Source organism: Bombina bombina, chromosome 5, assembly GCF_027579735.1.
Source record: "Bombina bombina isolate aBomBom1 chromosome 5, aBomBom1.pri, whole genome shotgun sequence".
NCBI lineage: Eukaryota > Metazoa > Chordata > Amphibia > Anura > Bombinatoridae > Bombina > Bombina bombina.
The window spans coordinates 444,746,307-444,890,485 of record NC_069503.1 but is presented as its reverse complement, the minus strand read 5'-3'; positions in this window follow the sequence as shown (position 1 = coordinate 444,890,485).

The following is a 144,179-nucleotide window of genomic DNA, read 5'->3' as shown; positions in this document are numbered from 1 at the left end:
CAACCTCATATACTATGTTACTATGTTACAAGAGTAAGACTCAAAATTGTGTACTTAAAAAAGATCAATCACTTTCCATTATAATTAGAACCTATCATGTAACCGCTCTTCTCTCGGCACATAAGAACATAACTAGTGTTCCAATTTGAAGGATACCAGGATCAGAAAATGCATTTTAAACTGTACAGAACAAATGCATTTCAATTCTAAAAAAATGTAAAACAAAAAAGCAAAACAAAAAATAATTGAAAATAGTTTAACAGTTACACAGAATTTTAAAAAAATGAGACAACCTCATCAGCATTGACACAGGAAGACAGCCACAAAAAGGAAATACTACATAAGGGTAATAACATCTTTATGAATTCCTCATGTTGGATTTAAATTTAAAAATCCAGACCACAGCTCTAGAATTCCATGGAACGACAGCCCCTTGTTCATGGCTGCAAGATGACCAAAACACTTTGCATTCTATTCAACGAGACTACTTTACTATAGAAAAACAGTCATGCAAATATTTTACACTCACAAACATGTACATAAACTATTTTGTAACCATGATTCTGAAATGTTGTGTTTGTAAATATTGTTTTTCTGCCTTGCTAGGCTTTATCGGTTGATGTCAATATAGCACATATTGGGCACCTCATGCAACTCTAGATGTTAATGGTGAAACTATCCACTAATGAAAATGGAAAAATAGGTGAAGTAATGACGTTTCAACAAGGTCCCTCTGCAATCCCACAAACATCTATTAAAGGGACACTGAACCCAAATTTTTTCTTTCGTGATTTAGATAGAGCATAACATTTTAAGAAACTTTCTAATTTATTCCTATTATCAAATTTTCTTTATTCTCCTTATTTGAAATGCAAGAATGTAAGTTTAACTGCCGACCCATTTTTGGTGAACAACCTGGGAACAACCTGGGACTACGCTTACAAATTACCTTTATCCACACTACATGAGATGATTGGGTTTGGATTTATATACAGACATATATACAGGGAGTGCAGAATTATTAGGCAAATGAGTATTTTGACCACATCATCCTCTTTATGCATGTTGTCTTACTCCAAGCTGTATAGGCTCGAAAGCCTACTACCAATTAAGCATATTAGGTGATGTGCATCTCTGTAATGAGAAGGGGTGTGGTCTAATGACATCAACACCCTATATCAGGTGTGCATAATCATTAGGCAACTTCCTTTCCTTTGGCAAAATGGGTCAAAAGAAGGACTTGACAGGCTCAGAAAAGTCAAAAATAGTGAGATATCTTGCAGAGGGATGCAGCACTCTTAAAATTGCAAAGCTTCTGAAGCATGATCATCGAACAATCAAGCGTTTCATTCAAAATAGTCAACAGGGTCGCAAGAAGCGTGTGGAAAAACCAAGGCGCAAAATAACTGCCCATGAACTGAGAAAAGTCAAGCGTGCAGCTGCCAAGATGCCACTTGCCACCAGTTTGGCCATATTTCAGAGCTGCAACATCACTGGAGTGCCCAAAAGCACAAGGTGTGCAATACTCAGAGACATGGCCAAGGTAAGAAAGGCTGAAAGCCGACCACCACTGAACAAGACACACAAGCTGAAACGTCAAGACTGGGCCAAGAAATATCTCAAGACTGATTTTTCTAAGGTTTTATGGACTGATGAAATGAGAGTGAGTCTTGATGGGCCAGATGGATGGGCCCGTGGCTGGATTGGTAAAGGGCAGAGAGCTCCAGTCCGACTCAGACGCCAGCAAGTTGGAGGTGGAGTACTGGTTTGGGCTGGTATCATCAAAGATGAGCTTGTGGGGCCTTTTCGGGTTGAGGATGGAGTCAAGCTCAACTCCCAGTCCTACTGCCAGTTTCTGGAAGACACCTTCTTCAAGCAGTGGTACAGGAAGAAGTCTGCATCCTTCATGAAAAACATGATTTTCATGCAGGACAATGCTCCATCACACGCGTCCAAGTACTCCACAGCGTGGCTGGCAAGAAAGGGTATAAAAGAAGAAAATCTAATGACATGGCCTCCTTGTTCACCTGATCTGAACCCCATTGAGAACCTGTGGTCCATCATCAAATGTGAGATTTACAAGGAGGGAAAACAGTACACCTCTCTGAACAGTGTCTGGGAGGCTGTGGTTGCTGCTGCACGCAATGTTGATGGTGAACAGATCAAAACACTGACAGAATCCATGCATGGCAGGCTTTTGAGTGTCCTTGCAAAGAAAGGTGGCTATATTGGTCACAGATTTGTTTTTGTTTTGTTTTTGAATGTCAGAAATGTATATTTGTGAATGTTGAGATATTATATTGGTTTCACTGGTAAAAATAAATAATTGAAATGGGTATATATTTGTTTTTTGTTAAGTTGCCTAATAATTATGCACAGTAATACTCACCTGCACACACAGATATCCCCCTAAAATAGCTATAACTAAAAACAAACTAAAAACTACTTCCAAAACTATTCAGCTTTGATATTAATGAGTTTTTTGGGTTCATTGAGAACATGGTTGTTGTTCAATAATAAAATTAATCCTCAAAAATACAACTTGCCTAATAATTCTGCACTCCCTGTATATATATATATATTTGTGCCTATTTGTACTCTCATGCCCCATAGAACACACTTGGGACTACTCAATATATAAATGATTTTTAATTTATACTTATTAATTAGATGTTAGTTGTTCACACATTGTTAACATATATGAATATTGATTCTTTATATCTGTGAATACAATGTGTAATGTTGTTATCTGTCATGGGATCAATCCAGTATTGCAATGTTTACATAGTGATGTCACAACATGTGATCTCTTTTTGATTGGTCACTACTGACCTGAGTGTCATCCCTAGGTAACTCCCTCACCAGGAGTTGCCAATTGACCTAATTTGTTTGTATGGCATATAAAGCAAGTGTTTGTTACCTATTTTTATTAAGCCTGATGAAACAGCCACTGGTGGCTGAGAAACGCGTTGCTACCGTTTTTTTTTTTTAAATTCTTTTTATTGAAGAGACATAGGAACAAGATAACATATACACATGCACTCAAGGTACAATTACAAAGAATAGGTTGCATTCAGGGTTCCAGATTAAGTGCTACATTTTAAGCATCAATATACAGTGTTTTCATGTTTTCAAGAGAGATACAAGGGACCTGTGCATTGAGAGGTACATAAAGCTTATTCAATCGACTTCTTATGTTGCACCCATGTCTCTAAATTTTATAATATCAACAAAACTAAGCTAACCTAAACAAAACAAAAACTAAACAATAAGTAAAACAAAACAAAACCAAAACCATCCCCCTTCTCCCCCCAGAAACATGGATATATATTGCACCCTGTGGAGCGAATTGATAGTATACACTCATAAGTATGGGTTCACTGTCATCATGTGTGATAACATGGCACTAATTTAAGTCAACCCAGAATATACCACAGCCCGTCCCGTGAGGGCCAGAAGAAGAGATCTAAACGGGTTGATCACATGATCCTCAAAGTGCGTACGTACTTAAATATTACTCAAAGATATTGAATGATGACCGACTCTTATGGAGTAGGACCCATATTAAGATTTATAGTTATAGGTACATTGTAGAGAAGGTAACATTAGGTATATGCATTCCAAGCTATAATGCGGTTCTGGGGATGAAGTAGTGAGGACCATTCCCCAACCATGAGCTTCGTATCAGAACCAAGGGAAACTTGTTAGGACTAGAAGAATAAAAATAAAAGATAATGTTCTAGGGACTATGAGAATAATACAGCTGGAAGTTTACCACGGTATATATGTATTAGGCAATGTCAAAAGAGGTTTTACTACTGAGATTGTATAGAAAAAGAAACTTTTTGCAGACTTAGGTATATAGATATGCCCAGAGTGGGACAGGGGGGGGGCATCCTGCCCAACAATCAACAGTACCGCCACCTGGTCAAACAAAGTTATGCATGTTAGATAGAATAGCAGCTTATCCATAGTTTCATACCCATCATGTGCTGTTGCAAAGAAACAAATGTAGTAAACATACAGTGAATAAAGTCTAACAGGGCTAAAAACTAATGATAAACAGTCTCCAATATAAATCCAGCGACAGTGTTACATATAAAAATTGATGTTTCTCTAATCTGTAGGAGGACATTTGAATTGGCGAGCTCTGTTTATAGTGAGTACAATATTTCAGGTTTTTGTCAATTAGAGAGCAGAAATGGACTAAGAAAACTTAACAAACCATAATTACGACAGTAACACACAGTGTCCAACCAACATACTTACAGAATGGGGTTAATGTATAGAGGTTAGATATTTTACAGTGATATTCAGACTAGCTGGCATGAGTATACAATGCTACCATGAAATGTACTGTCCGAACAATTTACTTTAATGCCTTAGGGGATAAGATGACTAGGGGCAGCAAAACGACTAGGACCAGGCATACACACAGCAAAACCACCAAACAATATAGTCAGGTCTAGAGAACAAGGTAATGTATCCGCTGACTGCCGAGTTTGCAAATTGGCAAGTGTTGGACCAATGCCTCCAGATATTGAAAGGTGCTGGGTGTTCCATAGTTCATCGGAGACATCAGTTCACATAGCCCACACCTGCCCTGAATAGAGCGGGCGGTTCGTAGTGGGGACCTGGCGGCCATCTCAGCCGTGGTACTTGAAGAGGTTGCCCGGCTGTGCTGCATTCAGAGATGCCCCGTGTAGACTGGCATATCCCGCTCGCACAGTTCGCTTTCTTGGTAAGGCTGCTAATAGAAAATCTCCTCAAGGTAGGAGTTATGTAGAATGGGGCGTCTGAGTGACAGTCCATAGTCATATAGGCCGGCTGTGTTCCAGCAAGACTGGGGTTCTCCAATGGAGCGAAATACGCAGTAGCTCCTCCATAACTGTATTCTGGGTCAAGAGATGAATATAGAGGGGGCATATCCTTTTCTGCTTGATGTGTTGATAATTGGTCGGTTAGTTCCAAGGCAGGAGCGAGTGAGGAGTCCACTCCAACAGACTCGCATAGATGTATGTAGTGCTGATCTTGCTGCGCCCGCCTTGGAAGGTGGGTTTGCTTGCATACCGGCTTACTGCTTGTAAGATTAGGTTTTCCAGCAGCTTGCACCGCTTCCTGTAGCCTCTCAAAACTCGTAAATATGCGATCCAGAGAAGGCTGGAGAATTGCAAAGATTTGCACAGCCATTTCACACCCCAAATCCATATCTCTAAAGCGACAGTCTTGCTAATAGTATTTACAAAATCCCTCGTGGGTTCAATCTTTGTCAAATGACTTCCGTGGAAGAAAAGAGTGGTATCTTTCTATCTGCCTGAGGTTCCCGGACAGCTTTCCTGTCAAGGGAGATGCAGATGGCATAGAATTATGGCAATATAACTTAGGTTAGAAGAAGGGTTCTTCAGAGCAACAGAGGCTCGCAGCCATCTTCTAGAGCCGCCCACCGGAAGTCTCCTTGCTACCGTTTTTTAATATTTTTAATAAAGTAAGTTGATTACTTTTACTACTTGCTGCCACATTATATTATTTTTGGAAACACCACATTGGATTACCAATCTTCTTTGCTGGACTATTTGGAGTCTCCTGATTACCTGTGATTAAGTCTGTTGGGTGACTATATTGATCCCAGCCTGCCCCTACAGCATCAAAGGAGATGCTTCAACAAATGTGAGTGCATTTTAACACTTAATATTATCCTGCTTGGGTCAAACAGTACTAGGCCATATAGGCACTCTGTGTTTTCTACTACTACAGATTTCCAAATATCCCGGGAGGCCAGTCTTCTGGGTGACTGTTATTGACCCCAGACCGCTCCATTTGCACTACTAGAGGTGCATCATTGCATGTGAGTGTATCTGACACATATAATATTTGTCTTTTTGTACCAAACAATATTGGGCCATGTGGCGCATCTGTCTTCTTATGTTAACCTGGGTTGTTCTTGCTGATTCATCCACCAATAAAAAAAGTGCTGTCCAGAGTTCTTAACCAAAAAAAGCTTAGATGCCTTCTTTTTCAAATAAAGATAGCAAGAGAACGGAGAAAATGGATAATAGGAGTAAATTAGAAAGTTGCTTAAAATTGCATGCTCTATCTGAATCACAAAAGAAAAACTTTGGGTTCAGTGTCCCTTTAATCTAAGCCAATGGGCTATATTTAACATAGTGCGAGTGGACATGATACGATGTAGCGTATTATGCCAGCTGCTCATCGATAAATGCTGACAGCATACACTGTCAGCATCTATCATTGCACCAGCAGTTCTTGTGAACTGCTGATGCAATGCCGCCCCCTGCAGATTAGCCGCCAATGCCGCTAGCAGGGGGTGTCAATCAACCCGATCGTATTCAATGGGGTTGATTTCTGTCCGCAGCCTCAGAGCAGGTGGACAAGTTATGGAGCAGCGGTCTTTAGACTGCTGCTTCATAACTTCTGTTTCCGGCGAGCCTGAGGGCTCCCCGGAAACAAGAGGCATCAAGCTCCATACGGAGCTGGATGAATCGGCCCCAATGTCTCTTTCATAATATAAAACTTCATATTACATTGTTTCAATACAATTCAAATATTAAACAACAATGTAAATGTGTCCTATTCAATGGTGATTCTATGGAGTGATAGGAACTCCAATCATCAATGTATCACTCGCACAGGTGTCAGCAGACAAAAATTTGCAAGGCACTATTTTTTTACATGTCCTTTCTATTCAGGACAAGGAGAGGGTTAATGGGGGCAAATTGGGGATGTAAAAAAGGAAATCAGAAATTAATATTATTAAATGTAAAAGCCTCTCACATCCGTATGACCCTTCAGCCTTGTAGCTTTGTAGTCAGTTTTATTAACAGACCTAGAACCACCCATAGGGGTAGATTTTTATCATATGTCGGACAGACATGATCCGTAGTGGATCATGTCCAACAGACACCGCTAAATGCAGACAGCGTACACTGTCAGCATTTAACATTGCACAAGCAATGCTGCCCCTGCACATTTGCGGCCAATCGTCCACTAGCAGGGGGTATCAATCATCCCAATCAGGATGATTGCTGTCTGCCATCTCAGAGGTGGCAGATGAGTTAAGGAGCAGTGGTCTTACGAGCGCTGCTTCTTAACTTTGTTTCCAGAGAGCCTGAAAGCTCATGCAGAAACAGTTGCATCCGCAGCATGATAAATCTACCCCACTGTCTTACTTCTATTTTCTTCTTGAATACATAAAGATGCATTTCTTATTGAATCCTTAGTATAACAATGGAGTGGTTGAGTTGCAACCTGCAATATTATTGTAACTTAAAACCAAACTGTACTTTAAAGGGCCATTATACACTCATTTTTTTCTTTGCATAAATGTTTTGTAGATGATCTATTTATATAGCCCATAAAGTTTTTTTTAAATAAATTTATAGTTTTGCTTATTTTTAAATAACATTGCTCTGATTTTCCGACTCCTAACCAAGCCCCAAAGTTTTATGTGAATACCGTCAGCTACCTTCTCCAGCTTGCTCCTGTTTGTGTAAAGGGTCTTTTCATATATAAAAGAAGGTGGAGGAGGGGAGTGTCTTATTTCCCACTTGCAGTGGGCTTTCCAGATACCTTTTCAACAGAGCCAAACTGACAGCTTCTAAGTAAGTTTTTAAACAGTTTTATACTGGCTTTTTATATCAGTATCTGTGCATCTTATTCTTTATAGTAGTGTCTATTACATGCAGTTATATGAAAATGAGTGTATACTGTCCCTTTAATATATTTTGGAATGAGAGTAAAAAGGATTAAAGAAAAAAAATAAGGTACAATGAAAAGGAGGAGGGGGAGGGAAGAAAGTAAAAGAGGTGGCTGGGGAAATTAAATATATCAAATGCATATTCTATTACAAATAAAATAAACTTACTTGAGAGAAGTAGTAAAATGATTGGTTCTATCAATAGGAAACATGTTTCCATGTGTTTCCAGTCCCTATCCCACAAAAATTGCTCACTGTCACTTGGTGATCTCCCACATTGGAATTCTACAAAGTATTAACACTTGACATTCCAGAGATGCACTGCAAGGATAAATAATATTTACCTCAAAAGGAAAACACTTGTATATATGGCCAGTATTCAGCTACAGTAAACAGGATGGTATTCTGAAGGATAAAAGCAAGTTTTGTTAAACATAGTAAACTACTATAAAATCACAGAGAGGGTTTTTATTTGTCTTTTATGATTTTTAACTATGTTTGGTATATGTACTTTTGCCATTAGTAACCCATTCTTTTTACTGGTTTCAAATATTGTCCATATAGCAAGCATTTCCTTTTTGAGGTAATTATAATTTTTACTCAGGATTTTTACTCAGCAAGGCCAATAAAACTTTTAAAAAGATACATAAAACCACTCAATACTAAGGGCAATGTTGAAAATAAGTGGGTTTTTAAGTTAAAATTGAATACTGGCCTTTGTCTCAAAAGCATCAAAGTCACAACTGATTCCAGTTTTTCCTCTACCCTCCAAACTCCTACTTCCATGTGTTACCTGAGTATCAACTGTTGATTGGCAGCACACAGCTTTGCCTAAAACCAATGAAGAGCTCTTACAAGTAAATGGCAAGGGCTGCATTCAGATGACTATGGGAAATGCCAGAGCAGTATAGGTATTTCTGATTTTAATCATTTTATAACATACCAGTGAGAAAATTCTCAGGGTCAGACAAAGGCATCATAAAATGTTGGTGGTCATGACAAAATAAAACCATATTTATTGGATACATGTTAATGACATTGATATACTTTAAATAATTGGAATTGTTTGATTGATCCTTCACTGATTGTGTAGCTAACATTTTAGCAATGCACAGGAGCATAACTAAACCTCACTGGGCAGCAGGGCAAATGCTATGACAGGATCATCCATTTTAACAGCAGATTTTCTGGCTTTTTTAAAACATCAGAAGCTAAGCCTGTAGATACATAGCAAAATGAGTTGTGTCTCTGTGATTGTGAGTCATTCTTCCCTCTTAATTAGTCCCCACCAAAAGATATGCCCTTTAGCAGCCTTCCTACACAAATGTTAGGGTTTTCTGTATGGACATACTGCAAGAGCCATCTGGAAACTCTGCCACCGTATTTTTAAAGGCAAATCTGTACATTTTTCTTAACAATGTGAGCCCTGTTGTGCAGAGGAGAGAGCACTGAGGAGCTAGGCATGTTGCAGGCCAAGCCCAAGCCCCACCAGCCCCCTATGCTGAAACCAATACTCATTTCAAGCTAGATGGGCCCACTAGATGTGTGGGCCTTGTTTTCTATAAGACTTCTGAGACTCCTATAGTTGAGCCAATGCTATGCATCATCTCCAAAGGATGGTTATGGAAGTCAGAGTGCACTCTCTGTTAAAATAAAGCTTCTGTAAAAGATTGTATATTTCACACAATTCTGACATTCCATCTACTATCTGCAATATAACCACAATCTCATGGATCTTCAATCCATGTTCAAAGCAAAGTTTGCAATTACAACTAAATATAGATTGCTTCCATCACATCAAACTATAAATAAATCTATTCAAGAATGTTCAACAATAAGTAATCATGTTATATAGTAACATTTAATTTCCTAAAAAATGAAATCCTGATACCCTTTGGAATCTATTGTGCTGTGGGATGTCTGAGTAAATTAAATTCTCCCTTGCACACTAAAGCATCAATTTCCTTATGGTAATTATCTGCAAGATTGGATCTGTCAGTAGCATGGAAGCAATGCCTGACATTATACCCTTTTTACAGAAAATGATTACAAAAAATTAAGACGAATGAGTAAAATTAAGGATGCGACTGCAAAGCTAATATAACGCTCTCATAGATCACTTAATGTGGATAAAATTCTAGTGGATACAAGGTTTTTAATGACTGGTCACGTAATGAGGTGAAGTCCATTAAAATGCTGTAAAAGGTAACTGATTGCATTGATAATAGCTTATAAAATTATTTCTTTAGGCAACAAGAAATCATTTGTCTTATGAAGAAGCGCAACATATTTGAAAGTACATATTTTTGCTGGTAATACAGGTAGCCTCAGTTTACGCCCCGGTTAGGGTTAGGTTCCAGAAGGAATGGTTGTAAATCGAAACTGTTGTAAATTGAAACCCAGTTTATAATGTAAGTCAATGGGAAGTGAGGGAGATAGGTTCCAGGCCCCTCTCAAAATTGTCATAAGTAACACCTAATACATTATTTTTAAAGCTTTGAAATGAAGACTTTAAATGCTAAACAGCATTATAAACCTAATAAAATAATCACACAACACAGACTTCACTTGCATTTTTCTGCAAACAGTTCTTTCTATGCATTCCAATCTGGACTGATTGATAAACAGGAAGATCTTGTTCCTTTGAAATCTACTCGATAGCTCAGGTCTGGTTAAACTGATTAATTTCAGCTTGCTTGGCTTTGCTGCAACACAAGCGGAGAGCTCCACCTACTGGCTATTTTAATAAATGCACTGCTTCTCAATGCTTTTCAATAGCAGTCACATGACTGGAAAAAAAGGTTGTTATTCTGAAACAATGTAAATTGAACAGTTGTAAAACGAGGGCCACCTGTATTTGGAATTTTGTTCATATTAAACACTTTTTATTTGATCTTCAGTCTTACCATTTTATTAAAGGTCATGCAAAATAATAAAATCTAAAAATAATAATGCAGAATGTTGGATATTACAAATTTAAAGTGATGGTAAACTTTCCCCTTTATAAAAACATCTGGATTGTTAGCAATATTTTTGTGGATTTTAATTCATCAGTTGTAATGAAGATGCGCTATAACTTTCTTTTTAATGTACATATGAAATTCAAATACCCTGTGCTCCACTTTAAAAAGTAAATCTTTCTATAAACTAACGGTTTGAATTGTTGTCCAATCAGCACTCTAGCTACAACAATAGTGCCTTAAGGGGAGAGTGCTGATTGTAGAACAGTTCAAACCTTTAGCTCACAGTAAAACAAAATTGTTGCTTAACTGATAAATGTATTTATTTCCGGATATGGTGAGTCCAAGGCTTGAGTAATTACTGTTGGGAATATCACTCCTGGCCAGCAGGAGGAGGCAAAATGCACCACAGTTAAACTGCTAAGTATCACTCCCATACCCACAACCCCCAGTCATTCTACCGAAGGGAAATGGAGTAAAAGGAGTTACACAAGGTGCAGAGGTGCCTGAGGTTATAGTCAAAAGAACAACTGTCTTAAAATAAAGGGTGGGGCTGTGGACTCACCATATCCGGAAATAAATAAATTTATCAGGTAAGCATACATTTTGTTTTTCTTTCCTAAGATATGGTGAGTCCACTGCTTGAGTAATTACTGTTGGGAACAAATACCCAAGCTAGACGACACGGATAAATAGGGAGGGACAAGACAGGCAGTCCTAAACAGAAGGCACCAACGCTTGAAGAACCTTTCTCCCAAAAGAAGCCTCAGACGAGCCAAAAGTATCAAATTTGTAAAATTTTGAAAAAGTATGTAGAGAAGACCAATTTGCAGCCTTGCAAATTTGTTCCACAGAAGCTTCATTTTTGAAAGCCCAAGAAGAGGAAATGTGGAATGAGCCATAATTCTCTCAGGAGGCTGCTGTCCAGCAGTCTCATAAGCCAAAAAAATTATACTTCATAACCAAAAAGAAAGAGTAGTAGCAGTAGCTTTCTGACCTTTACGTTTCCCAGAGAAACAGATAAAGAGGGCAGAGGACTGGCGAATATCCTTAGTCACCTGTAAGTAGAATTTAAGAGCCTGTTCCCCATCCAAATTGTGTAACAAACGTTATTTGGAAAAAGAAGGATTAGGACACAGAGAGGGAACAACAATTTCCTGATTTATATTTCTATTAGAAACAACCTTAGGAAAGAAACCTAACTTAGTACGAAGAACCACCTTATCAGCATGAAAAATAAGATAAGGGAAATCACACTGCAGGGATGAGAGTTCTGAGACTCTTCAAGCAGAAGAGATAGCAACAAGAAAGAAAACCTTCCAAAATAACAACTTAATGGCTATGGAATGCAATGGCTCAAACAAAGCCAGCTGTAAAACTTTAAGAACAAGGTTAAGGCTCCAAGGAGGAGCAGCAGACTTAAAGACAGGCCTGATTTTGTCCAAGGCCTGACAAAAAGATTGCACATCTGGCACATCCGCCAAACTTTATGTAGTAAAAATGATAAAGCAGAAATCTGACCCTTCAGCGTATTGACTGAAAATCCCTTCTCCAGGACTTCCTGAAGAAAAGATAAAATTCTAGGAATTCTAATTCTACTCCAAGAGTAGACCTTGTATTCACACCAATAAAGATATTTATGCCATATCTTATGGTAAATCTTTTTAGTAACAGGCTTGCAAGCCTGAATCATGGTCCTAATGACTGACTCAGAAAAACCACACTTAGACAGAATTAAGCGTTCAATCTCCAAGCAGTCAGCTTCAGAGAAATGAGATTTGGATGAAGGAATGGACCCTGAATCAGGAGGTCCTTTCTCAGAGGTAGTCTCCAAGGTGAGAGATGACATCTACACTAGGTCTGCAAACCAGATCCTGTGAGGCCACACAGAGGCTATTAGAATCACTGAAGCCCTCTCCTGTTTGATACTAGCAATGACTCGTGGAAGGAGAGCAAATGGAGAAAACAGGTATGCCAAACTGAAAACCCAAGGAACTGCCAGACCATCTATCAGAACGGCCTGTGGATATCTTGAACTTGAACCGTACCTTGGAAGCTTGATGTTCTGATGGGACTCCATCAGATCTAACTCTGGCACCCCCAATTTGAGGACTAAGCTGAAAAACACCTCCGGGTGGAGTTCTCACTCCCCGGGATGAAAAGTCTGACTGCCCAGTTGTCTAGTCCTGGAATGTGGATGGCAGATAGACAGCAATTGTGGGTTTCTGCTCACTGAAGAATCAGAGTAACCTCCTTCATGGCTAAGGAACTGAGAGTTCCTCCCTGGTGATTGATGTAAGTCACAGAGGTTATGTTGTCTGACTGGAATCTGATAAACTGGGCTGAGGACAACTGAGGCCAAGCCAATAGAGCATTGTAAATCGCCCTCAACTCCAAGATGTTGATTGGAAGAGCAGACTCCTTCCAAGTCCAAAGGCCCTGAGCTTTAAGTGATTTCCATAATGCTCCCCAGCCCAGCAGGTTGGCGTCCATGGTCACGATCACCCAGGAAGGTCTCCTAAAGCATGTGCCCTGAGACAGATGTTCCTGAGAAATCCACCTTGGGAGAGAATCCCTCGATGACTGATCTGATAGATCCACATGGTCGCCATCCCATTGTCTCAAATGGAATCGATCAAAAGGAATGATGTCTATGGAAGCCACCATCAGACCGATTACCTCCATACATTGAGCCCCTAAAGGATGAGCAGTAGCCTGAAGAGAGAGGCAAGAGGAAATGATTTTGTTTCTCCTAACCTCTGTCAGAAAAATATTTATCAATAGAGAATCTATTATGGTCCCTAAGAACACTATTCTTGTAGCAGGGGAAAAGGAGCTTTTTTCCAGATTCACATTCCATCCGTGGGAACGAAGAAAAGACAACAACATCTCTGTGTGAGATTTTGCTTGTTGAAAAGATAACGCCTGAACCAATATGTCGTCTAGGTAGGGTGCCACAGCAATTCCATGAGAATGGATCACTGCCAAAAGAGCCCCCAGAACCTTTGAAAACAATTCTGGGAGCCGTAGCTAGACCAAATGGAATGGCCACAAACTGGAAATGTTTGTCCAGAAAGGCAAATCTCAGAAATCTGTGATGGTCCTTGTGAATAGGAACATGAAGATATGCATCCTTTAGGTATATCGTTGTCATGAACTGACCCTCTAAAGGAAGAATGGAGCGTATAGTCTACATCTTGAAGGATGGAACTTTGAGAGACTTGTTTAAACACTTCAAGTCTAGAATAAGACGGAAAGTTCCCTCTTTTTTGGGAACCACAAATAGGCTGTAGTAGAACCCAAGACCTTATTCCTGCACTGGAACTGGAACTATTACTCCCAGGGATCGCTTCTCTCTTTATTTGGTCTTCAGATAATCTTGACAGAAGGAATCTGCCTCTGGGAGGAAAAGTCTTGAATTCCAATTTGTAACCCTTGGATACTATGTCCACAGTCCAGGGATCTGGGTCATCTCGTATGCAGGCTTGAGAGAACTGAGAAAGTCTGCCCCCCAACTGATCCGATCCCGGATCGGGGGCAAACCCTTCCTGCTGATTTGGAATCAGCTGCAGGTTTCCTTGATTGTTTCCCCTTGTTCCAAGACTGATTGGGTTTCCAAGAAGACTTGGATTGTTCCTGCTTGGAAGAAGAAGGGGAAGGCTTTCCTCTAAAGTTACGAAAAGGAACGAAAATTACTTTGATCTCCTTTAGGCCTTTTCTTTTTATCTTGAGGTAGACCCTTTTCCACCCATAATATCAGAGATAATTTCTGCCAAACTGGGTCCAAACAAGGTTTTGCCCTTGTAAGGAATCGCCAGAAGCTTGGCTTTAGAGGAAATGTCCACAGACCAGGATTTCAACCATAATGCCCTGCAGACTAGGACAGTGAAACAAAAAGTTTTAGCTCCTAGTCTAACAACCTGAAAAATGGCATCTGCAATAAAGGAATTGGCCAATTTAAGAGCTTTTTTATCCTATCTTAAATTTCATCCAAGGAAGTCTCTACTTGAAGAGAATCAGACAAGGCGTCGAACCAATAAGATGCCGCACTAGTCACGGTGGCAATACACACCACAGGTTGCCATTGGAGACCTTGATAAACATAAATCTTTTTCAAATAAGCCTCCAACTTCTTGTCCATTGGATCCTTAAAAGAGCAGCTATCCTCAATAGGAATAGTGGTTCTCTTAGCCAGAGTGAAAATGGCCCCTTCAACTTTGGGTACAGTATACCAAGGGTCTTAACGGAGTCCTCGACAGGAAACATTTTCTTAAAAATGGGAGATAGGGAAAAATACACCCCTGGTTTCTCCCATTCCTGTGAGATAATCTCCCTAGCACGGTCCAGCACAGGAAAAACCTCCAAAGTTGAAGGTTCCTCAAAGAAACTATTAAGTTTACTAGATTTCTAAGTAATCACAACGACAGGGATATCGGAGTCATCTAAAGTAGCGAAAACCTCATTTAACAATACACAAAGGTGTTCAAGCCTAAATCTGAAGTATACCACCTCAGTCTCAGAAGAAGGAATTATTCTGTCCGAATCTGAAATTTCACCCTCAGAAAGTCCTGATGTATCTTCCTCATCAGACTTATGAGAAAGGACAACATGGGAAGCAAAACTGAGGACAGGCACTTTACTTTCTGAATTTCTAGATTTCCTCTTGCGTTTTACCCGTAATCTGGGACAGGCAGCTAAAGCTGCATATAGAAGATGAAGCTGAAGGTAACTGAGCAGCAATTTCTGCTTTTAAATAAACTTCATTAAGAGTTATAAAAGAACCACAGGGCACTGCATGTGACGCCATTGAGGCTTGAGACATAGCAGGAGAAAGCTGAGGTATTATTTTAACAGTATCATCCTGAGAGACATTAGGCTAAAAAATGTTGGCTTTATTTTACAAGGTTTTCATGACACATGAAGATTGAAGAACAAAATTGCATAGGAGCTGCAAATTGTGCATCTAAACATAATAAGCATAAATTCATGAGAGCAGGCTCTTGTTCCATATCAGACATGTTGTGAAACAGTAAATAAACGTGTACAGATAAGTTTCAAAGATTTTAATGTTCAATTAAAATAAGCCAAGGAAAAAATACACTTAAAATGTTATCCCAAATAAGGATCGATCCCCAGCTAAAATTATGTGAGAAAAGTTAAGAATTTTTTTTTTTCATAAACATCAAATAAAGTTCTAAAATACCTCTCAGGAAACCCCACACCAACTACACCTAGATTACAAGTTGTGCGTTCATGTTTTAATGCTGAAAAAAGTTCATTTCAGCGTTAAAACAGCACCGCTGCCATTACAAGTCTTGTCGGTATAGCTGTACCGCAAGCTTTTTAGCCTGTACTTTACACGTAAAAATGACGCTTTTTTATGGGACTTCCATAGCGCTGCCATTACACGTTTTGCAGTGAGGCTAAAAAGCTAGCATTGCAGCCTATACCGACAAGATACGTTCCGCAATCTTAAAGCAGTAGGTGTGAGTTTTATGCTACAAAAATGTATTATAAAACGTATAACTAAAGTGTTACAAAGTAAACTAAACATCCATAAACTACCTATTAACCCCTAAACCGAGGTCTTCCCGCATCGCAAATACTATATTAAACTTATTAACCCCTACTCTGCCGTCCGTCCACATCGCCACCACCGTCCACCGCCTTCACTATAATAAACCTATTAACCCCTAAACTGCAAGCCCCCCACAATGAAATATACTAAAGTAAACTATTAACTCCTAAACCGAAAGCCCCCACATCGCAATAAACTAAATTAAACTAGTAACCCCTAAACCTAACGCCCCCTAACTTTATATTAAAATTACAATTTCCCTATCTTAAATTAAATTAAAACTTACATGTCAAATTAAAAGAACTAAGTTTAAACTAACAATTAAACTAACTGCCAATTAAATAAAACTAAACTACACATTAAAAAAACACTACAATTTCAAAGTACCTAATTACAAAAAATAAAAAAAAGACTAAATTACAAAAAATAACAAACACTAAATTACGAAAATTAACAAACCAAATTATCTATACTATAATTGCGTTTGTAATGTCTGTCGCCGTCGGCAGTTGCGCACGCATCCTCAATGGAATGTTGGCAGCGTGAGGACAAAATAATTCACCTGGATTCCAAAAATGGCAGGGTGGTGAAAGAATCCACCGAAGGTGAATTTTTTCATCACCCTGCCATTTTCTGAATCCACCGGGATGCAGCAAAGGCAAACGGAGCATTACAAAACCAACACCTAATCGCCCACATTAAAGTATTTTTTAAAAAACGATCCACCCGCATCAAGTATAAAAAAAAAAACACTGCCTGCACGAAATAAAACAAAAAAAAAATCCTACACGAAGTATTAACTCCTAAACCGCAAAACCCCCACATTGCAATAAACCTATTTACCCTATTAACCCCTAAACCGCAACACCCCTACATCACAATAAACCTATTTACCCTATTAGCCCCTAACCGCAAAACCCCAACATTGCAATAAACCTATTTACCCTATTAACCCCTAAACCCCTACATCACAATAAACTTATTTAACTTATTAACCCCTAAACCACAAAATCTCTACATCACAATAAACATATTTTCCCTATTTACCCCTAAACCGCAAAATTCCTACATCGCAATAAACTTATTTACCCTATTAACCGTTAAACCGCAAAACCCCTACATTGCAATAAACCTATTCACTCTATTAACCCCTAAACCGCAAAACCCCTACATCGCAATAAACCTATTTACCCTATTAACCCCTAAACCCCTACATTGCAATAAACCTATTTACCCTATTAACCCCTAAACCACAAAACCCCTACATCGCAAAAAACCTATTTAACTTATTAACAACCCCTAACCTACCACCCCATTAAATAAACCCAAATTACCTAAACTAATATATTCTAAAGTTACAAAAAATAAAAAAGGCTAACAATACAGAAAATAAAAAATCAAATTACCAAATTTAACAAAATTAAACCTAATCCCTATGAAAATAAAAAAGACCCCCCAAAATAAAAATACCCCCTATTCTAAGAATAAACTACCAGTAGCTCTTAAAAGGGCTTTTTGCAGGGCATTGCCCGAAGATAATCAGCTCTTTTTCAAGAAAATACACAAAGCCCCCCTAACAGTAAACCCCCCTCACCCACCAAACCCCCCCAAATAAAATAACCTAACGCTAAAAAACCTAAACTACTCATTGCCCTGAAAAGAGCATTTGTTTGGGCATTGCCCTTCAAAGGGCATTTAGCTCTTTTTCTGCCCATCCCTAATCTAAAAAAAACAAATCCCCCCCAACCCTTAAACCCTTAAAAAATCCTAAATCTAACCCCCAGGTTGGTACTCACGGTTCCTAAAGTCTGGCAGAGAAGGTCCTGTTCCAGGCAGTGAAGTCTTCTTCCAAGCGCAACGTCTTCTTCTTCCAGGAACATCCTGAGCGGAGCAGAGCTGAAGACCGCGGAGCTGAAAACCGGCAACTCTGGAACTGAAGACCGTTAGGGGGGCTTTGTGTTTTATTTTTTGTAAACTTATTTTTTTTTTATTTTTTGTAACTTTAGAATATATAGGGAGTGCAGAATTATTAGGCAAATTAGTATTTTGACCACATCATCCTCTTTATGCATGTTGTCTTACTCCAAGCTGTATAGGCTCGAAAGCCTACTACCAATTAAGCATATTAGGTGATGTGTATCTCTGTAATGAGAAGGGGTGTGGTCTAATGACATCAACACCCTATATCAGGTGTGCATAATTATTAGGCAACTTCCTTTCCTTTGGCAAAATGGGTCAAAAGAAGGACTTGACAGGCTCAGAAAAGTAAAAAATAGTGATATATCTTGCAGAGGGATGCAGCACTCTTAAAATTGCAAAGCTTCTGAAGCGTGATCATCGAACAATCAAGCGTTTCATTCAAAATAGTCAACAGGGTTGCAAGAAGCGTGTGGAAAAACCAAGGCGCAAAATAACTGCCCATGAACTGAGAAAAGTCAAGCGTGCAGCTGCCAAGATGCCACTTGCCACCAGTTTGGCCATATTTCAGAGCTGCAAAATCACTGGAGTGCCCAAAAGCACAAGGTGTGCAATACTCAGAGACATGGCCAAGGTAAGAGAGGCTGAAAGATGACCACCACTGAACAAGACACACAAGCTGAAACGTCAAGACTGGGCCAAGAAATATCTCAAGACTGATTTTTCTAAGGTTTTATGGACTGATGAAATGAGAGTGAGTCTTGATGGGCCAGATGGATGGGCCCGTGGCTGGATTGGTAAAGGGCAGAGAGCTCCAGTCCGACTCAGACGCCAGCAAGGTGGAGGTGGAGTACTGGTTTGGGCTGGTATCATCAAAGATGAGCTTGTGGGGCCTTTTCGGGTTGAGGATGGAGTCAAGCTCAACTCCCAGTCCTACTGCCAGTTTCTGGAAGACACCTTCTTCAAGCAGTGGTACAGGAAGAAGTCTGCATCCTTCAAGAAAAACATGATTTTCATGCAGGACAATGCTCCATCACACGCGTCCAAGTACTCCACAGCGTGGCTGGCAAGAAAGGGTATAAAAGAAGAAAATCTAATGACATGGCCTCCTTGTTCACCTGATCTGAACCCCATTGAGAACCTGTGGTCCATCATCAAATGTGAGATTTACAAGGAGGGAAAACAGTACACCTCTCTGAACAGTGTCTGGGAGGCTGTGGTTGCTGCTGCACGCAATGTTGATGGTGAACAGATCAAAACACTAACAGAATCCATGGATGGCAGGCTTTTGAGTGTCCTTGCAAAGAAAGGTGGCTATATTGGTCACTGATGTGTTTTTGTTTTGTTTTTGAATGTCAGAAATGTATATTTGTGAATGTTGAGATGTTATATTGGTTTCACTGGTAAAAATAAATAATTGAAATGGGTATATATTTGTTTTTTGTTAAGTTGCCTAATAATTATGCACAGTAATAGTCACCTGCACACACAGATATCCCCCTAAAATAGTTATAACTAAAAACAAACTAAAAACTACTTCCAAAACTATTCAGCTTTGATATTAATGAGTTTTTTGGGTTCATTGAGAACATGGTTGTTGTTCAATAATAAAATTAATCCTCAAAAATACAACTTGCCTAATAATTCTGCACTCCCTGTATTAGTTTAGGTAATTTGGGTTTATTTAATGTGGTGTTAGGTTAGGGGTTGTTAGGTTAGGGGGTGTTAGGTTAGGGGTTGTTAGGTTAGTGTACTGTACTTAGTTATTTAAATAGTTATTTGCATTGTTGGTTTTGGCGGTTTAAAGGGTTAATGAGTTAAGTAGGTTTATTGCAATGTAGGGGTTTTTGCGGTTTAGGGATTAATAGGGTAAATAGGTTTATTGCGATGTAGGGGTTTTGCGGTTTAGGGGTTAATAGGGTAAATAGGTTTATTGCAATGTAGGGGTTTTGCGGTTTAGAGGTTAATAGGGTAAATAGGTTTATTGTGATGTAGGGGTTTTGCGGTTTGGGGGTTAATAAGTTAAATAGGTTTATTGTGGTGTAGGGGTTTTGCGGTTTATGGGTTAATAGGGTAAATAGGTTTCTTGTGATGTAGGGGTTTTGCGGGTTTATTGGTTAATAGGGTAGATAGGTTTATTGCTATGTAGGCATTTTGCGGTTTAGGAGTTAATAGGGTAAATAGGTTTATTGCGATGTGGGGGTTTTGCGGTTTAGGGGTTAATAGGGTAATTAAGTGTATTGCGATGTGGTTGGTTGACGGTTAAGTCGTTATTAATTGTAGTTTTAATTGTGATTTTTTGGGGAAGGCGGAAATATAGGTTAAGAAATGTTAGAGTTTTTTTTGGGAGGCGGCTCAGTCTAAACATTATTTATACAGTCACAATGCATATAGTGACTGTATAAATAATGTAGACACTGACATTTTTATTAATGCTTATTTTTTCTGTGTCAGTGTCTACATTATTGATACAGTAACTATGCATTGATACAGTATAAATTATGTGTGGGCAGATTTACAGAAATTTCCAATCGCAACTTACAAAAATATTTTACGGGGATAGGAATTAACATATACGTCAGTGTCAATTAAACACTGCATGTTTGTGGAAAGCCACGCTTCTCGCTCGTGGCAAATCGCATGTGCCGCTCGTGACTAACCACGCCCCTTCCTTAATCAATTTAAATAATAAGTTAAAACATTATCTGATGCAGTTAGGAAAAAGCAGTTTGTGAGGAGAGTTTTTGTAGAGAGAGATCAGTTAGACTAATAGCAGAACATCGTATTTAGTTTAATTTTTTAGCATTATTAGTTATTACAACCAAAAAGCTTTTATAATAGCTAAATATAAGCCTGTTGTTTTTTATTTTTTAACAGCTTTTTTCAAAGCTTAAGTTGTTCAAAGAAAAAAAAAAAAAAAGATTGGGCATATTTTACCTCATAAGCTTTATAGAAAGCTAAATAACAGAACATAAATATACTTATAAAGCTTTTTTAAAAGCTAAAGTATTTAAAAAAAAGTCTGTTGCTACATAAGTAGCTAAGTAGGGTATAACATTTAATATTAATTTATATAAATATATTATTATAAAGTATACTCTTTATTTAAAAAATATACAATTTTTTTTATAAAAAATAAATAAAAAATAGGGTTTTATTGTTTAAAGTTAAAACAAAAGATGTACATTTAATTATAGATTAGAATAATATAAGAAAGATAAAGATATTGCAATTAGGGGTTTGCAACATCTGTAAATTATTTAGGAAATCAGTTTCTAAAATAAGGTGTTACAACACCAGTAGATTACTCTAAATATAAATATATATATATATATATATATATATATATATATATATATATATATATATATGTATGTATATAGTGTTATATAAAACTAGCAGAACCAAAGATATAAGTATTCTGCAAGTCTTCTTGTTCCTGCCTTTTTTAACTTTAATAGGCAGAAAGAAGGTGCACGGAGATTGTGATATATTTAATATAATTGATGTAAATATAAGAAATAATAAAGAAAGAGGTACAGTTAAGGACACAAGAAATAAGATATAAAAGCCAATCTTACCCAGCACTAGAACAATTCCTGCAATTAACTATTTCACAACCTTTAAGGTTTAGGTTACACTATTAGGTTAGGTTAGACTTAGGTTAGGAGTGACAGATCTAAATATTTCTACAAATCAATATTCTACCAACATTGTGCTTAATAATATTTATTTGCCAACAATTCAAACTAGAAATTAATGAGGCAATAATATCATACAACAAATATCCTATATATATATTGTATATGCACTTGAGGATTGGTTACTCCATATAGTAATGGTTATAATTTAAAGTCCCAACACAACTTAGTTCCATTTGGAACTGGGGATCCCCAGAACTGAAAATATGTGTAGAATGTAACTGTTGCCACTTTGAAAAGGCCTTTATTCGATACACTTTAACAGTTCACGATTATGTGATCCCTTTTAGACGATTATACGGCTTACTTCCAATTCACAATTGTAAATTCCTTTAGAATAACTGTATGGCTGGAGGCAACAGCACTTAATATGATACAGTTTCTTTTATATACCAGCTTAGGTGCCTCCGCCTTCTTTGACGGTTCTGTATAGTACTTGCCGCTTGTCACAGGTCGCTGCAAGAGAGATGCGACTGTGAGAGTATCCTATAGCACTGAGGATTATGGTGTCCAAACAAAAGTGACAAGCGGCAAGTACTATACAGAACCGTCAAAGAAGGCGGAGGCACCGGAAAGCAACAAACACATTCCACGCTTGACGTGCATACAGGTCGCTGGGAAAGATATACCTGTGAGAAGTCAGTGAATAGCTTACAGCTTGTTGGTAATTTGCAAAGTGAAGGGGAGGAGGTCACCGGACACACTGCGTGAGTAAATCTGAGTAACCGTTTCAGGCGGAGGACAGCACGGCGAAAAGATCAAACAATTTCTGTCCTGTTATGTTTTATGACCTTCTCTCTGAAACCATTCTAAGCTGGTATATAAAAGAAACTGTATCATATTAAGTGCTGTTGCCTCCAGCCATACAGTTATTCTAAAGGAATTTACAATTGTGAATTGGAAGTAAGCCGTATAATTGTCTAAAAGGGATCACATAATCGTGAACTGTTAAAGTGTATCGAATAAAGGCCTTTTCAAAGTGGCAACAGTTACATTCTACACATATTTTCAGTTCTGGGGATCCCCAGTTCCAAATGGAACTAAGTTGTGTTGGGACTTTAATTTAAAACCATTACTATATGGAGTAACCAATCCTCAAGTGCATATACAATATATATATAGGATATTTGTTGTATGATATTATTGCCTCATTAATTTCTAGTTTGAATTGTTGGCAAATAAATATTATTAAGCACAATGTTGGTAGAATATTGATTTGTAGAAATATTTAGATCTGTCACTCCTAACCTAAGTCTAACCTAACCTAATAGTGTAACCTAAACCTTAAAGGTTGTGAAATAGTTAATTGCAGGAATTGTTCTAGTGCTGGGTAAGATTGGCTTTTATATCTTATTTCTTGTGTCCTTAACTGTACCTCTTTCTTTATTATTTCTTATATTTACATCAATTATATATATATATATATAGAGAGAGAGAGAGAGAGAGAGATAGATAGATAAAAGCAGCGTTGTTAATAAAGTGTTGCAATATCTGTAACATTATAACATAAATTAATTTAGTTGCTACATCTGTAGCCTTATTATATTTAATATATTTTGCATATATTTAGGAGAAAAGTCCATTTCCATAAGGTTGTCACTATATCTGTTGGTTATATAAATATACATTTTCAATAAGTTTGGCAAATAGGCGGCTAGATTATGAGTTTTGCGGTAAGCAGAAAAAGCAGCGTTAACAGGTCCTAATGCTGCTTTTTCACTACCACTGGTATTACGAGTCTTGCAGGTTTAGGGGCACCGCACACTTTTTTGGCCTTACCGCAAACCGACTTACGTAAACTTCGTAAAGTCTTTTTTCTATGGGACTTCCATAGCGCCCGTATTACGAGTATGTCCTGGGAGGCCAAAAAGTGAGCGGTACACCCTCTACCTCCAACATCCCTAACGCATTCTAAAGTCAGTAGTTATGAGTTTTACACTACAACGACGTAGCATAAAACTCATAACTAAAGTGCTAAAAAGTACACTAACACCCATAAACTACCTATTAACCCCTAAACCAAGGCCCTCCCGCATTGCAAACACTAAAATAAAAATTTGAACCCCTAATCTGCCGCTCCCGACATCGCCGCCACTAGAATAAACATATTAACCCCTAAACTGCCGTACTCCCGCCTCACAAACACTAGTTAAATAATATTAACCCCTAATCTGCTGCCCCTAACATCGCCACCACCTACATTATACTTATTAACCCCTAATCTTCCGCTCCGGACATCGCCGCAACCTACATTATATTTATTAACCCCTAATCTGCTGCCCCCAACATCGCCGCCACCTACCTACATTTATTAACCCCTAATCTGCCGTCCCCAACTTCGCCACCACTATATTAAATTTAATAACCCTTAAACTAACCCTAACACCCACCTAACTTAAATATAATTTAAATAAATCTAAATACAATTACTATCATTAACTACATTATTCCTATTTAAAACGAAATACTTACCTATAATCTAAACCCTAAGATAGCTACAATATAACTAATAGTTACATTGTAGCTATCTTAGGGTTTATTTTTATTTTACAGGCAAGTTTGTATTTATTTAACTAGGTAGAATAGTTATTAAATAGTTATTAACTATTTAATAACTACATAGCTAAAATAAATACAAATTTACCTGTAAAATAAAATCTAACCTAAGTTACACTAACACCTAACCTTACACTATAATTAAATAAATTCCCTACATTAAATACAATTAAATACATTAAATTAAATTAGCTAAATCACAAAAAACCCCACTAAATTACAGAAAATAAAAAACAAATTAAAGATCTTTAAACTAATTACACCTAATCTAATAGCCCTATCAAAATAAAAAAGCCCCCCAAAATAAAAAAAAACCTAGCCTAAACTACCAATAGCCCTTAAAAGTGCCTTTTGCGGGACATTGCCCCAAAGAAATCAGTTCTTTTACCTTTAAAAAAAAATACAAACAACCCCCCCAACAGTAAAACCCACCACCCATAAAATACTAACTAAAATAACCTAAGATCCCCATTGCCCTGAAAAGGGCATTTGCATGGGCATTGCCCTTAAAAGGGCATTTAGCTCTATTGTGGCCCAAAGTTTCTAATCTAAAAAATAAACCACTCAATACACCCTTAAAAAAATCCTAACACTAACCCCCGAAGATTCACTTACCGGGAGAAGCCTTCATCAAAGCGGCAAGATGCCCTCAATGAAGCCAGCAGAAGATGTCCTCCAGAAGGGCAGAAGTCTTCATCCAGACGGCATCTTCTATCTTCATCCTTCCGGCACGGAACGGGTCCATCTTCAAGACATCCGACGCAGAGCATCCTCTTCTTCCGACGGCTTCTTCATAATGAATATCACTTTAAGTGACGTCATCCAAGATGGGGTCCCTTAGATTCCGATTGGCTGATAGAATTCTATCAGCCAATCAGAATTAAGGTAGAAAAAATCCTATTGGCTGATGCAATCAGCCAATAGGATTGAACTTCAATCCTATTGGCTGATCCAATCAGCCAATAGGATTGAGCTTGCATTCTATTGGCTGATTGATTTTTTTCTGCCTTAATTCCGATTTGGCTGATAGAATTCTATCAGCCAATAGGAATCTAAGGGACACCATCTTGGATGATGTCACAAAGTGATATTCATTACGAAGAAGCCGTCGGAAGAAGAGGATGCTCCACGTCAGATGTCTTGAAGATGGACCCGCTCTGCTCCGGAAGGATGAAGATAGAAGATGCCGACTGGATGAAGACTTCTGCCCATCTGGAGGACCACTTCTGCCGGGTTCGCTGAGGACATCTTGCCACTTGGATGAAGACTTCTCACGGTAAGTGATTTTTTAAGGGTGTATTGGGTGGGTTTATTTTTTATATTAGGGACTTTGGGCCGCAATAGAGCAAAATGCCCTTTTAAGGGCAATGCCCATACAAATGCCCTTTTCAGGGCAATGGGGAGCTTAGGTTTTTTTGGTTAGTATTTTATTTGGGGGATTGGTTGTGTGTGTGGTGGGTTTTACTGTTGGAGGGGGTGTTTGTATTTTTTTTTACAGGAAAAAGAGCTGATTTCCTGTAAAAGGCCCTTTTAAGGGCTATTGGTAGTTTAGTTTAGGCTAGGGTTTTTTTTTTATTTTCAGGGGGCATTTTTTATTTTGATAGGGCTATTAGATTAGGTGTAATTAGTTTAAAGATCTGTAATTTGTTTTTTATTTTATGTAATTTAGTGTTTGTTTTTGTGATTTAGCTAATTTAATTTAATGTATTTAATTGTATTTAATGTAGGGAATTTATTTAATTGTAGTGTAGTGTTAGGTGTTATTGTAACTAAGGTTAGGTTTTATTTTACAGGTAAATTTGTATTTTTTTTTAGCTAGGTAGTTATTAAATAGTTAATAACTATTTAATAACTATTATACCTAGTTAAAATAAATACAAACTTGCCTGTAAAATAAAAATAAACCCTAAGCTAGACACAATGTAACTATTAGTTATATTGTAGCTATCTTGGGGTTTATTTTATAGTTAAGTATTTAGTTTTAAATAGGAATAATGTAGTTAATGATAGTAATTTTATTTAGATTTATTTAAATTATATTTAAATTAGGGGGTGTTAGGGTTAGGGTTAGACTTAGGTTTAGGGGTTAATACATTTAATATAGTGGCAGCGACATTGGGGGAGACAGATTAGGGGTTAATAAGTGTAGGTAGGTGGCGGCGACATTGGGGGCGCCAGATTAGGGGTTAATAAATATAATGTAGGTGTCGGCGATGTTGGGTGCAGCAGATTAGGGGTTCATAAGTATAATGTAGGTGGCGGCGGTGTCCGGAGAGGCAGATTAGGGGTTAATAAATATAATGCAGGTGTTGGCGATGTCAGGGGCAGCAGATTAGGGGTTAATAAGTGTAAGATTAGGGGTGTATAGACTCGGGGTTCATGTTAGGGTGTTAGGTGTAAACATAAAATGTGTTTCCCCATAGCAATTAATGGGGCTGCGTTACTGAGATTTACGCTGCTTTTTGGGAGGTGTTAGACATTTTCTCAGCCGGCTCTCCCCATTGATGTCTATGGGGAAATCGTGCAAAAGCACGTACGACCAGCTCACCGCTGACTTAAGCAGCGCTGGTATTGAAGTGAAGTTTTGAGCTCAATTTTGCCTTTTAAAGCCGGGTTTCAGAAAACCTGTAATACCAATGCTGCAGGTAAGTGAGCGGTGACAATAAACTGCTCGTTAGCACCGCACAGCTCCTAACGCAAAACTTGTAATCTCGCCGAGGGTTTGCCTAAACTGGTATATTTATTATACAGGGAGTGCAGAATTATTAGGCAAATGAGTATTTTGACCACATCATCCTCTTTATGCATGTTGTCTTACTCCAAACTGTATAGGCTCGAAAGCCTACTACCAATTAAGCATATTAGGTGATGTGCATCTCTGTAATGAGAAGGGGTGTGGTCTAATGACATCAACACCCTATATCAGGTGTGCATAATTATTAGGCAACTTCCTTTCCTTTGGCAAAATGGGTCAAAAGAAGGACTTGACAGGCTCAGAAAAGTAAAAAATAGTGATATATCTTGCAGAGGGATGCAGCACTCTTAAAATTGCAAAGCTTCTGAAGCGTGATCATCGAACAATCAAGCGTTTCATTCAAAATAGTCAACAGGGTCGCAAGAAGCGTGTGGAAAAACCAAGGCGCAAAATAACTGCCCATGAACTTAGAAAAGTCAAGCGTGCAGCTGCCAAGATGCCACTTGCCACCAGTTTGGCCATATTTCAGAGCTGCAACATCACTGGAGTGCCCAAAAGCACAAGGTGTGCAATACTCAGAGACATGGCCAAGGTAAGAAAGGCTGAAAGACGACCACCACTGAACAAGACACACAAGCTGAAACGTCAAGACTGGGCCAAGAAATATCTCAAGACTGATTTTTCTAAGGTTTTATGGACTGATGAAATGAGAGTGAGTCTTGATGGGCCAGATGGATGTGCCCGTGGCTGGATTGGTAAAGGGCAGAGAGCTCCAGTCCGACTCAGACGCCAGCAAGGTGGAGGTGGCGTACTGGTTTGGGCTGGTATCATCAAAGATGAGCTTGTGGGGCCTTTTCTGGTTGAGGATGGAGTCAAGCTCAACTCCCAGTCCTACTGCCAGTTTCTGGAAGACACCTTCTTCAAGCAGTGGTACAGGAAGAAGTCTGCATCCTTCAAGAAAAACATGATTTTCATGCAGGACAATGCTCCATCACACGCGTCCAAGTACTCCACAGCGTGGCTGGCAAGAAAGGGTATAAAAGAAGAAAATCTAATGACATGGCCTCCTTGTTCACCTGATCTGAACCTCATTGAGAACCTGTGGTCCATCATCAAATGTGAGATTTACAAGGAGGGAAAACAGTACACCTCTCTGAACAGTGTCTGGGAGGCTGTGGTTGCTGCTGCACGCAATGTTGATGGTGAACAGATCAAAACACTGACAGAATCCATGGATGGCAGGCTTTTGAGTGTCCTTGCAAAGAAAGGTGGCTATATTGGTCACTGATTTGTTTTTGTTTTGTTTTTGAATGTCAGAAATATATATTTGTGAATGTTGAGATATTATATTGGTTTCACTGGTAAAAATAAATAATTGAAATGGGTATATATTTGTTTTTTGTTAAGTTGCCTAATAATTATGCACAGTAATAGTCACCTGCACACACAGATATCCCCCTAAAATAGCTATAACTAAAAACAAACTAAAAACTACTTCCAAAACTATTCAGCTTTGATATTAATGAGTTTTTTTGGTTCATTGAGAACATGGTTGTTGTTCAATAATAAAATTAATCCTCAAAAATACAACTTGCCTAAAAATTCTGCACTCCCTGTATACAGGTATATAAGACAGTTGAACATAAAAAAGGCTGTCACTACACCTGTAGAAATATTTATATATAGATTAAAGCAGTTTTCACAATACATTTCTGCTACTTTGGTAGCTTTATTATATATTCTTTTGTTTTATTAGAAATTCGGATTATCCTAAATTATGAAGGTATAATCTAGATTTTATTAAAGACACAGAGACGAGTATTTTGCTATCTTTCCTTTACTACTTAAATGCAGTCATTAAAAGTACATATAATAAATACAAGAAAACTGTCATATTTGAAAAGAGACAGTTAAAACAAAGAAAAATCAATGACCAATAACAATGGAGAACTGATTAGACCAACACAAAGTAACCAATCAGATTCCACATAATTCCTATAAACTGTCCAACATATAATAACACATCCTCTTTCTTGTCAACTGATGAAGAAAACATAAAGTCCATAAAATAACCATAAATCTAACTGAAGATGCAACCCAGAAGACAGATGAGCAGGATCTTGAAGAGGAAAAACATCCATGTAGAATTAACCAGCTTGAATGAGGAATTTGAAGCTCTAGTAGAATTCTGAAACCGATGGAAAAGACTTGCTTGAAGATTCGATTTTTCACATAAGTGAGAGGGAACAAAACCATCCAGTAGAAAATCCATATTATTGGTTGATAACTAAAACAAATATAAAAAGATTAATAATATCATAATAAGGGAGGGACAATAAAACATTCAATAAAAGAGGAGGGAAAATACTCGTCTCTGTGTCTTTAATAAAATCTAGATTATACCTTCATAATTTAGGATAATCCGAATTTTATTACAAGACCAGAGACTCATATTTTGCTAGTTAAAAGCAACTAACAAAATAAACTAAGCGAGGCATGTTCAATGGGTTTAAAATAAAATTGTTTAAAAATAGAATCTGAAGACCAATCAGCTGCATCCAAAATTTGTTGCAGGGTAGCAGCTTTCAAAAAGGCTTTAGAAGCGGCTGATCCTCTGACAGAGTGAGCAGAAAAAGAAAAATCAATACCTGCTTCACTCATAACCCATTTAACCCACCTCGCTATAGAAGTAGAACAAACTGGATAGTGAGGAGGAAGAAAAGATAATAAAAGTTGATTAGAAGAAGAAGAACGAAAGGAAAAAGTTCTACGTTCATACTCTTTAAGACAAACAACCACACAAAGGAGAGGTTCAGCAGGTAAATAAGGATAGAATATAGATGTTGAAAAAGATTTAGTCCTTTTAGAAATATAGAAAGTAACACCTTCAAGAGTAAAACGTTTAGAATTAAAATCTAAAGCTCTAACGTCGGAGACTCTACGAAAAGAAATTAAACACAAAAGAGTAGCTAATTTAGCAGAAAGTTGTTTCAAAGACAAAAATTCATTAGAAGGCCAAGATTTGAAGAGAGCAAAGATTAAATCGACATCCCAAAAAGAAGAATATTTAGGAGCTGGAGGTCTTTTAAGTTTAATTGCTTTAACTTACAAATTAAAAGATGTTGACCGACAGGGAAATTATTCACAAAAGAATGTTTAGCAGAAATAGCAGATCTAGAAACATTGATCGTTCTATAAGCTAAACCTGAATCAAAAAGAGATGTAAGAAAATTAACAATAAAAGTTATATCAACTGAAAGGGGATCCAAACATCTCTCCAAGCACCAGCAAGACCATCTGGTCCATGCGGAAAAATAACATTTTTTGGTCCCAGGGGCCAAAGAGTCCTGCAGGAGTTCTTTAGCCTGTTGTGATAAGCCTTGGAGAGATGAAGATTGCCCGAGATTGACCAAGCAATGAGACGAAGAGATCCTTGAATGATAAGATCGTGAGGATGACCTTCTGGATCTGACAACAGAAGAGGGAAAAGAGGCAGAAGAAGAGGATGATTTACAGATAATTCTAGAAGAGATGGGTACCAAGCTTGAGACGGCCAAAGGGGAGTGATTAGGAGAATTGAAAGAAGATCTCGACGAACTACCGATATGGTTCTCTGAATCATGGAGAACGGAGGAAACGCATAGGCTACTTGAAGAGGCCAAGGATGTAGAAATGCATCGATCGCTAGAGCATCTGGATCTGGACGCCAACTGAAATAAGGACGAATCTGAAAATTCAGTCTCGAGGCAAACAGATCCATTGAAAAGGGACCTCTGACAGATTGGAGCGAATGAAAAACTTGATGATGAAGCTTCCAGTCGCTGGAATCTGTCAAATATCGGGAACCCCAATCCGCTGCTACATAGGATAAACCTGGAATATATTCTGCTTTGACCGAAATATTTCTGTCCAAGCAAAGGTGAATGAAATCTTTCGTAATAATTGATAAATCTCTTGATTTTGTACCACCGAGATGATTTAAATAGCGAACTGCCGAAATATTGTCCATTCTGAGTAAAATAGACACAGGAAAAGAATTTTTTACAAAACTTTTGACTGCAAAAGAGCCTGCCAAAAGTTCTAAACAATTGATATGAAAACGTTTTTCTTCTGGAGACCATTTTCCTCCCATGATAGAGGGACCACAACGAGCTCCCCAACCTGAACGACTGGCATCGGATTCCATCACAAGATCCAGAGTTTTTCCAAAAATAGCTCTCCCATTCCAAGCTTCTATATGGGTGAGCCACCAAGATAGTTCTTCTTTGGCTTCTTGAGAAAGGGGAATTAAATGTGAATAAGAAAGACCTTTCTGTAGATGATAAATTTTTAAACGTTGAAGTTCCCTGTAATGAAGAGGAGCAGGGAAAATAGCCTGAATAGAGGATGAAAGTAACCCAACTATTCTGGCTATAGTCCTGATGGGAACCAAAGATAAAGAAAGAGTTTTCAAAATCTCTTTCTTGATATTCACAATTTTGTCTCTTGGAAGACTGAGAGTAGAATCTACAGTATTTATCTGAAAACCTAAAAAGGTTAAGGATTTGGTTGGAGAAAGAATTGATTTCTCCTTGTTGACTAAGAAACCCAAATTTTCTAAAATATATAAAGTAAGATTGAGTTGAGATTTTAGAATGCCAGAGTTCTGATTCATAATTAAGATATCGTCTAAGTAAATGATGAGACGAACACCTCGAAGACGAAGCCAAGTAATGATGGGTTTCATTAGTTTGGTGAATATCCAAGGAGCTGAAGATAAACCGAAAGGCATACAAGTAAAGCTCCAGGTCTTCCCTTCCCAAGCAAAAGTCAGGAATTTTCTGTGTATTTGAGCTACAGGAACTGTCAGATATCTGTCAAATCTAATCTGATTAGATAATTGTTGTCTAAAAGGCAATCTCTTAACAAATGAATACCTTCCATTTTGAAATGTTGATAAACAACAAAGGAATTTAGAGTCCTTAAATTTATTACAGGGCGAAATTGACCGTTTTTCTTTTTTACTAGAAAAAGATTGCTGAGAAAACAATTTTGAGGGTTTAAAACAGGTTCTATGGCTTGTTTTAGTAAAAGATTTGAAATTTCGGTTTAAACCAAAGTTTTGTCTGAAATTGAAAATTTTATTGGAATAGGAGGAGAATTCTGAAAAGGAGGAGAAATAAAATCTATAAAAAGACCTGAAACGGTATGAAGAACCCATTGATCTGTCATAATAAGGTTCCAATTGTGTGCAAAGAGGGATAATCTGCCTCCTATAATGTTTTGGGAAGAAATCTGAGAAGGGGGAAAAGAGAAATTTACCTTGTGAAGCACAGGATCTTTGTCTTGAACGTTGGATTCTGGGATTCCAAAATCTTCCTCTTGATGGGAAAAAACCTGTGGACACTGGGTTTTGATATTGTCTGTATTGCTGAGACGTTCATACTCTTTAAGACAAACAACCACACAAAGGAGAGGTTCAGCAGGTAAATAAGGATAGAATATAGATGTTGAAAAAGATTTAGTCCTTTTAGAAATATAGAAAGTAACACCTTCAAGAGTAAAACGTTTAGAATTAAAATCTAAAGCTCTAACGTCGGAGACTCTACGAAAAGAAATTAAACACAAAAGAGTAGCTAATTTAGCAGAAAGTTGTTTCAAAGACAAAAATTCATTAGAAGGCCAAGATTTGAAGAGAGCAAAGATTAAATCGACATCCCAAAAAGAAGAATATTTAGGAGCTGGAGGTCTTTTAAGTTTAATTGCTTTAACTTACAAATTAAAGGATGTTGACCGACAGGGAAATTATTCACAAAAGAATGTTTAGCAGAAATAGCAGATCTAGAAACATTGATCGTTCTATAAGCTAAACCTGAATCAAAAAGAGATGTAAGAAAATTAACAATAAAAGTTATATCAACTGAAAGGGGATCCAAACATCTCTCCAAGCACCAGCAAGACCATCTGGTCCATGCGGAAAAATAACATTTTTTGGTCCCAGGGGCCAAAGAGTCCTGCAGGAGTTCTTTAGCCTGTTGTGATAAGCCTTGGAGAGATGAAGATTGCCCGAGATTGACCAAGCAATGAGACGAAGAGATCCTTGAATGATAAGATCGTGAGGATGACCTTCTGGATCTGACAACAGAAGAGGGAAAAGAGGCAGAAGAAGAGGATGATTTACATATAATTCTAGAAGAGATGGGTACCAAGCTTGAGACGGCCAAAGGGGAGTGATTAGGAGAATTGAAAGAAGATCTCGACGAACTACCGATATGGTTCTCTGAATCATGGAGAATGGAGGAAACGCATAGGCTACTTGAAGAGGCCAAGGATGTAGAAATGCATCGATCGCTAGAGCATCTGGATCTGGACGCCAACTGAAATAAGGACGAATCTGAAAATTCAGTCTCGAGGCAAACAGATCCATCGAAAAGGGACCTCTGACAGATTGGAGCGAATGAAAAACTTGATGATGAAGCTTCCAGTCGCTGGAATCTGTCAAATATCGGGAACCCCAATCCGCTGCTACATAGGATAAACCTGGAATATATTCTGCTTTGACCGAAATATTTCTGTCCAAGCAAAGGTGAATGAAATCTTTCGTAATAATTGATAAATCTCTCGATTTTGTACCACCGAGATGATTTAAATAGCGAACTGCCGAAATATTGTCCATTCTGAGTAAAATAGACACAGGAAAAGAATTTTTTACAAAACTTTTGACTGCAAAAGAGCCTGCCAAAAGTTCTAAACAATTGATATGAAAACGTTTTTCTTCTGGAGACCATTTTCCTCCCGTGATAGAGGGACCACAACGAGCTCCCCAACCTGAACGACTGGCATCGGATTCCATCACAAGATCCGGAGTTTTTCCAAAAATAGCTCTCCCATTCCAAGCTTCTATATGGGTGAGCCACCAAGATAGTTCTTCTTTGGCTTCTTGAGAAAGGGGAATTAAATGTGAATAAGAAAGACCTTTCTGTAGATGATAAATTTTTAAACGTTGAAGTTCCCTGTAATGAAGAGGAGCAGGGAAAATAGCCTGAATAGAGGATGAAAGTAACCCAACTATTCTGGCTATAGTCCTGATGGGAACCAAAGATAAAGAAAGAGTTTTCAAAATCTCTTTCTTGATATTCACAATTTTGTCTCTTGGAAGACTGAGAGTAGAATCTACAGTATTTATCTGAAAACCTAAAAAGGTTAAGGATTTGGTTGGAGAAAGAATTGATTTCTCCTTGTTGACTAAGAAACCCAAATTTTCTAAAATATATAAAGTAAGATTGAGTTGAGATTTTAGAATGCCAGAGTTCTGATTCATAATTAAGATATCGTCTAAGTAAATGATGAGACGAACACCTCGAAGACGAAGCCAAGTAATGATGGGTTTCATTAGTTTGGTGAATATCCAAGGAGCTGAAGATAAACCGAAAGGCATACAAGTAAAGCTCCAGGTCTTCCCTTCCCAAGCAAAAGTCAGGAATTTTCTGTGTATTTGAGCTACAGGAACTGTCAGATATCTGTCAAATCTAATCTGATTAGATAATCGTTGTCTAAAAGGCAATCTCTTAACAAATGAATACCTTCCATTTTGAAATGTTGATAAACAACAAAGGAATTTAGAGTCCTTAAATTTATTACAGGGCGAAATTGACCGTTTTTCTTTTTTACTAGAAAAAGATTGCTGAGAAAACAATTTTGAGGGTTTAAAACAGGTTCTATGGCTTGTTTTAGTAAAAGATTTGAAATTTCGGTTTGAACCAAAGTTTTGTCTGAAATTGAAAATTTTATTGGAATAGGAGGAGAATTCTGAAAAGGAGGAGAAATAAAATCTATAAAAAGACCTGAAACGGTATGAAGAACCCATTGATCTGTCGTAATCAGGTTCCAATTGTGTGCAAAGAGGGATAATCTGTCTCCTATAATGTTTTGGGAAGAAATCTGAGAAGGGGGAAAAGAGAAATTTACCTTGTGAAGCACGGGATCTTTGTCTTGAACGTTGGATCCTGGGATTCCAAAATCTTCCTCTTGATGGGAAAAAACCTGTGGACACTGGGTTTTGATATTGTCTGTATTGCTGAGACTGTTGATTTGTGAAATGAGACCTATTGGGGTATGCAGCTCGGCCGGGAAAGCGGCCTCTACCTTTCCCAGCCTGTTCGGAGAAACGATCTTGATGGAAAATCTTTTTCATGGATGTTCTCACTTTATTTAAATTAGAGAATGTGTTCACATAACTATTCAATTCCTTAATGAAAGTATCACCAAATAAAAGACCTTTGGTGTCGGGATGAATTTCGTTAACAGCGAAATCACATACTCTGGGGTCAATTCTACCCAGTAAATTACGTCTGCGTTCCGTGTACATAGCAGAGTTAGCATTGCCTAAAAAGGAAAGCATTCTCTGCAACCATTCCCTTACAATGACAGGATCTAAAAGGGAATTATCAAAAACAGCCTGTTCAGACAGATCAAATAACTTAGATAGAGGGCCAATCGTGTCAAGCATTTTATCCTGACATACCTTCCAAGCCCTATCCATACCTTTTTTGAGCTTAAACCCAGGTGAACCTATAAATTTCAAAATTTTTGGGTCCACTTCTGGAGTGCAACTTGCATTGTTTGGCAAAATAGGCCTGGGACACTCAGCCCTCATTTTATTACGTGAATCCCTTTTAAGAGGATGACGAAGCTGATAGTCAATAAGTTCAGCAATGTCAGAGGACGGTCACCATTCCGCAGATCTTGGATGGTGCAAGTCATCTGCATTGAATCTAGGATTACCTAGACAATCCTAAATTTTAACTTCATCAGAACCAGAATGTTTAGACATTTTTTAAATTTTTTAATTTTCGGAGAAGAATCTTCTGAGGAAGAATGAGAGATATCATCCTCAGAATTATCTGAATCTAAAGAAGAATCAGAATTAACTTCAGTCTCCGAAACAACCTCAGAAAAATCATTTTTGGCCAAAGCCTCTCCCATCAGTAACCTCTTGGGAGTAGAGGATAAAGCAGGTGTTTTCCTTCCTTTCCTGCAAGGAACAGACACATTAGAAGCAAGTTGACGAGACTTTTTCACAAGTTTTTTGCTAGTCTTAATTGCACTGGAAACAGGTCTTTTACGTTTGGTTGCTTTTTTGGAATTAGATTTATTAATCAAAAAAGAATTTTTTTTGAAACATAGCATCCATAGAAGTATCAATCATCTTTTGAATACCTTCAGTATTAATAGAAGGATTCAAATCTGAAGATTGAGACATAATGTCAAAAAAAAATTTTTTTTAAAAATAAATATTAAAATATTAAACTTAATAAGAGTAATATATATTGCAAAAAATAAGGATAAAGAAAATAATTTATAACCCCAAAGAATGTGAAAACAAATAGCAAAATTAAAACTATCTATCAATAAAAAACTAAATAATTATGTGAACCTGTAATATTATTAATTCAACAGTAGATGGGGATAAAGGACCGCTTAATAAGTGAGTAACTAAAATATGCTGTTAGAAAATAAATTCCTAGGAGATCGCAACAAAGTTGCGACTACACTCGGCAACAGCTGGGCTAAGATGGCGGCGAAAACGGAAGTGCGCAGGAAGAAAACACAACGCAACGCGCATGCGCATGCGCACACCAAGCTAAAAACTAAAAGATGGAGGATGGGAATTAACGAAAAGAAACCGTCAGCAAAAAACAAACGCCATGAAAGGATCAAAGCGGCGCAAAAGGTACAAAACAAAAGATAATACAAACAAACGAAATATAACCATAAAACAGAGAAAAACGGAAAAAACGTAAACTGAAATAGAAATAATAGCAAAGAAAACAATGTAAAATATAACAGAAACAATTAAAACAGAAAAACGATTAGAAAATATTAATAATAATAATAATAAGCTGAAGCCTGAAAAAATCAGTCTACAGAAAATTATCACAGCAAATAATAACACAATACTTATCTTATACTGAAGCAGTAAAAGAAAGAGGATGTGTTATTATATGTTGGACAGTTTATAGGAATTATGTGGAATCTAATTGGTTACTTTGTGTTGGTCTAATCAGTTCTCCTTTGTTATTGGTCACTGATTTTTCTTTGTTTTAACTGTCTCTTTTCAAATATGACAGTTTTCTTGTATTTATTATATGTACTTTTAATGACTGCATTTAAGTAGTAAAGGAAAGATAGAAAAATATGAGTCTCTGGTCTTGTAATAAAATTTCATATTTTTATTATAATTAAGACAGTAGTCCATTCAAATAAGGGTGTTGTTACACCTGTAGGATATACTGTATATATATATATATATATATATATATATGGAGAGAGATAGATAGATAGATAGATAGATAGATAAATATATATCTAATTCACCTGTAGATGAATTTATATATATATAGATGAGAGCAGCATAGCAAATAAAAGTGTTGCTATAACAATATCATTATAACAAAAAAAAATATTATTGCTACATCAGTAGCTTTATTATCTATACTATGGCCTCCATTACATATGCAGCGTCGCCCGCAAAATCCTCCGCCGCCAGATTTTATGCGATTTTGGTATTACATATATGTCACCCGTCGCCCGCAATTATTACTCCCATAAGCTAACATAGAACCGTGTCGCAAATCGGTATCCAATATCCAGCGCAAGGACTTACGTGGCGAAAATGGAGAAATCTTACTCCATTTTTAACCTCGCCATAAAAGGCAGCCGTAGCAAGCCTTGCACTGAGTATGGGAGCACCGTAACTCCCGAAAATGCCTGCAAAAATAAACTAACACCTAATGCATGTGCAATGTCTATCTACCTGTCTACCACAACCCCCCACCGCAATAACTAATAAAGTCTATTAACCCCTAAACCGCCATAGCCCACATCAATAAACCTAACGCCTAACCTAACTCCCCCTAACCTAACACCCCCTAAATGAACTAAAATTACCTAATTTACAAAATACTAACGTTACTATTAAATTTTAAAAAACTAACACTACTTAAAAATAAAAATAAACTATGTATAAATTAAAGGGGGGGTTGCGGATATAGGGGTTTTACATGTCTGGCTTATTTTTGGGAGGCGTGTTAGACTTTTATGGGAGATTTGTTATTTTCTTTACTTTTCTTAGGCGCCGGCAGTTTCTAAAGTGCCGTAAGTCACTGGCGACTCCAGAAATCTGTATTTACGCTCATTTCTGGACATCGCTAGTTTATCAGACTTACGACACTTTATGAACTGCCGGCAGGGTTTATGTAATACCCCGATGTGCGAGGTGAAATTACGGACGGCGCAGGTTCCCACGCTTGTGCCGAAACCTGCGCCGTATATTTGATCGCGCCCTATATTTGGAATATATTTAGGACAACAGTCCATCCAGATTAGGTTGTCACTATAGCTGTTGCTTATATAAATATACATTTTCAATAAGTTTGGCAAATAGGGGTTGGCTAAACGGGTATATTTATTATATATTTAGGACAGTTGAATAGAAAAAAAAGGCTGTTACTTCATCTGTAGAATTTTTTTTATATTGATTAAAGCAGTTTGCACTATAATATGTTTGCTACTTTGCTAGCTTAATTATATATCCTGTAGCTTTATTAGCTTTATTAGAAGTTACATATTTTAAATATATTTAGGACAGCAGTCCATTCAAATAAGGGTATCGTTACACCTGTAGGTTATATACTGTACATATAAATATATGTATAATATACCTGCAGATTCATTTATATACTGTAGATAAAAGCAGCGTTGCTAAATAAAGTTTTTGCTTTATCTGTAACATTATAACAAAAAAAATATTGTTGCTATTATCTATAATATATTTGGCATATATTTAGGACAACAGTCCATCCAGATAAGGTTCTCAGTATACCTGTTGAATATATATATATATATATATATATATATATATATATATATATATTAATTAAGTCTGGGTTTTGCTACTGCTGTATCTTCAGATATACAGTATATATATCAAAAAATTAAAAAACATTTAAAGAAACATGCCCCCTAAAAGAAAGTTATCTTTAGAAGTACAATTTGCTAAAAAGAGACGAAATGATGAAGAAAGGGCCCATTTAAGGGAATCAAAAACAGTTCAGGAAAGAAAAGCTAGAGCAAATATGACAGCAAATCAGGGACATAAAGAAAAACAAAACAAATGCTTATGCTCATAGAAAAACACGTTCAGAAAATGAACAATCTGAAACACAAAAGCAGCTTAGCATAAGCAATATAGAAAGGGAACATAAAAGGAAACAGTGCAAGTTATGTAAAAATTCATCGTACAAATTTGACTAAACCTACTCAACACCTTGCAGCACTTGCGAGATATGATGATTCATTTGATCATCATAACTGTGGAGAGCTAAATGTTATATGCAGCAACTGTGATGCATTACATTTTGCAAAAGAACAGCCATTAGACAAAATATTTAGTCAATGCTGCAGCAAAGGAAAAGTAAATATTGAAAAGTAAATATTTCATAAACATTCAAAAAAAAAATAGAAAAATATCAGATCTTTTAATAATTCATTAGCATTTGCTTCAATGGGGGGAGAATATTGCTCCTCCTACCGGTTATGGCCCTTACTGTTTTAGAATTAATGAACAAATATATCACAGAACTGGATCACTTCATCATTCCAATGAGGATAATAGAAAGTTTGCACAACTGTATATTCTTGATCCAGATGAGGCTGCACAACAGCGCCTTAAGATTGATGAAAATACAAATTGCAACCCTGAATTAATGACTGAGTTGAGTTCTTTTATGGCTTTAAACAATCCTTTTGTAGAAGCATGTAAAATCTTATATGAAGTAGAACAGGAATGTTTAGAAGATGCATCGCGAAATGGTGTTACACCTGCAATAGTACAAGATTGCAAAAATGATTAACGTAGATATAATGCTCCTCTGTGTAATGAGGTAGTTATTATTTTCCAAAATGCAGATGGTGAACCTCATCTTGAGCTCCTCTTGAGATCTTATTATTCATTGTCGAAGTACAAACAATGAAAAAAAACAAAAAGGATAAGTATTTTAGATCCAAATTTGGAACCAATGTTGTATCCACTTCTTTTCCCTTTTGGGGATCAAAGTTGGTCACCTGAAATTAAACTTAATTATAACCCAACTACAGTTAGAAATATAAGAACTCAATCCTTAGCAAAGCCAAGAGAAAGGGTCACACAAATGCAATTTTATGGTTATTTACTTTCCACCGTCACAAGTTTAACTCATTTCTAAGTGCTGGGAAATTGACTCAGCAGTACTTTTTGCATATGTTAAAACAGAAGCTAATCATTTAAACTATGTAAGACAAAATCAGTCCAAATTAAGGGTTGAAAAGTATACAGGTCTCATGGACCATCTTCAAAATGTAGCTGCAGAGCAGGGCTTACTTCCAGGCAAAGCAGTTATACTTCCATCAACATTCCAAGGTAGTCCTAGAAACATGGTACAGAATTACCAAGATGCCATGTCTATTGTAAGAAAGTATGGGAAGCCTGATTTTTTTATAACTATGACATGTAACCCAAAATGGTCAGAAATTGTTTTAAATCTGAAAGAAGGTCAAGCAGTTGAATTTCGACCTGATTTAGTGGCAAAAGTTTTTCCTTTAAAACTTCAAGAACTTCTTGATGATATAACAAAGAAACATGTTTTGGGTAAACCAGCTGCCAAAGTTCATGTAATTGACGTGGTTTACCTCATGCACATATTTTGCTTATATTTTGTGAACAAGATAAGCCTAAAAATACACAATTTATTGATAGCTTTATTTGTGCTGAAATACCTGACATTGAAGTCAATCCCTGGTTACATGCAATTGTTACCAAACACATGATACATGGGCCCTGCGGGGAGCATAATCGAAGATCTCCATGTATGGTTGATGGGGTTTGCTCTAAGCAATTTCCAAAATCTTTACAAGAAGAAACTTTAACCAATGTAGATGGTTATCCACGTTACAAGAGAAGCAAAAAAAGTCTATCAATAGAAATAAATGGTTAAAATATAGATAACTCTTGGGTTGTACCATACAACCCATGCTTGACATTAAAATACAACTGTCATATTAACATTGAAAGCTGTGCTTCTATAAAAATTGTAAAGTACATATTTAAATATATTTATAAAGGGCATGACTGTGCAAATATTGCAATTAAAGAACATGAATCACTTCTTCATGATGAGATAAGTTCATTTATGGATTCAAGATAAAAGTGTATCTAGTAAAGGTCAGATTTTAGGAATTTTTTAGATATTTTAACTTTTTTAGTTATGATCAAGTTTCTTATGAATTATCATATATACATGAATATTTCTATAGAACTTTTTATAGTATTTTTAGATATATAAATGTTTATTATTTTAGAGGACTTTTTATTGATCGATTTTTATAGATGTATATTTTATAGGTTTAAAGTTGTAGATGTATGTATTTTATAATGCAATATTTTGAGAATTTTTAGTATATGTACATAAGACATCGGGGGCTACTTATCAAGCCGTCTACTTTTCTGGCTTCGCCGGCCCAATACGTCCGCCTAAGCTCGCCTACCTTCGCCGCCGCGGACCTTGAATACGTTCGCCTAAGTTATCAAATAAAGCTGTCAAAAAGCCGCGGGGCGATGAGCAGCGGACTGTGACAGTTATCACTCATCCGATCTCGCTGCCCTTCGGCTTTTTCCCAGCTTTATTGCTAGCCTGTCACTAAGCACTCACACTAAACTACACTGTTCTACCCCCTATACCGGCGCCCCCGGAGGCCCCCGCAACTAAATAAAGTTACTAACCCCTAAACCGCCGCTCCTAGACCCCGCCGCAAGTCTTATAAATGTATTAACCCCTAAACCGCCGCTCCTAGACCCCGCCGCAAGTCTTATAAATGTATTAACCCCTAAACCGCCGCTCCCGGACACCGCTGCCACCTACATTATACCTAGTAACCCCTATCCTGCCCCCCTATACCGTCGCCCTCTATTATAAAATTATTAACCCCTATCCTGCTGATCCCGCACCTCTCCGCAACTAAATAAATAGTTTAACCCCTAAACCGCCGCTCCATGAACCCGCCGCAACCTATAATAAATTTATTAACCCCTATCCTGCCCCCCACTACGCCGCCGCCACTGTAATAAAATGATTAACCCCTAAACCTAAGTCTAACCCTAACCATAACGCCCCCCTAACTTAAATATTAATTAAATAAATCTAAATAAATTAACTCTTATTAACTAAATGAATCCTATTTAAAACTAAATACTTACCTTTAAAATAAACCCTAATATAGCTACAATATAAATAATAATTATATTCTAGCTATCTTAGGATTTATTTTTATTTTACAGGTACCTTTCAATTTATTTTAACCATGTACAATAACTATTAAATAGTTATTAACTATTTAATAGCTTACCTAGCTAAAATAAAGAGAAATGTACCTGTGAAATAAATCCTAACCTAAGTTACAATTACACCTAACACTACACTATACTTTAATAAATTATTCCTATTTAAAAATAAATACTTACCTGTAAAATAAACCCTAAGATAGCTACAATGTAATTAATAATTATATTATAGCTATCTTAGGATTTATATTTATTTTACAGGTAACTTTGTATTTATTTTAGCTAGTTAGAATAGTTATTAAATAGTTATTAACTATTTAATAACTACCTAGCTAAAAGAAATACAAAATTACCTGTAAAATAAATCCTAACTTAAGTTACAATTAAACCTAATACTACACTATCATTAAATTAACTAAATAAACTACCTACAAAGAACTACAATGAAATACAATTACATAAACTAACTAAAGTACAAAAAATAAAAAAAGCTAAATTACAAAAAATAAAAAATTAAGTTACAAACATGTTAAAAATATTACAACAATTTTAAGCTACTTACACCTAATCTAAGCCCCCTAATAAAATAACAAACCCCCCCAAAATAAAAAAAATCCCTACCCTATTCTAAATTACATAAATTTCAAAGCTCTTTTACCTTACCAGCCCTTAAAAGGGCCATTTGTGGGGGCATGCCCCAAAAAGTTCAGCTCTTTTGCCTGTAAAATAAAAATACAACCCCCCCCCAACATTAAAACCCACCACCCACATACCCCTAATCTAACCCAAACCCCCCTTACAAAAACCTAACACTAATCCCCTGAAGATCATCCTACCTTGAGTCGTCTTCACTCAGCCGAGCCACCGATGGAACTGAAGAGGACATCCGGAGCGGAAGAAGTTAATCCTCCAAGCGGCGCTGAAGAAATCTTCCATCCGATGAAGTCATCATCCAGGCGGCGCTGAAGAAGTCTTCGATCCGGCCGATGTCATCTTCAAAGAGGCGCTGAAGAGGTCTTCTATCCGGGCGAAGTCATCTTCCAAGCCGGGTCTTCAATCTTCCTTCCGCCGACGCGGAACCACCTTCTTCACCGACGGACTACGACGAATGACGGCTCCTTTAAGGGACGTCATCCAAGATGGCGTCCCCTCAATTCCGATTGGCTGATAGGATTCTATCAGCCAATCGGAATTAAGCTAGGAAAATCTGATTGGCTGATGGAATCAGCCAATCAGATTGAGCTCGCATTCTATTGGCTGTTCCGATCAGCCAATAGAATGCGAGCTCAATCTGATTGGCTGATTGGATCAGCCAATCGGATTGAACTTGAATCTGATTGGCTGATTCCATCAGCCAATCAGATTTTCCTAGCTTAATTCCGATTGGCTGATAGAATCCTATCAGCCAATCGGAATTGAGGGGACGCCATCTTGGATGACGTCCCTTAAAGGAGCAGTCATTCGTCGTAGTCCGTCGGTGAAGAAGGTGGTTCCGCGTCGGCGGAAGGAAGATTGAAGACCCGGCTTGGAAGATGACTTCGCCCGGATAGAAGACCTCTTCAGCGCCTCTTTGAAGATGACATCGGCCGGATCGAAGACTTCTTCAGCGCCGCCTGGATGATGACTTCATCGGATGGAAGATTTCTTCAGCGCCGCTTGGAGGATTAACTTCTTCCGCTCCGGATGTCCTCTTCAGTTCCATCGGTGGCTCGGCTGAGTGAAGACGACTCAAGGTAGGATGATCTTCAGGGGATTAGTGTTAGGTTTTTGTAAGGGGGGTTTGGGTTAGATTAGGGGTATGTGGGTGGTGGGTTTTAATGTTGGGGGGGGGTTGTATTTTTATTTTACAGGCAAAAGAGCTGAACTTTTTGGGGCATGCCCCCACAAATGGCCCTTTTAAGGGCTGGTAAGGTAAAAGAGCTTTGAAATTTATGTAATTTAGAATAGGGTAGGGATTTTTTTTATTTTGGGGGGGTTTGTTATTTTATTAGGGGGCTTAGATTAGGTGTAAGTAGCTTAAAATTGTTGTAATATTTTTAACATGTTTGTAACTTAATTTTTTATTTTTTGTAACTTAGCTTTTTTTATTTTTTGTACTTTAGTTAGTTTATGTAATTGTATTTCATTGTAGTTCTTTGTAGGTAGTTTATTTAGTTAATTTAATGATAGTGTAGTATTAGGTTTAATTGTAACTTAAGTTAGGATTTATTTTACAGGTAATTTTGTATTTCTTTTAGCTAGGTAGTTATTAAATAGTTAATAACTATTTAATAACTATTCTAACTAGCTAAAATAAATACAAAGTTACCTGTAAAATAAATATAAATCCTAAGATAGCTATAATATAATTATTAATTACATTGTAGCTATCTTAGGGTTTATTTTACAGGTAAGTATTTATTTTTAAATAGGAATAATTTATTAAAGTATAGTGTAGTGTTAGGTGTAATTGTAACTTAGGTTAGGATTTATTTCACAGGTACATTTCTCTTTATTTTAGCTAGGTAAGCTATTAAATAGTTAATAACTATTTAATAGCTATTGTACATGGTTAAAATAAATTGAAAGGTACCTGTAAAATAAAAATAAATCCTAAGATAGCTAGAATATAATTATTATTTATATTGTAGCTATATTAGGGTTTATTTTAAAGGTAAGTATTTAGTTTTAAATAGGATTCATTTAGTTAATAAGAGTTAATTTATTTAGATTTATTTAATTAATATTTAAGTTAGGGGGCGTTAGGGTTAGGGTTAGGTTTAGGGGTTAATCATTTTATTACAGTGGCGGCGGCGTAGTGGGGGGCAGGATAGGGGTTAATAAATTTATTATAGGTGGCGACGGTGTAGGGGGGGCAGATTAGGGGTTAATAAATGTATTATAGGTGGCGACGGTGTAGGGGGGGCAGGATAGGGGTTAATACATTTAATATAGGTTGCGGCGGGTTCAGGGAGCGGCGGGTTAGGGGTTAATACATTTATTATAGTTGCGGTGGGCTCCGGGAGCGGCGGTTTAGGGGTTAATATGTATAGAGTAGCTTGCGGTGGGCTCCGGGAGCGGCGGTTTAGGGGGTAATAACTTTATTTAGTTGCGGCGGTGTAGGGGGGGTCAGATTAGTGGTGTTTAGACTCGGGGTACATGTTAGGGTGTTAGGTGTAGACAGCTCCCATAGAAATCAATGTGGTGTCTGTCAGCAGAGAACTTGTACTTTCGCTATGGTCAGACTCCCATTGATTCCTATGGGATCCGCCGCCTCCAGGCTGGCGCTTTGAAAACCAGGTACGCTGGGCCGTAAAAGTGCCGAGCGTACCTGCTAGTTTTTTGATAGCTAGCAAAAGTAGTGAGAATGTGCCGCACTTGTGTGCGGAACATCTGGAGTGACGTAAGAATCGATCTGTGTCGGACTGAGTCCGGCGGATCGAAGCTGACGTCACAAAATTCTACTTTTGCCGGTCTCGAGCCTTTGATAACTAAGGCGTATCAGCCTCGCCACAAATACGCTGCGGAATACGCAGCGTATTTGAGGTTGACGGCTTGATAACTACCCCCCATCATGTAAGTTAAAACAACAAATATTGTGCAATACCACCTTAAGTGTCACAATAATATTCAGACTGCACCGAGAAAATTTTCTGTTTAAAACTGAAAGCACGCTCTGAATATTTTATGGTTTTTATCACTGTTGTATATATTTATTGAATGTCGATCTGTTTGTAATTATGATGATCAACTTGCAAAAAATGGTATACCAGATGTAATGTTATTTGATATCGATAATATAATATATATTGCTCTTTTGTTACCGGTGAAATCAACCAATGAAATAAGGACATGAGAACCGGGCCCCTGGAATGGGCGTATCTACCAAACACATACGGGTATAAAGCTGTGAGTTTCACAGAAGCCCGACATCCGTTTTTTCCTGTTCAGATCCCCTTGAAAAAGCCCGGTGATTCCCGGGGGAAACGTGTTGGGGTAATCTACCACTGGTCCTGAGCTCCGGGAACCGAGAGTAACAGCTGAGGGCGGGCAAGCCGGCTATCCCTGCCGCAGGTTGTATCCTGTGTTTAGAACTTCCAGCTGTTAACTGTTTTGGGAAACCGTTTGCTGCATATGGGACACAGAGTCTTTTTAACCTTGTATTTACAATAAAGGCATATATATATATATATATATATATATATATATATATATATATTAACTCTGGTGAGTAGAATTTCATTTGCGCAAGAATTTTGATGTCTAATTAACTACGCTTGAATCCCCTCTTTTTGCGAGTTTGTCTTTTTGGTTGCATACTTTGGATCCTGTATTCCACAAAACTCTGTAGGAGGAAGAGTCTTTAAAACAAGCAGCAAAGAGGGGAGAGAAAAAAAGTGGAAACCTGTCCAGACTTTTGCATTTTATCTGAATGAACATTTGTACCCTTTTGGAGATTCAAAGGTACATTGGACTAAAATTTGTTTAAAGAATTTGTTAATCAATTTCAAAGTGTTTTATTTTCTTTTTTTAAGGTTATTTATCACTCCAAATTTGTGGTGGATAACATTCCCCTGTTTTTGGCAATTAATGACATATCTTTAAATTTTAGGTGTGGAACTATTAACCTAGCGCTGTTTAGTGTATTTTTGTGCATATTATATTAGTGCAAGCTTTATAGAACCTAATATTGCCGCTGGAATTTTATAAAAAAATAGTGTTTTCTAGACCCGCTCTCTGTGCTATACTGAGCAGGTCTGACAGCGTCATTACACTCAGTGAAGCTCGCTTCCGCTGTCAGACAGAGCAGGAGCGAGCTCCACTGAGTGTAATGGCACGGTCAGGGCCAGGCTGTGACTAGACAGATGGCCAGATGCGCTCAGTGTAAAAAACAGACCTGCTCAGTAGAGTACAGAGAGCGGGTCTGGAAAACACAATTTTTTTATAAAATTCCATCGGCAATATTAGGTTCTATAAAGCTAGCACTAATATAATGCTATATAATTCTGCACTATGTGCAGAATTATATAACATTATTTTCTATGTTTACTGGCCCTTTAGGCCCCTTCTATAGCGGGGGCTAGATTAACGTTTGACTTGTTTTACTATCATAGCATAATGTCTGATCTCAGAATATAACACACATTTACAAGCTATTTGCAATCAACAATTATCTGACGGCTAGATTTAGAGTTTGGCGTTAGCCGTCAAAACCAGCGTTAGAGACTCCTAACGCTGGTTTTGGGCAACCGCTGGTATTTGGAGTCAGTCATTAAAGGGTCTAACTCTCACTTTGCAGCCGCGACTTTTCCATACCGCAGATCCCCCTACGCCAATTGCGTATCCTATCTTTTCAATGGGATCTTTCTAACGCCGGTATTTAGATTCTTGGCTGAAGTGAGCATTAGAAATCGACTAAAACTCCAGCCGCAGAAAAAAAACAGGAGTTAAGAGCTTTTTGGGCTAACGCCGGTTCATAAAGCTCTTAACTACTGTGCTCTAAAGTACACTAACACCCATAAACTACCTATGTACCCCTAAACCGAGGCCCCCCCCCACATCGCCGCCACTCGATTCAATTTTTTTAACCCCTAATCTGCCAACCGCACACCGCCGCCAGGTACGTTATACTTATGTACCCCTAATCTGCTGCCCCTAACACCGCCGGCCCCTATATTATATTTATTAACCCCTAATCTGCCCCCCTCAACGTCGCTGACACCTACCTACACTTATTAACCCCTAATCTGCCGACCGGACCTCACCGCTACTATAATAAATGTATTAACCCCTAAAGCTAAGTCTAACCATAACCCTAACACCCCCCTAAGTTAAATATAATTTAAATCTAACGAAATAAATTAACTCTTATTAAATAAAGTATTCCTATTTAAAGCTAAATACTTGCCTGTAAAATAAACCCTAATATAGCTACAATATAAATTATAATTATATTGTAGCTATTTAAGGATTAATATTTATTTTACAGGCAACTTTGTAATTATTTTAACCAGGTACAATAGCTATTAAATAGTTAATAACCCAAACCCCCCTTAAATAAACCTAACACTAAGCCCCTGAAGATTTTCCTACCTTATCTTCACCTCGCCGGGTATCAGCGATCCGTCCAGGCTCCGATGTCTTGATCCAAGCCCAAGCGGGGGGCTGAAGACATCCATCCTCCGGCTGAAGTCTTGATCCAAGCGGGCAGAAGAGGACATCCGGACCGGCAAACATCTTCATCCAGGAGGCATCTTCTATGTTCTTCCATCCGATGACGACCGGCTCCATCTTGAAGACCTCCACCGCGGATCCATCCTCTTCTTCCGACGACTAGACAACGAATGAAGGTTCCTTTAAGGGACGTCATCCAAGATGGCGTCCCTCGAATTCCGATTGGCTGATAGGATTCTATCAGCCAATCGGAATTAAGGTAGGAAATCGGATCAGCCAATCGGATTGAACTTGATTCTGATTGGCTATTTCCATCAGCCAATCAGAATTTTCCTACCTTATTCCGATTGGCTGATAGAATCCTATCAGCCAATCGGAATTCGAGGGACGCCATCTTGGATGACGTCCCTTAAAGGAACCTTCATTCGTCATCTAGTCGTCGGAAGAAGAGGATGGATCCGCGGTGGAGGTCTTCAAGATGGAGCCGGTCGTCATCGGATGGAAGAACATAGAAGATGCCTCCTGGATGAAAATGTTTGCCGGTCCGGATGTCCTCTTCTGCCCGCTTGGATCAAGACTTCAGCTGGAGGTTGGATGTCTTCAGCCCCCCACTTGGGCTTGGATCAAGAAATCGGAGCCTGGACGGATCGCTGATACACGGCGAGGTGAAGATAAGGTAGGAAGATCTTCAGGGGCTTAGTGTTAGGTTTATTTAAGGGGGTTTTGGGTTAGATTAGGGGTATGTGGGTGGTGGGTTGTAATGTTGGGGGGGAAATTGTATGTTTTTTTCCAGGCAAAAGAGCTGAATTCTTTGGGGCATGCCCCGCAAATTGCCCTTTTAAGGGCTGGTAAGGTAAAAGAGCTTTTCTATTTTAATTTTAGAATAGGGTAGGGCATTTTTTTATTTTGGGGGGCTTTGTTATTTTATTAGGGGGCTTAGAGTAGGTGTAATTAGTTTAAAATTGTTGTAATATTTTTCTAATGTTTGTAAATATTTTTTTATTTTTTGTAACTTAGTTCTTTTTTATTTTTTGTACTTTAGTTAGTTTATTTAATTGTATTTAATTGTAGGTATTTTATTTAATTAATTTGTTGATAGTGTAGTGTTAGGTTTAATTGTAGATAATTGTAGGTATTTTATTTAATTAATTTATTGATAGTGTAGTGTTAGGTTTAATTGTAACTTAGGTTAGGATTTACTTTACAGGTAATTTTGTAATTATTTTAACTAGGTAACTATTAAATAGTTATTAACCTTGCAGTCCTCTCCTCTGTGTGTCTACCTAGAAAGTTATTTATAATTTTCTCCCTACGAATGATTCATCTATGAATGTTTTTTATTCTGATTTTATCTTGATTGTTTTTATATATAATAATATACAGTATGCATATGTATGTATTGATTTGATAATTAAATATTAAGTTATTTTACTCATATGTATTTACATTTATTTCATTCAATTTATTGACCCATTGATAAACATCCCTAGCTATCCTATATCTATATATAGGTGAAGCACTGTTTATATTTTCCCTTTATCCTCGGTTTCACTGCTGGGCCACTCACAAAACTGACCTTAGAGGGGACACTGGTCCTGACCCATCATTATTAAGGGACTCATCTAGGCTAATTTCCACATCCTGATTACCATTATCAGAATTTCAGGTTTCTTTACTAGCAAAGTGTCCTTTTAAAATCAATGTTCTTATTAATTTCTTTGAGTCTATATATAGCTCAAACAGGTTAGGGGAAACAGTTGGAGTAAAAGACAGACCTCTTTTTAATAGCGATTCCTCATTGGTATTAAGAACTTTACTCAATATGTTAAAAAATCTCCTGTTGATTACAAGTTAGAAGGGCCTTCCTCTTTCTCTCCTCCTTTTTGACTCTGATTCACAGCCCTCCTCTACATCCTCATCTACTTCTCTTAGGGACCGTTTTGGGTTCTGTGGTTCTATCACATCCCTCCCTGGGTTCCCTAAAAAATGTGAGTTCTGTACATGTTCAGCCTTCTTTTTATTGAAATAGCCACCAATATTATTTGTTGGTTCTTGATTGATATACCTACCCCTCACCCTAAATTTGGGTTTAGCACTCAGTCTCTGATAATCTGTCACGCTCTTTCTTCTATTCCCCCTCCCAAATGTTTGGTAATTCACAGACCTATAATCTATCGTACTCATCAGGTCTCCTAGGAGCCCGCCTCCTCCTACCATAATAGACTGTTTTTAACTTTGGATTAATAAAGGAATTTTGTTTTAATTATGGATCATTGGAGTGCTGCCTTCTGGTTTACTTGTCTCCTATGAGCCAACCTACCATAATACTGTTGATTATGCTCATAATATGGAACATTATAAGATTCAATTCAACTCTCATCTTCTCGTCTGTGGGGGTATTCTCATTGATCTCCCTGTAATTATTCCCCATTTCAATATATTGGTGTTGCTTCTACTTCCATTTTTATTACTAATATTATTTTTATTTTTACTACCATTTTTATTTTTATTCTTAGCTCCATGAGTTTTAGGTTGTCCATTTACATAGAACCTAGTTTCATTTATCACTGGCACATTTTCTGATTCATTAGTGTCAATCTCAACATCATCTCTTACCTCCCCAGTGATCTCTGGAACCCCTTTCTTTTTCAGGGCATTGTTCAATTTTCTTTTTTTGGCCATACTTATTTCTTTTTCAAATTTCTCTATGGCTGCCCTGTTTCTATCATCCAGTTCCTTATAATACACATCCCCTTTATAATGATTCAAATGTGTCTCTATTAAACTTATCTCATCTGTCAATGTATTAATTTTTTTCTCTATATATTTCATTAGGGTGGAAATTAGTTTTTATGAACATTCCTCTAGGGACTCTTCCCTCTCTGTGTACAATTCTACTTCTTCTAATTCAAAAATGTGTTTCTTATACATCTGTAGTCCTCTAGGTATTAAGCCATTTTCTGTATAGTTCTCTAAATAGATTAAATAATACCAGCTGTTAACCTGTGCCACAGAAAGTTTCTCTAGTCTTTTAAAGAGGTAATTAGGATCCTCAGACTCATCTGTGGCACAAGTACCAACTGATATCTTTCTACTTTTAGTTTCATGATTAAAATAGCCACCAAATTTCTCTATGATGGACAGTGCAGATATACATATTTCCTTATTGGTAAAACAGGAAATATATATATACCTAAATGTCTGTATATAAAACTTGTTATTAAATTAATTAATAACTTCAGAAATCACCAAAGTGACTTGCTAAGCAAAAAACATAGACAAACATACATGAGTGTCACTTATTTATAACACACAATGAATAAAAGCTATTTACTATATGAACAAACAGCCAACAAATAAAAAATGTATATAATGATGTGTGAATAACTATAATACATGCATATAAAAGCTGTAGATAAAAAGCTGTATATAATATTCACAAATAGCCAACATACAACAATATAAAACAATATGTGGATAGCTAAGATACACACATAAGATACTTACAAACCATAAAAAGGAATGTATAGGTGTGTATAAGTCTGCAATGAGCCCTTGGATGGTTAAATCTCCAGGTGGTAAATGCTGCTCCTAATCAAACAGGTGCTGGAACACCTCTCAACAGGACATGTAAAACAAAAGAAAGAAAATAGAGCGCAAAACCACTCTAAGTGTAAACCAACACTAAATTTATTGCAGACAAAACTATAGATAACACACTCACATTTAATAACTTTAAATAGATATGAGGTATGGTATAGGCGTATAGTGCACACAGCAAAAGATGTGAATCCAAAGTGTCCCTCTGATTACCAGTCTTTCTCCTCCAAGCTGAAACAAGTCCGCTATGTACACAGGCGTTGTGTAATCCGGTCACCAGCAGATCAAGCAAGTTCTTAATATCTCCAACTCTCAGCAACTACCACAGCCTTTTTGAAGCACCCTCTAAGCCGGCTAAAGGGAGAATAAACTTCAAGGCTGACTTCGTGGTACAAATGGGTGTGGTCTAACGCATTTTGTGAGGTCCTCCTCACTTCATCAGAGACTGCCCATTCCTCCTAGGATCAAGTACTTTATACTACGCTAGCTCCAATCAGTGCTTAGATCGCAATAGTTTGTGCACATCTTGTCAGCAGCAAATGTTCAAACAGGTATACTCATTTGATATAGCATATTTTAGCTCATTTATACACTCCACTTGTTCAGTGATTTGTCATAAATATGTAAATCGCATAAAAAGCATATAAATATTTCATCTAAAATGTACAGACACATATATTACAAAAACACATTATAATATAAATAATCTTAAAACAAATGCATATTAATATCATAAAATCACACATCATAAGCCTACATTAAAAATTATTTTCATATAAATAGGCAAATTTTAATAACGACTCATTCATTCAAAAAAGTTTTTCCACAATTGAGGCTTTAACTAAATCAGCCAAAAAAAATGAAGATCATAAGTTGAAAACTCATGTAAGAATTGTTCAGAGCAGGACCCTAACATCTTACACCTATCATATAAATGCCTGAGAATGTGTCAATTCTGGGAAAAATTTGAATTTTTTCTCTCATTAATATTGGGGGAGGGGGAATTAATCTAACAATAGAAAATATACTTTTTTGAATAGAGATTTAAATTGGGGAACATTTTACAAGTTTATATATTGGGCAATTGTCTTAGCTAGAATACTTATGCAACGTTGTTATGGGACTATAGACATACATATATATATATATATATATATATATATATATATATATATATATATATATATATAAGTGCATTAGAGCCCTTTGCCATTAAGTAGATGAATAGATGTAAAAACAAATTTATGAAATACAGTATTCATATTTAATAAAGATTTTAACTATATACTTACTGTAAATATTTCACATTTGCTAATGTGAATATGCAATGTTGTTTGTGAGATGGGTGTTAGTTTTTTTACAACAATTTTTTTCTCTCCTTTGACTTCTTTGGGGAATGCGAAAATGCGATAGTGTTTGTGCCATCTCGGGTATTAGGGTTTTTTTTTACTTTTGTTTCTCCATTGATTTCTATGAGGGAATACATGCAACTGCAGATGACAAATTAAGTTAGGATTTTCACGCTATTCGCATTACCGCTAGCGCAAAATAAGTTTTCTTAGAACTTGTAATACGAACGCTACCCGACTAGTGCAAAAAGTTTAACTCTAGCAGGATTTTCAAGATTGCGGGAAAAAATACTGCGGCACTTGTAATCTAACCCCTAGTATTTCACTTAAAAAGCAAGAATACCTCTCTGTGGTCTAGCGAAAACTTCCCTATTGCCACTGTAGGGAGGTCTATGATCAAGTGCCTGAAATTTAAATGATCCAAGATTTCCCTAATGATGCTGTTGGAAATGGCCACCACAGCCCCACAGCCTTCAGATTAGTGACCACTACAAAACTCAGACTGAAGCCTCACAGCCTCCTCCTAGCCTCTTACAACTTCAAATTAAAGGGAATTTTAACACTAAAAATCTCTAACTTGTATATAGTAGAGCGCTATTTAAATGCATTAAAATATATTTTTTAATTAATAAATAACATTAGTTAAAGCTGTTTATTTTGATATGGAACTAACATTATGAGCATGTTTGTGAAATTATGATCATGGAGAAAGAAGATTACTGGCTATAAGCAAAACTCCCACAGCCCTATTTGTAAACAGTACATAAACTCAAAATATACAGTACAGGAATGTCTATTATAGCAAAAGCAACAAACAAAAAACTTAAATGTAATTTAAAATGTCTTCTTTCTGTGAAATCTGAAATCTTTGATTTTGTTTTAAATTTATATTTATTACTATGCTACAATCAGTATTATGACAGTATTTCTAGACTAAGATCTTCAGTATAACATCGAAACTGTCCCTTTTGCGCGCAAGCTATATCAGGTTTTCGTGATCATTTGCTATCCGTGTGGTGCTATCCATTTTTTTAGTAGAACAAAAAAGTAAGGCTGAATGTTTTTTTATCCACGATTACAATGTTTTTTTTGTTTCATATAATTCATTAACCCAAATTAATTTAAGTTTCATTATGAGGCTGGAATTTATTATTTCTACCAGATATATGGCCCTAATAAACCTGAAAGACAATTGAGTCAGTTGAGTAGCAAATACCCTATTTACATTCCATTCTTGATAATTAGCTGATCACATATAAGCAAAGGGCAGAAAAGAGCTAAAGTCACAATTTGACAAAGCCAGTTCAGTAGGATTGATGTCCTCAATTTCATTTAATTATTATGTTTTCTCTGGAAACAAACATTTTTATTTTGCTGTAGATTTCTTAAACCTCATACTAAATGAATCAATACATTTCATCCTTGTGTTTTCATTAAAATGTTTGAAGATCATTATACAAAGAAAATGCTAATCATTTCACTGTTTTTAAGCACAACAGTGGCTAGAATGCATGACTAATCACAGATATGCACATAATTACTTTATGGAGACATTAAATATCACTGTGGCTTGACCTGGTAGCAAGTTTATTTGACCTGCTAACCAATGGGAATGTTTAGGTTGTGTACTCTGGTTTTGACCTGTCAGTGGAGAAACGAGTGAATAAAAAAAGGAAGAATAAAGCCTGCACACAAATCCAAGTTTTAATGGGTGGCAGTAAGCACAACATTCAGCCAAAAAACAGAGAAAAGTCAAGGCAAACCCCCATAGATGAGTGCTAATTTATTTCAATATGTGATGAATTTAAAAACAGTTATACAATGCACCCATATCTGTCTCTGCAACCTACACAGAACATCTCTAAATGAGAATCAAACATTACTATAATCTATCAACATTCTTTGATCATAAAGGGATGTGACACACTTTAAAGTTTTAATAAAAAATGTTTAACTCTGAGTATTAAAAAAAAATGTATTATTTATTTTGCCTCCTGTTCCTGTATTGCTGTAGGTTTTCAAGTACTTAGAACTGGAAGAGTGCAGTGGAGACTTCAGAAGTCGTATGGCTGCTACATATCTGTCCCTAACTGGTACAACAGAGACAACAAGATGAAATATTGCAAACAATACAAGTCTTGCTTTACAAAATTACATTGACAAGCCTTGTCTCTTCCACTGACAAGCCCCAATTGGCTCTTCCAAATAGTCGTTAGTGGTTGGGAGTTTGGCATTGAAATAAATTGCACCTAACGATGTATTAATACATAAGAAAAAATGGTGTTTTCTAATTTATTGCAAGAATACCAAAAAATGTTATAATTACAAGGTGTTTTATGCCCTTTCAAATAAAATAATGCATCATTTCTCTCATGGCACAGACTAAATAAACATTAAAGGGACATAAAACATAAAAGGGTCAGGGGCTGATTTATCACAGTGTGGACGGACATAATACGATGTAGCGTATCATGTCCGCCGCACAATGATAAATGCCGACAGAATACGCTGTCGGCATTTATCATTGCACAAGCAGTTCTTGTGAACTGATTGTTCAATGCCGCCCCCTGCTGATTCACCACCAATCGGACGCTAGCTAGGGGTGTCAATCAGCCCGATCGTATAGGATTGGGCAGATTGATGTCCGCATCCTCAGACGGACCAGTTATGCTTTCATGAAGGTGCAGGTTTTTTTTTTTTTTAAAGCCCAGTCATGAATGCACAGTTCCTTTTTAAAGCCCGGTCATGAAGGTGTGGTTTCTTGTTATAGCCTGGTCATGAAGGCGCACAATAAGGGGTTGTCAATCAACCCAGGGAGAACGTACCCAAGGTGATTAAATCCGCCATCTAATAGCTGGTGTACTCGTTAAGAAGCTGCAGTCTGATGACCGCTGCTTCCTGACTCTCAGCTGCAGGCCCACTCATGCAAGCCTGCAACGATCGCCCCCAGAGCTGTATATGCAACTTGATAAATGGGGCCATAGTGTTTTTTGAGTGAAACTAATTTTTTTTATCTTGTTTTATCTGAACTGATTATGGTAAAAAGCACACAAATATTTGCTTCTATCTTTTAATATATATTGCTGAAAAGAAGATTTACTAGGATCATTGATTAAGGCAAACACCCCATGAGACTCATTTGATCCATGCTTTCCATTCTTTGATATAAATGATATTAGAGCTAAAGCAAAATTATTAAACAAATATGTTGTAAGGGGTAGTAATAAGGGGTAGTAGCAAGAGTCTTTATTCTTTTTTGCCAATACTTTCATTGGAGTTCATCAGTAAACAGATTAAGAAAATTCATAGCGGGATTAGATTTGGATTTGTGCAACAAAGAGGTATGAAAAATAAAATGAGTGTGTCATACGTGGCATCACATGCCAGGCATTTGTAATGCATTGCATGATTTTGTAGAGCAGGTGTTTGTATTCCATGATGATGTCACCAGAAGGTTGATATTTAGTAGGACTGAAGGACTCAATAGGCTAGATTTACATGTTGAGGTTGCCAAGTGACCTTGTTGTAAAGGCAAGATGGTTAATCTTTGATAAAGTCGTCAGATGACACCAAAGGGTCATTGTGAGAGCTGATTGTAACATGTGTTTAAGGATAAGGTGTGGATTTATGTGGCCAAGAAAATTTGGCTTATTTTTTGAATTGCAATTATATACTAAGGTATGAAAAATTCAAGCCTGTATTGTACAGGGTACAGCATCTGTCGCTAAACCCTTAAGGCCTCTAAAAGGGAGCCAGATAGCTTCAACTCTATTGATCAAAATGGATCTGAAGTCGTAACTCGTTGCTGTGATGAGGGTGTGGGTACAAATCTCTTTAATTTTCGCACAGTTTTCGGCATGCGATATTGCAGAAGGTTTTTCCCAGAAGGAATAATGTTCACATACTGAATCTAGACTATTGAAAAGTAACTCCTGCAGGTAACTTATATAATAAAAAGAAAATATAACACAAGCAAAATTCAGGGGGGAAAAAAATATAACTATAGCTTGTCCTGCATGTGTAACATTTTGTATGTGAGTTTCGCTACACTTGTTAAGGACAAGGGCTACATAGCATTTCAGGAATACACAAAGAAGACATGTGCAATTCGTTTCGGCTGAATTTCATTTTCGGATGAATTTTGGACGATTCATAGATTTGGATGAATCTAAATTTCCCAATCGGCACCATAACTAAATTTCTGAAAACAAATCCATTCTTTATTCATATTCGCAATTTTTCATTCTTCATCTAAACCGCAGTTCCCAAACATCGTCAACACTAACTAAAACACAAAATAATGCTATTAATCCCTAAACCACCGTCACCCCACATCGTCAACACTAACTAAACCTATTAACCTCTAAATCACCGTCCCCCCACATTTCCAACACTAAATAAACCTATTAACCTCTAAACCGCTGTCCCCCCACATCGTCAACACTAAATAAACCTATTAACCTCTAAACCTCCTTCACCCCACATCGCCATCACTAAATAAACCTATTAGCCTCTAAACCGCCGCCTCCCCACATTGCCAACACTAAATAAAACTATTAAGCTCTAAGCTGCCTTCCCCCACATCGCCAACACTAACTAAACCTATTAACCTCTAAACCGCCACCTCCCACATCACAAACACTAAATAAAATAATCAACCTCTAAACCGCAAACCCCCCACATCGCAACTAGCTAAATTAAACTATTAACCCCTAAACCTAATACCCCCTAACTTTAACATAATTAAAATAGACCTAAAGTAAAGTTACAATTATTAACTAACTACCTGCGAAATAAAAATAAAACCTAAGCTATTTACAATATTACTATTTACTAACTACCTAGTTAAAATAAATACAAACTTACCTGTGAAATAAAAATAAAACCTAAGTTTAAACTAAAAAAAAAGCTAACATTACATGTTTAAAAAAAGTAATAAAAATAATAAAGTGAGAAATGAATATATCCAAAACAATCAAATGCAATTTTAAGGATATGTGTAATCCGTGATTCAAGTGTTTTCTTGCACTTTGTAGAGCCAGCCAGGCTCTAGGTTTAGACGCACACCTGGTTTTATAATGCCAGGTCCCCAGTATACCACCAATCGCAGACCGCTGCTTCAGGAAAATACCTTTTTGTTTCAAAACATAAAAATTATTAAAAAGCCACAAATAATTTCTCTTACATATAGTCACTCGGGTATCTGTCCACATACAGTACTTACAGTATGCTGACGTTCCGACGTATGTTTTGTCGTAGGCGTACAGCTTTTTCAAGGAAGTGGAATGTACGTCGGAACGTCAGCATACGCCACTACTATGCTCTTATGAAAATGTCACCAGGACAGGTATCGAGTGTGTATTACTTACCCGGCGAGGGAAGAATTTTTATGTTTTTAAATATAAAGCTATTTTCCTGAAGCAGCGGTCTGCGATTGGTGTTATACTGGAGACCTGGCAGTATAAAACCAGGTGTGTCTCTAAACCTATAGTCTGGTGGCTCTACAAAGTGCAAGAAAACACTAGAATCACTAAGATTGAGGATGACTTCACGGATTACACATATCATTAAAATTGCATTTGATTGTTTTTGATTGGTTCATTTTTCACTTTTTATTTTTATCATTATTAATATACCAAGCGATTTTTGCACTTATTTGTTTAATAAAAATAATAAAACTTAAGATTACTAAAAATAATAAAAGCTAACATTATAAAAAAATAAAAACTACAATTAAAATAACAAAAAATAGAAAAACTACCATTAAAAAAAATTAACAAACTAGATTATCCAAAATAATAAAAATGATTCCTATTCTTATACCCTGTATAAAAAAACCACCCCAAAATAAAAAAAACCCTAATCTATAATAAACTACCAATAGCCCTTAAAAGGGACTTTTGTAGGACATTGCCCTAAAGTTAACAGCTCTTTTGTAAAAAATAAATAAACAGATACCCCTAATATTACCCCCCCCCCCCCATAAGAAAAACAATGCCCATACAAATGCCCTTTTTGGGGCAATGGGTAGATTACTTTTTTTTAGCTAGATTTTTTATTTATTTTGGGGGTGTGGGGGGGTTGTCATTTTAGGGGGTATTTGTTTTAATTTTTGAGCAAAAGAGCTGTTAACTTTTAAGGGCTATTTGTAGTTTATTAAAGATTAGTGGGGGTTTATTATTAGAATAGGAATATTCGTTAGCTTTTGTAATGGTAGTTATTTTATTTTTTGTTATTTTAGATTTTATTATTTTTAGTAATGTTAGATTTTTTATTTTTGGTATTATTAGATTTGTTTTTTAGTTTAAGCTTAGGTTTTATTTTTATTTCACAGGTAAGTTTGTATTTATTTTTAAATAGGTAGTTAATAATTGTAACGTTACTTTAGGTCTATTTTAATTATGTTAAAGTTAGGGGGTGTTAGGTTTAGGGGTTAATAGTTTAATTTAGCTAGTTGTGATATGGGGGGACTGTGGTTATGAGGTTAATTATTTTATTTAGTGTTTGCGATGTGGGGGGATGGTGGTTTAGGGGTTAATAGGTGTATTTAGTTTTGGCTAAGTGGGGGGGCGGCTGTTTAGAGGTTAATAGGTTTAGTTAGTGTTGGCGATGTGGAGGGTGGGGGTTTAGAGGTTAATAGGTTTAGTAAGTGTTGGCGATGTGGAGAGCGGCGGTTTAGAGGTTAATCGGTTAAATTAGTGTTGGGGATGTGGGGGGCGGCAGTTTAGGGGTTAATAGGTTGTTAGTGTTGGCGATGTGGTAGGCAGCTGTTTAGGGGTTAATAGCTTTATTTAGTGTCAGCGATGTCGGGGAACAGCGGTTTAGAGATTACTAGGTTTAGTTAGTGTTGGTGATGTGGGGGGCAGCTGTTTAGGGGTTAATAGCTTTATTTAGTGTCGGCGATGTCAGGGAACGGTGGTTTAGATCATTTTGTTTCGGCATATTGTGTTATTTTAAATTTCCAAAGTGATACAGAATAAAGACAGGTATAGAAGAAAACAAATGTTAGATGTTCCTCACAGTATTAGCAAAAATGGGTAACAGTCTTTAGCAAAAACATTGTAGCTGTGCAAAAGACAAAATATTCATCATAATCTCGAGTATCACAATAAACAAAAGCAAAAAGTAATCACATTGTGACTGTGTCCATAGTCTCTATACCTGACTTGACCCTAACTTTGAGACAAGAAAAAAGAAGGAAAGACAAAGAAAAAAAAAGAGAGAGAAGAGGAAAAAAATAAAAAAATAAATAAAGGAGAGAGAAAACAAAGAGGAGGAGGCCAGGTGGGGAGGGTGGTTGTACATTTAGCAACAAATATGTGCTGCTGATAGTTTACATTGGGTAAATAATTTGAGATTTAGAATTTAATGGGAGAGCCTCGATTACATTGGACCATTTATCAAGGAAGGTTTTTAGGTTCTTACTGGAATGCGATGCCATATTGTATTGTTCAACAATTATTTGATTGGTCATCTCAATGGAGAATTCAGATAGGCTAGGTGCATTGAATGATTTCCATTTAGATAGAATCAAACTGCGTCCTAACAAAATCGCCATATTAAAGGGACACTGAACCCAATTTTTTTCTTTCGGGATTCATATAGAGCATGAAATTTTAAGCAACTTTCTAATTTACTCCTATTATTAAATTTCCTTCATTCTCTTGGTATCTTTATTTGAAAATCAAGAATGAAAGTTTAGATGCCGGCCCATTTTTGGTGATCAACCGGGGTTGTCCTTGCTAATTGGTGGATAAATTCATCCACCAATAAAAATTGTCTGGCTCCTTAGCTTAGATGCCTTCTTTTTCAAATAAAGATAGCAAGAGAAAGAAGAAAAATTGATAATAGGAGTAAATTAGAAAGTTGCTTAAAATTGCATGCTGAATCATAAAAGAAAAAAATTGGATTCAGTGTCCCTTTAATGAGATTTATATTTAACTGAGAATCTGTATACTTAAAGAGAAATATAATATGTGGTGGGCGCAATTCAAATTTGGTATTAGCTACTTTATTCAACCAGTAATTGACTTTTTTCAAGAATTGTAAGATCTTAGACAAGACCAAAAGCAATAGAGTATATCTGCTTTCGTAGCTCTGCATCTGTAACATACAGTACTCTGATTTTTGAACCATTTAGTTAATTTAAAAGGCCTCATATAGATTTGGTTCAAAAGTTTAAAGTGGGATTTATGAAGCAGCAAATGCTGCTTCCGACCCTCTCCGCTTCAGTTCCATCTGAAGCGGAAGTTAAGAGGCAGCGGACCTAAGACCGCTGCTCCTTAACTTGTTCGCCACCTCTTAGGTGGTGGACAGCAATCAGCCTGATCGAATATGATCGGGTTGACTGACACTCTCTGCTAGCAGTCGATTGGCCGTGAATCTGCAAGGGGCGGTATTGCACCAGCAGTTCACAAGAACTGCTGGTGCAATGATAAATGCCGACAACGTATGCTGTCTGCATTTTTCGATGTGCGGCGGACATGATTCGCTATATCATGTCTGTCCGCTCCTACATAAATTGACCCCCAAGTAGCTAATTGTGTTACCCTTTTAAAATGATTAAAGCTAGCTACTATATCTTCATTTGATATGATTGGGAAAAATCTATTCCACGTGTTAGCTATCTTAGAGAGGTGATCCTGTGCTTTACTAGTCAGGATTAGATTATAAAAGGTTGAAATGGAGTACTTCCCTTGCCCATATAATTTGATAGCTTGTTCCAATTCTCCAAGTTGCCATTCTAAACCGTGTTTTAATTTAATATCTTCAAAATAGTGTCTCACTTGAAGGTAGGCAAATAAGTTTTTCTTTTCTATCTGAAATTTCCTTGTGAAATTTTCAAAAGACTTCAGAGCATCTCTAGCTACATCAAATAGTTGTATTATATTTCTTTATTCTGACAGACCTTGGAAATGTTTTGGTCTATTCCAGGTAGAAACTGTGGATTACCACAGATTGGTAAATATTTGGATACATAGAGATTAATCTTCATTAGATTGCCATACGATTGCCATGCTACTATTATATTCTTAAATACCAGTAATTTGGATTTTCTCAGCAGATCACTTATTGGACAGTGTAGTAAGGCCTTCAAAAAGAAGGGCCTACACAAAGCTGATTCCAACTCATAAGTTATAAAAATGATTATTTTCCGTTAACCAGTCATCTCCATATTTCAAAAGTGCTGCAAAATTGTAAAATTTAAAATTGGGTAGCGCTAATCCTCCCAAACTATAGGGTGAAGAGAGTTTACCGACCGAGCAACAGGATCTTTTACCCTGCCATAGAAAATATGTACACATTTTGTTAAAAATATCAATGTCTTTTCTTTTTATTAATAGAGGTAAATTTTGAAGCAGATAAAATATCCTGGGGAATATAATGGCTTTGATGAGCATGATGCGTGTTGATAGCGAAATAGGGAGAGGGGACCATATTTTTATTTATCCAAACATTCTGTAATATTTTGTTTATACCATAGAAGCGGATTGCTATGAATATTGATACCAAGATATTTAAATTGGCTTAGAGTGGGTTTAGTAATCCAAAGAATCTCTGATTTCTCAGGACTTATTTTATATCTGAGAATGAGCTAAATTGGTGTGCTAAATCCAAAAATTGCTTAATACTTTGTTTTGTGTTACTGAGAAAGACTAAAAGATTGTCTGCAAATAAATAAAGGGTCGTACTTGATGTACCTAGCTGTTTGTCTAAGCATTATTGCAAAGGGTTCAATTGATAAGTTGAACAGCAATGGAGACAAAGGGCATCCTTGGCACGTGCATTTTGCCTAGGTCTAAGACTATTATTGACTATAATATTCGAGACTGAATAAATGAAAATATATTTCCTTGGAATCTAAATTTCTCTAAGGTGGTAAAAAGGTAATCATAGGTTATAGAGACAAACGCCTTTTCCGCGTTGACTGATAAAAAAGCGAGATCTAGATAAAATTTTATTGGGAATCTCGCCTACACCTCCACTTATGGTATTAATTATATAACATTCCACTCACAGAGTGATGTCCAAGTGACCCTCACCCCCCCTCTTTCACTTTTTCTCTCTTTCTCAGGCTCAATTCCCCTTCCAGGACTTCTGGGCCCATATATCTCTCTCTTATCCCTTCTCTCGCCTTTACCTTGCATATCTTTATTAAGGATTGGACAACTGTCTCTATCTGACAAATGTATAATTTCAATATTGTGTATACCTGTAAATAGCTAGGCCGATACAAGGCTCACTAGATTTGACCAGGAATTGTTAGTTTTCTTTTATTTTATGTTCAAAATGAAAATTATAGCACATTGACATTTATGTTTGAGTACAACAATTTATGCCTAAAGAATAATTCATATATACCTATAAGCAAAATTGTATGAGTAATGCATTGCTCTGTACGCAATTCATTTACTTTATATACTCAATAAAGTTTAAAAAAAAAAAAAAAAAAAGGGAGATCTAGATCAAAATATTTTTCTTTATCATGGATTTTGTTCCAAAAATATTCTAGCATTGTTAAGACCTTCTGGAGCATATTCACTATTCTATTGTAAACTTTAGAATAGAATAATGAATATGAATAAGGAATGGATCCAAAATAACAAATGGATCCAAAATAACAAATGGATCAGAAAAACGATTTAACGTAACATAATTAATTTGCTGAAACAAATAATTTTTTTTAACTTAACTAATTTCCAGAAACAAAATTATTTATTTAACTAAAGAAAACAAAACAAAACAATTTTTTTACCGTTTCACATATCTAACACAAAGTGCTGGAGAAAAAAATACAGATAACTCCTGTAGGTAACATTTCTTGACTTTTTATAATTAAAAGAATATAGATCTTAGTCATTGGGCTTTGAATGATATCAAACATGGTATCAAAGCTAGCAGTGCTGTAACTTCACTTGTATAGGGAAGACAGGTGGTTTTTGTTACTTCACAGCATCCAATCCTTTCTTTTAAATTAAAATAATTTTATTTATGTTGGTATAAGATAAATTTCTTTAATAACCTGTTCACTTCTGTGATTCACATTTTCCCTTAAATGTAGCACAGGGGGGGGCATGCTACACTATAAATATCATTTATACAAACTGCATTAGAATCACTGCTGAGAAATCATTAAACTTTGGATAAAAATATTTAAATTACATCATTAGCATCTTTATAATAATATGACTATCTCAGTAGGTTATTGTTATTAATAATTAGAGAAAACCACTATACTGCTGATACATAATAGCTGAATAGATAACTAATATGGACTCCATTTGGATCTTTTAAATGTTGCATCTGGAAATTTTGTACTCAATGAGGCCTATTTATCAAGCCGTCAACTGTGCTGCATTCGCCGGCACAAATACGCTCGACTGACATCGCCTAACATCGCTGCCGTGGATATGAATACGTTCTCCATATTTAACAAAAAAAATATCAAACAGCCACGCACCAAGTACGGGGCGATGAGTATCGGACTGTTGTTAACTAACAGTCATCGATCTCACTGCTCTTCGGCTTTTTCATAGCTTTATTAGTATACTGTCACTAAACACCGCCACTATACTAAAATGTTTAACCCCTATCCCGCCACTCCCGAACCCCGCCGCAACTAAATAAACTTATTAACCCCTAAACCGCCGCTCCTGGAGCCCACCGCCACTCTAATAAAATTATTAACCCCTATTCCTCCGCTCCCGGAGCCCACCGCCACCTACATTATGTTATTACCCCCTAATCTGCCGCCCCCTACACTGCCGCCACCTACATTATGTTATTAACCCCTAATCTGCTGCCCCCTACACCGCCACCACCTACATTATGTTATTAACCCCTATCCGCCACTCCCGGAGCCCACCGCAACTAAATAAAGTTATTAACCCCTAAACTGCCAGCCCCCCACGACGCCATAAACTAAATTAACCTATTAACCCCTAAACCTAACAACTCGCTAACTTTATATTAAATATTAACTCATCCCTATCTTATAATCAATTTAAACTTACCTTTAAAATTACATTAAACTATATTAAACTATTAATTAATCTACCCTAACTTTTATACTAAAATTACATTAAACTATATTAAATTAATAATTAATCTAACCTAACTTTTATAATAAAATTACATCAAACTTCAAATTAAATTAACTATATTATATATTTAGAAACCTAACCCTACTCAAATCATTTAAATCTACACTAAACAATTACTAAGTTACAAAAAACTAACAACTAAGTTACAAAAAATAACAAACACAAAAAAATAAACACTGTTACAAAAAAATAAAAAAAATAAATGATCAAATATTTAAACTAATTACACCTAATCTAAGAGCCCTATGAAAATAAAAAAGCCCCCCCAAAATAAAAAAAATCCCTAACCTACAATAAACTACAAATAGCCCTTAAAAGGGCCTTTTGCAGGGCATTGCCCCAAAGAAATCAGCTCTTTTACCTGTAAAAAAAAATACAAACAACCCCCCAACAGTAAAACCACCACCCACACAACCAACCCCCCAAATAAAAGTCTAACTAAAAAAACCTAAGCTCCCCATTGCTCTGAAAAGGGCATTTGTATGGGCATTTAGCTCTATTGCACCCAAACCCCTAATCTAAAAATAAAACTCACCCAATAAACCCTTAAAAAATCCTAACACTAACCCCTGAAGATCGACTTACAGTTTTGAAGATCCAACATCCATCCTCCAAGAAGCCGGCAGAAGTCTTCATCCAAGCGGCCAAAGTCTTCATCCAAGCCCGCAGAAGTCTTCACCCAGACGGCATCTTCTATCTTCATCCATCTGGCGCGGAGCGGCTCCATCTTCCAGACATCCAACGTGGAGCATCCTCTTCCATCGACGTCTTCTTCGGAATAAATGTTCCTTTAAATGACGTCATCCAAGATGGTGTCCCTTAGATACCGATTGGCTGATAGAATTCTATCAGCCAATTGGAATTGAGGTTGAAAAAATCCTATTGGCTGTTGCAATCAGCCAATAGGATTGAGCTTTCATCCTATTGGCTGATCCAATCAATCCGGCGGTGTCCGGAGGTGTCAGCGATAGCGGGGGCGGCAGATTAGGGGTTAATAAGTGTAAGATTAGAGGTATTTACACTCGGGGTTCATGTTAGGGTGTTAGGTGTAGACATAAAATTCATTTCCCCATAAGAAACAATGGGGCTGCGCTAGGAGCTGAACGCTGCTTTTTTGCAGGTGTTAGGTTTTTTTTCAGCCAGCTCAGCCCCATTGTCTCCTATGGGGAAATCATGCATGAGCACGTTTAGCCAGCTTACCGCTACCGTAAGCAACGCTGGTATTGAGGTGAGATGTGGAGCTAAATTCTGCTCCACGCTCACCTTTTTGCAGCTAACGCCAGGTTTAAAAAAACCTGTAATACCAGCGTTGTCTTAAGGGAGCGGTGGGAAAAAACGGCTCGTTAGCCCCGCAAGCCTTACCAACAAAAACTTGTAATCTATCCATCAAGCTATGTAGAATTTATTTGTAATTATTTTCACTTTTATATTTCCTACCAGCGAAACCATGGAAAAACATAGCAATGAATTGTATTGTTGAACTTCCATCCTAAAACAATACCATATTAGTTATTGTAGACAACTTTACAAAAATGGCTTACTTATCGGATCTATGCAGTCACTCAAGACATGCAAAATGTATACATGTAAACAAAATAGAAAGTTAATAATACACAGTTATAAGCAGCAACATAATAGAAAATATTACTTACAGGAAATTTCTAAGGCCTAGATTTAGAGTTGGGCGGTAGCCGTCAAAACCAGCGATAGAGGCTCCTAACGCTGGTTTTTAAAGCCCTCTGGTATTTGGAGTCAGTCAGGAAAGGGTCTAACGCTCACTTTCCAGCCGCGACTTTTCCATACCGCAGATCCCCTTACGCCATTTGCGTATCCTATCTTTTCAATGGGATCTTTCTAACGCCGGTATTTAGAGTCGTGGCTGAAGTGAGTGTTAGAAATCTAACGACAAAACTCCAGCCGCAGAAAAAAGTCAGTAGTTAAGAGCTTTCTGGGCTAACGCCGGTTTATAAAGCTCTTAACTACTGTGCTCTAAAGTACACTAACACCCATAAACTACCTATGTACCCCTAAACCGAGGTCCCGCCACTCGATTAAATTTTTTTAACCCCTAATCTGCCGACCGCCACCTACGTTATACTTATGTACCCCTAATCTGCTGCCCCTAACACCGCTGACCCCTATATTATATTTATTAACCCTAACCTGCCCCCCAGAACGTCGCCGCCAGCTACCTACAATAATTAACCCCTAATCTGCCGCTCCGTAAACCGCCGCTACCTACATTATCCCTATGTACCCCTAATCTGCTGCCCCTAACACCGTTGACCCCTATATTATATTTATTAACCCCTAATCTGCCCCCCTCAACGTCGCCTACACTTATTAACCCCTAATCTGCCGAGCGGACCGCACCGCTACTATAATAAAGTTATTAAGCCCTAATCCGCCTCACTCCCGCCTCAATAACCCTATAATAAATAGTATTAACCCCTAATCTGCCCTCCCTAACATCGCCGACACCTAACTTCAATTATTAACCCCTAATCTGCCGACCGAATCTCGCCGCTACTGTAATAAATGGATTAACCCCTAAAGCTAAGTCTAACCCTAACACTAACACCCCCCTAAATTAAATATAATTTAAATCTAACAAAATAAATTAACTCTTATTAAATAAATTATTCCTATTTAAAGCTAAATACTTACCTGTAAAATAAACCCTAATATAGCTACAATATAAATTATAATTATATTATAGATATTTTAGGATTTATATTTATTTTACAGGTAACTTTGTAATTATTTTAACCAGGTACAATAGCTATTAAATAGTTAAGAACTATTTAATAGCTAAAATAGTTAAAATAATTACAAAATTACCTGTAAAATAAATCCTAACCTAAGTTACAATTAAACCTAACACTACACGATCAATAAATTAATTAAATAAAATACCTACAATTATCTACAATTAAACCTAACACTACACTATCAATAAATTAATTAAATACAATATCTACAAATAAATACAATGAAATAAACTAACTAAAGTACAAAAAATAAAAAAAAACTAAGTTACAAAAAATAAAAAAATATTTACAAACATTAGAAAAATATTACAACAATTTTAAACTAATTACACCTACTTTAAGCCCCCTAATAAAATAACAAAGCCCCCCAAAATAAAAAAATGCCCTACCCTATTCTAAATTAAAAAAGTTCAAAGCTCTTTTACCTTACCAGCCCTGAACAGAGCCCTTTGCGGGGCATGCCCCAAAGAATTCAGCTCTTTTGCCTGTAAAAAAAACACAATACCACCCCCAACATTACAACCCACCACCCACATACCCCTAATCTAACCCAAACCCCCCTTAAATAAACCTAACACTAAGCCCCTGAAGATCTTCCTACCTTATCTTCACCTCGCCAGGTATCACACCGATCAGAACAGCCAATAGAATGCGAGCTCAATCTGATTGGCTGATTGGATCAGCCAATCGGATTGAACTTGATTCTGATTGGCTGATTCCATCAGCCAATCAGAATTTTCCTACCTTAATTCCGATTGGCTGATAGAATCCTATCAGCCAATCGGAATTCGAGGGACGCCATCTTGGATGACGTCCCTTAAAGGAACCGTCATTCGTCGGGAAGTCGTCGGTGAAGATGGATGTTCCGCGTCGGCGGGATGAACATGGATCCGGAAGAAGGAAGATTGAAGATGCCGCTTGATAGAAGACTTCAGCCGGATCATGGACCGCTTCAGCTCCCGCTTGGATGAAGACTTCAGCCGGATCATGGACATCTTCAGCCCCCCGCTTGGGCTTGGATCAAGATATCGGAGCCAGGACGGATCGGTGTGATACCCGGCGAGGTGAAGATAAGGTAGGAAGATCTTCAGGGGATTAGTGTTAGGTTTATTTAAGGGGGGTTTTGGTTAGATTAGGGGTATGTGGGTGGTAGGTTGTAATGTTGGGGGGGTATTGTATGTGTTTTTTTTACAGGCAAAAGAGCTGAATTCTTTGGGGCATGCCCCGCAAAGGGCCCTGTTCAGGGCTGGTAAGGTAAAAGAGCTTTGAACTTTTTTAATTTAGAATAGGGTAGGGCATTTTTTTATTTTGGGGGTCTTTGTTATTTTATTAGGGGGCTTAGAGTAGGTGTAATTAGTTTAAAATTGTTGTAATATTTTTCTAATGTTTGTAAATATTTTTTTATTTTTTGTAAATTATTTATTTTTTATTTTTTGTACTTTAGTTAGTTTATTTCATTGTATTTATTTGTAGATATTGTATTTAATTAATTTATTGATAGTGTAGTGTTAGGTTTAATTGTAGATAATTGTAGGTATTTTATTTAATTAATTTATTGATAGTGTAGTGTTAGGTTTAATTGTAGATAATTGTAGGTATTGTATTTAATTAATTTATTGATCGTGTAGTGTTAGATTTAATTGTAACTTAGGTTAGGATTTATTTTACAGGTAATTTTGTAATTATTTTAACTAGGTAGCTATTAAATAGTTCTTAACTATTTAATAGCTATTGTACCTGGTTAAAATAAATACAAAGTTACCTGTAAAATAAATATAAATCCTAAAATAGCTATAATATAATTATTATTTATATTGTAGCTAAATTAGGGTTTATTTTACAGGTAAGTATTTAGCTTTAAATAGGAATGATTTATTTAATGAGTTAATTTATTTCGTTAGATTTAAATTATATTTAACTTAGGGGGGTGTTAGTGTTAGGGTTAGACTTAGCTTTAGGGGTTAATCCATTTAATACAGTAGCGGCGAGATTTGGTCGGCAGATTAGGGGTTAATAATTTAAGTTAAGTGTCGGCGATGTTAGGGAGGGCAGATTAGGGGTTAATACTATTTATTATAGGGTTATTGAGGCGGGAGTGAGGCGAATTAGGGGTTAATAACTTTATTATAGTAGCTGTGCGGTCCGCTCGGCAGATTAGGGGTTAATAAGTGTAGGCAGGTGGAGGCGACGTTGAGGGGGCAGATTAGGGGTTAATAAATATAATATAGGGGTCGGCGGTGTTAGGGGCAGCAGATTAGGGGTACATAGGGATAATGTAAGTAGCGGCGGTTTACGGAGCGGCAGATTAGGGGTTAAAAAAAATATGCAGGTGTCAGCGATAGCGGGAGCGGCAGATTAGGGGTTAATAAGTGTAAGGCTAGGGGTGTTTAGACTCGGGGTACATGTTAGGGTGTTAGGTGCAGACTTAGGAAGTGTTTCCCCATAGAAAACAATGGGGCTGCGTTAGGAGCTGAACGCGGCTTTTTTGCAGGTGTTAGGTTTTTTTTCAGCTCAAACAGCCCCATTGTTTTCTATGGGGGAATCGTGCACGAGCACGTTTTTGAAGCTGGCCGCGTCCATAAGCACCGCTGGTATCGAGAGTTGAAGTTGCGGTAAATATGCTATACACTCCTTTTTTGGAGCCTAACGCAGCCATTCTGTGAACTCTAAATACCAGCGGTATTTAAAAGGTGCGGCCAGAAAAAAGCCAGCGTAGCTAACGCACCCCTTTGGCCGCAGAACTCTAAATCTAGGCGTAAGTGTGTTGTGAAATAATCTCACAGTTCTTAGTGCCATTAAAGTAAATATATAGCTCAGCTCAAATAAATAGAGTTCAATATACACTCATGTGGTGCAACTATACAGAACCAAATAAACACATTCTCATTCTAAGAGCAATGCTCAAGAGTCACAACCCTGGATTTTAACAGAGGTCGTACAAAATAATTTCTTTAAACCGCCATGTGCAGTTAGTCTGCTTGTAAAGCTCACTAAAGCATCCAGTTCTGCTGTGACTATGCGCTGTGTATACTTAACATGTATCCGAGTGTGGAAGATGCCAGGAGAACGCTACCTACTGTAATGTTTTTTGGAGGAGGGATAATGGTCTGGGGCTGTTTTTTGGCTTTGGGCTAAGTCCCGTAGTTCCAGTTAATGCTTCAGGATTGCAAAGACATATTAGATAATCGGGTGCTTCTTACTTTGTGGCAACAGTTTAGGGAAGGCTTGCGCACAACACATAAATCACCACTTGCAATGAAAGCAATGATAGCATTCTCTGCAATATCTATTGACAGTATAGGGCGTTAACATTCTCTGATAAAACTATTTTCCCATTGACATAATACCAAATTGTACTCTATTCTTAATGCAGGGATAGCACACCCTGCGCTATCAATAACGCTCTCCTTGTAATCTATATTTACTAAATTACATTTATTTAACTTAAAAAATACAGGAAAATCTCTGTACATAACACACACATAAAAACTACATGCACTGCACAAATACATTTACAATAAAAAAAAAAATAGAAAAATGTAGTGTCAAAAACAAAGGGCGAAGTCGGCCAAGACACAGCATGGCCGCATTCCTGTGAGGCTCTGTGAAGCTATCTCTTTGAGCAGAGGATAAAAGTTCCTGGAGCAGCCCGGAATACACCCTGACAATACAGGCACTGATGGGAGAGACAGGGGTATAATTCCAGAAATCCGAACAATGCCATCAGCGCACATAACACCCACCGCAACAGCAAAGACGGCATGAGAAGGCCCCAAATTAAAACCGTGCCACATGCAATATAACAGACACGGACGGATTAGTCTGTTGAGAGCAGTGATTACACACAGCACCTGAAAATGGTCATAGCAGCAAATCAGAAGAAGGACTTCTCTGACAAGGCCCACATACATAAGCAGACCACCAGAGTATGCCGTTATAGCAGGTAACAAAGATGCAGGATACACGCTATACCTAAGGCCTAACCCATTACTCCTCACACCTATAGCACAAAGCTACAGCTCCTAGATCAATATATAAGGCCAGGTTGGGGAAGACATGCCCTAACTGAGGAGCAAATCCAACGTACGTTTCGCATTAAGCTTTATCAAGGATCCTTGATAAAGCTTAATGCGAAACGTACGTTGGATTTATCGTTTCCTGGCGCCTTCCTAAGTACCTGCACACCAATAAGAAGAGCAACAGTTACTGGACTTTCTGGGGGAGGTTGTGTGGTTCAGTTTCTACACTCCTTACCACGGTTTCTAGTATTCTGTTAAGCTCATATTGAGCGATTACTACACTGTATTGCCTATACTTATTGCAAAAGGTGTTGTTAGCAGGTCTGGTGACGCTATTTTATATATTTTATATATTATGTTTTAATAAATTCATTTATCTGAACAACCGGTACAACAATCTGTTTTACCCAACAGTATAAAAGTGGGTGTGCGCTTCTACCTGAGCTTGGTTATAGCTCCCCCGCATGTGAGTAACCATTCGCACAGACACAAGTTTTATATTGCAACAAAATTACAGAATTACGCTATGTGGCATATTTCTTCTTTTTTATGAGGATCAAGAGAGACCACACAGAAGATTGAAGAGTGCCAGGAAGAGTATACATATCCTTATATGAACTTTAATTTATCAATTAATTTTTGGTTTAACATATATGAGTGGCACCACATATATAAATTAACACTTTTTGGGCTTATTTTATCTTATCTTATCACATTTAAAAATATATAAGTAAAAAAAGGGGGGGTCCCCATATAATTAAATCAGGGAGGTGAGTGTGGTGGGCAACTACCCATGTCCCCTTTATCGTAATATATACGTATAGAGGGGCAGTGCCTAGTGCCTATGTGAATATATTACAAAAGAAACGAAAAAAAGAAACACTATGGGGGGTAGTTATCAACGTGTCTACTTTCCTGCCTTTGCCTGCCCAATACGCCCGCCTAAGCTCGCCTACCTTCGCCGCCGCGGACCTGAAAAAATACGCCTAAGTTATCAAAAAAAGCTGTCAAAAAGCCGCGGGGCGATGAGCAGCGGACTGTGAGAGTTATCACTCATCCGATCTCGCTGCTCTTCGGCTGTTTGACAGCTTTCTTGCTAGCCTGTCACTAAGCACTCACACTAAACTACACTGCTCTAACCCCTATACCGGCGCCCCCGGAGCCCCCCGCAACTAAATAAAGTTACTAACCCCTAAACCGCCGCTCCTAGACCCTGCCGCAAGTCTTATAAATGTATTAACCCCTAAACCGCCGCTCCTAGACCCCACCGCAAATCTTATAAATGTATTAACCCCTAAACCGCCGCTCCCAGACACCGCTGCCACCTACATTATACCTAGTAACGCCTATCCTGCCCCCCCTATACCGTCGCCCTCTATAATAAAGTTATTAACCCCTATCCTGCTGATAAATAGTTTAACCCCTAAACCGCCGCTCCCTATATTACATTTATTAACCCCTATCCTGCCCCCCACTACACCGCCGCCACTATAATAAAATTATTAACCCCTAAACCTAAGTATAACACTAACCCTAACACCCCCCTAACTAAAACATTAATTAAATAAATCTAAATAATATTTCTATTATTAACTAAGTTAATCCTATTTAACTTAGTTAATAATAATTACCTTTAAAATAATAATTACCTTTAAAATAAACCCTAATATAGCTACAATATAAATAATAATTACATTGTAGCTATCTTAGGATTTATTTTTATTTTACAGGTACCTTTCAATTTATTTTAACTAGGTACAATAGCTATTAAATATTTATTAACTATTTAATAGCTTACCTAGCTAAAATAAAGAGAAATTTACCTGTAAACTAAAAACTAACCTAAGTTACAATTACACCTAACACTACACTATACTTTAATAAATTATTCCTATTTAAAACTAAATACTTACCTGTAAAATAAACCCTAATATAGCTACAATATAAATAATAATTATATTGGAGCTATCTTAGGATTTATATTTATTTTACAGGTAACTTTGTATTTATTTTAGCTAGTTAGAATAGTTATTAAATAGTTATTAACTATTTAATAACTACCTAGCTAAAAGAAGTACAAAATTACCTGTAAAATAAATCCTAACCTAATTTACAATTAAACTTAACACTACACTATCATTAAATAAATTAAATAAACTACCTACAAATAACTACAATTAAATACAATGATATAAACTAACTAAAGTACAAAAAATAAAAAAAGCTAAGTTACAAAAAATAAAAAAAATAAGTTACAAACATTTAAAAACATATTACAACAATTTTAAGCTACTTACATCTAATCTAAGCCCCCTAATAAAATAACAAACCCCCCCCAAAATAAAAAAATGCCCTACCCTATTCTACATTAAAAAAGTTCAAAGCTCTTTTACCTTACCAGCCCTTAAAAGGGCCTTTTGTGGGGGCATGCCCCAAAGTTCAGCTCTTTTGCCTATAAAAGAAAAATCGGAACAGCCAATAGAATGCGAGCTCAATCTGATTGGCTGATTGGAACAGCCAATCGGATTGAACTTGAATCTGATTGGCTGATTTCATCAGCCAATCAGATTTTTCCTACCTTAGTTCCGATCGGCTGATAGAATCCTATCAGCCAATCGGAATTGAAGGGACGCCATCTTGGATGACGTCCCTTAAAGGAGCCTTCATTCGTCGGTAGTTCGTCGGGAAAGGAGGATGTTCCGCGTTGGCGGGATGAAGATTCAAGACCCGGCTTCGACGATGACCTCGCCCGGATAGAAGACTTCTTCAGCACCTCTTGGAAGATGACCTCGCCCGGATGGAAGATTTCTTCAGCGCCGCTTGGAGGATCACTTCTTCGGATGGAAGATTTCTTCAGCGCCCCTTGGAGGATAACTTCTGCCGGTCCGGATGTCCTCTTCAGTTCCATCGGTGGCTCGGCTGAGTGAAGACAACTAAAGGTAGGATGATCTTCAGGGGATTAGTGTTAGGTTATTTTAAGGGGGGTTTGGGTTAGATTAGGGGTATGTGGGTGGTGGGTTTTAATGTTGGGGGGGTTGTATTTTTCTTTTACAGGCAAAAGAGCTGAACTTTGGGGCATGCCCCCACAAAAGGCCCTTTTAAGGGCTGGTAAGGTAAAAGAGCTTTGAACTTTTTTAATGTAGAATAGGGTAGGGCATTTTTTTATTTTGGGGGGGTTTGTTATTTTATTAGGGGGCTTAGATTAGGTGTAAGTAGCTTAAAATTGTTGTAATATGTTTTTAAATGTTTGTAACTTATTTTTTTATTTTTTGTAACTTAGCTTTTTTTATTTTTTGTACTTTAGTTAGTTTATATCATTGTATTTAATTGTAGTTATTTGTAGGTAGTTTATTTAATTTATTTAATGATAGTGTAGTGTTAGGTTTAATTGTAAATTAGGTTAGGATTTATTTTACAGGTAATTTTGTATTTCTTTTAGCTAGGTAGTTATTAAATAGTTAATAACTATTTAATAACTATTCTAACTAGCTAAAATAAATACAAAGTTACCTGTAAAATAAATATAAATCCTAAGATAGCTCCAATATAATTATTATTTATATTGTAGCTATATTAGGGTTTATTTTACAGGTAAGTATTTAGTTTTAAATAGGAATAATTTATTAAAGTATAGTGTAGTGTTAGGTGTAATTGTAACTTAGGTTAGTTTTTAGTTTACAGGTAAATTTCTCTTTATTTTAGCTAGGTAAGCTATTAAATAGTTAATAACTATTTAATAGCTATTGTACCTAGTTAAAATAAATTGAAAGGTACCTGTAAAATAAAAATAAATCCTAAGATAGCTACAATATAATTATTATTTATATTGTAGCTATATTAGGGTTTATTTTAAAGGTAATTATTTAGTTTTAAATAGGATTAACTTAGTTAATAATAGAAATATTATTTAGATTTATTTAATTAATATTTTAGTTAGGGGGGTGTTAGGGTTAGTGTTAGACTTAGGTTTAGGGGTTAATAATTTTATTACAGTGGCAACGGTGTAGTGGGGGGCAGGATAGGGGTTAATAAATTTATTATAGGTTGCGGGGGTCCGGGAGCGGCGGTTTAGGGGTTAAACTATTTATTTAGTTGCGGCGAGGTGTGGGATCGGCAGGATAGGGGTTAATACATTTATTATAGAGGGCGGCGGTATAGGGGGGGCAGGATAGGGGTTACTAGGTATAATGTAGTTGGCGGTGGGCTCCGGGAGCGGCGGTTTAGGGGTTAATATGTATAGAGTAGCTTGCGGTGGGCTCCGGGAGCGGCGATTTAGGGGGTAATACATTTATTTAGTTGCAGCGGTGTAGGGGGGGCAGATTAGTGGTGTTTAGACTCGGGGTACATGTTAGGGTGTTAGGTGTAGACAGCTCCCATAGGAATAAATGGGATGTCTGTCAGCAGCGAACTTGTACTTTCGCTATGGTCAGACTCCAATTGGGGTACGCTGGGCCGTAAAAGTGCCGAGCGTACCTGCTAGTTTTTTGATAACTAGCAAAAGTAGTGAGATTGTGCCGCACTTGTGTGCGGAACATCTGGAGTGACGTAAGAATCGATCTGTGTCGGACGGAGTCCGGCGGATCGAAGCTTACGTCACAAAATTCTACTTTTGCCGGTCTGAAGCCTTTGATAACTAAGGCGAATCAGCCTCGCCACAAATACGCTGCGGAATTCCAGCGTATTTGAGGTTGACGGCTTGATAACTACCCCCCATTAGTGGCACACTAATACTATAAGTGGGTAGTAAGTCCAATCTTAATAATAGGAGAAGGATGGAAAATTGGATAATTAAATTAAAACTTAACTTTTACTGTAATAACTATATTAAAAATGGGGGGTGAATAAACACAAACATTTAAAAACACGTATTAGAATTAATGCTCCCAGAGTGTCACACCAATGTCTATTAATTCCCAAGACCGGCTTAAGTTAATGAAAGGAACGTATCATATATATAAGGATGGAGGTATTAGAGTAGATGTCGGTATCTATGGACAAACATAAAAAATCTCAGCCTGAAAATTAACATAGATGAATTAACATAGATATCCTGTTGAGACTACCGAAGCTCCCACCTAATATGGAATGGACTAAGCCTACAAATGTGAAGACGGGGGGGACAGATATAAACAAAAAAGCACTGCGTACAATCTTAAAGGCTTATGAATATTTCTAGGTATTTGGTCACAATAAATGATTAGAGCTGCCAGCTGTCAGACTCTTCTGCTAGCATTACTACGTAAGAAGTGACACACCCACTTCCCTCCTATCAGTGCGGAGTCTGCACTGACTGGAGGCAGTGATTGTAGGTGTGTACGAACCAGTCAATGTGATTGGTACCAACACCCCCCCATTTTAACCAATGGCATTAACACCGTCCCTCACTAGGGAATGATGCTTAACACTCCTTAGATGTGATTGGAAGTTGGCAATATAAAAGAGGAGAGCTGGTCAACAATGGGTGCCTTCGATAAAGCAGTTGTGAAACACGCATCAAGCACTGCTCCCTGTATTGTGTCTTTTGATAGTGATTTTCCCTATACCGCTGTAATTTGTACGTGGTCCGACTTTAATTATGTTTTTCTCATGTTCTACTTTGCCTACATCTGCGGCTTAATAAAGGGTAGATTTTTCTAATGGTATTAAAAGGTATTACCCATCCACTTTGGTTGAGGTATTAGCCAGCTTGCCTATGCTTTGGCTCTGTTTATATTTACATTACCTCATAACAGGGGATTCTTTTTAACGTGGTATTAACTAGTAGTTAAATACAATATCCCAGCCATACTGACTGTAATTCTTACTATCTTATCACTAGGTCACTAGTTATAGTATTTAAGATTAAGGTATTATCCAGTCGCTATGACTGATATAAATCAATAGACTTATATGTTTGGTTTTTATTTACCACATTAAAGGTTTAATTTCAGCCATCCTGGCTATTACACTAACCAGCTTCAAATGTGAAACCCATAACGGTAATAGAAGGTATCAGACAGCCACATAGACTGTGATGCATTTATATTTTGGCTACGACTCTAATTGGTGTATACGGTTACCACCCTTAGATTCACCAATCAATTGCGGTATTAAAAGGTATTAACCCAGTCGCTGGATTTCTTACTCACTTATAGTCTGACTAGTGTAATAGCCTTCAGTTTTGGACAGCTAAATATCAGTACTAGTCCTAGATGTACGCATCTGACTGTGTATGTTCTATTTGTTTAGTAACTTAGGTACCATTTTCAATATTGTGGTCAGTAAATTCTTTGGTGTGACACTCCCCATTTTTAATATAGTTATAACAGTAAAAGTTCAGTTTTAATTTAATTATCCGATTTTGCATCCTTCTCCTATTATTAAGATTGGACTTACTACCCACTTATAGTATTAGTGTGCCACTATAGTGCTTCTTTTTTTCTTTTCTTTTGTAATATATTCACATAGGCACTAGGGACTGCCGCTCTATATGTATATATTATGATAGAGGGGACCTGGGTAGTTGCCCATCACCCTCACCTCCCTGATTTAATTATCAGGGGACCCCCCCTTTTTTTACTTATATCTACTTTAGATTATTCAGTAGTCACTTCTAGAGGGTTTAATATGGCTTCTATTAATTTAATGGAAGATTTTCTCAGTAGGGAAAAAAACAGACAAGCCAATATAAATAAAACATTTGCCAACATCGGGAGTGATAAAAATATACCCATTGAAATTGACGATTGGGAACAGGGCTTAAAAGCACTAGGAGACCTGATTAGAAAACATACCAGGTCCACCTGGAATAAAAGTACTTATGACAGGTATCTTGCTGTACATGTCATACCCAGGGGCCTGAGGGTGCGTATTTTTCCTTCTTTCAGTTTCCCTCATCGAAAACTATAAAGAACGATGGGAACAAGCGTTAATACGCTGTTCAGAAGTTCTAGTAGCAATTCTCTCGGATTATGAACATGAGATCATGGATGAATTAAATAAAGAGATTGGAGACATCAGTCTCAAATTAAATAAATTTTAAAGTCTTGAGAACATCAAATCAGCCTACGATAAAATAAGGGAGGAATTGGACACTAAGGAGAAGGAGATAATAAAGACTAAATGTGAGAAATTAAACAGAGACATTAAAACCAGAGATGAAGTTCAATCTTCTGAATGCAAATCCTCTGCAAATGAGGAGGCAGAGGAGAGCATAGGGAATAGAACACTACTAGTACCCAATGCTAACGACAGAGAGACTATTTTGTCAAAAAACGAGATAGCCCAAAAACCAAAGAGCAAGGAGAATGGGTGAAAAAAAACCAGAAAGAAATCTGAGAAACAGAAGCAGATGGGGATACAGGCAGAACAGGGAAGACTGGTCAAAAAGACCAAGATGATAGAAGAAGCCAACCTCCCCTGCAAAATGAATATGTTTGAGATTATTAAAGATCTGTATTTATTTATCAGAAAGATCACTTTAAATAAAATGTACAGTAAACACGATGAACCCAATAGGGACTTCCAAGCGATGTTAGACCTGGTATCATTATTGGAGGAGAGTGAGATGGAAAATACTGTCACACAGGGGAAAGATTGGACAAAAGACCTCATTAGGAAATCAAAATTCATGCCACAATGATCCCAATACCCACAACTGGAAATGTGTTAAAAACTAGTAACCCACGATCTCCTAAAAATTTCTGGGGACAAAGAAATGAATCTAACGATTAATGAAAACTACGCTCTCCAGAAAATTAAGGAATGGCAGGACATGGTGATAAAGCCCTCAGATAAGGGGGGCAACAATGTTATCTGGCCTATTGACATGTACCTAATTAAGGCACTATGACAATTGGGAGACAGAAAGTGTTATAAGAAATTGTTGGGAAATCCAACTGAGGATTATCTCAATATATACAGAAGGATTATAAACAATGCCAAAGCGGATCTTATAATATCAGATAAAGAATATAAATTTCTACAGGTCAACAATCCGACAAATGCCACTCTGTACTTACTACCTAAAGTACACAAGAGTAAAACCATCCCACCTGGGAGACCTATTGTGTCGAGTATGGGCAGCTTATGTGAGCAAGCATCAAAGTATCTTGATATAAGATTACGCAACACAGTAGTAACATTACCTTCTTACATACGTGACACAATGGATGTTTTATGCAAGATCGAAGAAATTGTCCTTGATGATAAAACCTTTCTGGCAACATGCAATGTAGAATCTCTCTACACCTCAATCGAGCATGATAGAGGTTGTTATGCTGCGGAGTATTTCCTCAAAATGGAACATACTGTATGTCCTCTCAAGAATGACTTTATTATTAAGTTATTAAGATTTGTTCGGAGTCACAATTATTTGGTTTTCAATGACAGCTTTTACTTGCAGACAAGAGGAACTGTGATGGGCATGGCATGTGCACCAACATATGCAAACATCTACCTAGGATGGTGGGAGAGAGAAAGTTTTCAGTAAATCAAATGAGATCTTCACTGAGCATGTAATGCTTTGGTTAAGATATATTGATGTTATTCTTATACTTTAGAGAGGTGAAAAGAATCTTTTTCATGAATTTATCGACACCCTTAACAAGAATGACATGAATTTGAGACTAACCAAAGAAATAGATTTCCAGAATGTAAACTTTCTGGACCTCACCATCTCCCGAGATAGTTTCGGGAGCGTAAAAAACGATCTTTATCGCAAAGAGATGGCAACAAACTCTATTTTGAGTTATGAAAGCGCTCATCACATGCCAACCAAAAACAGTATCCCCTTTGGAGAATTTCTATGTCTACGTAGAAACTGTTCATTTAGATATAGATCTGTTTAAACAACAAGCCAAAATAATGAAAGATAGACTCAAACAAAGGCAATACCCCAAAAGAATTCTGAAGAGGGCTTATCATAGGGCACTACATACCCCTAGAAATGATTTGTTAAAACTCAAGGATAAAGGGGTTACAGATACCCGCATCAGATTTATTGGTACTTTTAACAATTCCAAACAGGAAATCATAGGATACTCAATAAACATCTCCACATCCTATGTACGGACGAAGACATGGCGAAATATGTGGGTGACAAAATAGTTGTCACATGGAGAGGGGCACCCACTATAAGGGACAATTTTGTCAAAAGTAATTTCATCAAAAATATCTCTGGAAGAAAAGACAACCTAAAAGGCATGTATCCTTGCGGCACTTGCAAGTTCTGCCCATACATGTTTAACATGAAAGAAATGGATATCTTCCAGAGTGGAAAAAGATATATGCTTGAACTATATAACTGCAGAACACAAAACATAATATACTGTATTGAATGCAGATGTGGCAAAAGGTATGTGGGGATGTCATCAAGGGAATTGAGAACTAGACTTGGGGAACATATCTGTAGCATTAAAAATGCACAAAAAGATTTGGAAAAATATAAAAAAAACTTACAACTGTTGCAAGACATTTCCTGGAGTATCATAATGGAAAACCTGACCTCAAATGCTGGGTACTCCAGAAAATAAAACTAGGGATACATGAAGGCAATATTGAAAACGAACTCCTGAAGCAGAAACTAAATGGATTTTTTTGTTACAAAGCATGTCCCCATTTGGGATGAACGAATAAATAAGCTATAGTGCTTTTCTGTAACTATATCTGTTTTTATCTCTTTTGGTACTGTCCTATTTTAGGATACTCTTTGGATGCAATGTCACAACTGTGTGATTGCATTTTTCCACATAACATTCCTCCACCACAAACCTTCCTCCTCTATACTATAGAGAGAAGGATGGGCTCTACGTAGAGAATGAATAACCACTATTCTCCATAACCTCATAGCTAATTTTGGGAATTGAAATTACATGTACACTCTTTATTTCCTGTATGGACTTCTTGTATCTTTTGTCTCTATACATCAGACCCTGATACACATCTCAGATCTACCAGTTAGATTGAGGTTTAGTGAATACATACCCAATAGGAGGATAAACATCACATATATATACATACTACTTTTCATTATGTTATCTCTCTTTTTTTCTATACATGCAATATCCCTAGAGACAAGGTCCTGAATAAATATCAGGATTTAGAGTAAATTGATGCACATGTCTGTGTATGAAATAGAATGCCGTAACATGACTCTTCTGCTAGCATTACTACGTAAGAAGTGACACACCCACTTCCCTCCTATCGGTCCGGAGTCTGCACTGACTGGAGGAGGTGATTGTAGGAGGCATTAACACCGTCCCTCACAAGGGGAATGGCGCTTAACACTCATTAGATGTGATTGGAAGTTAGCAATATAAAGGAGGAGAGCTGGTCAACGATCGGTGCCTTCGATAAAGCAGTTGCAAAACGCGCAACAAGCACTGCTCCCTGTATTGTGTCTTTTGATAGTGATTTTCCCTATACCGCTGTAATTTGTACGCGGTCCGACTTTAATTATGTTTTTCTCATGTTCTACTTTGCCTTCATCTGCGGCTTAATAAGGGGTAGCTTTTTCTAATGGTATTAAAAGGTATTACCCAGCTTTGTTTGAGGTATTAGCCAGCTTGCCTATGCTTTGGCTCTGTTTATATTTACATTACCTCATAACAGGGGATTCTTTTTAACGTGGTATTAACTAGTAGTTAAATACAATATCCCAGCCATACTGACTGTAATTCTTACTAGCTTATCCCTAGGTCACTAGTTATGGTATTTAAGATTAAGGTATTATTATCCAGTCTCTATGACTGATATAAATCAATAGACTTATATGTTTGGTCTCTTATTTACCACATTAAAGGTTTAATTTCAGCTGTCCTGGCTATTACACTAACCAGCTTCAAATGTGAAACCCATAACGGTAATAGAAGGTATCAGACAGCCACATAGACTGTGATGCATTAAGATTTTGGCTACGACTCTAATTGGTGTATACGGTTACCACCCTTAGATTCACCAATCTATTGCGGTATTTAAAGGTATTAACCGAGTCGTTATGGCTGGATTTCTTACTCACTTATACTTTGACTAGTGTAATAGTCTTCAGTTTTGGACAGCTAAATACCAGTACTAGTCCTATATGTATGCATGTGACTGTGGATGTTCTATTTGTTTAGTAAGTTAGGTACCGGGTTCAATATTGTGGTTAGTAAATTCTGCTGCCTTTTGGCAGATCTAATCATTTATTGTGACAAAATACCTAGAAATATTCATAAGCCTTTAAGATTGTGCTTTTTTGTTTTTCACATTTGTAGGCTTAGTCCATTCCATATAAGCATATAAGGTGGGAGCTTTGGTAGCCTCAACAGGATATCTATGTTAATTCATCTATGTTAATTTTCAAGCTGCGATTTTTTGTGTTTGTCCATAGATACCGATACCTACTCTAATACCTCCATCCTTATATATGATACGTCCCTTTTATTAACTTAAGCTGGTCTTGGGAATAAATAGACATTGGTGTGACACTCAGGGAGCATTCATTCTTATATGTGTTTTTAAATGTTTGTGTTTATTCACCCCCATTTTTAATATAACAGTAAAAGTTAAGTTTTAATTTAATTATCCGACTTTCCATCCTTCTCCTATTATTAAGATTGGACTTACTACCCACTTATAGTATTAGTGTGCCACTACAGTGCTTCTTTTTTTCTTTTCTTTTGTAAAGCTAAAAAGATGGATGAACCGATAACAGAAATGCTTAACACCATCTCAAACCTTCCCACAAGCAAAAGTCCTGGACATGAAGGTTACACTAACCTCTACTATATAACCTCTAAAGAAATACTAGCCCCACATCTTTTAACAATGTTCCGAGCCTTGGAAGTAGCCATATTAGAAGCACATATCACAGTGATTCCATTACCCAACAAACCATTAAATGACCCTGGTAGTTACAGACCTATTTCCCTTTTAAATACCGACATAAAAATACGTAGCAAAATTTTGGCCAACCGTATAAACGCAATATTAAACAAAATCATACAAACGGACCAAGCAGGCTTCGTACCACACCGCAAAGCAAGGGACAACACAATCAGGGTCCTCACATTAACAGAATATGCCAAATTACATAATATAGACTCAGTGCTCATCGCCACTGACACAGAAAAAGCATTCAATAGAACAAATTGGAAGTTCCTCAAAGTCACACTAGATGCGTTCGGTTTTGGTGCAATCACAATTAATCGTATATTCAGTTTATACACTAACCCAAATGTAAAAGTAAAAACTAGCGGAATGCTATCAGACCGCTTTATAATTTGGAACGGGACCAGATAGGGATGCCTGCTATCCTCAATCTTATTTATCCTAACAATGGAAATCCTTGCATCCCATATCCATCGGAACAAGGAGATAAAAGCCATCACCATAGGCCCACATGACTTCAAAATAGCAATGTACGCGGAATACTTTCTCTTTTTAATCTCCTCCCCACATAATTCCATCCCCACAGTATTATCTGAACTAAATAACTTTGGACATTATTCCAATTTCCTTGTAAACATGGAAAAATCTGAAATTCTGAATGTGTCCTTAACCCCGACAACATTTCACTCTCTTGCCGGCTACGCCTGCAGATGGAGGCTATCAAATATCTGGGAATATACAGTATATATAACCCTCACAAACTACCCTTTTTGAGAAAAATTACAACACCCTTCTGCACACCACTCAGGAAGACCTTAAAAATTAGGCTAGTAAACCACTATCTTGGTGGGGCCGTATTCAGTCAATAAAAATGACAACACTTTTCCCGATTATTATACATATTACAGGCACTTCCAATGCACCTCTCCAATTGGTACCTGAAACGCCTTCAGGGTCATATTAACACGTTCATATGGGGGAAAACCAAGAATCAGGAAAGATACACTATACAGACCAACAAATAGGTTTGGGATTACTGAACATATAAGATTATTACAATGCAGTGACACTGCAAAGAGTCTTGGACTGGCATGGAATGGGAGACTGTAAGGCTTGGACATCAATTGACTCACATATACTAAAAGTCCCCACGGTGGGCACTCTCTGGGCGCTTCCACCCGATGCCGGATTTCTTGAAAAGTAATAGTTTACTATGGTAACCCGACATTACACTACACTTACACTCGATCACATATACGTATTTTACCCGTCGCTCGCTGTTATAAAAAAGCAAACACCTAACGGTTGCGCAATATCTACCTCTCAACTGCCATCCCCACCGCAATAACTAATAAATGTTTTAACCTCTAATCCGCCAACCCCCATATCGCAAAGTATCTTTTAAAGTTATTAACCCCTAAACCACCATCCCCCACATCGCAACTAACAATAAAAGTTATTAACTTCTAAACCGCCATCCCTTCACATCGCAACTAACAATAAAATGTATTAACCTCTAAACCACCATCCCCCACAATGCAAAGTACCTTTTAAAACTATTAACCCCTAATCCGACCATCCCCCCCACAACGCAATCTACCTATTTAAACTATTAACCCCTAAATCCACAACCCCCGACAATGCAAAGTATTAATCTAATCACCAAGCCTTCTAACCTAACACCCCCTAAATCAACCCCTTTACATAAAATAAAAAAAGACTATAAAACTAATAAATTAATTAAACTACTAAAATTAAAAATCCTAATCTAAAATTTAAATAAAAAATCCTTACATTACATAAAAAATAAAACCTAAGATTTAATTTAAATAGAAAAATCTAAGATTACATAAAATAAAAAAAATCTAAAATCACAAAAAAATCTAAGATTACATGAAAAAATAAACAAAATTATCCAAATAAAAAAAATTAAATCTTATCTAATACTCCTATTAAAACAAAAAAGCCACCCTAAAAAAAACACCCCCTAATCTAAGACTAAACTACCAATAGCCCTTAAAGGGCCTTTTGTAGGGCATTTCCCTAAAGCGATCAGCTCTTTTACCTGAAAAAGTTATTAACCCCTATCCCGCAGCTCCCGGACCCGCCGCCACCTAAATAAATGTATTAACCCCTATCCCGCCACTCCCGGACCCCGACGCCACCTAAATAAATGTATTAACCCCTATTCTGCCGCTCCCGGACCCTGCCGCCACCTAAATAAATGTATTAACCCCTATCCCGCCGCTCCCGGACCCCGCCGCCACTGATTGGAACAGCCAATAGGATGAGAGCTGCTCAAATCCTATTGGCTGATTGGAACCTTTCAGCCAATAGGAATGCAAGGTACGCCATCTTGGATGACATGACTTCTATTCAAGTTCCATTTTACTATGGCGTCCGTATTGAAGAGGATGGATGAAGACAGAAGATGCCGTCTGGATGAAGACTTTGCTGGATGGATGAAGATGGAATGCCGGCTGGATGGATCCTTCAAGCGGAACTTCAAGAACTGTAAGTGGATCATTGGGGGTTAGTGTTAGGTTTATTTAAGGGTTTTTTGGATGGGTTTTATTTTTAGGGTAGGGTCTAGGAAGTAAAAGAGCTAAATGCCCTTTTAAGGGCAATGCCCATACAAATTCCCTTAAAAGGGTAATGGGGAGCTTAGGTTATTTTAGATAGGGTTTTTATTTGGGGGGTTGGTTGTGGGGGTGGTGGGTTTTACTTTTGGGGGGGTTTGTATTTTTTTTTTACAGGTAAAAGAGCTGATTTCTTTGGGGTAATGCCCCACAAAAGGCCCTTTTAGGTGGCGGCGGGGTCCGGAAGCGGCCGAATAGGGGTTAATTCATTTATTTAGGTGGTGGCGGGGTCTGGGAACGGCAGGATAGGGGTTAATACATTTATTTAGGTGGCGGGCGGGGTCCGGGAGCAGCGGATAGGGGTTAATACATTTATTTAGGTGACAGCGGGGTCCGGGAGTGGCGGGATAGGGGTTAATACATTTATTTAGGTGACATCAGGGTCCAGGAGTGACGGGATATGGGTTAATAACTTTACATCGCAACTAACAATAAAATGTATTAACCTCTAAACTGCAATCCCCCCACAACGCAAAGTACCTATTTAACTTTACATCGCAACTATCCGGGAGCGGTGGGATAGGGGTTAATACATTTATTAAGGTGGCGGCGGGGTCCGGGAGCAGCAGTATAGGGGTTGAACATTTTAGCATAGTGGCAGCGTTTAGTGACAGGGTATAAATAAAGTTGGTTAAAAGCCGAAAAGACGCAAGATCGATGACTGCTAGTTAACAACAGTCCGATGCTCATCTCCCCGCACTTGGTGTGTGGCTTTTTGCAGTTTTTTTTCATAAATATGAAGATTGTATTCAGGTCCGCGGCCGCGATGTTAGGCAATGTTAGGCGAGTGTATTGGTGCCGTCGAATTCCACAAAGTTGACGGCTTGATTAATATCCCCCTTTGCGTTGTGGGGGATGGCGGTTTAGAGGTTAATAGTTTAAATAGGTAGATTGCGTAGTGGGAGGGATGGTGGATTAGGGGTTAATAGTTTAAATAGGTTGCGTTGTGGGGGGATTGCAGTTTAGAGTTTAATACATTTTATTGTTAGTTGCGATGTAGAGGTATGGTGGTTTAGAGGTTAATAACTTTTCTTGTTAGTTGCGTTGTGGGGGGTTAGCGGTTTATTGGTTAATACATTTATTATAAGTTGCTATGTGGGGGAATTGCAGATAGAGGGGTTTTGGAAGTTTATCCAGGATAATTTGGCTACATATGGAAGTGTGCTGATCTGAACTGTGTTCTATCAATACAACAAGCATTATCAGCTATTATGAATTCAGTTTACATTTGCCTGAGGAAACGACCGGTACTTTTGGTCGAGAAACACGTTGCAGCAATACAAGAAATAAGGTTTCTTTTTTATTTGGAACTTTTTCAGAAGTTTGTCCTATCTATTCACTAAAGAACATTGGTATACCAAACCTATAGCCATAAGTGTGGCTATCCCTGGAACACAGCTGAAACCAAGCCAGAGAAACCCCAACTGGTATTGAGCCCAGGAGTCTGGAAATACAGCCGACCAACGGGTCCGTTCAGTGTACTAGCCACTGTTAAGTGCTAGCCCACTCACAAGCACCGGTCAAGAGTACGGTGCAACACATTCTGGTAAGACTTTTATCCCTTTTGCTTATAAGTGGTCACATTTGGACTTACTTACACTATGAGGCGCCCTCTTTTTTCTCTTTTTTTCTCTTTTTTGATGATCTAGATTGTCCCACACACTGGGAACCAGAGGAGCGGCCTCCCCCTTTCCCCTTTCTTATCATCTCTACTAAAGAAGAATTTTATAGGATTTGCATGTTTCCACAATTGTGGTTTAACATTCCCTAGGGTTGAAATTATAAGCATTATCCAGTTGGATTAAACCCAGGTACTTTTTACATGGTGGATTAACACATAATCATAACGCACCTGTTACCACCTTTAAAGCACCAGAGCGCGTCCCTTCAGTTCCTATCTCTGGGAATTGATTAGTTTATAAACCCTCTTTCCAACTTGGAGTTGGTGGATAAAAGACACCCTAGATTCATTTGACCGGGTTGGTTGATAAGCCCTACTCTCACTTATCCAAAGCACAAATGTAATTTGCACTCAGTCTGTATCTAAATCTATGAGGCCTATTTATCAAAGGTCTGTCAGACCTGATCCGACAGTGTGGATCAGGTCCGACAGACCTCGCTGAATGCGGAGAGCAATACGCTTTCCGTATTCAACATTGCACCAGTAGCTCTTGTGAGCTGCTGGTACAACGTTGCCCCCTGCAGATTCACGGCCAATCGGCCACCAGCAGGGGGTGTCAATCAACCCAATCGTACTTGATCGGGTTGAATTGTGGCGATCTCTGTCAGACTCATCAGAGCAGGCGGACAGGTTATGGAGCAGCGGCCATTCAGAGCTTGATAAATGGGCCTCTATATCTTTAAGCAAATATTAAATATTAGATATTAAAGTGTAAAGTATAAAACAATATAAAACAAATATATAGATAATTCCAAATTTTCAATTGGAATAAGATTCAGTTCCCAGACAGTTCTTTGGGCCAGTTGTATTTAGTAACACATTAACCCTTGTTCACAATAATTTACAAAGTACCTTGTTACCAGTCCACAAAGATATTCTTTCTGGTGTTTAGAGAAGTCTTTTATACAGACTCTGTTTTCTAGTGTGGGAAGTGCCTCTTAGGTGCAGCCTTTATCCAGCCAAGTAATCCCTCCCTTGGCTCGGTGTATAGCATATATGGAATAAAAGAAAAAGAGAAGGTGCACCCAAAGCATGACTCAAGTGTAGATTTATTACACAAATACACATGCAACATACATTGCTGCACTTACTAGATTATAGTAAAAGACAAGCCTCCAGATATAATATGGTGTTATCTCTCCTGCAGGACAGAAAACTGTGCACAGTTGGTTTGCCTTTAACACTGATCAAAGTCTCTTTGGGGTCTACGGATTACCCACTGTAGTCTTCGTCGTGAGCCGGTCAGGAGTCAGTGATGCTCTGGTTGCTGTGAAGGTTTCCACCTTGATGCATTTCCCCCGGTCAGCGGCCGTGCTGTATGTGTCCTTCTAAGGCTAAAGGCTTTAATTTGTTACACTGTGTAATTGTGTTGTTTGTGCCCAGTATTCTAATGCTGCATCTGCTCTCACATAATTGCACACAGGTAGGGGGGTGGCATTGTACAAATACGCCCATCAATTTGCAATCAAATGCAGACAGGTTAACAAAACGGGAATCCAGTCTGTTTGCAAATTAATAATCTTGCCCACTATGGGCCAGATTACGAGTGATGCACTAACAGTTACATACCAGCGATATCAGGTTTATAGCAGTTGTTTCCACGTGTTGGATGTAGCGCTCAAATTACAAGTTGAAAGTAAACGAGACTGCTTGAGCACAATTGAAGTTAGTTGTGATAGTGCAACCTCAGAGCCCTGGTTAACTGTTTCACAAAACAATTGAAAGATAGAGTTACACGCATGATAACACTATATAAAATATTGCACAAAAAACTTATAAGGGCTCAAAAGGCAGGCCAAGGGCTTTAATTTAGAGATACATACATACACATGTCTAAATATGTATATTTATGAATATATATATATATATATGTGTGTGTGTGTGTTTGTGTACATATGTATTTATATGTGTATATATGTGTTTACAGACATATATATACAGTATATAAATACAGTAAATAAAGGGAGAGATTAAATACGTCTTGAACAAAACTTCAAAGTAATGTCAAATATTCAATATATGTATACATGCCTTACTGGATGTTAGCCAGCAAAAAAGTCACTGATGCAGACCCTCTGAAATTAGATAAATTCAAAGAAGTAAATAGTAAAGAAATTCAGACTTCTAAATGTGTGTCTGAAAAACGAGAGGGAATACAGCACTCTTTTTCTCGGTTATTAATAAGCTAGACAACTTCTCAGGCAAACACAAACTTATAGACGGGTTCAGCAAAAACATATAAATTTATTTACAGCGACCAAAAGAGCACCTGTAAAGTGTAATGTATCAGCAATTACCTTATATCAACTAATCTCTATACCGCTGCAGTGGGTAACACAAGGATACTCATAAAGATGGTACAAAGCTTATACAATATGTCACATAGGCATATAAATATCTATATAACAATTGCTAAATAGACTTGGATTATGGCAAGGCAAGGGTTGTCACTCAAGTCAAGAAATGACAGCAAGTTGCTGTTGGTAAGCAGCCAAAATTTCCGTGATATATGCATAAGTAGAGATGAAATTGAAATGATACAACCTGTCTCTGCAAGGATGTTTGGTACCTCCGCTGTATTTCCACACGGTGTTCTATGCTCTTTCTCAGAGCAGTTTGTAAGCACACAACTGGAAAACGAGGTAAGGGCATCTTCAAGTATTCAGGAGAATAAGGGTGAACTTCTGTGTGTTTTCTCAAAGCGGGTTGTTCAACAGTTACTGGGAAACAAGGTAAATGCGTCCTCTAGTATCCAGGTAGAGGCCTTCCAGGCAGGTAAATGAATTGTTGAGTAGTTGCCTCACAGGTGCAGAGTTTATAAGACAGGAAGGTGGCAACTAGATACCGCCTGTAGATTTCTAACTACAGCGGCTTATGGCGATATATTCTTGGCTTATCAGCTAGTTCTCCTCTCAAATAGGCCATATCACCTTGCTCCATGGGTAATCGACAGAGATCCGGTAGAAGGTATTTCAAAATATCGGAACTAGGTCAAAATAGAAGACAGGCGCAGCCCAATTCAAGTGCAGGGTAATTTATTATGACATTAGTGCAAGTACAGAATACATACTCACGGACGTTTAGAAGATAAAACAGGAATTTTAAACATAAGATAATCCCTCCAGTGTGGTGTTAGAATTCACAGCCCAGGCACGAACATCTCAGTCGGAAAGTACCAAGTCTGGGTGAGAGGTGCTGGAACCTAAAAACTGCTACTGGTGGTGTAATAAAAATCAGTATAACTCTACGTACATTTCGTCTGAGTTCGCTCAGACTTTTTCAAGAGTGTAATGAAATGAATGCAACCACAGGGCTCAAACCAGTTTATAAAAGAGCCTCTGTGATTAGAAAATTACTTTCAGCCAATCACATATCCTGCTGTGTGTACATAATGATATTGAAAGGCTGAATGCAATAAAAGTTTAACGGGGTCCTGATTGTTACAAATGTTGTCCAATCAGACTCCCAACATGGTTCACACAAAAAACAAAACATACAAAATATGTACTTATTACAATAACAAATGTATCAACGCATTACTGTTAAAAAATCTTAATAAAAGAATTCCTAAAAATGCCTGATAAAAAATGCCTAACAAAGAAAAAACACATTTGCCCTAAAATTGTTGCTATTAAAGTAATAATGTTACTGTTAAAATAGCAATATTACTATAAAAAACACAATACATTACACAATAGTCTGTGAAAATATATGTGTCCATCTACCTATGTGTTAATGGTGTATATAAACCCCACTATAGCACAAAACACCAAACACTACATATTATTCATTCATGATCCCAAAAAAGATCTAAAAAAATCTAAAAAATCTAAAGGGATCTAATTCCCACATTTTCCTAATAAAAAGTGTATACCATAGACTATATATGTCAAAGAATTGGGGCTATATCTGGTCACAGCTCCCTATTGTTATTTTGATAATGTTATTGCTTAAACCAACTGTGACATAAATGCTTGTAAGTCCAGATCAACATTGAGACCCTGGGGCTGCATAGAGTCAAGTTGGTAAATCCAGTAGGACTCCCTACGTCTCAGGGTAAGGAGTCTATTAGGATATTTGTTTGCTGGAATCCAGTCTATTATCTGAATTTTCAGAGAGCTAGGGTCTTTGTTGTGATACAGCCTAAAGTGTTCTGACACACTATGGGTAGTTAGGCCTATCTTTATGTTATTTACATGCTCGCTCAGCCTCCTGCGTATGTTCCTTTTCGTTCTACCAATATAGATAAGGTTACAGCTACAACTGAGGAGATAAACGGCATAATTAGTGCCGCAATTACTTTTATATTTCATTGTAAATTATTTAGATCCATTGTGATTTGTAAAGGAGTTACCTTTTTTGATGAAACTACACATTCCACACCTGCTCACCCCACATCTGTATGTTCCTGGTTTTTGTTCTAACCAAGTTGTTAAAGGATTTTTTTCTCTTGTGACATTACGTAATTTAGTGGGAGCTAGAATATTTTTTAAATCCCTATTCTTTATAAGAGTCACTAAAGGGGTTTCATGTAAGGTGGCTCCTAAGATTGGATCTGCTTTTAAGATTCCCCAATGTTTTTTTAAGACATTTTGAATATCTCTGCTGCCTTGATTATATGTGGTGACGAATCTGACTTCATTATTTGACTTATCCTTATTGTTTGTGGCTTTATCTTTAGGTTGTAGAATGCGTTTCCTATCTATGGTTCTGACCTTATCTTTAGCTTTTTGTAAATCTTTCGGGTCATATTCTTTCTCCTTGAACCTGTTGTCCAAAATTGCTTCCTCTCTATAATAGTCAGTATCTTTAGTGCAGTTCCTTTTTATCCGCTGGTAATGTCCTAACGGGATGTTGGTTTTCCACCTCGGCAGGTGGCCGCTTTTTGCGTTAAAAAACCCATTTTTGTCTGTAGGTTTACGATAATTAGATACAGCTATTTTCTTGTTCTCATCCACAAACAACACAAGGTCCAGGAATTCCACTTTTTGTCTGTCTATTTTAGAAGTGAATTTTAAATTATAATCATTATTATTCATGTGGTTCAACAGCTCCCCACAGCTAGTTTCCGACCCTCTCCAAATAATCATGATATCATCTATATACTGATGATATTTGATCAGATTACTGCTGTGGGGATTGTTGGCCCATAAGTGTTTAGATTAAAAATTATCCATAAAGATATTGGCGTACGATGGGGCAAATGTGGTCCCCATCGCAGTCCCTTGTATTTGACAAAAAAACTGTTTTTCGAAGACAAAATAATTGTGCTTCAATATGAATCTAATACCCATTAAAATAAAATCTAAATGTTTTTGAGCGATATCCGTGCTTTGTAGTGACTCTTGTACCGCCTTAACTCCTGAGTCATAAGGGATACAGGTATTCAAGGAGGACACATCACATGTTATCCAAGTGTAATCATCTTGCCACTCCAATCCCTCAAAGATATTAATAGTGTGTATAGTATCTCTCAGGTAGGCCTTAGTGGATTTAACTATGGGTTGAAGATAATGATGAATGTAAACCGAAAGGGTATTAGTGAGGGAGCCTATACCCGATATGATTGGTCTACCGGGAGGTGCTATCAGAGTTTTATGCACCTTGGACAAGTGATAAAAGGTGGATATTGATGGATGCAATTCCATTAAGTAATTGAATTCATTATTATTTAAAATGTCATTATTCTTCGCATTCTTCAAAATGGAAAAAAACTCTTTTTTATATTTTTGAGTGGGATCAAAATGTAATTTTTTATATGTTTGGGTATCACTAAGAATGTTATTAGCCTCCTGGAGGTAGTCGCATCTATCTTGTATGACGACCCCTCCCCCCTTGTCCGCTGCTCTTATTATGATATTATTATTTTTTTGTAAAAGTTTTAAGGTGTTTCTTTCTTGTGATGAAAGGTTATCATTATATTTGGTTACCCAGGTTTTATCTTTGGTTTCCCATAGTTTTTTTAAATCACCACAGACTAGTCTATTAAAGGTGGTAATATATTCCCCCTGGGCTGAATAGGGGTAGAAGCTAGATTTCCTCTTTAAATTGCTATGCTCAATTGTATCATTTAGCTCATGAATAGAAAGATCCCCTAAATCTTGAGCCTGATTATCCTCTGAGGCCATGGGGTCTGAATGTGTACAGTTTTGTTGTTATTCATTTAGGACCCCTATTGTCTTGTAATCATTCTCATTAAAACTAATCTGTACTGGATTGTATACTTTTGGGGTACTTTTAATAAAATATATTTTTAGTGTGAGATTGCGGATATTCTTAGTGATACCCAAACATATAAAAAATTACATTTTGATCCCACTCAAAAATATAAAAAAGAGCTTTTTTCCATTTTGAAGGATGCGAAGAATAATGACATTTTAAATAATGATGAATTCAATTATTTAATGGAATTGCATCCATCAATACCCACCTTTTATCACTTGCCCAAGGTGCATAAAACTCTGATAGCACCTCCCGGTAGACCAATCATATCGGGTATAGGCTCCCTCACTAATAACCTTTCGGTTTACATTGATCATTATCTTCAACCCATAGTTAAATCCACTAAGGCCTACCTGTGAGATACTCTACACACTATTAATATCTTTGGGGATTGGAGTGGCAAGATGATTACACTTGGATAACATGTGATGTGTCCTCCTTGTATACCTGTATCCCTCATGACTCAGGAGTTAAGGCAGTACAAGAGTCCCTACAAAGCACGGATATCACTCAAAAACATTTAGATTTAATTTTAATGGGTATTAGATTCATATTAAATCACAATTATTTTGTCTTCAAAAACAGTTTTTTTGTCAAATACAAGGGACTGCGATGGGGACCACATTTGCCCCATCGTACGCCAATATCTTTATGGATAATTTTGAATCTAAACACATATGGGCCAACAATCCCCACAGCAGTAATCTGATCAAATATCATCGGTATATAGATGATATCGTGATGATTTGGAGAGGGTCGGAAACTAACTGTGGGGAACTGTTGAACCACATGAATAATAATTATTATAATTTAAAATTAACTTCTAAGATAGACAGACAAAAAGTGGAATTCCTGGACCTTGTGTTGTTTGTGGATGAGAACAAGAAAATAGCTTTATCTAATTATCGTAAACCTACAGACAAAAATGGGTTTTTGAACGCAAAAAGCGGCCACCTGCCGAGGTGGAAAACCAACATCCCATTAGGACAGTACCAGCGGATAAAAAGGAACTTCACTAAAGATACTGACTATTATAGAGAGGAAGCCATTTTGGACCACAGGTTCAAGGAGAAAGGATATGACCCGAAAGATTTACAAAAAGCTAAAGATAAGGTCAGAACCATAGATAGGAAAAGCATTCTACAACCTAAAGATAAAGCCACAAACAATAAGGATAAGTCAAATAATGAAGTCAGATTTGTCACCACATATAATCAAGGCAGCAGAGATATTAAAAATGTCTTAATAAAACATTGGGGAATCTTAAAAGCAGATCCAATCTTAGGAGCCACCTTACATGAAACCCCTTTAGTGACTTTCAGAAAGAATAGGGATTTAAAAAATATTCTAGCTCCCACTAAATTACGTAATGTCACGAGAGAAAAATTCCTTTAACAACTTGGTTAGAACAAAAACCAGGAACATACAGATGTGGGGTGAGCAGGTGTGGAATGTGTAGTTTCATCAAAAAAGTTAACTCCTTTACAAATCACAATGGATCTAAATAATTTACAATGAAATATAAAAGTAATTGCGGCACTAATTATGCCGTTTATCTCCTCAGTTGTAGCTGTAACCTTATCTATATTGGTAGAACGAAAAGGAACATATGCAGGAGGCTGAGCGAGCATGTAAATAACATAAAGATAGGCCTAACTACCCATAGTGTGTCAGAACACTTTAGGCTGTATCACAACAAAGACCCTAGCTCTCTGAAAATTCAGATAATAGACTGGATTCCAGCAAACAAATATCCTAATAGACTCCTTACCCTGAGACGTAGGGAGTCCTACTGGATTTACCAACTTGACTCTATGCAGCCCCAGGGTCTCAATGTTGATCTGGACTTACAAGCATTTATGTGACAGTTGGTTTAAGCAATAACATTATCAAAAAAACAATAGGGAGCTGTGACCAGATATAGCCCCAATTCTTTGACATATATAGTCTATGGTATACACTTTTTATTAGGAAAATGTGGGAATTAGATCCCTTTAGATTCTTTAGATGTTTTAGATCTTTTGTGGGATCATGTATGAATAATATGTAGTGTTTGGTGTTTTGTGCTATAGTGGGTTTTATATACACCATTAACACATAGGGAGGTGGACACATATATTTTCACAGACTATTGTGTAATTTATTGTGTTTTTATAGTAATATTGCTATTTTAACAGTAACATTATTATTTTAATAGCAACAATTTTAGGGCAAATGTGTTTTTTTTTGTTTTTTTTTGTTATTTTTTATCAGCCATTTTTAGGAATTCTTTTATTAGGAATTTTTAACAGTAATGTGTTGATACATTTGTTATTGTAATAAGTACATATTTTGTATGTTTTGTGTTTTGTGTGAACCATGTTGGGAGTCTGATTGGACAACATTTGTAACAATCAGGACCCCGTTAAACTTTTATTGCATTCAGCCTTTCAATATCATTATGTACACACAGCAGGATATGTGATTGGCTGAAAGTAATTTTCTAATCACAGAGGCTCTTTTATAAAGCTGGTTTGAGCCCTGTGGTTGCACTCATTTCATTACAATCTTGAAAAAGTCTGAGCGAACTCAGACGAAACGTATGTAGAGTTATACTGATTTTTATTACACCACCAGTAGTAGTTTTTAGGTTCCAGCACCTCTCACCCAGACTTGGTACTTTCCGACTGAGATGTTCGTGCCTGGGCTGTGAATTCTATCACCACACTGGAGGGATCATCTTATGTTTAAAATTGCTGTTTTATCTTCTAAACGTCTGTGAGTATGTATTGTGTACTTGTACTAATGTCATAATAAATTAAACTGCACTTGAATTGGGCTTCGCCTGTCTTGTATTCTGTCCTAGTTCCTGTTCCTGATTGGGTGTCACTCGAGAGCACACACACCTTCCACTACGGGCAGCAGCACACCCGGATCTGAACAGCAGAGGTTCCGGGATCATCAGCTAGTTTGCCCACAACAGCCAGTCTGTGGATCAACATCATATACAAAAAAAAGTACAACCGGCTTTTTATTTTCTACCCCTTACAACCTAGGGGTTTGACTCACTTCCAGGACTAAAGCGCCGATACCGGTAACTTATTTCAAAATATTGCCAAACACTGCTGCTGAATTTCAAAGTGTCAGTCGACGCGCGTTTCACCCCATAATGCTGAGCGAAAGCTAGGGCCTCGTCAGGACTGTCCATAGGTTGCTTTACCGGCCTCTTCATTGGATTCAACTATTTGTGGGTGTGACAAAACTTCTGATAACCTAAATGATTTCTCATTGGATAAAAGAGATTTAGGCCTCTATTTATCAAGCCTTCGACTTTCTTGCATTCAACGGCACCAATACGCTCACCTAAGTTCACCTAACATCGCTGCCGCGGACCTGAATATGTTCTCTAAAGTTACCAAAAAAGCTGTCAAAAAGCCGCGCACCAAGTACGGTGCAATGAGCAGTGGACTGTTGTTAACTAACAGTCATCGATCTCGCTGCTCTTCGGCTTTTTTCAGCTTTCTTGGTACCCTGTCACTAAACACCCACACTATACTATACTGTTTACCCCCTATACCGCCGCTCCTGGACCCCGCCGCACCTAAATAAAGTTATTAACCCCTAAACTGCTGCTCCCGGAGCCCACTGCAACTCTAATAAATGTATTAACCCCTAAACCGCCGCTCCCGGAGCCCACCGCCACCTACATTATACATATTAACCCCTAATCTTCCGCCCCCTATACCGCCGCCACCTACATAAAGTTATTAACCCCTATCCTGCCGCTCCCGGACCCCGCCACAACTAAATAAAGTGTTTAACCCCTAAACCACCACTCCCAGAGCCCATCGCCACCTACATTATATTTATTAACCCCTTATCTGCCCCCCTACACCGCCACCACTATATTAAATGTATTAACCCCTAAACCTAAGTCTAACACTAAATCTAACACCACCTAACTTAAATATAATTTAATTAAATCTAAATAAATTATTCCTATTTAAAACTAAATACTTACCTATAAAATAAACTCTCACGGCTAGATTTTTTTCTGGCCGCACCATAAAAATAACTCTGGTATTGAGAGTCCACATAAAGGCTGCGTTAGGCTCCAAAAAAGGAGCGTAGAGCATATTTAACGCAGCTTCAACTCTCGATACCAGAGTTGCTTACGCAAGCGGCCAGCCTCAAAAACGTGCTTGTGCACAATTCCCCCATAGAAAACAATGGGGCTTTTTGAGCTGAAAAAAACACCTGCAAAAAAGCTGCGTTCAGCTCCTAACGCAGCCCCATTGTTTGCTATGGCAAAACACTTCCTACGTCTGCACCTAACACTTTAACATGTACCCCGAGTCTAAACACCCCTAACCTTACACTTATTAACCCCTAATATGCCGCCCCCGCTATCGCTGACCCCTGCATATTATTATTAACCCCTAATCTGCCGCTCCGTAAACCGCCGCTACTTACATTATCCCTATGTACCCCTAATCTGCTGCCCTAACATCGCCAACCCCTATATTATATTTATTAACCCCTAATCTGCCCCCCACAACGTCGCCTCCACCTGCCTACACTTATTAACCCCTAATCTGCTGACCGGACCGCACCGCTATTATTATAAAGTTATTAACCCCTAATCCGCCTCACTAACCCTATAATAAATAGTATTAACCCCTAATCTGCCCTCCCTAACATCGCCAACACCTAACTTCAATTATTAACCCCTAATCTGCCGACTTGAGCTCACCGCTATTCTAATAAATGTATCAACCCCTAAAGCTAAGTCTAACCCTAACACTAACACCCCCCTAAGTTAAATATAATTTAAATCTAACGAAATTAATTAACTCTTATTAAATGAATTATTCCTATTTAAAGCTAAATACTTACCTGTAAAATAAATCCTAATATAGCTACAATATAAATTATAATTATATTATAGCTATTTTAGGATTAATATTTATTTTACAGGTAACTTTGTATTTATTTTAACCAGGTACAATAGCTATTAAATAGTTAAGAACTATTTAATAGCTAAAATAGTTAAAATAATTACAAATGTACCTGTAAAATAAATCCTAACATAAGTTACAATTAAACCTAACACTACACTATCAATAAATTAATTAAATAAAATACCTACAATTACCTACAATTAAACCTAACACTACACTATCAATAAATAAATTAAATACAATACCTACAAATAACTACAATGAAATAAACTAACTAAAGTACAAAAAATAAAAAAGAACTAAGTTACAGAAAATAAAAAAATATTTACAAACATAAGAAAAATATTACAACAATTTTAAACTAATTACACCTACTCTAAGCCCCCTAATAAAATAACAAAGCCCCCCAAAATAAAAAAATGCCCTACCCTATTCTAGATTACTAAAGTTCAAAGCTCTTTTACCTTACCAGCCCTGAACAGGGCCCTTTGCGGGGCATGCCCCAAGAAGTTCAGCTCTTTTGCCTGTAAAAAAAAACATACAATACCCCCCCCAACATTACAACCCACCACCCACATACCCCTAATCTAACCCAAACCCCCCTTAAATAAACCTAACACTAAGCCCCTGAAGATCTCCCTACCTTGTCTTCACCTCACCGGGTTCAGCGATCGGTCCAGAAGAGGGTCCAAAGTCTTGATCCAAGGGGAGCAAGAAGAGGTCCTCCATCCGGTAGAAGTCTTGATCCAAGCGGGGCAGAAGAGGTCTTCCATCCGATTGAAGTCTTCATCCAAGCGGGATCTTCTATGGTCATCCATCCGGAGCGGAGCGGCAGGATCCTGAAGACCTCCGACGCGGAACATCCATCCTGGCCGACGACTGAACGACGAATGACGGTTCCTTTAAATGACGTCATCCAAGATGGCGTCCCTCGAATTCCGATTGGCTGATAGGATTCTATCAGTCAATCGGAATTAAGGTAGGAATATTCTGATTGGCTGATGGAATCAGCCAATCAGAATCAAGTTCAATCCGATTGGCTGATTGAATCAGCCAATCGGATTGAACTTGATTCTGATTGGATATAAGAGAACAAATGGAGTCTCTATGGAAGTGCGCAAATGATCACAAACAGGTGTAAGGTGGCGGATTCAGCAACGGCAATCCAGGCAGCTCTCTTGGAATGTTGTAGATGAAAGTCGGGAACCTGTGGAAGACAGATAGAAGAGGCGCCTCATGGGACAAGTATCGTCTTAGACAACAAAGGAGAGCAGTAGCAGCGGACCCCCCCCCCCCACAGAGTGTTACTCACAAGAGCGGCGGTACAACCGTGTACCCAGACAAGCAGGACTATGGCAGACAGCAGACGGCGGGAGCGAGAACACAGGGGAGAGAGACACAGAAGGATTTGTGTAGAGTGACAGCTACTTCCGATGCGTGCAATGACAGCGCGCACAGAGACAGCACAAGGGATACAGTGACAGAGCAGAGAGAGGTGGTGCGCACAAGAGACAGCCTATCACTCTGGGAATGCTGGGCTTAGACTGGAAAAAAGTGCAATTTTGGTCTTGTTCCTGACTCCTCCGTGGAGGTTTGCTGTGCCGAGTTTCCATCCACCCCATTGGCTCCTCTGCTGGGTCGACTCTGACGCTGTCTGCCGAGTGACGTCTGCTGTAGCGTATCGAGCTTGCGCTTGTCTGACGGGCGACTTTTGGTTCCGTCCTGCTTGTCTGGATACACGGTTGTACCGCCGCTCTTGTGAGTAACACTCTGTGGGGGGGGGTCCGCTGCTACTGCTCTCCTTTGTTGTCTAAGACGATACTTGTCCCATGAGGCGCCTCTTCTATCTGTCTTCCACAGGTTCCCGACTTGATTCTGATTGGCTGATTCCATCAGCCAATCAGAATATTCCTACCTTAATTCCGATTGGCTGATAGAATCCTATCAGCCAATCGGAATTCGAGGGACGCCATCTTGGATGACGTCATTTAAAGGAACCGTCATTCGTCGTTCAGTCGTCGGCCAGGATGGATGTTCCGCGTCGGAGGTCTTCAGGATCCTGCCGCTCCACTCCGGATAGATGACCATAGAAGATCCCGCTTGGATGAAGACTTCAATCGGATGGAAGACCTCTTCTGCCCCGCTTGGATCAAGACTTCTACCGGATGGAGGACCTCTTCTTGCTCCGCTTGGATCAAGACTTCGGACCCTCTTCTGGACCGATCGCTGAACCCGGTGAGGTGAAGACAAGGTAGGGAGATCTTCAGGGGCTTAGTGTTAGGTTTATTTAAGGGGGGTTTGGGTTAGATTAGGGGTATGTGGGTGGTGGGTTGTAATGTTGGGGGGGGTATTGTATGTTTTTTTTTACAGGCAAAAGAGCTGAACTTCTTGGGGCATGCCCCGCAAAGGGCCCTGTTCAGGGCTGGTAAGGTAAAAGAGCTTTGAACTTTAGTAATCTAGAATAGGGTAGGGCATTTTTTTATTATGGGGGGCTTTGTTATTTTATTAGGGGGCTTAGAGTAGGTGTAATTAGTTTAAAATTGTTGTAATATTTTTCTTATGTTTGTAAATATTTTTTTATTTTTTGTAACTTAGTTCTTTTTTATTTTTTGTACTTTAGTTAGTTTATTTTATTGTAGTTATTTGTAGGTATTGTATTTAATTTATTTATTGACAGTGTAGTGTTAGGTTTAATTGTAGGTAATTGTAGGTATTTTATTTAATTAATTTATTGATAGTGTAGTGTTAGGTTTAATTGTAACTTAGGTTAGGATTTATTTTACAGGTAAATTTGTAATTATTTTAACTATTTTAGCTATTAAATAGTTCTTAACTATTTAATAGCTATTGTACCTGGTTAAAATAAATACAAAGTTACCTGTAAAATAAATATTAATCCTAAAATAGCTATAATATAATTATAATTTATGTTGTAGCTATGTTAGGATTTATTTTACAGGTAAGTATTTAGCTTTAAATAGGAATAATTTATTTAATAAGAGTTAATTAATTTCGTTAGATGTAAATTATATTTAACTTAGGGGGGTGTTAGTGTTAGGGTTAGACTTAGCTTTAGGGGTTAATACATTTATTAGAATAGCGGTGAGATTTGGTCAGCAGATTAGGGGTTAATAATTGAAGTTAGGTGTCGGCGATGTTAGGGAGGGCAGGTTAGGGGTTAATAAATATAATATAGGGGTCGGCGGTGTTAGGGGCAGCAGATTAGGGATACAGAGCTATAATGTAGCTGGCGGCTCTTTGCGGTCGGCAGATTAGGGGTTAATAAGTGTAGGCAGATGGAGGGGACGTTGTGGGGGGCAGGTTAGGGGTTAATAAATATAATATAGGGGTCGGCGATGTTAGGGCAGCAGATTGGGGTACATAGGGATAATGTAGCTGGCGGCGGCGTGCGGACGGCAGATTAGGGGTTAATAAGCGTAGGTAGCTGGCGGCGACGTTGTGGGGGGCAGATTAGGGGTTAATAAATATAATATAGGGGTCGGGGCGGTGTTAGGGGCAGCAGATTAGGGGTACATAAGGATAACTTAGGTGGCGGTCGGCAGATTAGGGGTTAAAAAAATTTAATCGAGTGTTGGCGATGTAGGGGGGCCTCGGTTTAGGGGTACATAGGTAGTTTATGGGTGTTAGTGTACTTTAGAGCACAGTGGTTAAGAGCTTTATGAACCGGCGTTAGCCCAGAAAGCTCTTAACTACTGACTTTTTTCTGCGGCTGGAGTTTTGTCGTTAGATTTCTAACGCTCACTTCAGACACGACTCTAAATACCGGAGTTAGAAAAATCCCATTGAAAAGATAGGATACGCAATTTACGTAAGGGGATCTGCGGTATGGAAAAGTCGCGGCTGAAAAGTGAGCGTTAGACCCTATTTTGAGTGACTCCAAATACCGGAGGTAGCATAAAACCAGCGTTAGGAGCCTCTAACGCTGGTTTTCACGGCTTTCGCCAAACTCCAAATCTAGGCCTCAGATAGCTACAATATAACTAATAGTTACATTGTAGCTATCTTAGGATTTATTTTTAATTTACAGGCAACTTCGTATTTATTTTAACTAGCTACAATAGTTATTAAATAGTTATTAACTATTTAATAACTTCCTAGTTAAAAAAAGACAAAAGTACCTGTAAAATAAAACCTAGGCCAGAAGAGGTCCTCCAGACGGGCAGAAGTCTTCATCCAGGCAGCATCTTCTATCTTCATCCATCCGGCGGCGGAGCGGGTCCATCTTCAAGACATCCGACGCGGAGCATCCTCTTCCAATAACATCCGACGACTGAATGAAGGTACCTTTAAGTGACGTCATCCAAGATGGCGTCCCTTGAATTATTATTGGCTGATAGAATTCTATCAGCCAATCGGAATTAAGGTAGGAAAAATCTATTCCTACCTTAATTCTATTGGCTGATTAGAACAGCCTGGATGAAGACTTCTGCCCGTCTGGAGGACCTCTTCTGGCCGGCTTGGATAATAACTTCTGCCCGTCTGGAGGACCACTTCGCCCGGCTTCGTGGAGGACTTTGGCTTGGTTGGGTGAAGACGTCTCAAGGTAGGGTGATCTTCAAGGGGTTAGTGTTAGGTTTTTTTAAGAGGGGATTGGGTGGGTTTTAGAGTAGGGTTGGGTGTGTGGGTGGTGGGTTTTAATGTTGGGGGGGTATTGTACTTTTTTTTACAGGTAAAAGAGATGATTACTTTGGGGCAATGCCCCGCAAAAGGCCCTTTTAAGGGATATTCGTAATTTAGTATAGGGTAGGGCTTTTTATTATTTTGGGGGGCTTTTTTATTTTATAAGGGGGATTAGATTAGGTGTAATTAGTTTAAAAAACTTGTAATTATTTTATTATTTTCTGTAATTTAGTGTTTGTTTGCTTTTTGTACTTTAGATAATTTTATTTAATTTTATTAATTAATTGTAGTTATTTGTAGTTAATGTAGGTAATTAATTTAATGATAGTGTAGTGTTAGGTGTAATTGTAACTTAGGTTAGGTTTTATTTTACAGGTACTTTTGTATTTATTTTAGCTAGGTAGTTATTAAATAGTTAATAACTATTTAATAACTATTCTACCTAGTTAAAATAAATACAAAGTTGCCTGTAAAATAGAAATAAACCCTAAGATAGCTACAATGTAACTATTAGTTAGATTGTAGCTATCTTAGGGTTTATTTTATAGGTAAGTATTTAGTTTTAAATAGGAATAATTTAATTCAATTTAGTTACATTATATTTAAGTTAGTGGGTGTTAGGGTTAGACTTAGGTTTAGGGGTTAATACATTTAATATAGTGGCGGCAGTGTAGGGGGGCAGATTAGGGGTTAAGAAATATAATGTAGGTGGCGGCGGTGTAGGGGGGCAGATTAGGGGTTAAGAAATATAATAGGCGGCGGTGGGCTCTGGGAACGGTGGTTTAGGGGTTAAACACTTTATTTAGTTGCGGCGGGGTCCGGAAGCGGCGGTTTAGGGGTTAATAAGTATAATGTAGGTGGCGGCAGTGTAGGGGGGGCAGATTAGGGGTGTTTAGACTTGGGGTACATGTTAGGGTGTTAGGTGTAGACATTCCCATAGGAATCAATGGGATATCGGGCAGCAGCAAACATGAGCTTTCTCTGCTTTCCGACTCCCATTGATTCCTATGGCATCCGCGGCCTCCAGGGTGGTGGATTGAAAACTAGGTACGCTGGGCCGGAAACGTGCCGAGCGTACCTGCTAGTTATTTGATAACTAGCAAAAGTAGTCAGATAGTGCCTAACTTGCATTCGGAACATCTGTAGTGACATAAGCATCGATCTGTGTCGGGCTGAGTTCGGCGTATCGTATGTTACATCACTAAATTCTACTTTTGCCGGTCTATAGGGTTTGATAACTAAGGCGAATCAGGCTTGCCACAAATACGCTGTGGAATTCCAGCGTATTTGCGGTTGATGGCTTGATAAATAGAGGCCTTAGACTTATTGAGTTGACTAACACTCTACAAAGTAACAAATCAATGAAACACACAATGTAGCAAAAAGAGGTGTGGTAGTAATATTAACTTAAATGTATGCTGTATACATTTGTTTCAAAGAAGGATATGTAAGCTAAAAACCAGAGAATATTATATTTGTAATAAAATTTACAGAATGTTTTGAAATATAGTGTAAAGAGTCACAGACCTTATATTTCAAAGAGTTTATATACATATATTGGATTGGGAAGTGTAAAAGGTCGATAGAACACCTTTTTCAGATGTAGATTAATAACTGTCTATTGCAAGGAGATTTAGACACATTCTAAGATCTTAGTTTAACCTAAAAAGGATGCATATTCAATCCTCTTATTTAGACCATATGGAGAAACTTTTTTAAGAATATAGGTCCATTGTGCTTCTTTTCTCATCTCCTCCTCTGCCATTTGTAATTCCTCTATCAATGCCTATGAATTTTAAAGAGGCAGTACTGCCATTGTGAAACTCTGTAAAATGACGAGCTACACTAGTGTCTCGTTCATATAGGATGTCATTTCTATGTTCCTGTATCCTGTCCTTAAAGAATCTTTTCGTTTTTCCGACATAGAACAGGGGACAGGAACATTGTAACAGATATACAACCCCTACAGAATGCTGTCGGCATTTATCATTGCACCAGCAGTTCTTGTGAACTGCTGGTGCAATGCCGCCCCCTGCAGATTCGCGCCGCTAGCAGGGATTGTCAATCAACCTGATCGTATTCGATTGGGTTGGTTTCTGTCGATTTCTGTCTGCCGCCTCAGAGCAGGCGTTCAGGTTATGGAGCTTGATAAATATGCCCTTGTACTCTTATTTAGTTAAAATTTATTTAAATGTATTTGACAATTTAATCTCTTTGCTCACACTGTGCCTTAACTGAGAAATAAAATAGATGGATTTGCATGAAGTTGTTGAATGCATTAAACTAGACTGTGCGAATAAAGGTGATTAATTTATGTTGTACTAAATTGTTTCAAGTTGTAAAATAAAGTGTTTTTTTTCCTGTCAGCCAACGAACATTAATACAGCAGCGCCAGTTAGGTACTTCCTGCTAATACTCCCTAGCTGATAAATTCAACTCCCGCAGTATTGTTGGTGAAAAGTGGCATAATCTGCAAAAGAAAATATATTCTACCTTTAACCTTTCTATACAGGAAATATAGCTCTCTCTCATTAGCAGGACAGAATATTTTGAGTACACAATCCTTTTAAGCTGCTCAAAGTAAAAGAAACTGGATTTGCTAAGGAAAAAACAATTCACATTGCAATATGTATTTGTTGTTTAGATGGAAGAGTTTTCTTTGTAAATGAAAATGTTACAGCAAGGGAGCAGTTATGTTTAATAGTATTTAAGCCATTTACAGCCAGGAAATGGTTAACTTCTCTTCCGATGAGAAAAGGCCTAATGGAGCAGTCAAACCCACAAAGAAGTGTGGAACGGTTTTTATTTAACTGGGTTAAAGGCACATAGGAAAACCACAAAATATCAACCTACATGAAGAAAGAAAACCTATATTAGTCACAAGTCAAAATTTGCTAAAGTAACAATGGAAAAACTTCATGTTTTTGACAGAAAGAATAAATATATATATTGTTTGTTTATATTCATTATTTATTTATTTTGATACAAGTATATATAAAAATAAACTCTTTTATGTATGGATAATTTAAGCTATTGATTGCATACTCTGTTGTGCAATATTGAGATACTAGAAAAGATGTAACGTTGACAGATCTAGATATTTTTCCTATCCATTTTTTACTTATAATGAATTGCACGAGCCACATTAACATTGTTCAGATTACAAGTAGTGAGTTATGTGTAGCAAAAGCGTAACATTTAATAATGCTTAAAACTTAAGTGTACCTCGAGTAAAGTGAAGTGTTAGGGCAAGAATAAAAGCATAACAAACATTAGTATAACCAGGGCTTTTTGTGGGGGGTGCTCAACAGGAATGAGTGCCCCACCCTCTGTCATCTCATAACTGGTAATATTTGAATCATGTAAACACAAGAGGCTACTGCAAAATATATCATGCATTGTAAATAACTTTGTCCCTTTGCTGTTCTCAAAGTTACTGAGGCTGAGCACAAAGGCCTCTAGTTATCAATGTCTGTTGGACCTGATCCGATAGAGCGGATCAGGTCCGACAGACATCGCTGAATACGGCGAGCAATACGCTCGACATATTCAGCATTGCACCAGCAGCTCACAAGAGCTGCTGGTGCAACGCCACCCCCTGCAAACTCGCGGCCAATCAGCCGACAGCAGGGGGGTGTCAATCAACCCAATCGTACTCAATCGGGTTGATTTCCGGCGATGTCTGTCCGCCTGCTCAGAGCAGGCGGACAGGTTATGGAGCAGCGGTCTTTGTGACCGCTGCTTCATAACTGCGGTTATCAATCAATATTCCATGAGTACTGGCACCTATATTGTTACATAAAAAGCACTGATGATAACATATTAAAATAATGCATGGAAATTATTCAAATGTGCATTTAGATGTGTGTGTGTGTGTATATATATATATATATATATATATATATATATATATATATGCATGTATGTATGTATGTGTATATGTGTGTGTAGCCATCAAGCTGGAGGATACATTTAGTCTAGCCCAAAATGTTCAATTTTTAAGCCAATTACACCTATAACTATGCCACTTGACATGGGTAGTATAGGAAAGGAAGTATGAAGTGCCTTGAGTTTGCTTTGAACCTATGAACGTCATATTAGGAATATGGAACATGAGTTACCTGGATATATCATTAATCATTTAGTAGTTTTAGCAGGTGCTAACACAACAAGCTTAAGAGCTATTGTTAGCTAGACATATACAATTTATTGTTAATTAACTGTATTTTAACTCAGTGGGCTCCATGTACGAAACAGTGTAAGCTGCTCTGGAGCCCTTGCGGGCTTCCCTAAATATAAGAAGCAGCGGTCATTAGACTGCTACTATGTAAGCTCTTTGCTACCTCTGAAATGGTGAAGAGAAATCACCCCAATCTTGCTCGCTTGGGTTGATTGACTGATTCTTCTCTCATGCAACTGGCCATGCAAGAGAATGGGCAGGCAGATCCACTGCCCATATGCAGCAGATCCGCACACTACCTACAAATCTTGCCATTGCTAAACAAAGCAGTGGCGTTTGCTATAACTGTATACATTTTAAAAGATTGTGTTCTGTAACCCTTAATTAACTTACAGCTAGATTATAAATTTTGCGTTGCGGCTTGTAATGCTGAAAATATGGCTTTTTCAGCGTTAAAACAACACCGTCACTATTACAAGTCTTGTAGGTATAGGTGTACTGCACACCTTTTTGGCCGTCATGCAACGTCAGTACCGCACTTTTTAAAAAGTCCTTTTTCAATGGGACTTCCATAGCGCCGGTATTACAAGTTTTCCTGGGAGGCTAAAAAGTGAGCGGTACACCCTATAATGACAAGATCCTTACCGCCATCTAAAGTCAGTAGTTATGAGTTGTAGTAGTTATGAGCTGCTGTCCGTCCACACTGCCACTATAATAAACCTATTAACCACTAAATCGCAAGCCCCCCACAACAAAATATTCTAAAATAAATGATTAACCCCTAAACCTCTGACCTCCCACATCACTAACTCTACATAAATATATTAACCTCTAATCCTAACCCTAATGTAACCCTAAGCCTAATTCTAACCCTAACATAACCCTAAGCCTAACACCCTCTAACTTAAATATAATTAAAATAAATATAAATAAAGCTTACAATTAATACCTAAATAATTCCTATTTTAAACTAAATACAAATTTACCTGTAAATAAAAAACCTAAGCTACCTACAAAATAACTAATAGTTATATTGTAGCTATCTTAGGTTTTATTTTTTTTCACATGTATGTTTGTATTTATTTTAACTAGGTAGACTAGTTAGTAAATAGTTATAAACTATTTACTAGCTACCTAGTTAAAATAAATACACATTTACCTGTAAAATAAAACCTAATCTGCCTTACGCTAAAACCTAACATTACAATAAAATGAAATAATTTAAATTAATAAAATACAATTTACTAACTTACAAAAAAAATAAACACTAAATTACAAAAAATAAAAAACAATATTATCAAAAATAAAAACAAATTACTCCTTATCTAATAGCCCTATCAAAATAAACCCCCCCCCCCAAAAAAAAATAAAAAAAAAAAAACCAGCCTACACTAAGCTGCCAATGACCCTTAAAAGGGCCCTTTGCGGGGCATTGCCCCAAAGATATCAGCTCTTTTACATTGCAGTAAAATAACAAACAACCCCCCAACAGTAAAACCCACCACCCACCCAACCAAACCACCCCAAATAAAAACCTAAATAAACCTAAGCTAAACATTGCCCGGAAAAGGGCATTTGGATGGGCATTGCCCTTAAAAGAGCATTTAGCTCTTTTATGAATTGCCCAAAACCCTAACCTAAAAAAAAACCCACTCAAAAAAATGTTAAAAAAACATTTACCCCCGATGATCAACTTACAGTTATCGAAGTCCGGACATCCATCCTCCTTCAGCCGGCAAAGTCCTCATCCAAGCGGCAATAAGTCTTCTCCCAGGCGGCCTCTTCGATCTTCATCCAGCCGGCGAAGTCCTCATCGAAGCGGCAAGAAGTCTTCATCCAGATGGCATCTTCTATCTTCATCCATCCGGCACGGAGTGGGTCCATCTTCAAGACATCCAGCGTGGGGCATCCTCTTCTTACGGTCGCCGCCGTTAACTGAAGGTTCCCTTTAAGTAACGTCATCCAAGATGGCATCCCTTACATTCCTATTGGCTGAAAGGTTTCTATCAGCCAATAGGAATTAAATGGGGAAAAAATCCTATTTGCGGTTGCAATCAGCCAATAGGATTGAGCTTTCATCCTACTGGCTGATCTAATTAGCCACTCTCAATTTATTGGCTAATTGGAACAGCCAATAGAATGAGAGCTCAATCCTATTGGCTGATTGCAACAGCCAATAAGATTTTTGCCGTCTGGATAAAGACTTCTTGCTGCTTGGATGAGGACTTCGCCGGCTGGGTGAGGATGGATGTCCGGACTTTGATAACTGTAAGTGAATCGTCGGGGGTTAGTGTTAGGTTTTTTTTAAAGGTTTTTTGGGTGGGTTTTTTTTTAGGTTAGGGTTTTGGGCAATTCGTAAAAGAGCTAAATGCCCTTTTAAGGGCAATGCCCATCCAAATGCCCTTTTCAGGGCAATGTTAGCGTAGGTTTATTTAGATTTTTATTTGGGGGGTTTGGTTGGGTGGGTGGTGGGTCCTAACGCTGGTTTTGGTCTACCGCTGGTATTTAGAGTCTTGTAGGTAAGGGTCTAACGCTCACTTTCCAGCCGCGACTTTTCCATACCGCAGATCCCCTTACGTCAATTGTGTATCCTATCTTTTCAATGGGATCTTTCTAACGCTGGTATTTAGAGTCTTGGCTGAAGTGAGTGTTAAAAATCTAATGACAAGACTCCAGCCGCAGAAAAAAGCCAGGAGTTAAGAGCTTTCTGGGCTAACGCCGGTTCATAAAGCTCTTAACTACTGTGCTCTAAAGTACACTAACACCCATAAACTACCTATGTACCCCTAAACCGAGGCCCCCCCACATCGCCGCCACTCTATTTAATATTTTTAACCCCTAATCTGCCAACCGCACACTGCCACAACCTACATTATCCCTATGTACCCCTAATCTGCTGCCCCTAACACCGCCGACCCCTACATAATATTTATTAACCCCTAATCTGCCCCCCCCAACGTCGCCGCTACCTACCTAAAATTATTAACCCCTAATCTGCTGACCGGACGTCACCGCTACTATAATAAATGTATTAACCCCTAAACCGCCTCACTCCCGCCTCAAAAACCCTTATATAAATAGTATTAACCCCTAATCTGCCCTCCCTAACATCGCTGACACCTAACTTCAAGTATTAACCCCTAATCTGCTGACCGGACCTCACCACTACTCTAATAAATGTATTAAAGCCTAAAGCTAAGTCTAACCCTAACCCTAACACCCCCCTAAGTTAAATATAATTTAAATCTAACGAAATAAAATAAATCTTATTAAATAAATTATTCCTATTTAAATTTAAATACTTACCTGTACCCCTAAATACTTACCTATGTACCCCTAATCTGCTGCCCCTAACACCGCCGACCCCTATATAATATTTATTAACCCCTAATCTGCCCCCCCCAACGTCGCCGCTACCTACCTAAAATCATTAACCCCTAATCTGCTGACCGGACGTCACCGCTACTATAATAAATGTATTAACCCCTAAACCGCTTCACTCCCGCCTCAAAAACCCTTATATAAATAGTATTAACCCCTAATCTGCCCTCCCTAACATCGCTGACACCTAACTTCAAGTATTAACCCCTAATCTGCCGACCGGACCTCACCGCTACTCTAATAAATGTATTAAAGCCTAAAGCTAAGTCTAACCCTAACCCTAACACCCCCCAAAGTTAAATATAATTTAAATCTAACTAAATAAAATAAATCTTATTAAATAAATTATTCCTATTTAAATCTAAATACTTACCTGTAAAATAAACCCTAATATAGCTACAATATAAATAATAATTTTATTGTAGCTATTTTAGGATTAATATTTATTTTACAGGCAACTTTGTATTTATTTTAACCAGGTACAATAGCTATTAAATAGTTACCTAGTTGAAATAATTACAAAATTACCTGTAAAATAAACCCTAACCTAAGTTACAATTAAACCTAACACTACACTATCAATAAATTAATTAAATAAACTATCTACAATTATCTACAATTAAATCAACTAAACTAAATTACAAAAAAAAAACACTAAATTACAAAAAATAAAAAAAGATTACAAGAATTTTAAACTAATTACACCTACTCTAAGCCCCCTAAAAAAATAACAAAGCCCCCCAAAATAAAAAAATGCCCTACCCTATTCTAAAATAAATATTTTACAGCTCTTTTACCTTACCAGCCCTTAAAAGGGCCTTTTGCGGGGCATGCTCCAAAGAAAACAGCTCTTTTGCCTGTAAAAAAACATACAATACCCCCCCCCCCCAACATTACAACCCACCACCCACATACCCCTAATCTAACCCAAACCCCCCTTAAAAAACTTAACACTAAGCCCCTGAAGATCTTCCTACCTTGTCTTCACCACGCCGGGTATCACCGATCCGTCCAGAAGAGGGTCCGAAGTCTTCTCCTATCCGGCAAGAAGAGGTCCAGAAGAGGCTCCGAAGTCTTCATCCTATCCGGCAAGAAGAGGAGATCCGGACCGGCAAACATCTTCACCCAAGCGGCATCTTCTATCTTCTTCCATCCGGCGCGGAGCGGGACCATCTTGAAGTAGCCAACGCAGATCCATCCTCTTCTAACGACGTCCTAAGTCTGAATGAAGGTTCCTGATCGGAACAGCCAATAGAATGCGAGCTCAATCTGATTGGCTGATTGGATCAGCCAATCCGATTGAACTTGAATCTGATTGGCTGATTCAATCAGCCAATCACATTTTTCCTACCTTAATTCCGATTGGCTGATAGAATCCTATCAGCCAATCGGAATTCGAGGGACACCATCTTGGATGACGTCATTTAAAGGAACCTTCATTTGGACTTAGGACGTCGTTAGAAAAGGATGGATCCGCGTCGGCTGCTTCAAGATGGTCCCGCTCCGCGCCGGATGGAAGAAGATAGAAGATGCCGCTTGGATGAAGATGTTTGCCAGTCCGGATCTCCTCTTCTTGCCGGATAGGATGAAGACTTCGGAGCCTCTTCTGGACCTCTTCTTGCCGGATAGGATGAAGACTTCGGACCCTCTTCTGGACGGATCGGTGATACCCGGCGTGGTGAAGACAAGGTAGGGAGATCTTCAGGGGCTTAGTGTTTGGTTTTATAGGGGGGTTTGGGTTAGATTAGGGGTATGTGGGTGGTGGGTTGTAATGTTGGGGGGGTATTGTATGTTTATTTAAATGCAAAAGAGCTGTTTTCTTTGGGGCATGCCCCGCAAAAGGCCCTTTTAAGGGCTGGTAAGGTAAAAGAGCTGTTAAATTTTTATTTTAGAATAGGGTAGGGCATTTTTTTATTTTGGGGGCTTTGTTATTTTTTTAGGGGGCTTAGAGTAGGTCTAATTAGTTTAAAATTCTTGAAATCTTTTTTATTATTTGTAATTTAGTGGGGTTTTTTTTGTAATTTAGTGGGGGGTTTTTGTAATTTAGTTTAGTTGATTTAATTGTAGATAAATGTAGGTAGTTTATTTAATTAATTTATTGATAGTGTAGTGTTAAGTTTAATTGTAACTTAGGTTAGGATTTATTTTACAGGTTATTTTGCAATTATTTTAACTAGGTAGCTATTAAATAGTTAATAACTATTTAATAGCTATTATACCTAGTTAAAATAAATACAAAGTTGCCTGTAAAATAAATATTAATCCTAAAATAGCTACAATATAATTATTATTTATGTTGTAGCTATATTAGGGTTTATTTTACAGCTAAGTATTTAGCTTTAAATAGGAATAATTTATTTAATAAGAATTATTTTATTTCGTTAGAATAAAATTATATTTAACTTAGGGGGGTGTTAGGGTTAGGGTTAGACTTAGCTTTAGGGGTCAATACATTTATTAGAGTAGCGGTGAGGTCCGGTCGGCAGATTAGGGGTTAATAATTGTAGGTAGGTGGTGGCGACGTTGGGGGGGGGCAGATTAGGGGTTAATAAATATAATATAGGGGTCGGTGGTGTTAGGGGCAGCAGATTAGGGGTACATAGGGATAACGTAGGTTGCGGCGGTGTACGGAGCGGCATATTAGGGGTTAAAAATAGTATGCAGGCGTCAGCGATAGCGGGGATGGCAGATTAGGGGTTAATAAGTGTAAGGTTAGGGGTGTTTAGACTCGGGGTACATGTTAGGGTGTAGGTGCAGACTTAGGAAGTGTTTCCCCATAGGAAACAATGGGGCTGCGTTAGGAGCTAAATGCTGCTTTTTTGCAGGTGTTAGGCTTTTTTCAGCTCAAACTGCCCCATTGTTTCCTATGGGGGAATCGTACACAAGCACGTTTTTTAAGCTGGCCGCGTCCGTAAGCAACGCTGGTATTGAGAGTTGCAGTGGTGGTAAATATGCCTGTACGCTCCCTTTTTGGAGCCTAACGCAGCCCTTCAGACAACTCTAAATACCAGCGTTGTTTAAAAGGTGCAGGGGGGAAAAAACCACGCGTAGCTAACGCACCCCTTTGGCCGCAAAACTCTAAATCTAGGCGAATGTTAATAATTGTATTTAAGTTAGGGGGTGTTAGGGTTAGGGTTAGACTTAGGCTTAGGGTTATGTTAGGGTTATACTTAGGGTTAGGGTTACGTTAGGGTTAGGTTTAGGGGTTAATAACTTTAGTATAGTGGCGGCGACATTGGGGGCGGCAGATTAGGGGTTAATAAGTGTAGGTAGGTGGCGGCGATGTTAGGGGCAGCAGATTAGGGGTTAATATCTGTAATGTAGGTGGCGGCGATGTTAGGGGCAGCAGATTAGTGGTTAATAACTGTAATGTCGGTGGCGGCGATGTTAGGGGCAGCAGATTAGGGGTTAATATCTGTAATGTAAGTGGCAGCGAAGTTAGGGGCAGCAGGTGTTAGGGGTGTTTAGACGTGGGGTTTATGTTAGGTGTTTTTTTTTGTTTTGTTAGGGTGTACTTTTTCTTTTCCCCTTAAACATCAATGGGGCTGCATTACGGAGCTTTTCATTCCGCGATTGCAGTTGTTAGGCTTTTTTTTGCCGGCTCTCCCCATTGATGTCTATGGGGAACTCGTGCATAAGCACGTCAAAGCAGCGCTTTATTTTGGTGCGGTATGGAGCTCAATGCAACTATATCACCCGCACAAGCCTGCTTTTTGCAAACCTGTAATAGCAGCGCTATAGGGAGATGAAACAGCACAGAAAATGTTGCGGTCATTAATTTCCCTATAGCGCTCAAATCTCGTAATCTAGCTGTTACTCTGGCTTGATGAAACACACTCTAATGCTTTTAAGAAGGTGACACACACTCTCCATCTGGTTGCTCTCCCACAGAGTCTATACTATTTTTTTCTCTAGCAGTTCCGAGCACGTTCACAGTTTAGCATACGCATGCGCATAGTGTAACATTTCTTCTGCATTATAAATAGTGGATCACAATGCTGCCGGCATAGCGACCCACTGTTTATATAGTGATAAACATATACCTGTTGACTGTACAATATATATTATAAAATAAATAGATATAAAATATATATATATATTTATCAAATATAAAGTATGTGGTTTTAGTTAATGAGAAAATTATGGAAAGGAATGGACAACAATGATGTGTGAAATCAGTGCTGCCATAGTAATGAACAATTATAAAAAAGTGCTGCATGTGTCAAATAAACCAAATACAATGTTTGTATTTGCCTTCTTTTAAAAACAATGTTACTCGTTAAAGACTGAGGGGTTTTAATGATCTCGCTACCATAGTGCAGCTGCTCACTATACAAGTGAATTGCAATGCCAGAACAAAGGGATATAGTTATTATAATGGAGAGCCGAATTGAGGTCCCTAACAGTAAGCACAATCGCTCTTTAAGTAATAAGCGTATTGTAATTATTATTTTTCAAATTATTCTACATGAAGGTGGCGTGGGGCCCCACAAAATTAGGTTGTGGGCCACATGAGGCCAGCGGGATGCCAGTTTTACACCCCTGGTATATGACAATGGCTGCCACCAGTAACTTAGAGGTAAAAATCTATTTGTTAGAAAAAGTCTGAAGCAGAATATTTTAATAGCACATGATGGTGATCATTACATTAGTTTACATGCAAGACAGATATAGAAAACTTGAACAATGCAAGATTTGGGTAGTAGAATTGAGAAAAGAAAAAAGTGGCAAACTAGTATGCTCACGAGTGTCTTATTCTGACACCCACTCATATTCACACACAAACATAATAGTTTAAAAAGATGCTCACAATTATTTCAACTCAAGCTTGTACTTATTGTCATACTTAGGCAAAGTGTTAAACTAATTGGAAAAAAGGTTAACACAAAACAGTGTAAATAGGGGCACTATCACTTTAAAATTGTGCAGTTCTGCACAAGTACAGACCCAGATGCTTGGTGTGAATAGATACTCAAAGTGTCTATTAAACACAATGAAGTGTAAAAAGGGGCACTATCACTTTAAGATTAACCAAATATGTGGTATAAATTGTTAATCAGAATTGCAATAAGTGATATGTAAATATGTAATGTGTAAATACAAATTACAATAATGCATATATAAAATATAACCTATATAGATATACTTTAAGGTGCAAAAATTAGAAAAAAGGATTATATACCTGGAGAGAGTTTACCAGACAACTCAGAGGATCCGGTCTGCTTAGTTTGCACTACATTACAGTGCTTGAATACATGTGAGTGTATTTGATTCAAAATTGTATATCTAGTATATATTTGCAGAATCACGCTATGTTGGCGCCTTCTCCCTTTTCTATATAAAAGTGTTAAACTAGGCTTGTGTAGTGTTATCAGCTTCTGTTTTTTTACCCAAATTACATACTTCCTCTACCCAAAACATTTGTAACAAATAAAGCCTAAAACTTCCTCTTCATTCATTTAACATCCTTAAACTTGGTCATTTTTAAAGGAAAACTTGCATCTCAAAGTATTTTGCTTAGTAACTAGACATGTGCATTCAGAGGTTTCGGATACCTCCAAATGCAGAAGAACGTGGCCCTTCATGCTGTTCACCTATTTTTGGAACCAAATTTATATTTGTGAAACAGTAACGCACTAAAATTTGTGCAAATCCAGTTTTATGAGTATAAATTTGGCTCAGAAAAGAGCCAAATAGCACAAAGGGACACCTTCATCATATACCTCTGAATGCACTTGTCTATAAGTAACTCTAACTAGATGATGAAAATGACTTGTTTTATGCTTGCAACTTTCATCTGTGATCAACTCAACTACAACAGATACATATATGTTTAAAAAATCAGAGAGCTTTGTAAACTGCTGGATGGAGTAATTGTTATTGACTAATAGTCAGCCAAAAACAAAAAATGCTATTCATGGAAATTTAGCCTGACTTGTACGCATGCACATTTGCTCAATTGTACATATAGATATTTGTGTGGGAGTTTTCCTTATTAGCCAGTGTGTTAGAAACATAGAAACATAGAATTTGACACTGATAAGAACCAAAAAGGCCCATCAAGTATACCCATATTACATGTTACTTTTTCCTTACGGTAGCCTTATGTATGCCCCAAGCATTTTTTAATTCCTTTACCGTCTTTGTGTTTACCACCTCAAATGGAAGTTTATTCCATGAATCCACCACCCTTTCTGTAAAAAATATTATTCCTCAAATTTCTCCTGAATCTGCTACCCTCTAACTTTAGATTACCCTAATCCCCCTTATAGAAACATAGAAGAATCTTCTACCAAAAATAAGGTACGCACAAACATTTACTTCCTGTTAGATGCTATACACTGTTTTACCTTGGTCCTTTTTAATAATAATAAAAAAAAAAAACGTTTATATAGTGCTGTTTCATTTGCATGAAAGAAATGCGTTGAATTTATTATTCCCTTCTAGAGAATATTGCTCATAATAAGCTTTACACTTAAGTCAATATGCCTATATATCCTCACTAACCAAGAAACCAACATGACCTGACTCAGAGACAGAATCCTTGCCTCTGCGCTTGTGATATAAATAGATAATGAAACTGCACACAATGTACAACCCTGGATACTGAGCGCCAGCTTATAGGTTAATTCCAAGAAACACAAAGAACACTTTGTACATATGAAGATAATCACAGATTTGTAAAGTGATGATCTTTATTTTTAGTGAACCTAGTAATGATGACAATGTGTTTGTCCTCACTGATAACTATCAAGTTTAGTAACTGTGGCCACAATATAAAGGACAAAAAAACCTTAAAGTTATAGAGTTAAAAGACATATTAAAGTCTCAAACACATTAAAGTATTGTCGTTGCTTCTAAAAGAGGGTATTTTAATATGCATTACCCTCTTTGATAAACTGTGTTTAAAAAAAAAAAAAAAAATACGTTTTGTTTGAATTCTTGTGGGGAATGTCATTTTCTACCAATAGAGTAAAAGTGCTTTTATTATCAGCCAATGATCTGATGATCTTGAGAGGTTTGCCCTACTGTAGATTCTCCATCAGGACAAATGCCCAGGTTCGTCAAATCATTCATAAACTCTTCCCTTCCCGTCACTGCTATTCATTTCACATTGGTGCGCTGCTCATCACAAACCTCCCTCACCTTCCTATCCTGGAAAACTTCCAGAAAATGTTTGGAGGTTTAAAATGCATGTTGGTGAACAACTCATCATCCCTTAGAATGAATTACCGTCTGGTTAGACAACTACTTTGTGGCACAGCAGGAACCACCTTCATCGTGTAGTACAGTTTAAAATGCTCTATTAGATGCAGCATTTATTAAATTCTCCTTTAATTAATTTGGCACTCAATTAAAGAGACATAAAAGTCGATATTAAAGGGACATGAATCAAAAAATGTTTCTTACGTGATTCAGATAGAGAATGCGACTCTAATTTACTTATAGGGGTATATTTATTAAAGTGCGGACGGACATGATACGATGTAGCATATCATGTCCGCCGCACATCGATAAATGCCAACAGCATACGCTGTCGGTATTTATCATTGCACCAGCAGTTCTTGTGAACTGCTGGTGCAATGCTGCCCCCTGCAGATTCGTGGCCAATTGGCCACTAGCAGGGGGTGTCAATCAACCTGTTCGGGTTGATTTCTGTCCGCCACCTCAGAGCAGGCGGACAGGTTATGGAGCAGTGGTCTTTAGACCGCTGCTTCATAACTTCTGTTTCCAGTGAGCCTGAAGACTCACCGGAAACTCGGGGCATCAAATTGACCCCATATTATCAAATTGTCTTCATTTTCTTGGTGTCTTTTATTGAAAAGCAGAGACAAAAGCTCAGGAGTGTGCACAGGTCTGGAAAACTAGATGGAAGTATGTTTGCAAGAATGTTATCCATATGCAAGAGCACTAGATGTCAGCACTATTTACAGTCATGTAGTGCTTCAGACACATTTGGCTCTTGTCATTGGCTCACCAGGTGTGTTCAACTGCTCTTGAGCTGACTTTAAGCAAGCAATCGTGCAAAAATAAAATGATCTACTATATTGTAGCTTTTCCTTTTAGCACTTTTATGTCACTCATTAGGCTCTCATGATGAAACAACATTTTGTTGATTTTGTAGCATTTGATAAATGGTTTATATGTTATTTTGCTGCTATTTCTTTCTTTTTGGCAGTGCATTATAAAGGGAAGTTCTCCAGACACATCATAGGGGAGAGCCTGATGCCATGGAATAAGCTGGAGGACTATGGATCTCTATTGGGCATTGATAGCCCCAGTAGGTGTTTCTCTCTTGTCAGTTTGACCGTTTTATTTTCTTCCCATTGATTGATATAAACTTTGGATAAAATGCACCATGGTGTGGCCCATCTGTTTGTGTTTATCTTTCCAGTTCTGATGTTGGAGCCATCCCCAGTCCTATAAAGAGGAACTGCGTTTACTGTGGATGCTTTGGACCATTTTGGACTGTGTGGCTTTGATTACACCTTATAAAGTGCCCCTTTTATAAAACTATAAGGGCTAGACTACAAGTGGTGCACTAACATTAGCACTCGCAATATTAAAATATAGTACTGTTTGTTAACTGCGCACATATTACAAGTTGAAATTAAATGCGACCGTGCAAGTGCAAACTAACTTTTGTATGTATACATACATATATAGAAAGAAGGAAAGAAAGGCGGCTTGCTCCAAAATAAAACTTCAATTTATTGATAGTGAAATAACATTTCAGGAGGAAACAGATCGGGGAATGAGCAGAGCACCACCGGCTTACATGTTTTGGCTAGACACCGTAATCATAGCCATAAGGTGCTACGCTGTACACACAGCTTAAAAAGGTAATTAGCTACTTTCTATTGGTTAAAAGTAATTTAGATACGCCCATAACACAGGTATCGCTATGGCATAAATAATGATACTTGAAAAATAAGAATACATAATTATCATAGTTAAATAATTTGTATATACAGTTATGTCTATCAAAACAATTACATATATAGATATATATAGATCCCAAACACAAGGTAGAATGAATGCTATATAAAACATGGAAGATAAACAAGGGGCGCCAACATAGTGTGAATCGTTCAAACAACAAATATAAAAGTGATGTGCAAAAAACTACTCACAAGGAAAGTGGCACCTTAAATGAATAAGGTGCGATAAAGCAGGCTGACATTCAAATTCCAGCAGTCAGTACGCTGGAGGTCTCACCCAGAGGACCTGTGGAATCCAGATAGGCGTCTAGAAAGTAGCACCCACGTTTTTTAGGGCCAATGGCCGAACCAGGTGAGCTGCAAGCTGATAGGTGTTCTCCTGCTGCACTCACGCCACCGAGACTTTTCTCCAAAAACGACAGTGTCAGTGTATGAAAGGTTCCGTGGTAAAAGTCCTGTTTCAAAAACAAGTGGATCGTGGAAAGAAGCAAAAATACCGGGTTGTGGTATAAAACAAACAGTATTTATTTTGCAACGCGTTTCTCAGTCTATTCCAGACCGTTTCATCAGGCATAATCATAGTTAACAATAGAGATCTATTTAAACCCACAGTGACCCGGAATTGAAACAAAAGGTCAACTCTATTAACAATGTTGCAATTGCAAAAACATTTAACTTTTGATACATTGTATAAATTGGTTTGAACAATTGTGACCACACAGATAACACTTAAATAAAAAGTATATAAAAAACCCCTATTCGCAATTACCAAATATATCTGGAAAAAAATAAAATATCTCATAGTAAACTGGACATATATTAACATGTGTGTATATGTATATCTCATCTCCTGGTTGGATTCGAACCCAGGACCTAATGTGTGCTAGGCAATGGAAAAATCAAAAGGCTACCTTTATGTCTTGTTTGAATTTCTTGCAAAAAGGATTAGTATTGATACAAAATATATAAATTGATCTACATGTCTCACAATGTCTAGAAGATAATCTTATTTGGTCTTTTTAATAAATGACTCTAATTTTTAAAACCAAACTAAAAGGAATTTTCTTATAAATATAAAACTAAAAAAGAAATGTTCGTGACAAATGCTTACTATAAATAAGTGGCATATAAAAATTGTAAAAAATATATATGTATATATATATTTTATTTTATGGCTCCACTGGACTTGAACTTGGGACCTTCTGTATGTTAAGCGAGCATGAAATTGATAAGGCTATCTTGAAGGGCTATTTTTATGTTATATATAGAATTAGAGTCATTTATTAAAAAGACCAAATAAGATTATCTTCTAGACATTGTGAGACATGTAGATATATATATAGGGGTTTTTTATATACTTTTTATTTAAGTGTTATCTGTGTGGTCACAATTGTTCAAACCAATTTATACAATGTATCAAAAGTTAAATGTTTTTGCAATTGCAACATTGTTAATAGAGTTGACCTTTTGTTTCAATTCCGGGTCACTGTGGGTTTAAATAGATCTCTATTGTTAACTATGATTATGCCTGATGAAACGGTCTGGAATAGACTGAGAAACGCGTTGCAAAATAAATACTGTTTGTTTTATACCACGACCCGGTATTTTTGCTTCTTTCCACGATCCACTTGTTTTTGAAACAGGACTTTTACCACGGAACCTTTCATACACTGACACTGTCGTTTTTGGAGAAAAGTCTCGGTGGCGTGAGTGCAGCAGGAGAACACCTATCAGCTTGCAGCTCACCTGGTTCGGCCATTGGCCCTAAAAAACGTGGGTGCTACTTTCTAGATGCCTATCTGGATTCCACAGGTCCTCTGGGTGAGACCTCCAGCGTACTGACTGCTGGAATTTGAATGTCAGCCTGCTTTATCGCACCTTATTCATTTAAGGTGCCACTTTCCTTGTGAGTAGTTTTTTGCACATCACTTTTATATTTGTTGTTTGAACGATTCACACTATGTTGGCGCCCCTTGTTTATCTTCCATTCTAGACACCCTGACCCATCGCACCGCGGGACACAAGAGGAGCACGCCAAACACCTGAACACATCACCGTTCACATATTAGGATTGGACACTTATTATTTTTTACATCACAGCAATTTTTGGGACATTGATAAGTACTTTTTTTATATATTTTACTAATCGCCACAAATATCATTGTTTATCTGTGATATCTGATTATTTCAATGTATCACTAATATTATACACAAATTGTCCTGAGCACTTGTTTTACACACAATTTATTTTCGTCATTATTATAAATTTTTTACACATACCAAACACTGTGCTGTTTATAAAAATATTTTTTTTATTTATGCATACGGGTACAAACCCAATCATAAAGTGGTAGGTCCCACTTTGATAACCTGTGTTCCAAGCGCATCCTCTTAAGTTTTTTCCTCCTCAGGAATTTCTTTTTATACTATATAAAACATACATGATAGCATGTCCCAAATACAAAGCATAATAAAACCATTTTTCACAACTATAAAGTATATGTCAAAAACAATATAAAGAGGGTTGTATTGTCTTAAAAGTAGGGCAAATAATGTGCCAAAATACAATTATATTAAATTGGCATATACAAATTTGGTGAAAAATAAAGGGTGGAGGTATTTTTGTATACTCCTAAGTAAAGAAAATTCTAATCATGTGTAATATGCTATAACCAAAAATACATGTATATATATATAATCCTCAATATTGTAAATACATGTGGAAGGAGTAAAATACATAAACCCTAGTCAATATATAATCACACCATAAACAGGGTAATAAATATATCCTATATACAATGAACTTATTCCTAAAAATTTATGAGATCATATCTCGAATTTAAACCTGAAGGGATCCGGGTCCCCAAACGAAAAATCCATTACATTTCTCTTTTTGCCAAAAGGTGATCAAGATCACCCCCTCTAATGGGTGTCCTTACTTTCTCTATTGCACACCATTTGAGAGTACTAAGGGTACTATTATGGTGAATGGCAAAATGTTGTACAAGTGGAGTTGTAGATTTACCATTTGTGATAGTTGAGAAATGCTCCCTCATATGAGAGTTAATGAGGGATATTTATCCAGCCAACAAACATTTGCAAAGCTCCGTTTTGTGCCAGATAGCAAAAGGATAAATAAGGGAGGCGATCCGCAGTATCATATGATCAGCAGTGGATCAACAAGCAGCATACAGCCATTTACTTTAAGCAGCTTCAGTGGATATAAATATTACAGAGAGCACATATATAACACTCACCACTCTAGATCGGATGCCTCTAACTCACGCCTTCCAGCGAGAGGTCTTACCCGTACCGGTGAGTGATTTTTCAGTCTCTCTCTGACCACTTCCACACTCGCGGATGCTGCTTCTTATAACCGAACCTGCATACACCTTTGCTTTGTGTGTATTGTCACCTTTTATATGGAGAATAAGAATAAACATATCTACTGTTTTACGACATTTGACCAAGCCTCTCTTTTCAACTAACTAATATTTATCCAGCCGTCAACCGCAAATACGCTGGAATTCCGCAGCGTAATTGTGGCGAGCCTGATTCAACCCATTTATCAAAGCCTACAGACCAGCAAAAGTTGAAATTTGTGACGTAACATACGATCCGCCAGTCTCAATCCCGCGGATGCCGTGGGAATCAATGGGAGTCTGAAAGCAGCGAAAGCTTATGTTCAATGCTGCCAGATATCCCATTGATTACTATGGTAGAAAACAAATTACATTTACACCTAATACAATAACATGTTCCCTGAGTCTAAACACCCCTAATCTGCCGCCCCCGACATCGCCGCCACCGACATAATGTTATTAACCCCTATCCCGCCGCTCCTGGACCCCACCGCAACTAAATAAATATATTTACCCCTTTCCTCCGCTCCCAGAACCCTCCGCAACTAAATAAATGTATTAACTCCTAAGCCCCTGGCCTACCACATCACTACCACTTACTAAACCTATTAACCCCTAAGCCCCCCCACATCGCCATAAACTAAATTAAGCTATTAACCCCTAAACCTAACAACCTTTACATTAAATATTAACTCATCCCTATCTTATAATAAATTTAAACTTACCTTTAAAATTTAAAAAAACTATATTAAACTATTAATTAATATACACTTACTATTATCCTACAATATAGAGGTTAATAACTTTATTTAGTTGCAGTGGGGAGCGGCGGGATAGGGGTTAAACATTTTAGTATAGTGGCGGTGTTTAGTGACAGGTTATAAATAAAGTTGGGATAAAGCCGAATAGCAGCGAGATCGATGATTGTTAGTTAACAACAGTCCGCTGCTCATCACCCCATACTTGGTGCGCAGCTTTTTGACAGTTATTTTTATAAATAAGTAGAGCCTATTCAGGTCCGCGGCCGGGATGTTAGGCGATGTTAGGTGAGCGTATTGGTGCTGTTGAATGCAGCATAGTTGACGGCTTGATAATTCTGCCTCCGAGTTTAGTCTTGAGGACAGCTTACAGAGAACAACAAGAGAATACAGAGTTTCATCTAAAGGACAGCTTACAGTGAACAAGCGAAGATAGAGTTTAGTCTAGAGGATAGCTTACAGAAAACAGCAAGAGAAGACAGAGTTTAGTCTAGAGGACAGCTTACAGAGAACAACAAGAGAATACAGCGTTTAGTCTAAAGGACAGCATACAGAGAACAACAAGAGAATACAGAGTTTAGTCTAGAGGGCAGTTTACAGAGAACAACAAGAGAAGAAAGAGTTTAGTCTAGAGGACAGCTTACAGAGAACAACAAGAGAATACAGTGTTTAGTCTAAAGGACAGCTTACAGAGAACAACAAGAGAATACAGAGTTTAGTCTAGATAACATCTTACAGAGAACAACAAGAGAGGAAAGAGTTTAGTCTAGAGGACAGCTTACAGAGCACAAAAAGAGAAGATAAATTTTAGTCTAGAGGACAGCTTACAGAGAATAATAAGATTAGACAGAGTTTAGTCTAGAGGACAACTTACAGAGAACAACATGAGAAGACAGAGTTTAGTCTAGTGGACAACTTACAGAGAACAACAAGAGGAGACAGAGTTTTGTCTAGAGGACAGCTTTCAGAGAACAACAAGAGAAGACAGAATTTAGTCTAGATAACAGCTTACAGAGAACAAGAGGAGACAGAGTTTAGTCTAGAGGACAGTTTATAGAGAACAACAAGAAGAGACAGAGTTTAGTCTAGAGGACAGTTTATAGAGAACAACAAGAGGAGACAGAGTTTAGTCTAGAGGACAGCTAACAGAGAACAAGAGAAGACAGAGTTTAGTCTAGAGGACAGTTTATAGAGAACAACAAGAGGAGACAGAGTTTAGTCTAGAGGACAGTTTATAGAGAACAACAAGAGGAGACAGAGTTTAGTCTAGAGGACAGCTTACAGAGAACAAGAGAAGACAGAGTTTAGTCTAGAGGACAGTTTATAGAGAACAACAAGAAGAGACAGAGTTTAGTCTAGAGGACAGTTTATAGAGAACAACAAGAGGAGACAGAGTTTAGTCTAGAGGACAGCTAACAGAGAACAAGAGAAGACAGAGTTTAGTCTAGAGGACAGTTTATAGAGAACAACAAGAGGAGACAGAGTTTAGTCTAGAGGACAGCTTACAGAGAGAGTGGATAGAAAAATAGGACGAAAAAGAGAAAGGAGGCAAAGGAAAAGAGACAAAGGAAAGAGAAATAGAATCTGAAGAGTGCACAGAAAGAGATTTGGGAGAGCAGAAAGGACAGGGTAAGAGGAGGAAAACATTGAAGGGAGTAAGAGAAAAAAGAAGCTAGAAAGAGAAGGGAGTGAGAGATGCTTTGTGTTACCTACGTATGTACAATTTTTTTTCTACAATTTTTACTATTATCATGGTATCTCTTTCTTATGTGCTTATTTTATAATCTGTGTGTCACCAACACAAAAAATAGAGGTGCACAAAAGAACATAGAATGAATGTATTAACAATAATATTTCACAAACATCTATGGGGGGGCTATATTTAACAAATGCGAATCATGTCCGCCCGGCATTTAACATTGCACAAGCATTTCTTCTGAAATGCTTGTGCAATGCAATCCCCTGCACATTCGTGGCCAATCAGCGCTAGCAAGGGGTGTCAATCATCCCGATTGGATCGGATCAGGATTATTGCAGTCCACCTTAAGGAGTAGTGGTCTTTTGACCGCTGCTTCTTAACTTAAGAAAGCAGTGTCCTTTGCTTATTTAATCTACCCCATAGAGTTTTAGGATTAATAAGAACTTATTTTTTAGAAGTGCACAGTCTGTTTTTGCAACAACAAAAAAAAAAAAAATGTGTATTGTTTATTGGAACTTGTCCTGCACCTCACTTGAATCTTTTTTATTAAAGGAAACGCATATCAATACAGCAAAACAGAGGCTTTATTACTTGTCTGTTTGTATGGACAAACTTCTGAACAGGACACCATCTTATTGTAGCTAGCTTTGCATTGAGTTCTAAGGCCCAGGTTATAGCAGATAAATAACTATATTGACCATTTAAAAATAAATAAATTAAAGATCAATGAGAGGACTAGCAAGCTCCACTAAAAGGTTCCATTTTATTTATTTATGCAAAATCTGCTATGGATTATTAGCGTATAGGTACAAATGTTCATGGTCAACCAGGAAGTACCTATCAGCCAATACCATTCACAGGAAGTACACATCTGATGCTAATGTATTAGAGCCAAGCTAGTTTTAAACAACTTTTCCTTCACATAAAATGCTGCTCTTTTGTTTTGATTATAGAAAAATAAATGAGTACACTGTTCCATTAACATAAAAGGTTTTTTTTTTCATCCACCAATTTGACAGTGAAACTGTCATTTCTTATTGGTACAATAGAGAAGACCTTGATTGTTGAGCAAAGAGTAATAAAACAATACAGCCAGAAATGTATTAGAAACAAGTGTTTACTCCTTGCTAAGTTCAAAATCCTTGTGGATAAAACCTGTTGGTCAATTACTGCTGTAGCCCAACCGAAAATAAATGAAATCCAAAATCAACATGAATGTAGATACTCTATACTTCAAAAAGTAGCAGAATTGACCAACAGACATAGGGCTTGATTACGAGTGGACCGCTATTGTTTGCACGTGAGCAACATCGGGTTTTCAAGGACGTTTGTGTGCAAGTTAAATTCCGCCTATATAACAAGTTGAAAGTAAATACGAACACGTGAGCGAATTTGTGATTTACCTTAGAATGATTACTGCAACTTCAGAGATCTGGTTAACTGTTACACAAGTCAGAAAAGTATCATAAAACACATAGAATAAAAAGTTATAAGCGCTCAAAAGTATGAGGTCTCAGGTGTTAGAAAAAAAAGAGATACATACATACACATCTAAATATGTATGTATATATATATATATATATATATATATATATATACTGTATACATATATATATATATATACTGTATTTATATATATATATATATATATATATATATACATACATATTTAGATGTGTATGTATGTATCTCTTTTTTTTCTAACACCTGAGTAAAGTAAATTTTCACAAATACCAGAAAAACAAGCGATTAAGCGAAATGTTAACTCACTTGATTTAACCTCAAACAGTATGAGGTATGGGGATGGCAGGGAGGTTCATAACAGCCGAGGTGGAGATCTTCCAAAATTGGTCTCAATGTTTGTCGTCCCACTTATACCGTATCCAGTGAGTAAAGTATATGTATATCTATCTCTCTCTTTTCAGTCAAACTGATCACCCCTACAAGGGCACTTATCTGCAAGCTAGAGAGTCTTTGGGGCAAAACGCCTAAGGTCTGGCCTCATATAAAATTTATAATATAAAATATAGGTGGAGGGACCGGATGGTAAAAAAAGCACAAGATTTATTCAAAGTGTTATACAAATACAATTTTAAAAGTCCACACAGCAATCAATATAAAAGAAAAAAAACATACTACCCACTGTTTACTTGCTGGCACGAGTCGATCAGTCCTAGATGCAGAAGCTGAAGTGCAAACAGTTGATCGACTAATTTTATATGAGGCCAGACTTTAGGCGTTTTGCCCCAAAGACTCTCTAGCTTGCAGATAAGTGCCCTTGTAGGGGTGATCAGTTTGACTGAAAAGAGAGAGATACATATACTATCCTCACTGGATACGGTATAAGTGGGACCATGAACATTGGGAACAATTTTGGAAGATCTCCACCTGGGCTGTTATGAGCCTCCCTGCCATCCCCATACCTCATACTGTTTGAGGTTAAATCAAGTGAGTGAACATTTTGCTTGTTTTTTTCTAGTATTTGTGAAACTTGACTGTACTACACCCAGATCCAGTTTTCTGTGCGCCCTTTCCCTTTTCTGTCTGTTTCTAGATTTTCCTGGGGCTTCCTCCTGGTCGATCCTGTACCTTTGGGAATTAGGCTGCTATTTCTCTGGATTTCCTCACCACACATCACAAGGAGTGAATGCACTAACTATGCAGGAGGATTGTATCTCATATACAAAGACTGGGGTGTGCTCTCCATACTTTGGAGATTTATATTTCCATAGCGCTGATACTATCTGTGTGTATATATATATATATATATATATATATATATATATGTGTGTGTGTGTTTATATGTGTGTAAATGTATTTATTTGTGTATATATGTATTTACAGACATATATACACATATAAACACATAAATAATTATGTATACATATATAGACATATATAAATAAAACCTAGATTACGAGTTTTGCGTTGCGGCTTTTAACGCTGAAACAAATGCAATTTCAACGTAAAAGCCGAAACGCACTATAAGGAGTCATGTCGGTATAGCTATACCGCAAGCATTGTAGCCTGTAACACAACATCAATCCCGCATTCATTAAAAATTACGTTTTTGTGTGGGATTTTCATAGCGCCGGTATTACAGGTTGTGCAGAGGCTAAAAGGCTTTCGTTAAGCCTATACCGACACAATCCATACCGCCATCTGAGAGCAGTAGTTATGGATTTTGTGTAACAAAAATGTTTCACAAAACTCATAACTAAAATGTTACAAAGTACACTAAAACGACCTATTAACCCCTAAACTGCCACCCTCCCGCATCACAAACACTATATTAAACCTATTAACCCCTAATCTGCCACTCCCGACATCGCTGACACTATAATAAAATTATTAACCCCTATTCCGCCACTCCCCAATATCACCACCACTATAATAAAGGTATTAACCCATAATCTGCCGCCCCAGACATCGCCGCCACTAATAAAAGCTATTAACCCCTATTCCGCCGCTCCCCAACATCGCCGCTAATAAATTAAGTTATTAACCCTCCTGCCTACCACATCTCCACCACTAAATAAACTTATTAACCCCTAATCCGCCAGCCCCCCACATCGCAAAACACTAAATTAAACTATTAACCCCTAAACCTAACACCCCCTAACTTTAAATTAAAATTACAATATAACTCTATTTAAATAAATAAAAAACTTACCTGTGAAATAAAAATAAACCTAACATTAAACTATAAATTAACCTAACATTACTATTTTAATAAAATAAAAAACTACCAATTAAAAGTACTAAATGACAAATTTAAAAAAAACCTAGCACTACAAAAAAAAATTAAAAAAAAACTAAATTACAACTAAAAAACCCCAGATCCTATGAAAAATTTAAAAAATCTAAGTTTACAAAAGATAATAAACACTAAAATTGCGAAAAAATAAAAAACACTAAGATTAAAAAAAAATAAACGGAATTTTAAAAAATAAAAACAATTACACCTAATCTAATAGCCATATAAAAATAAAAATGCCCCCCAAAATAAAAAACACCACCTAGCCTACAATAAACTACCAATAGCCCTTAAAAGGGCCTTTTGTAGGGCATTGATCCGATCAGCCAATAGGATTGAGCTTGTATTCTATTGGCTGATTGGAACAGCCAATAGAATGAAAGCTCAATCCTATTGGCTGATTGCAACAGCCAATAGGATTTTTTCAACCTTAATTCCGATTGGCTGATAGAATTCTATCAGCCGATCGGAATCTAATGGACGCCATCTTGGATGACATCATTTAAAGGAACCTTCATTGTTGAAGAAGACGTCGATTGAAGAGGATGCTCCGCGCCGGATAATTGAAGATAGAAGAGGCCGTCTGGATGAAGACTTCTGCCGGGTTGGATGAAGCCGTCGGCCCGCTTGGAAGAAGACTTCTGCCGGCTTCGATGAGGACTTCTGCCGCTTCGTTGAGGATGGATGTCGGGTCTTCAGAAACTGTAAGTGGATCTTCGGGGGTTAGGTGGGTTTTAATTTTAGATTAGGGTTTGGGCAAGGAAAAAGAGCTAAATGCCCTTTTAAGGGCAATGCCCATACAAATGCCCTTTTCAGGGAAATGGGGAGCTTAGGTTTTTTTAGATTAGGTTTTTATTTGGGGGGCTTGGTTGTGTGGGTGGTGGGTTTTACTGTTGGGGGGTGTTTGTATTTTTTTACAGGCAAAAGAGCTGATTTCTTTGGGGCAATGCCCCGCAAAAGGCCCTTTTAAGGGCTATTGGTAGTTTATTGTAGGCTAGGGGTTTTGTTTTTTTTTCATAGGGCTCTTAGATTAGGTGTAATTAGTTTACATATTTGATTATTTATTTTTTTATTTTGTGTAACTTAGTGTTTGTTATTTTGTGTAACTTAGTGTTTGGTTGTTAGTAACTTTGTAATTTTTAATAGTAGATTTAAATTATTTGAGTAGGGTTAGGTTTTTAACTATATTATATATTTAATTTAATTTGTAGTTTAATGTAATTTTAGTATAACAGTTAGGGTAGATTAATTAATAGTTTAATATAGTTTAATGTAATTGAATGTAATATTAGTATAATAGTTAGGGTAGGTTAATTAATAGTTTAATATAGTTTAATTTAAATCTAAAGGTAAGTTTAAATTTATTATAAGATAGGGATGATTTAATATTTAATGTAAAGTTAAGTGGTTGTTAGGTTTAGGGGTTAATAGGTTAATTTAGTTTATAGCGATGTGGGGGGCTGGCGGTTTAGGGGTTAATAGGTTTAGTAAGTCGTAGTAATGTGGGAGGCCAGGGGTTTAGGGTTTAATAACTTTATTTAGTTGCGGTGGGCTCCGGGGGCGGCGGGATAGGGGTTAATACTTTTATTTAGGTGGTGGCGGTGGCGGGACGGCAGTATAGGGGTTAATAAGTATAATGTAGGTGGCGGCGGTGTAGGGGGCGGCGGATTAGGGGTTAATAAGTATAATGTATGTTGCAGTGGTGTAGGGGGTGGCAGATTAGGGGTTAATAAGTATAATGTAGGTGGCGGCGGTGGCGGGGCAGCGGATTAGGGGTTTATAAGTGTAATGTAGGTGGCGGCGGTGTTGGGGCGGTGGATTAGGGGTTAATAAGTATAATCTAAGTGGCAGCAGTGTAGGGGGCGGCAGATTAGGGTTTAATAAATATAATGTAGGTGGCGGCGGTGTAGGGGCGGCAGATTAGGGGTTAATAAGTATAATGTAGGTGGCGACGGTGTCGGGGAGGCAGATTAGGGATTAATAAGTATAATGTAGGTGGCGGCGGTGGCGGGGTGGCAGATTAGGGGTTAATAAGTATAATGTAAGTGGCGGCGATGTAGGGGGTGGCAGATTGGGGGTGTTTAGACTCGGGGCTTATGTTAGGGTGTTAGGTGTAAACATAACTTTTATTCTCCCATAGAAATCAATGGGATATCGGGCAGCAGCGAACATGAGCCTTTGCTGCTTTCAGACTCCCATTGATTCCTATGGCATCCTTGGCCTCCAGGGCAGCGGGATTGAAAAGCAGGTAAGCTGGGCCAGAATAGTGGCGAGCGTACCTGTTAGAATTTTGATAACTTGCAAAAGTAGTAAGATAGTGCCGTATATGCATTCGGAACATCTGTAATGACGTAAGCATCGATCTGTGTCGGACTGAGACCGGCGGATCGTATGTTACGTCACAGATTTCAACTTTTGCCGGTCTGTAGGCTTTGATAAATAAGGGGAATCAGGCTCTCCACAATTACGCTGCGGAATTCCAACGTATCTGCGGTTGACGGCTTGATAAATAGGCGTTATGGTTTCTGAAGTCCAGATATCCAGGCGGCGAGAAATCTTCATCCAGGCGGCGAGGTCTTCATCCATCCCAGTGGCGTCTTCTATCTTCAACCTGGCAGCATGGAGTGGAGCCATCCTGGAAGCTGATCCCATCCTGCAAAGAGCATCCTCTTCATACGGTTGCCGCCGTACACTGAAGTTGAATGCAAGGTAGCCATTTCAAAATGGCGTCCCTTGCATTCCTATTGGCTGATTTGATTCTTCAAATTCAAATCAGCCAATAGGATGAGAGCTACTGAAATCCTATTGGCTGTTCAAAACATCCACTCTGTGCCGCCGGGTTGAAGATAGAAGATGCTCCAGGGATGGATGAAGACTTCGCCGCCTTAATGAAGACCTCGCCGCCTGTCCGGGCTTCAGAAACCGTGAATAGATCTTCCGGGGTTAGTGTTAGGTTGTTTTTTTTTTGGGGGTGGGTTTTTTTTTAGATTAGGGATGGGCAATTTGAAAAAGAGCTAAATGCCCTTTTAAGGGCAATACAAAAGAGCTAAATGACCTTTTAAGGGCAATACCCATACAAATGCCCCTTTTAGGGGCAATGGGTAGCTTAGGTTTTTTTTAGAGTTAGGTTTTTTGTTTTGGGGGTTGGTTGGGTTGTGGGTTTTACTGTTGGAGTGTGTTTTGTATTTTTTTACAGGTAAAAGGGCTGATTTCGTTAAGGCAATTACCTACAAAAGGCCCTGTTAGTAGTTTATTGGAGGCTAGGGGGTGTTTTTATTTGGGGGGGGGGGGTATTTTTATAGGGCTACTAGATTAGGTGTAATTGTTTTTATTTTTGATAATTTCATTTATTTTTTTGTAATTTTAGTGTTTTTTATTTTTCGTGATTTTAGTTTTTATTATTTTTGGTAAACTTAGATTTTTTAAATTTTTTGTAGCATTTGTTTTTTATTTACTTGTAATTTAGATTTTTTTATTTTTTTTGTAGTGTTAGGTTTTTTAAAATTTGTAATTTAGATATTTTAATTTGTAGTATTTTTTATTTTATTAGAATAGTAAGGTTAGGTTTATTTTTATTTCACAGATAAGTTTTTATTTATTTAAATATAGTTATATTGTAATTTTAATTTAAAGTTAAGGGGTGTTAGGTTTAGGGGTTAATAGTTTAATTTAGTGTTTTGTGATGTGGGGGAGCTGGCGATTTAGGGGTTAATAGGTATATTTAGTGACGGAGATGTGGGAGGCCGGAGGTTTAGGGGTTAATAACTTTATTTAGTGGCGGCGATGTTGGGGAGAGGCGGAATAAGGGTTAATAACTTTACTATAGTGGGGGTGATGTCAGGAGTGGCAGATTAAGGGTTAATAGCTTTATTTAGGTGTCAGCAATGTCGGGGGTGGCAGATTAGGGGTGTTTAGACTTGGGGTTTATGTTAGGGTGTTAGGCTTAAACGTAACTTTTTTTCCCCATAGACATCAATGGGGTATTGTTACAGCGATCGCCATTCCGCATTTCAGGTGTTAGTTTTTTATTCTCCCCATTGATCTCTATTGGGGAAAGTATGCACGAGCACGTCAAAGCAGCCCTTGGCTTTTGTGCGGTAAGGAGCTTAACTCCACCATATCGCACGCACAAGGAGGCTTTTCAGAAAGGCAGCGCTATGGCAGTGCTTTGGGGTTGAAATAACGCAACTTTTATTGCGTTAGTTTTGCACCCTGTTTAGCGCAAAAATCGCAATCTAGGTGTAAGTGCATTGGAGCCCTATGCAGTCAAGTAGATGAAAACATGAAAGATCATATTTATGCAATATTCATATTTAATAAAGTGTTATACTGTGTAGTTACTGTAAATATTTCAAATCCCAATGTTCTTCACATAGTGAATATGTTCTATGCATTTTTAAATATATATTCCTATATATATCTTTACTTTAATATAATCCTATATAAATAGTTATAAATTTATAGGGCCAGATTACAAGTGGAGCGCAATATTGCGCTACTGCAAGCACCATATTTCTGCTCCACTCAGTAATACCAATGCACAAAATTGTACGCTGGTATTACAGGTGCAACACAATGCAATTTGCATTTAGACTTCTCAAATTCTATTTGTTACCGCGGCTTTGCAAGCCCAAGATCACAAACTTTTTCCTTTCAATGCGTAATATGAGTGTGAATCGACGAGCGCACAAAATAATTCTAGCGGTTTTAAAGCTCTAACGTAAGCGCAAACTACCTCTCCACTCATTATCTAGCTCATAATCTGCAGTTTGTTGTAGCTTATTAGCAAATGATGTACAGTATATAAAAAGGTAACTCATAATTAATTTATTTCACCAAACTTGTTAAACAACAATTAAAACCTCCAGTTTATTAGATACAAAAAAAATACTAACAAGTAATCGACTTACAATCTTGTAGAAACACTCACTGACCCCACTGCGTTATTTTACGCATTTCTCCTCAGCTTTCTCAAACATATTTACGTTTTGTGGTTAAGAGATACTTAGAAAAAAATATTATACATCTAAAAGTACTTGTGACAACACATATGGTATAATCATTATATTGTACGCTGTATGCTTTATTAAAATGAATGATCAATCAAAATCTTACTTCAATATATGGTATGAGCACATATGCATTACTGAAATTAGTGACAAGGACTCACCCACTTGTCTACCATGGAGAAAATTAGTGGGAACAATACTTTTATCTGAATTAGTAATTAATGTACTTTCACATTGATGATATGAACTATATTATGGATCATTCTACTAAAATATGACTGTCATATGTTTTTTAGATAACATATACAGATACCTTTGGATCTAATTTACATTTCATGTGATATAAACAGCTAAGTTTATAATGAGACAAAAATATCAAGGCTCACATTTATAATGTTTCACAAATAAATGGCTACATTACGCAGTGCATACAGACTCAATGTTTTACCACAGAAAATAGCACTGAACCTATTGCATCTGAATTGTGAAGTCACATGGAAGGCCAGCCGGGTTAATAGCTGCTTCCTGCATGCAATGACATTGATGAAGTCTGTGTCATTATTAGCTAGCAGATAGCCTTTATATTATTATAGTGAAGTTTATTAGCCATGTAATTACTTGTATAGCAGTTACTTATCATGTATAATTTTCTTTAAAGGTGTATGTCTAATGAGTTGAATCTGTTAAATAACAGCTTTAATTTGGAATCATTTTTTCCATTTGTCATATTCTTAATGATCAGTCTATGTTTTTACATCTGTAGACAGGCTAGTCTTTTCTGTACATAAAGGTTGAAATAAAAACTGTAAAACAATTTGTACAATCAGGTCTATAATTCTCTATATCAGAGTGTTTATTTAATGTGCATTTTGTTCACAAATATCCTAAAGAACAAAATAACTAAGGTACCTGCTTAAGAAAATATAATTATTTAATAGGATTGTTGTAACGTTGTTACTATAAATATAAAATATTGCATTATTGTTATAGCATTTCTTCTCTTTCCATTGGGACCCCAAGCTTTTCTTTCATGAATCAGATAGCGCCAGCGATTTTAAACAGCTTTCTAATGTTCTTCTTTTGGTATCGTTTGTTGAAAAGCAAGGAGGTATGCTTTGGAGCCAGCTCGTTCCAGCACTATATGGCAGCAGTTTTGCAAGAATATTATCCATTTGCAAGCGCACTAGATGGCAGCACTATTTCCTGCCATGCCTACCTAGGTATTTCTTTAACACAGAATATCATGGGAATGAAGCAAATTTGCTAATAGAAGTAAATTGGAAACCTTTGTAAAAAGGTATACTCTGTCTGAATCACAAAATATTTTTTTTGTTTTTCATAACCCTTTAAAGTGAATGTAAATTTTGATGATAAAGTGCCCGGTTTTTAAAAATTTGATTAAAAACAGGGGCACTTTAATTCATCAAAATTTCCATTTCACTTGTGTTGTGAAAATACTCACCTTTTAATCTTGACAGACGCTGCATCGGTTCCTTCGCCCGTCGCAAAGCCTCTTCCTGGGTCTAAAATGAGGAATCCGGCTTCCTCCAATCACGGCGATTAATCAGACACTGATTCCCCCGAGGGGGGAAGCCGTGATTGGAGGATGACGATCCGTAATTTCTGACTTAGGAAGAGACTTGCAATGAACGGGGGAAGCTGGAGCTGCTGTCAAGATTAAAAGGTAAGTATTTTCACAACACGAGTGAAATATAAATTTTGATGAATTAGAGTGCCCCTCTTTTTAATCTAATTTTTAAAAACTGGGCACTTTAGCATCAAAATTTAAATTCACTTTAAGTACAAATAATTTGACTAAGTAGTCTAAGTAAATATATTAACATACTTTAGCTTTTTAATTTTTAATTATCATAATATGTAGCAACCTGCTCCATTATAGATAAAAATGTTGTATTCCACCTTTTTACACACACATAAAGTACACTTCAAAATAACTGACAATAGCCACTGCTTGCTTGTCATAAAAATGTAAGAAGCAAGTAAGAGAGCAAAACTAATTGGTACAATTAAAAAAGAAATCAACAAATCACAAACCATAAAAAAGCTGCAAAAAAGGAAAGAAAACAGTGCTATTTCTCTGTGAATTTGAAATGGAATGCTTACTCCACTATATAGAATGTTAACGTACAAATGTATCAAATTATGAAATTGGACCCAATCCGAGTAGATACACCTTATTTATTAGATAAAACAAATGAACAGTAGGTTTAATTACTGATACAACCAGTCAGTATATTTTAAACAGTCTTAATACATATTGGTATAGATATATAGTTTCGTTAAAATAGCGAATGTATAAAAACTGTTTGTCTGGCCAGGCAAGTGTTTTGTGACTCGATTTTTTCCAATTGTTTTTACTGTATTTTATTAATTTGTATTGTGTTTCCACTAGAATCATTACCGCAATTTCAGAGCTGTGGTTAACTGTTTTGTGAAATTAAAAAAAGTTGCACAAAACACTTCAAAAATACATTACAAAGTACGCTCATATTAACACTGTCTAATAAATATTATTCCCAAAAATATTACACACAAAAGTTATAAGGGCTCAAAGATATGAGACTTTAAAGGGATGGTAAACTCACTATTGACCGGATATATGATCAATCTTTTTAACTCTTCTTAAATGTTTAGAAGAATTTTCAATTTATACATGATATAGCCATTTACTTACAATGCCACAATAAAGAATATCTCTGCTCCGTGAAATTGCCAGCCCCCCGTGACGTCATATTTCTTTTGCAGTCTTTCATCCAATCATATATCCTGTCGCCAGACAGGCTTCCTTCACATGCGCATTAATGAGCAATCCGAGCAATACTAACATCCAATCAACTGGTTCTAAAATCGAAGACGATTTTGCGCGTGCTTGTTATATGTGACGCATGCACGTTTTTTTATTTTCCACATGGCACGCTAACCAATGCGCATGCATTAGAAATTAGGATATCGGGAGCGTGAATACCCTCTGACGTGTAGAGAGGGTGGAGAGCAGATCAACACAGAGAATATGGAGTGCAACATCTAAGAGGGGCAGAGCGAAGGGGCGAGATGCGGCTCAACATGGTGTTATCAATGTATTAAAATTTACATCAAAATACACCAAAAATTTAAGAATTTATAATGCGGTTTAATTATTATTACATAAAGTGATTTAAATGTGAAATTTGCAAATAACAGAGTTTACCATCACTTTAACATTGAGATACATTGCTAAAGATGTATATGTATGTATTTATATTTATATATATATACAGTCGTATGCAAACGTTTAGGCACCCCTGACCATTGCCAGGGGAAAAAATGTAACCCCTTAACCGCTGAGCCATTCCCATCGCTTTGCTGAGCTTTTTTTTTTTTTAGAGTTTTTGGATGCTGCTCACAGGTAAGCACCACTGTCAGTAATTTCTCACTGGGAAAAACCACAATATATTGTTTGTTTTTTTCACCAAACCCAGCATATTCAACCCTTTACCTTTATTTTATCTATACAGTATATCATGACCTGAGAAAACTGCAACAAAAAGCGAATATTTTTTTATATATTTTATTACATTCCTAATAAACAAAGTGTGAGTGTATTTTTTTTAAACTCTATAGACAAAAGAAGGTGTTACCTTAATACAAATAAGGGACTTTTATTGCAATTTTAAATACGGGGTCAAAGGGGTCTCTAGGCCTTTTTATGGCTTGTTATAAGTGCATTAAGTCCCCCTAAATCTCATTTATATATTTAATTTTGAATTTTTATACTCATACCCCCAATCAGGGCCATCTCTATAATGGGTCCTGGTGGCACCATAAGAACCAGACAGCACTTAACATGAGCAGCACATAGGGGAGATATGGTTGCCTTAAAGGGACAGTCTAGGCCAAAATAAACTTTCATGATTCAGATAGAGCATGTAATTTTAAACAATTTTTCAATTTACTTTTATCACCAATTTTGCTTTGTTCTCTTGGTATTCTTAGTTGAAAGCTTAACCTTGGAGGTTCATATGCTAATTTCTTAGACCTTGAAGCCCACCTCTTTCAGATTGCATTTTAACAGTTTTTCACCACTAGAGGGTGTTAGTTCACATATTTCATATAGATAACACTGTGCTCGTGCACGAGAAGTTATCTGGAAGCAGGCACTGATTGGCTAGACTGCAAGTCTGTTAAAAGAACTGAAAAAAGGGGCAGTTTGCAGAGGCTTAGATACAAGATAATCACAGAGGTTAAAAGTATATTATTATAACTGTGTTTGTTATGCAAAACTGGGAAATGGGTAATAAAGGGATTATCTATCTTTTAAAACAATAAAAATTCTGGTGTAGACTGTCCCTTTAAATAACAAAAAAAGTGCCCAAGTCACTTATATAAAATAATGTATTTCTTTTTCTTTTAAGATGATTTAGTACAAGGGTTGGCTTTAGACTGCAGTGGAAAGAGAGTCCTTTTGTTCTAGGACCTAGACAGCAAATTATCAGTGCAATTCCTTAATTCGGCACTGCTGGTCTTAGGGTATTTCTAGGGCTTAGGGGAGCTGAGATTGAGGGGTTTAAATGCTTAACCTTCTTTAAGCTCCCTGCGGCACCCTGGCACTTCCAAGGCTTAAAGGGACATGAAACCCAACATTTTTCTTTCATGATTCAGTTTGAGAATAGAATTTTAAAAAAGTTTCCAAATTATTTATAAAATCAAATTTGCTTAGTTTGTTATTCTTTGTTAAAGAGATATCTAGATAGGTAGCGTGCACATGTCTGGAACACTACATGACAGGAAATAGTGCTACCATCTAGTGCTCTTGCTAATGTATAACATTGTTGCAAAACTGTTGCCATATAGTATTGCAGACACGTGCACACTCCAGAACTTGCCTTCCTGCTTTTCAACAAAGGATAGCAAGAAAAGAAAGAAAATGTGATAATAGAAGTAAAATGGAAAATTCTATGCTCTGTCTAAACCAAGAAAGAAAAAATTGGGGTTTTATGTCCCTTTAATTATGTCTGATACCCTTGGCTGCCAACTGTAAGTGCCTGGGGATTCAAAATCCGCTCCAAAAGTACCCCCCCCTCATCAAGATGACAACACGTGTTTGTCATCTGTCCTTGAGGCATTGTGCGCACTATTATCATATGTGGTCATTTACAGTTAAGGGGTTAAACAGACATGAATCTCAAAACTAAACTTTCATGATTCAGAGAGTGCAATTTTAAGAGATTTTTTTAATTTGCTTCTATTAGCAAATTATTTTTGTTCTCTTAGTATCATTTGTTTAAAAACATACATAGGCTTAGGAGCAGCAATGCACTGATCGCTGCTCGTTGGTGATTGGTGGTTACATACATATTCCTCTTGTCATTGGCTCACTAGATGTGTTTAGCTAGATCCCAGTAGTGCATTGCTTCTCTGCAGCTGACTTTTAACTATGGGGCATATTTATCAACCTCTATATGGAGCTTGAGGCGTCTTTTTTCCGGTGAGTCTTCAGGCTCGCCGGAAACAGATGTTATGAAGCAGCGGTCTAAAGACCGCTGCTCCATAACCTGTCTGCCTGCTCTGAGGCGGCGGACAGAAATCAACCCGATCGAATACGATCGGGTTGATTGACACCCCCCTCTTAGCAGCCGATTGGCCGCAAATTTGCAGGGGGCGGCATTGCACCAGCAGTTCACAAGAATTGCTGGTGCAATAATAAATGCCGACAGTGTATGCTGTCGGCATTTATCGATGTGCAGCGATGTGCAGCGGACATGATATGCTACTTTGTATCATGTCCGCTCGCACATTGATAAATATGCCCCTTAGTGTTTATCCCCTTTGCAGTAGTTAAACACATAAGGGTTGATCAGAATCCTTTAGAAAAAATTATCAAATTATTCATTTACAAAAATTCCCATAGACTTTAATGGTTATTTTCTTTTGAAATGTATACGCAATTTATAAGCAATATTGTGATAATAAAATGTTCTAAGACACTAGATCATATTATTCTTACGCTTCAATGTCCCTTTAATAAATTATTTGGCACTATTGGACAAGAGTAACCTGCTTGACTCATACCCGAGAAAAAGATTTGTCCTATTTTTCTATATTACAAAAAAATGATGAAATATGCTGTTGTCATTGTTTCTGCACAGATGCATTTTGCTATGATATTTTCCCCAAACAAATACAGTATCAGCTACAAATAATGTGGATTCTGCAGCTCTCCAAAGGAAGATGTGCAAACAGTAGGAAGTGGTGTTGTTACACAAGGCAGCTGTCACCATAAATAAGGACTATTTCATTGCTTTTTGGGAAAGAGGATTATTTCAAGAATCTTTATCTACATTGCAGAACAGGAAGGTTTCTACACACATATAAAAACTCATTCTCTACCACTACCCTATCCTTTATTCCAGATTTCCAGTTGACAGGGAAGTTTAAAAGCCTGGTGTATTCAGGAAAATGTCCAACAGATGTGCTGTAAACTTAAAGAGACATGAAACGCAATTCTTTTTTTCTTTATGATTCAGAAAGAGAATGCAATTTTAATAGACTCTCCAATTTACTTCTATGATCTAATTTGCTTAGTTCTCTTGGTATCTTCGTTGAAAATCATACCTAGGTAGGCTCAGGAGCTGGGAGGTAGCTCCTGATTGGTATCCACATTTATAGACCTGTTATCATTGGCTAATCAATGTGTTCAGCTAGCTACCAGTAGTGCATTACAGCTCCTTCAACAAAGGATACCAAGAGAATGAAGCAACATTCAATTAATTAAAATGTAAAAAGGTATGCTCTATCTGAATCATGAAAGAAACATGTTGGGCTTCATCTGCCTTTAAACAAATTATAGCTTTTTAGTATATACATTAAAGGGGCATTCTTATGTAATAAAAAATACTGTAACTTAAATCATATTATTATACAATTAATGATAGGTATGTTTGTCCCTTGAAAAGGGCTTGAATTCAAGATAAACTTAAAGGGACAGTCTAGTCCAAAATAAATGTTCATGATTCAGATAGGGCATATCATTTTAAACAATTTTCTAATTTACTTTTATTACCAATTTTGCTTTGTTCTCTTGGTATTCTTAGTTGAATGCTTAACCTAGGAGGTTCATATGCTAATTTCTTAGACCTTGAAGGCCACCTTTTTTCAGAATGCATTTTAACAGTTTTTCACCACTAGAGGGTGTTAGCTCATGTGTTTCATATAGATAACACTGTGCTCGTGCACGTGAAGTTATCTGGGAGCCAGCACTGATTGGCTAAACTGCAAGTCTGTCAAAAGAACTGAAATAAAGGGGCAATTTGCAGAGGCTTAGATACAAGATAATCACAGAGGTAAAAAGTATATAAATATAACTGTGTTGGTTATGCAAAACTGGGGAATGGGTAATAAAGGGATTATCTATCTTTTAAAACAATAAAAATGCTGGTGTAGACTGTTCCTTTAAAGTGAATACAAACAGTAAGGGATTATGGACTGGAGCTGAATAACCACATAGCTTCCATTCAATAGACGTGGATTTGGACAATGTAAAAAATAAAAAATTTAAAAAAAAAAACCCACTAATTTTGTTGTATTCTTTCTATTTTTTAAGTGTCCCCTTTAACAAATAAACAAACAAATGCATTTAAAACAAACATTGAATTGATTTGTTAAAGACATTAAATCCCTCTCTGTAAAGGAGGAAGTGTCTTTTCTTGCAGGTGGTACAGTTTTACAACATTCTTATTTTTACAATGGCGCATTTGCTTTAAATCTATCTCCTAGAAATGGTGATGTGCTTTTGACTTTTGCAACCAATCAGAGGTTGTACCAGAATATACAACAGAGATGTAGAACATAGCAGCAAGAATCAATCAGAAGCTTGAACATCCCTTGTCTAATTAACTGAACATTTAAAAATAAATGAATTAATACTAAATGTTTATATGATAAGTTGATATAGTCTAGCAAAGGAAAATATATGCTTGTCACTTAAAGGACATTTAAAAGTTAAACTAACAGCTCTCCACAAATAAGTTTGATGCAAGGCTGCCTACAAAAATGACTGTACCGGAAAAATGGTAAAACACCACAAAAGTGTATAATTTAAAGCACACCACAAACCTTTGACAAAGCTGTAAAGTGAAACATATTAGGGGAGTGGGTAGGGGGATTCATGGGGTCCTCCATTTTTTTACTTTTGAAACTGAGGCATTGTTAAACAGACACTAAACCCAAAATTTTTCTTTCATGATTCAGGTAATTTTGAACATCATTCCAATTTACTTCTATTGTTTAATTTTCTTCATTCTTTAGATATCCTTTGTAGAAGAAATAGTGATGCACATGGGTGAGTCAATCACATGAGGCATCTATGTGCAGCCACCAATCAGCAGCTACTAAGCCTATCTAGATATGTATTTTAACAAAGGATATCAAGAGAATGAAGCAAATCAGATAATAGAAGTAAATTAGAAAGTTGTTTAAAATGGTATGTTCTTTCTAAATCATGAAAGAAAAAAAATTGGGTTTCATGTCTCTTTAATTTGTGTAACCACTGTAGATACTTTTATCTTTACGGTACTGGGAGTGAGTAGCGAAATAACAAGAGAAATCATGCATAGAACTCAATTTCCTGATACTCCATATAGAATTAAC